At 36.7% G+C, this 144,179-nt stretch overlaps 1 pseudogene; it reads left to right on the forward strand.

Annotated features, from left to right (window-relative positions):
* Positions 1–6,005: 6,005 nt before the first annotated feature.
* LOC125098271 (60S ribosomal protein L31-like) lies at positions 6,006–106,833 on the forward strand (annotated as a pseudogene).
* Positions 106,834–144,179: the final 37,346 nt, after the last annotated feature.

Raw genomic sequence — 144,179 nt, forward strand, 5'->3', positions numbered from 1 at the left:
TTTTGAGAGACTAATCTAAACTCTGTTCTTTGGCTTATGAGCCTTACTCTGCTTGATCTTGAGTATTGGACTTGGTGTTTTCTCTTGTCTTCATCATTTTCAATAATTCTTTCCACAGTGAACCACTTCTCCCTATCTCCCCCCTGCCTCCCTGCAAAAGGCATGGAATCTGGCTAAGTATAGAATTTAAAACTGTGAATTCTTTGTAAGGTTTTTTTTTTTAAGATTTCTATTTATTTATTTGACAGACCGAGAACACAAGTAGGCAGAGAGGCAGGCAGAGAGAGAAGGGGAAGCAGGCTCCCCGCTGAGCAGAGAGCCCGATGCAGGACTCGATCCCAGGACCCTGGGATCATGACCTGAGCCGAAGGCAGAGGCTTTAATCCACTGAGCCACCCAGGTGTCCCTCTTTGTAAGGTTTTAATGGCTGTTGTGACCACTCTATGCACTTATACAAAGACCTACCAAAAATAATGGATATGTGTCCTTTGTTCAAGCTTTCTCTTTCCTGGACAGCTGGAAATACACAGGGCAAAAATCTTACTTTTTACTAACCCTTTACACTAATCTTCCTGCTGACCAAATCCTGGATGTTAGCACCTTTATTTTTCATAACACAAGATATACCACAGCTGATGAGGCTACAATTTAGACATGATAATATGGATCTTCTCCTGAGGTCATACACTGGTAACTTTAATTGTAATATATAATATGGGTTCCTGGAAGGCCCTCTATTATCCATATATGGATTACTTTGCAGATAGCCTTTAAAATTTCTTTTTTGGTAATTTTATATAAAAGGAATAACCTGATGGGTTTAAGGATTCTTGTCGTCTCCTTAGGTTCTCACCACTTGCACGTACTAAAATACTTTTGAGAATCATTATCATTCTTGTTGTATAATATTACAGCTAGATGGTAATGAGAATGAGCATACCATTATTTAATATAAAAACAGGGAAAAAAGAACAACGTGCTTTGAGGGATATACTTGATGATCAAACTAGCTATTGCTGCTCTAGATTGTTTTGTGACTTTAAAATAAAACTGCCAACATTTGTTCTCAGCTTGCTTTCTCCAACAGCTCCTGCCTTGGCTCCATCTCATAACTGTTCAAAAGGGGCTTCATAAATAAGTGTTGGGTAATGGCCCTGGTATGTGTTTTGGGACTATAGGATATTATTTCTTAACTTCTCACCATATTTCATTGTGGACTTTGATTTTTAGAAAAGCAGTGACCCAAGTGAAGTAGCTCCCCAAAGCAGCTCTGATTATTCCAGACTTGGCAAAGCTTACAGCAAGACCTCAGTGTGAGAACCAAGAGGTGAGCTCACAGAATTGGCTAGCAGGTGGCTCTGGAGCTATGTGGGATAACAATGGAGATACAGACTAAAGCCTGTGGTTTGGGTAGGGTGGTGAGGAAGAATAACTCACTTCTAGAAAAATAGAAGCAGTAAATAAGCACATATCTTTTCCAGCAGCACTGACTTTCTGGAGCTTATGAAATCATGCTGAATGAAAAACAAAGTCTATAAAAGAACCAAAAACATGAAGGAGCCAAACTAACTTTCCAGTCACAAACAGGTCAATTTGAGGCAGTTGGCTTAGACCTCAAGCAGTTCCCTGTAGCTCTAATTAACTGCTTCTCTTTCCCAACTCTTTAAAGAGATCTAATAGTTTTTCTTAAAAAGGAAGGACAAGGGAGAAAAGAAAACTTTAAAATACTGTTCACTAAATACTTGTTTATGAATTTTGTCCCCAAAGTTCAATCTATGGATAAGATCAGGAAAGTAACTGAATTTCCTCATCTCCACTTCTCCTGGGTTAGTGGACCATAGTTTTGGAGAGTGAGGATGGGGTCTGAAAAAAAGAAATCTATATTTTCAGGTGCTTTTTTTCTATCTATATCTTCCCTACAAAGTGATTATGCAAAATTGACAAGAGATTATTTAACCTTAGAACTGTTTAGGCTTGGTATAGTGTTATCTGCATGTGTCAGCAAAACTAAATGAAGGCCAAATGCTTACCAGCCTCATTACTAAACACAGCAACATATTACTAGGTTCTTTTTTTTTGGCTGAGACTTCACCCAGCATCTAACACATTGCTTTTGGCACATAGGTGGAGAGACTGTGAAATCTGAGCATAACTTAACTCTCAGTCTGTGAGTCTCATTTTCTTGGCTCTGTCCCATAGGCACCCCACTCTCATCTATTGCCCCTCCATCACTCTACTAAACTTACCAGCATCTCTCTACATATTAGAGTTTCTGTAAATTCACACTTTCCATCTTAACAGCCAGGGTATACAAATACTTTCCAATTGACACCAATCTTAGAAAGACTTTTTTTTTTTTTTTTTAAAGAACTGGATGGAAGGAGTAAAAGTTGCAAAGACTGAAGCTTAAGATGTTTAAAACTTAAATGGGATAAAGATAAATTTCCTTCTAACTGTATAACTCTCACAACCATGGTAGTGACTGGCTTTTTGATACTCCCTATTTACGCACATCTGGGATTCATAGTATTTGTGTACCAGGAGCTTGTTTTGGGGTTGGAACGATGTTTGAACCTGGCGAACTACTTGGATATGTGAAATGGTATCAGCGATTTCTTGGAGATTTCCACAGTGAAAACCCAGATTAAATACTTTTTCCATTGGCTTTCCATGTCCAGGTCTAAGCAGATCAAAATGCTTGCTAATGGGAGATTTTCATCAAAGATGGCTACAGAATCTGGGATCTGGGTTACAGTGGGGCTGGCTCAAATATATGTTTGAAGTCTTTAATTTTGGCTCAGGCTCCTTCCCAGAAACTAAAAAAAATGTACCTTATTGGGGAATCCTACCAGGGAATACTGCAAGAGATCAATTTTAAGGAAAACAAAAATCAACAGTAAACAGAAGTTACAATGTCTTCTAGCATCCCCCAATTGCTGGATGATCCACAGGAAGTATTATCTCTCCTCTCAACTATAGTCACTAGAGAATAAATTCTCATATTTTGGGACCAATTAGATCACTGGTTTAGCTTTGCTCTCATACTTCATCACTTTTGATGGAATTCTTCTGCTATGAGGATTTCTATGGGAATTTCTGATGATGCCAACTCTATTGCATATTTATCTTTCACAGAACTCCATTGAGGGGTGAATCCAGTGCTTTCCCCCAAGCAACATATGCTCCCTATTATGAGGGCAAAAAACTCTCCCTGGACACTCTCAACCTCATGATAGAAATTTCCCTTTTTCCTCTAGTTGTCAGCAATTCCCTTTCTCTTTCTTTTTTTAAAAATTTTGCCTACCTCCAAAGTAGACATCATATCCTCTTTACATCCTGTCCCCTAAACAGTTTTCCATCCTCTAAGGAACATTGCCTTGACCTTTGGATTACTGATGTAAGTAGCTTATATCTCCTTTCTCTCTCCTCAGTTGACACTTGGAGATGTTTTTTGGCTAGTTTAGTAACTTTGTGGTTTTGGAGATACAAATTTGGCTGAATTTGGTACCATAGATTTCCAAATCTATTTGTCTAGTTAAACCTTTCCCTGAATTTCCGATTCTTATGTTTAATAGAGCAAATGCCATCACTGTCTCACTCACATCACCTTGGAATTTATCCTCTATACAGTGAAGGCTACTTAGTAGCAGGAAACACTTACTACTCTCCACATGTGGATCTTTCTTTGGGTGGGGGATGGGCTGCATGAGAAGGAGCATCCTATGCATGACTCAAGCTAGCAATGCTGCAGAGCTGCTGGGAGAGTTAATGACTCCAGAAATGGCTCTCAAACAGTGCTGGTTGAGATTTGGTGGATAACAACCACAGTGCCTAACTCTTCAGTTGTGGTAACTCTATGGTATGTTCTACCATCTTCTAGAGTTTTACCAGTGGTGCTAACCTTGAATTTCCCCATCTTTGGTGGTTTTAACTGGCTCAGCAAAGCACATTTTATAGGTTTCCTTACTTTCCCTTCCTCACTTTCCCACTAACCTACTGGTGTTTTCCAGGACTGCTTCCAAGATATACTACTTGCATTGAATCTTATCTCAAGAGTTTATTTCTGTGCTAACCCAAAGTAAGGGCTTTAGGAAACTACAGGACTTTTTAACCTGGTTATTTCACTGAAAGGTATCTCAAGAATAATTCATTTCAAGCAATTTTATCTTCTACTTTAAACCTGCTCTTCCTCTTCTATGCTCAATTCTCTATCCACCCAGTTACCCAAACCCAAACTCTCTCAAAGCCATTCTGTCACAAATCTGTCAATTCTACCTTGATAAAATTCTTCAAATCTGTCTCTTCCTCTTCATTCCTACTACTCCTGGCCTATGGTAGGCTCTTATCAACTTTACAGAATCAGTTACCTATTATCCCTGCCTCCAGTCTCATTTTTTGGAAATGAAGCAGAGGAGAATTTAAAATGGCTTCCAGACCTTTGGCAGTTATAAGAAAAGCAATACAGAATAAGGAGATTTAGAAGTATAATTGTTGCAATGATTTTCGTACATTTTTAGTTTGAAGAGTCTGTAAGCCACAAAAATAGAAATCTATAATAGTTCAGTGGATAATGGGCCAGGAGATCATGGAATTGGTCTTGTTTAGGAAATATATGTATATACTTGAAACCATAGGAACATAAGAGATCCTCCAGAATGAGAAAAGAGCTAAAGGCAAAATTTGAGGAATACTAATTTTTAAGGGTAAACAGAATAGGATTTTGCAAAGGAAACTAAGAATGAACAATATGGAAAACATGAGGGAAACCATGATAAGTGAAGAAAACCAAGATGTTATAAAAGCCAGAAGAGTGAGCTAGAAAACTTTACTTGGTGTGAATTTCTCAATGAAATCGTCCCTAACTACCCTATTTAAAATAGCATCTCTCTCCCCACTACCCAGAATTTCTTATGCCTCTTCTCTGCTCTATATTTTCTGAAGTACTTTTTACCATAAAATTTCTAAATATTTTTATTTCTTCATTTTACACATATTTTCTGAGCTATAACTGATATATGGAAAAACAAACAAAAAGCCAAAACCAACCCACAACATTGCACTTATTTAATATATGCAATCTAGTGAATTTGAAAATATTCACACGCCTGAGAAAATATCACCACAAAGTAATAGTCATATCCATCATCTCCAAAGATTCCTTGGTTTTTGTTTTGTTTCTGTTGAGGACACCTAATACCTAACATTAGATCGACACTCATCACATTTTGAAGTGTACAATCAGTTGTATAGGCAATATGTTGTATACCAGAGCTCTAGAACTGTAATTTTATACTGAATGAACAAAAAAGCAACCTCTCATTTAACCAACCCCACAGCTAGTAGCAATCACCGTTCTATTTTCAGGTTCTATGTGCTTGACCATTTTAGATACCCGATATAAGTGGAATCATGCAGTATTTGTCCTTCTGTAATTGGCTTATTCACTTGGCACTGAATTCACATTTCAAATGTGAATTTGAATTGAATTCCCAGGTTCATCCATGTGTTGTCACAAATGGCATGCTTTCCTTCTTTTTTTCCAGGCTGAATAATATTCCATTGTACATACCTATCACACACATAAAGAATGGATGGAGCACCAGTTTCTCCAGCTTCCAAAGCACTGTTCAGAAGTGCCACTTTGGTCTCATTCACTTAGACCAGGAAAGCGGAGTCCTGAACCCGCTGGAACAAAGAAAAAAAGCAGAGGCTAACATTACCAGACTCAAAGTGGGAGTGACTATGCCATTCTGGAGGTTGGGTTTGTGCAGGTGGCCTGCCCCTGGGTGGGCTGCAGGCCTGGGGTCCTGGGAGCTTGCCTGGAGCTGGGATGATTGAAAAGTCAGGTTCCCTGGCAGTGTGCCTAGCTCTGAGTTTGCCCAGAAGCTTGTCTTGGGTGTTTTCCCTGGAGCCAGGGTTCGCGGGGACTGCCGGGAGCCTGGGGCTACAGAAGCTGGCCAGGGTCAGGAGCCATTGGGCGCTAGGCCGACAGGAAGTTGGTATAGCCGGATTCCACCAGGAACTTCGTGCTTCTTGGAGCCATCCCTGCTGCGGGAGCTGTTTGGCACTGAGGTGAGCTGGGGAGTTTGGATCCCAGCGTGTGCCATTGCCCATTCCCACTGGAGTCAGCTGGCAGTGGGTGGGCTGGGAGCCCCGGTTTTGGGGATCCTGGGGCCTCAGTAACTGTCTGGGCTGTGGCTGCTGGCAGGTGGTGGAGAGGATGGAGACTGGGTTCGCAGTAGCTCACAGGGGAGCCATTTAGGGCAGGGGCAGTTGTGTCATTCTGGGGCCTGCCAGCTCTAAGGTCTACGGTGAATTGGGAGCTCACCTCATTTTGTTTCTCCTACTGGAAGGGTGTCTCTGGCCCTGGGCTCCTGGGCTAGGGAGAGAGAAGGGAGAGGGCTGATGGATGTTATGTGAAATTATCTTTCAATGTCAAAACACCTTATTTCTCTGTTTCGTCCAAGTGGTGTAATTGGTATAATCTTTTACCTGGAATCCTTAGCGCTTGTGAAGCTATTCTCAGGTGCAGATAGTTGCTCAAATTGGCGTTTCTGGGGAGAGCACAAGTGCTAGAAATTCTTGCAATCATTTTGCTGACGTTACTCCTATACTATATCTTGAAGTTAGGTAGCAACGTTCTTTAACCTTGTTTTTCTTTTGTTACAGTGCTTTGGATAGCTTCTTTACTTTCTCACATGAATTTTAGTATCAGCTCATCAAATTTTGCCAGAAGGGTGGTGGGATTTTGATTGCAACTGCGTGAAATCCATATATCAGAGGATTGCGGACAATTTATTCATGTAGTTAATCACTCAAAGAACTCCATTAGCTCTTCAGTTTCTTTCAGCGGTGTGTTTTAGTTTTCTATGTGAAAATCCTGTTTATCTTTTATTAAATTCATTTCCTAGTATTTTGGCTTTTACTGCTATAGAAATGAAATTTTTTCTTCGAACACTGAAATAAAAATAAAAACAATAAATGAAATTTTTATTAAATTACTTACTTTCTTTTTTTTAAGGTTTTATTTAATTATTTGACAGAGAGAGAGAGCACAAGTAGGCAGAGAGGCAGGAAGAGAGAGAGGGGGAAGCAGGCTACCCGCCAAGCAGAGAGCCCGATGCGGGGTTTGATCCTGAGGACCCTGAGAGGCTTTAACCCACTGAGCCACCCAGGTACCCCTTTTAAATTATTTTCAATTGTTTGTTGTTGGTATATAAAAGTACAGTTTTTTTCTTTGGTCTTTTATCCTGTGACCTTGCATGGTTTACTTATTCATTCTGGTAGTTGTTTTGTAAATTTTTAAGGATTTTTCTATGTAAACAGACATCATCTGTGAAGTGAGATAGTTTTACTTTTTCATTTCTGATACTTTGTCTTTATTTTCTTTTTTGCCTTATTGAAATAGCTAGAATCTCTAGAATAATGTTGAATAGAAGTGGTGAGATTGAGTATCCTGGACTTTTTCTCAAGCTTACAGGTAAGTGTTCATAGTTCACTATTAAGTGACTTTAGTTATACATTATAGAAGATATTCTTCATCACATTGAGGAATCTGACTTTTATTCTTAGTTTCCAGAAATGTTTTTGTTTGTTTTGCTTTTAAAATGATAGATGATCACAGCTTTGTAATATAGTTTGAAGTCAGGCATCGTGATGTCCCCAACTTTGGTTTTCTTTTTCAACACTCCTTTGGTGATTTGGGGTCTTTTCTGGTTACATACAAATTTTAGGATTGTTTGTTCCAGTCTGTGAAAAATGTCGATGATATTTTGATAGGGATTGTATTGAATGTGTAGATTGCTCTGGGCAGCATAGACATTTCAAAATGTTTATTCTTCTAAACCATGAGCATGGAATGTTTTTCCATCTCTTTGTGTCTTCTTCAATTTCTTTCATAAGTGTTCTGTAGTTTCTAGAGTATAGATCCTTTACCTCTTTGGTTAGGTTTATTCCTAGGTATCTTATGGTTTTTGGTACTATTCTAAATGGAATAAATTCCTTAATTTCTCTGCCTTTAGTCACATTATTATTGTATAGAAATGCAACTGATTTCTGTGCTTTGATTTTGTATCCTGCCACGTTGTTAAATTGCTGTATCAGTTCTAGCAATTTGGGGAGGGGTCTTTTGGGTTTTCCACCTGAAGTATCATGTCATCTGCAAAGAGCGACAGTTTTACTTCTTCTTTGCTTATTTAAATGTCTTTTATTTCTTTTTGTTGTGTGATTGCTGAGGGTAGGACTTCTAGTGCTATGTTGAACAATAGTGGTAGAATAGGCATCTCTGTAATGTTCCTGATCTTAAGGGAACTCAGTTTTTCCCCATTGAGAATGATATTCGCTGTGGGTTTTTCATAGATGGCTTTTATGATTTTCAGTTATGTTCCCTCCATCCCTACTTTGAAGAGTGATGAATGGGTATTGATTTATTTCAAGTGCTTTTTCTGAATCCCTTAAAGTGGTATTTTTCTTTTTCATCTTGTTAATATATGAAATACACTGATTTTTAAATCTTGTATTTATGGCATAACCCTACTTGATCTTTCTTTGTAAATATAATTTCTTGTATTACCAGATTCAATTTGTTATTACTTCAGTGTGTGTACATCTGTATTCACTAGAACTGCTTATAATTTTTGTAAAAACATTGTCAACTTTTGTTACTAGGATAATGCTGGCTTTATAAAATAAATTGGAGTGTTTTTCTATACTCCTGAGTTTTTGTACAATTAGTGTTATTTCTTCCTTAAATGTAGAATTTACCAATGAAATAATTGGACGGGGAGTTTTCATTGTGAGAAAGTTTTGATAATAAATTAATTTTCTTTAATAGACATAGGGCTAATTTTCTTTTTGTATCAGTCTTGGTATATTGTCTGAAGGAATTCATTCATTTTATCTAAATTATCATATTTGTTAGCACCGATTGTTCATAATCTCATATATTCTTAATGTGTGTAGGATTTGTAGTGACAATCCCTCTTTTATTCTTCATGTTGATAATTTGTGTCTTCTCTCAAATTTATTTTCTTGGTCACTCTAGCAAAGGGTTTTTAATCTTACTGTTTTATTTTTTTTTCCTGGCTTTTAATTTTAATTTTTATTTTATTTTACTTATTTATTATTATTATTATTTTATAAACATATAATGTATTATTAGCCCCAGGGGTACAGGTCTGTGAATCACCAGGTTTACACACTTCACAGCACTCACCATAGCACATACCCTCCCCAATGTCCATAACCCCACTCCCCTCTCACTACCCCCTTCCCCCTGGCCACCCTCAGTTTGTTTTGTGACATTAAGAGTCTCTTATGGTTTGTCTCCCTCCCGAGCCCATCTTGTTTCATTTATTCTTTTCCTACCCCCCAAACCCTGAACTTTGCCTCTCAAATTCCTCATATCAGGGAGATTGTATGATAGTTATCTTTCTCTGATTGACTTATTTCGCTAAGCATAATACCCTCTAGTTCCAACCACGTCGTTGCAAATGGCAAGATTTCATTTCTTTTGATGGCTGCATAGTAGTCCATTGCATATATATATATACACCACATCTTTATCCATTCATCTGTTGATGGACATCTAGGTTCTTTTCATAGTTTGGCTATTGGGGACATTGCTGCTATAAACATTCGGGTGCACGTGCCCCTTTGGATCACTATGTTTGTATCTTTAGGGTAAATACCCAGTAGTGCAATTGCTGGGTCATAAGGTAGCTCTATTTTCAACTTTTTGAAGAACCTCCCTGCTGTTTTCCAGAGTGGTTGCACCAGTTTGCATTCCCACCAACAGTGTAAGAGGGTTCCCCTTTCTCCGCATCCTCGCCAGCATCTGTCATTTCCTGACTTGTTAATTTTAGCCTTTCTGACTGGTGTGAGATGGTATCTCATTGTGGTTTTGATTTGTATTTCCCTGATGCCGAGTGATGTGGAGCACTTTTTCATGAGTCTGTTGGCCATCTGGATGTCTTCTTTGCAGAAATGTCTGTTCATGTCCTCTGCCCATTTCTTGATTGGATTATTTGTACTTTGGGTGTTGAGTTTGCTAAGGTCTTTATTGATTTTGGATACTAGCCCTTTATCTGATATGTCATTTGCAAATATCTTCTCCCATTCTGTCAGTTGCCTTTTGATTTTGTTAACTGTTTCCTTTGCTGTGCAAAAGCTTTTGATCTTGATGAAGTCCCAATATTTCATTTTTGTTCTCGCTTCTATTTGTTCCATTTCTTTGAAAAAAATGGATGGGATTTTGATAGGGATTGCATTAAATGTGTAGATTGCTTTAGGTAGCATAGACATTTTCACAATATTTATTCTTTCAATCCAGGAGCATGGAACATTTTTCCATTTCTTTGTGTCTTCCTCAATTTCTTTCATGAGTACTTCATAGTTTTCTGAGTGTAGATTCTTTGCCTCTTTCGTTACGTTTATCCCTAGGTATCTTATGGTTTGGGGTGCAATTGCAAATGGGACCGACTCCTTAATTTCTCTTTTGTCTGTCTTGTTGTTGGTGTAAAGAAATGCACCTCATTTCTGTGCATTGATTTTATATCCTGACACTTTACTGAATTCCTGTACAAGTTCTAGCAGATTTGGAGTGGAGTCTTTTAGGTTGTCCATATATAGTATCATATCATCTGCAAAGAGTGATAGTTTGACTTCTTCTTTGCCGATCTGGATGCCTTTAATTTCTTTTTGTTGTCTGATTGCTGAGGCTAGGACTTCTAGTACTATGTTGAATAGCAGTGGTGATAATGGACGTCCCTGCCGTGTTCCTGAACTTAGCGGAAAGGCTCTCAGTTTTTTTCCATTGAGAATGAGGGTTTTTCATAGATGGCTTTAATGATATTGAGGTATGTGCCCTCTATCCCTACACTTTGAAGAGTTTTGAGCAGGAAAGTATGCTGTACTTTGGCAAATGCTTTTTCAGTATCTATTGAGAGTATCATATGGTTCTTGTTCTTTCTTTTATTAATGTATTGTATCACATTGATGGATTTGCACATGTTGAACCAACCTTGAAGCCCTGGAATAAATCCCACTTGGTGGTGGTGAATAATCCATTTAATGTTCTGTTGGCTCATTTTGGTGAGAATTTTCACATCTGTGTTTATCAAAGATATTGGTCTGTAATTCTCTTTTTTGATGGGATCCTTGTCTGGTTTTGGGATCAAGGTGATGCTGGCCTCAAAATGAGTTTGAAAGTTTTCCTTCAATTTCTGTTTTTTTTTTTTTTTTTGTAACAGTTTCAGGAGAATAGGAATTAATTCTTCTTTAAATATTTGGTAGAATTCCCCTGGGAAGCCGTCTGGCCCTGGGCTTTTGTTTGTTTGGAGATTTTTGTTGACTCTTTCAATCTCCTTACTGGTTATGGGTCTGTTCAGGTTTTCTGTTTCTTCCTGGTTCAGTTGTGGTAGTTTATATGTCTCTAGGAATGCATCCATTTCTTCCAGATTGTCAAATTTGTTGGCTTAGAGTTGCTCATGGTATGTTCTTATAATTGTTTTTATTTCTTTGGTGTTGGTTGTGATCTCTCCTCTTTGATTCATGATTTTATTGATTTGGGTCCTTTCTCTTTTCTTTTTGATAAGTCTGGACAGGGTTTTATCAATCTTACTAATTCTTTCAAAGAACCAGCTCCTAGTTTCGTTGATTTGTTCTATTGTTTTTTTGGTTTCTATTTCATTGATTTCTGCTCTGATCTTTATGACTTCTCTTCTCCTGCTGGGTTTAGGGTTTCTTTCTTCTTCTTTCTCCAGCTCCTTTAGGTATACGGTTAGGCTGTGTACTTGAGACCTTTCTTACTTCTTGAGAAAGGCTTGTATCGCTATATATTTTCCTCTCAGGACTGCCTTTGCTGTGTCCCAGAGATTTTGAACCATTGTGTTTTCATTATCATTTGTTTCCATGAATTTTTTTCAATTCTTCTTTATTTTCCTGGTTAACCCATTCATTCTTTAGAAGGATGCTGTTTAGTCTCCATGTATTTGGGTTCTTTCCACATTTCCTCTTGTGATTGAGTTCTAGCTTCAGAGCATTGTGGTCTGAAAATATGCAGGGAATGATCCCAATCTTTTGATACCGGTTGAGACCTGATTTATGACCCAGGATGTGATCTACTCTGGAGAATATTCCATGTGCACTAGAGAAGAATGTGTATTCTGTTGCTCTGGGATGGAATGTTCTGAATATATCTGTGATGTCCATCTGGTTAAGGGTGTCTTTTACAGCCTTTATTTCCTTGTTGATCTTTTGCTTGGATGATCTGTCCATTTCAGTGAGGGGAGTGTTAAAGTCCCCTACTATTATTGTATTATTGTCGATGTGTTTCTTTGATTTTGTTATTAATTGGTTTATATAGTTGGCTGCTCCCACGTTAGGGGCATAGATATTTAAAATTGTTAGATCTTCTTATTGGACAGACCCTTTGAGTATGATATAGTGTCCTTCCTCATCTCTTATTATTGTCTTTGGCTTAAAATCTAAGGATTGCCACCCCAGCTTTCTTTTGATGTCCATTAGCATGGTCAATTGTTTTCCACCTCCTCACTTTAAATCTGGAGGTGTCTTTGGGTCTAAAATGAGGTATCATATAATGGGTTTTGGTTTTTTATCCATTCTGATACCCAGTGTCTTTTGATTGGGGCATTTAGCCCATTAACATTCAGGGTAACTATTGAGAGAGATGAATTTAGTGCCATTGTATTGCCTGTAAGGTGACTGTTACTGTATATTGTCTCTGTTCCTTTCTGATCTACTACTTTTAGGCTCTCTCTTTGCTTAGAGGACCCCCTTCAATATTTCCTGTAGAGCTGGTTTGGTGTTTGCAAATTCTTTCAGTTTTTGTTTGTCCTGGAAGCTTTTTATCTCTCTTTCTATTTTCAATGATAGCCTAGCTGATACAGTCTTCTTGGCTGCATGTTTTTCTCATTTAGTGCTCTGAATATATCATGCCAGCTCTTTCTGGCCTGCCAGGTGTCTGTGGATAAGTCTGCTGCCAATCTAATGTTTTTACCCTTGTATGTTACAGACTTCTTTTCCCAGGCTGCTTTCAGGATTTTCTCTTTGTCACTAAGACTTGTAAATTTTACTATTAGGTGATGGGCCGTGGACCTATTCTTACTGATTTTGAGCAGGGTTCTCTGCACCTCCTGGATTTTGATGATTGTTTCCTTTGCCATACTAGGGAAATTCTCTCCAATAATTCTCTCCAATATACCTTCTGCTCCCCTTTCTCTTTCTTCTTCTTCTTGAATCCCAGTTATTCTAATGTTGTTTCATCTTATGGTGTCACTTATCTCTCGAATTCTCCCCTCGTGGTCCAGTAGCTGTTTGTCTCTCTTTTACTCAGCTTCTTTATTCTCTGTCATTGGCTCTTCTTTTTCACTAATTCTTTTTTCTGCCTCATTTGTCCTAGCAGTAAGAGGCTCCATTTTTGATTGTACCTCATTAATAGCTTTTTTCATTTCAAACTTGGTTAGCTTTTAGTTCTTTTATTTCTCCAGGAAGGGCTTTTATTTCTCTGGACAGCATTTCTCTAATATCTTCCATGCCTTTTTCAAGCCTGGCTACAACCTTGAGAATCGTCATTCTGAACTCTAGATCTGACGTATTACCAATGTCCATATTAATTAGGTCCCTAGCCTTCGGTACTGCCTCTTGTTCTTTTTTTTCTTTTTTTTTTTTTTTGTGGTGAGTTTTTCCGCCTTGTCATTTAGTCCAGATAAGAATATATGAAGGAGCAAATAAAATACTGAAAGAGTGGCAAAGACCCTAAGAAAATGTGCTTTAACCAAATAAGAAGAGAACCCAAATCATGGCAGGGAGAACGGCGATAAAAATGTTTGGAATAAAATTAAAAAAAGAAAACAAATAAAGAAAAAATATGAAAAAGAGAAATATATATATATATTAGACTGGTGACTAGAACAGGGTCACCCACTTAATTTTGGGATTATTTTGGTCTTTTAGAAGACACTACCTCCCAAATTTTAAAGAATGAAAAACATATATAAGGGTAAACACAATGAAGGGATGGATTATGCCTATAAAGATGAAACAAGAAAATTTTTTTTTTTTAATTTCTAAAAAAGTTGTTGATAAAGTAAGTTGGTTGGGAAGATAAAGAAAAAGAAAGTGGAGAGAATTTGCTTGGGCTGGACACTAGAACAAGCTCAGAGCTAGATTTAGGGTATATTTTGATCTACTAGAAGAAGTTGTACCCCAAAATTATTAGAAGAAAAAACCCTATGTGTATACAAAAAATAAAGGTAGATACAATGAGGGATAAAATATGACTATAATAATGAAGTTTCAAAAAATTATTATTTTTTTATGAAAGATATTGTTAAGATAAACTAGTTAAAAAACGTTAAAAGAGGAAACATTTTTTTAAATGTTAAAAAAATTTAACAGAAGATAAAAATTAAAAAAAAAATAATTACTTGCATATCTAAAGAATCATGGGGAGAAAGCCATGAATTCCATGCTTTGCTTTCTCCTCCTCTGGAATTCCGCTGTTCTCCTTGGTAAGTGAACTTAGTCTTGGTTTGAACTTGGTATTGGCTGGATTTCTTGTTGATCTTCTTGGGGAGTGGCCATTGTAGTGATTCTCAAGTGTCTTTGCCTGAGGTGGAATTGCACCGCCCTTACCAGGGGCCAGGCTACGTAATCCTCTCAGGTTCACTTTTGGGAGCTTTTGTTCCCTGAACGCTTTCCGTAGAGTTCTGGAGGATGGGAATGAAAATGGCGGCCTCCCAATCTCTGGCCTGGAGGACCTGAGAGCTCAGGGCCCCAGTCCTCAGTGCAACCTCAGAGAAAAGCGCTCAATCACTCCCATCTCCCTGGCCTCTGGTCGCACTTGGAGAAATGTGCTCAATCACTCCTGTCTCCCTGGCCTCTGGCCGTGCTCCAAGCTCACCCAGCCTGTGACCAAGCGTCTCTGTTTCTCACACACAGCTCTGCCTGGAGTCTCCGAACCCTGCAGATCCCTGAGCTCTTCCAGGGGGTATCTCCCTGGATCTTGTGGGGACCCCACTCAGAGAGCAGTGGCCTGTGCCACGGATTATGGTTCAAGGTAACCCTGAGTTGAGAGCTCACTTCTCAGCTCTGTCTCTGTAGCCAGCTTCCCCGCTCTAATACCTGCGAGCTCTGTGACACTCAGACACCCCTGATTCTTCTGTGACCCCCACGGGACCTGGGGCCACGCTGACCCTGTGTGGGCTTCACCCCGGTTTAGCCTCTGGAGTGATGTCCCTCAGTGCAGCAGACTTTTAAAAGTCCTGATTTTGTGCTCCGTTGTTCTGCCACTTGCTGGGATCTGGCCCCTCCCCCCACGGTCTATCTTCCCGTTGCTTTGGATTCACTTCTCCACGGGTCCTACCTTTCAGAAAGTGGTTGATTTTCTGCTTCTAGAATTGTTGCTCTTCTTCTCTTCGATCTCCTGTTGGATTTGTAGGTATTCGGAATGGTTTGATAAGCTATCTAGCTGATTTCCTGCTACCTGATGTCATCTCAGCCTGCTACTACTCTGCCATCTTGACTCCTCCTTTCAATCTTTCTGTTTTAAAGAACCAACATTTGCTTTGTCAATTTTCATGTTATTTGTTTTCTATTTTATTGATTTCTGCCACTTACTCTTTTCTTCCATTTTCTTAATTTTGTTTAACTTCATTTTTTTTTCTTTCTAGATTCTTTTTTATAATTTTTTTCTTTCTGGGTTCTTGAGTGGAAGTTTGGAGGTTTAGATCATTGATTTCATACCTTTCCTTTTAAATATAACATTTAAAGATAAATTTCCCATTAAGCACTGATAATATTTTGACATATTTTTCATTATTCAGTTTAAACTATTTTCTGTTTTCCTTCTGATTTTTTTTTTTTTTGTAATCAAAATAATATGTGTTGTGTGGTTGTTGGGAGTCATCTGTTACAATATCAATTGACAAATATCAATTAGGTTAAGGTGAATAATAGTGTTGTTGAATTTATATCTTTATCATTTGTCTGTTAATCTCTAAATTGTTGTAAGAGGAGTGCTAATATGAATATGACTATGAAATTGTCTATTTTTCCCTTCAACTCTGGATTTTTTCATGTATTTTTGAAACTTTGTTATTAGCTATGTGCATTTTTAACCAGTGTTATGAGCTTGAATTCACCCTTTTATCATTATGAAATGTTTCTTTTTATCTCTGATAATATTCTTTATCTTGGTGTCTATTTGTTAATATAGTGACTCCAGTCATCTTATGCTTACCATTTGCATGGTCTTGTTCCATCCATTTACTTGCTTAGAGTTTCCATCTCTCTGCTAACATTACCCATCTGTTATTACGTGTTGCCTACTTTTTTGATTAGAGTGCTTAATATATTAATCATAGTTACTTTAAATTCCCTTTTTGATAAATCCAACATCTGTCATATCCGTCTGGTTCCAATGATTGCTTTATCTTTTTAGACTGTGCTTTTTCTTGCATTCTGGCATGCCTTATAATTTTTTTTATTGAAAGCTGGATCTGTTGTTCTAGATAACAAGAACTATGGTAAATAGGCCTTCAGTATGACAATTTACAGTGATCTTTTAGAAGTTCGGATGTTTAATGTTTTCTGTAGCTGTAGGTGTCAGAGGCTTCACATTCCTCTAGTGTCCTTGTATTTGTCTCCCTTCTTGACTTTGAGCTTCCCTAAGTGCTCCTTCTCAAAAAGAGTCTGTATCTTGCAGCTTTTTCACCTGTAGCCTACTGTTTTTGCACTAGAGCCCTATTACTGTGGTAAAATGTGGGGAAGGGGGAGTGTTCTCTAATCATCTGATTATATCTTAGTGTTTTAGTGAGCCTGTATCTTGGGGCTGTGATCTTCATAAGTGTTATCTGGTGATATAATGCCCCATCCCCCATTTTCATTCAGTTCCCTGGCTATAGTGCTCCCAGTCTATTTTCTTGTGACCTTGACCTCTGTTGACTATTCTTTTTGTTGCTGTTGTTGTTGTTATTAGGTGAGATAGGAAATCTAGACGTAGGTGGAGTGAGAGAAATGCTCTTTCCCAAAATGAGATATGGCTCTGGCAAAGTTATTTTTCCTGAAGAGTAGTCATTTCTTATGAAGTATGCCATGGTTATACTTCACACTGATTATTTTCTCTCTACCTCTGCTAGAATTAGGAGGTGATCTTTCTTGGCTCTTCTTTTTCAGAACATGGTGGAGCTCCTGGAGGTCAAGCTCATGAAAATGTGCCATTTCCAGGAGTTTCTCACTCATAGACTAGTCCACATTTGGTCTCCAGCAAACTGTCAAAATTACTAGTTTCCTGCCAGATTATGTCTTCAGCAGGTTCAGCACCAGGTAATCAGATTTTGGCTGTATCTCTCTGAATTTGTTTGTCTCTCCATATTTGGGGATGGTGATTTGCTCTGCAAATTCATTTCTTTGATTGGATCAAGAAAAGTTGTTAACATTAAGTTTTTCAAGTTTTTTTTTGTTGTAAGGAACAGAGTGATGATTTCTAAGCTCTTTACATATCAGAGCTAAGTAGAAGTCTTAGATCCATCTATTTACTTTTATCCTTTCAGAATTTTTATATTTGCAATGCATCTCTTATACATATATATAGTTGAGTCTTAAAGTTATTTTTTAAAAAGATTTTTATTTATTCATTTGAAAGAGAAAGAAAGCAGGAAGGGAGGAGGGGCTGAGGGAGGGGAAAAAGCAAACTCCCTGCTGAGCAGGGAGCCTGATTAAGAGCTTGATCCCAGGACCCTGAGATCATAACCTGAACCGAAGTCAGAGACACTTAACCAGCTGAGCCACCCAGACACCCCAGGTCTTAGTTCTTTATGTATTTTGACAGTCTCTGTTTTTTAATTATTGATATGGTTGTATTTAGGTCTATTATTTTACTATTTGCATTCTGTTTCCTCATTTTTGTTATTCTTTTCCTTCTTTTCTACCTGCTTTTAAATTTGACTAGTTTTTAGGATTCCATTTTACTTTGTTCCTTTTTTAATTACACCATTTATATTAACTTTTACAGGTTTCTCCTAAGGATTTTAATATACATCCTTATATTTAACTATTGAGAGGATAGAGGAAGCTGGTGGCAGAGTAGAAGGACCCTAGAGTGCAGAGATGTGGTTTAGGGAAGAAAGGGATCCTGGCTGCTGGGAAAGGAGGGAGCCACAGTCATGGAGAAGGGTGTGAGAGAGGAGTACACTGGAATGCACATGGAGAAGATTTCCCCATAGTTACTGGCTTGGAAAATGAGAGGGACTGAATTTCATGAGTTCTTACAACCAGAGTTGTTTTGGTGTTTTTTATTTGTTTGTTTTTGTTTTTGTTTTTAGTTTCAGAGGTAGAATTTAGTGATCCATCAGTTGCAGATGACACCTAGTGCTCATTACTTCAAGTGTCCTCTTTAATACCCATCTCCCACTTACCCCATTCCCCCATCCACCTCTCCACCAGCAACCCTCATTTTGTTTCCTGTGATTAGGAGTCTCTTATGATTTGTCTTCCTCTCTGTTTTTGTCTTATTTTATTTTTCCTTCCCTTGCCCTATGTTCATCTGTTTTGTTTCTTAATTTCCACATATGAGTGAAATCTTAGTATTTGTCTTTCTCTAATTTTGCTTAGCATAATACTAATTTAATATATATTATATATATAATACTAATATAATAGTAGTATAGTTGCATCCACATAATTGCAAATAAAGCAAGGAGTTTTAAAGGTCAGTGGGCTTGGCTGAGATAGAATCCAGAGGGCACTGCACTGCTCTTGGATAGAGGCAAGCAAACAGCCTGGGGCAATACAACATGGAAACAGTGGCCTGAAATATACCTGGGACACACAGTAGGGAGATTATTTACTCTTCTCAGAGTGTGTCACTGAGAGGCAGCAGTTATAGAGACATCTCTCCAGGAACAAAGGGTGGCAACACTTCTTTTCTCAGCCTCTCAGCATAAACATGGAGCCATGTGCAGGAAGCAGTGCAGCATGGACACTGGCTGCTTAACTTGCTTATACCAAGCGCCACCCCGCTTTGCTCTGGTGGAACTAGTCATGCCTACCTCAGTCTCAGCGCAGTAAGGCCCCTACCTCATGTCTCTAAAACAGGGAGTTTTGCAGGGACTCAGTTCTGGTAGAGGTGGTGACAGGCCTGATTTCACAAGCAGACCAAGGCACATCTAGTTAAAACTCATCACATTCAGGCCAGGGACAAAACACTGCACATAGCAGGCAAGTAGAGCCCCTGCAAACAACTGGCCTGTAGGATAGAGCAGCCAGAACACAACAGAATAGTACATGCAACACACACACTGGAGGCATTCCCTGAAGTACCAAGTCCTGGGCACTATCGGACCTGTTTTTCATAAGGTCAGTACTTTCAGGAGCAGGAGATATAAGTGACTTTTCTGACACTTAGGAGAGGGCAGAGACTTAGACAAAATAAGACAGGAATTTATCCCAAATGAATGAATCAGATAAGGCCACAGCCAAAGATCTAAGAAAAGTGGATATAAGTAACATGCCTGATGGAGAATTTAAAGGTATGATCATAAGTTTAGTCACTGGGCCTGAGAAAAGAATGGAAGATATCAGTGAGACCTAGTGTAGAAACTTTTTACTTTGTTGAAGTCCCAATAGTTCATTTTTGCTTTTATTTCCCTTGCCTCCAGAAATGTGTCTAGTAAGAAGTTGATATGGCCGGTACCAAAGACGTTGCTGCCTGCTTCTTTGACCTTGGCTACGGCAACTTCTTGCTAGACACATATCCAAAGTCAAGGGAAACAAAAGCAAAAATGAACTATTGGAAATTCATCAAGATAAGAAGCTTCTGAACAGCAAAGAAAACAGTCAATAAAACTGCAGTGCCTTGCAACCTATGGAATAGGAGAAGGTAATTTACAAATGACATATCAGATAAAGGGCTAGTATCAAGATCTATAAAGAACTTATCAAGCTCAAAAAATATCCAAAAAATAAATAATCCAGTCAAGAAATGGACAGAAGACATGAACAGATATTTTTTCCAAAGAAGACACACAAATGACCAACAGACACATGAAAAAATGCTCCACATCACTTGCCATCAGAGAAATACAAATCAAAAAAAAGGTATCATGCTTAGCGAAATAAGTCAATCGGAGAAAGACAACTATCATATGATCTCCCTGATATGAGGGAGAGGAGATGCAACATGGGGGGTTGAGGGGGTAGGAGAAGAGTAAATGAAACAAGATGGGATTGGGAGGGAGACAAACCATAAGTGACTCTTAATCTCACAAAACAAACTGAGGGTTGATGGGGGGAGGGGGTTGGGAGAGGGGGGTGAGGTTATGGATATTGGGGAGGGTATGTGCTATGGTGAGTGCTGTGAAGTGTGTAAACCTGGCGATTCGCAGACCCGTACCCCTGGGGATAAAAATATATGTTTATAAAAAATAAAAAAAAAATTATAAAAAAAATAAGTAAAATCTTTAAAAAAAAAAAAAAACCACAATGAGAGGCCACTTTATACCAGTCAGAATGGCTAAAATTAACAAGATAACAGAAAAACAAATACTGGCAAGGATGTGGAGAAAGGGGAACCCTCTTACACTGTTGGTGGGAATGCAAGCAGGTGCAGCCACTCTGGAAAACAGTATGGAGGTTCCTCAAGAAGTTAAAAATAGAGTTACTGGGTGTGGTGCAAAATAATGAATACTGTTATGCTGAAAAAATAAAAAATTAAAAAAAATAGAGTTACCCTATGACCTAGCAATTGGACTACTAGGTATTTACTGCACAGATACAAATGTAATGATCTGAAGAGGCACTTGCACTCCAATGTTTATAGCAGCAGTGTTCACAATAGCCAAACTATGGAAAGAGCCGAGATGTCCATCCCCATGAATGGATAAAGAAGATCTGGTATATATATACAATAGAATATTACTCAGACATCAGAAGGGAAGAACACTTACCATTTGCATTGACATGGAGGGAATTGGAGGCTATTATGCTGAGTGAAGTAAGTCAATCAGAGAAAGACAATTATATGGTTTTACTCATATAGGAATATAACAAACAGCACAGAGGATCATTGGGGAAGGGACGGAAAATGGACTGGGAAGAAATCAGAGAGGGAGACAAACCATGAGAGACTCTTAACTATAGAAATCAAACTGAGGGGTGCTGGAGGGGAGGTGAGTGGGGGGTAGGGTAATTGGGCAATGGGCTTTAAAGAGGGTATGTGATTTGATGAGCACTGGATGTTATATGTAACTGATGAATTATTGAACTCTACATCTGAAACTAATGATGTTTGGATTAATATGTTGGATAATCAAATTTAAATAAAAAAAGAATTATATTAAAAATGCACCCCCCCCAAAAAAATAACCCTGAAGAGGTTGCTGCCTGTGTTCTTCTCTAGGATTTTGATGGATTCTTGTCTCACATTTAGGTCTTTCATTCATTTTTAATTTATTTCTGTATATGGTATAAGAAAGTCATCCAGCTTCATTCTTCTACATCGTCACTGTCCAATTTTCCTGACATCATTTGTTGAAGAGCCTGGGTAGTCTTTCCTGATTTATCAAAGATTAGTTGACCATATAATTGGTTGTGGGTCTATTTCTGGGTCCTCTATTCTGTTCCATTGATATATGTGTCTGTTTTTATGCCAGTACCATCCTGTCTTGATCACTACAGGTTTTTGCACGTAATTGCTCATAATATACTCTTATTATTGTTTGTATTTCTGCAGTGTTGGTTGTGATCTGTCCTCTTGAATTTGTGATTTTGTTTATTTGGGTCCTTTCTTTTTTCTATTTGATAAGTTTGGGTAGGGGTTTATCAATTTTTAAAATTCTTTCAGAGAACCAGCTCCTACTTTCATTAATCTATTCTACTGTTTTTTAAAAATTTCTATATCATTTATTTCTGCTTGAATCTTTGTTATTTCCCTTCTTCTGCTGGTTTTATGCTTTATTTGCTATTCATTTTCTAACTCCTTTAGGTGTAAGGTTATGTTGTATATTTGAGGCTTTTTTCCCTATATACTTCCTTCTTAGGACTGCCTTTGCTGCATCCCAAAGGTTTTGAAGTGTTGTGTTTTCATTATCATTTGCTTCCATGTATTCTAGAAAATTTCTTCTTTGATTTCCTGGTTAACCCATTTATTTGTAAGTAAGATATTCTTTAACCTCCATGTATTTGTGGTTTTTCCAATTTTTTTTTCTTGTGTTTAGCTATAAGTTTCAAGTGTTGTTGTCTAAAAATATGCATGGTATATCCTCAGTCTTTTTGTACCAGTTGATGCTTGATTTGTGACCCAGGATCTGAACTATTCTGGAAAATGTTCCATGTGAACTTGAAAAGAATATGTATTCTGCTGCTTTAGGATAAAATGGTCTGAATATATCTGTTAAGTCCCTCTGGTCCAGTGTATCATTCAAAGCCATTGTTTTCTTATTTGGCTTTGAATTTGATTTTGTGGGTGTAGATTTGTCCTCACTTTAGCTTTAGAGTAATCTTGCTTTAAGTTGTATACTTTCTGGGGATATCAATTCAATACCTAATAACAATATTTCTCCATTCTGGATTGTCACAGTCTCCATTCTGGATTCAACTTCCAGTCCTGTGTAATACCTGGAATATCCATTTAATACAGATACCTCTGACAGTTTCTGCCAGGACTTGTAAAATATCTTCATGTGTAGTTTAGTGTTGAGCCAAACCTCAATGGAACCTCTATGCAGAGGTTCCTCTGCATGGCTCCCTCTTCTTGTAATATGCCCTCCAAATTTTATCTCTTTTAGTAACACTGACTCTTATCTTTGTCTCCTAACTCCAGTAAGATCCCTGTGCTTTCTTTGGGATATATTTTTATGGAGTATCATCTGGAAAGTGGTTGTGGGCAGAGAGCTAATACATAATTTAAAACTCAACTCATTTATTTCCTTTGTTTCAGAAGTCACAATTCTACACTGCATGTTTTCCAAATTACAAAATTTCCAAATTACAAAAATTGTTTTATGTATTTTTGCTCTTTTATAGCTATTTATGGTGGTTGTTTAGTCTGATAACCACTTCTTCTGCCATAGCTGGAAGAGGAAGTCTCTGTTTCCACAAAAGCTGAACAAATGCAAATTATCAGGTCTTACCTACAAAGACTCTAAATATGGTTGTGCAGGAACTCAAGAGCTTTTATTTAATAGTCTGCCCATTTCATGGTAATTTTGATGTAGGTAATTAGAGTGTCATACTGAAATAGCATTAAGATAAGGGAAACAATACCACCTGAAATTTATATTATATAAATATAATAAATTTATTATATTTATATAATAATAATTTGTATATTATATTTATATATTATATATAAATATTTATATTTATATATTTATATATAATAATAATATAATAATATATAATAATTTATATATTATATAAATATAATAAATATATAAGTATAATAAAAATATAAATATATTTATATTTATTGTAATTAAAGTCAGATTGGAGGCCAAATGTCAGCATGGCAGTGTCTTGAGTACTTCAGATAAAGTCAAGAGAACAAGATAGCAATAGGAGATACACAAATCTTTTAGAGATTGGGAGGAGTCTGATTAGGATCTGGGACCCCAGAAATAAAAATTTTATTTGAAATATTAACTGGTAGTAACTGAAAACAGAAGAGGAGAATCTTCCTGCCAGATGCAGAAGATGTTGGTAGATGCACAGATTAAGGAAGCTTTGTTCTAGTTTTGGCCTCTGGTCACTGACAGCATAGCCCTTGAGTGCAAACTAAAAGCCAGAGGGGCATGTATCCCCTCTGATCTCTGCTGCCACATTTCTTACTGTAAAACTTTGCAGCCAAGTATTCCCCAGGCACCCCAGGTTCTCTAAGCAGAACTGCCATGCTTCCTGGAAGATATTACTATTTATGTCAACCTAGTCTCAAGAGCTGTCTAAAAGAGCAAAGGGATTTACTGCTCAAAGGAGATGAAAGATTGGAAGAGGCCAAAGATCTTAACTCAGAGAGAACCCATTAAAGATATTTTGCCTTGTCAGAGACTGTCTGTATGCCAACTCCATAAAAAGGAACATCTAAAGTCAGACATTTATAAAGACAGGATGGCAGGTAAGAAGGCAAAAATTTGATTTTCCCTAAAGATACAGATAGAATTCACAGTTATGTTGACTGCCATGCAATGATTGACTTTCTTTCCAGCTTACCATTCCTTACTGAGTTAACTTTTCTCAGTAACTGATTTCTTGAATGCTTGATCTTGCTGAGACTTCCCTTAAAGTCACTGTACCTAACATGAAAGTTGAAAAGGCAGACCCTAAATAATCTTTCTGTGCTCTAAAACAGCAAAAAAGTTCTATTCTTGCTTATCTGTAGCTCCAGGAGTTAACCTCAGGCCTTAGCTCTCAAGCCCTTCTGGTTCATTTCAGGTATTTTAGTTCCCTTAGAGCCATTTTCCTGTGCTTCATTGTCCCTTAGAGTGTCTTTTATTAGATACCAGAGTTGCTGGCATGATAGTTCCCTTATAACACCCCACCACCAGCTCTGCCTTAATATAACTGCTAGCTGCCAAACCACACAATGGGGAACAAAACAGAAAAGGGGGGGGGTTGCTGCCATGTAGAATCACAAATGAAAATATCAGCCAGCTTTAAAGGCATCAGATTATCTCCCTAGTTTAAATTGCCAGCCTCTGTCAAGGAGTGATGTGGTGTTTCCTGATGTGTTGAAAGCAGTACTGCGATGAAAGGAAGATAGTGCCCTTATCCAGCTGAAATTTTGAACTGGATACCCTGTGGGAGTCTTGTATACAGTCTTTGACTCATCACAATAAAGACTGGCTGCTGACAGCTCATCAACTTTGACTTCTGGCCAAAACTCCAACACTTGACTTCTTTTTTTTACCCTCCTCTGAACTCTTCCATTTCTTCTTTTCTAACATCTTCCACCCATTATTTAGATATTGAAGGTTTTCTTAGATCTGAAGGCAGTCTTGACCATAGCAGTATTAGTCCACTGGCTCACTTGTCAAAGCATGTTTGACATTTTTTCTCCTATTTGTAATGCAGCTAATATTCATTGATTACTCTGCTAGATGCTAGAGATACAGAAATAAATACACATGGTTTTTGCCCTCATGGAGAACTTCCACAAGTAGGTTCCTAGATCCACCTCAGGATTACTTGTAGGACCTTGTTAAAAATCTAGTTTTCTGGGTCCCAACTAAGAATTACTGAGTGAAAATTTCTGAAGTTAGATATAAAAATTTATTTTTAATTAGTTCACTCAGTGGTTCTTAAGCACATTGCATCTTCAGAACTACTATTAAACACACAAATATGGAATTAAAATTTTTGATAAAGTACCTAAAAGATGAAAGGATGGCATAGGGAAGGCAATTTTAATTGAGACACTTGGGTTAAAAGGGGCCTAAGGAAGGGACATTTAAACTGAGACTTGAGAGATAAGTGGAATTATTCAGATGAAGAATTGGGGAAAAACGTTCCTCAGTAGGGGGAAAACATAAGCAAAATTCTTAAGGTGATAGTGTTGATGTTTTCCTAGTCCACATACATGTTTAGTACCTTGTCCTAAAGGGAATATGAGCATGTAAAGACATGTACCCTGTAATCTGGGTTTAACTCCTCTTCTCTGCTTTTCCTTAGCCTAAAAATTTCCCCACTAGGACCTGAGTTAAATTAGGAAGGAGTTTATCAATTTTTTTTTTGTTATTGAAATTTCCAGTATTTCTAGTTATTATCTTTTTTTAAAAATTAAAAACATATATTTTTATCCCCAGGGGTACAGGTCTGTGAATCGCCAGGTTTACACACTTCACAGCACTCACCATAGCACATACCCTCCCCAATGTCTATAACCCCACCACCCCTTCTCCCAAACCCAATACCCCAGCAACCCTCAGTTTGTTTTGTGTGATTAAGAGTCACTTATGATTTGTCTCCCTCCCAATCCCATCTTGTTTCATTTATTCTTCTCCTACCCCATTAACCCCCCATGTTGCATCTCTACTTCCTCATATCAGGGAGATCATATGATAGTTGTCTTTCTCCGATTGACTTATTTCGCTAAGCATGATACCCTCTAGTTCCATCCACGTCGTCGCAAATGGCAAGATTTCATTTCTTTTGATGGCTGCATAGTATTCCATTGTGTATATATACCACCTCTTCTTTATCCATTCATCTGTTGATGGACATCTAGGTTCTTTTCATAGTTTGGCTATTTTAGACATTGCTGCTATAAACATTCGGGTGCACGTGCCCCTTTGGACAACTAGGTTTATATATTTAGGGTAAATACCCAGTAGTGCAATTGCTGGTTCGTAAGGTAGTTCTATTTTCAACATTTTGAGGAACCTCCATGCTGTTTTCCAGAGTGGTTGCACCAGCTTGCATTCCCACCAACAGTGTAGGAGGGTTCCCCTTTCTCCGCATCCTCGCCAGCATCTGTCATTTCCTGACTTGTTAATTTTAGCCATTCTGACTGGTGTGAGATGGTATTTCATTGTGGTTTTGATTTGTATTTCCCTGATGCCGAGTGATGTGGAGCACTTTTTCACGTGTCTGTTGGCCATCTGGATGTCTTCTTTGCAGAAATGTCTGTTCATGTCTTCTGCCCATTTCTTGATTGGATTATTTGTTCTTTGGGTGTTGAGTTTGCTAAGTTCCTTATAGATTTTGGACACTAGCCCTTTATCTGATATGTCATTTGCAATTATCTTCTCCCATTCTGTCAGTTGTCTTTTGGTTTTGTTCACTGTTTCCTTTGCTGTGCAAAAGCTTTTGATCTTGATAAAATCCCAATAGTTCATTTTTGCCCTTGCTTCCCTTGACTTTGGCGATGTTCCCAGGAAGATGTTGCTGCGGCTGAGGTCGAAGAGGTTGCTGCCTGTGTTCTCCACAAGGATTTTGAAGGATTCCTTTCTCACATTGAGGTCCTTCATCCATTTTGAGTCTGTTTTCGTGTGTGGTGTAAGGAAATGATCCAATTTCATTTTTCTGCATGTGGCTGTCCAATTTTCCCAACACCATTTATTGAAGAGGCTGTCTTTTTTCCATTGGACATTCTTTCTTGCTTTGTCGAAGATGAGTTGACCATAGAGTTGAGGGTCTATTTCTGGGCTCTCTATTCTGTTCCATTGATCTATGTGTCTGTTTTTGTGCCAGTACCATGCTATCTTGATGATGACAGCTTTGTAATAGAGCTTGAAGTCCAAAATTGTGATGCCACCAACTTTGGCTTTCTTTTTCAATATGCCTTTGGCTATTTGAGGTCTTTTTAGTTCCATATAAATTTTAGGATTATTTGTTCCATTTCTTTGAAAAAAATGGATGGTACTTTGATAGGAATTACATTAAATGTGTAGATTGCTTTAGGTAGCATAGACATTTTCACAATATTTGTTCTTCCAATCCATGAGCATGGAACAATTTTCCATTTCTTTGTGTCTTCCTCAATTTCTTTCATGAGTACTTCATAGTTTTCTGAGTATAGATTCTTTGCCTCTTTGGTTAGGTTTATTCCTAGGTATCTTATAGTTTTGGGTGCAATTGTAAATGGGATGGACTCCTTAATTTCTCTTTCTTCTGTCTTGTTGTTGGTGTAGAGAAATGCAACTGATTTCTGTGCATTGATTTTATATCCTGACACTTTACTGAATTCCTGTACAAGTTCTAGCAGTTTTGGAGAGGAGTCTTTTGGGTTTTCCACATATAGTATCATATCATCTGCGAAGAGTGATAGTTTGACTTCTTCTTTGCCGACTTGGATGCCTTTAATTCCCTTTTGTTGTCTGATTGCTGAGGCTAGGACTTCTAGTACTATGTTGAATAGCAGTGGTGATAACGGACATCCCTGCCGTGTTCCTGACCTTAGCGGAAAAGCTTTCAGTTTTTCTCCATTGAGAATGATATTTGCAGTGGGTTTTTCATAGATGGCTTTGATAATATTGAGGTATGTGTCCTCTATCCCTACACTTTGAAGAGTTTTGATCAGGAAAGAATGCTGTATTTTGTCAAATGCTTTTTCAGCATCTATGGAGAGTATCATATGGTTCTTGTTCTTTCTTTTATTAATGTGTTGTATCACATTTATTGATTTGGGGATGTTGAACCAACCTTGCAGCCCTGGAATAAATCCCACTTGGTCGTGGTGAATAATCCTTTTAATGTACTGTTGAATCCTATTGGCTAGTATTTTGGTGAGAATTTTCGCATCTGTATTCATCAAGGATATTGGTCTGTAGTTTTTTTTTTTTTTTTTTTTTTTTGGTGGGCTCCTTGTTTGGTTTTGGGATCAAGGGTTGCTGGCCTCATAAAATGAGTTTGGAAGTTTTCCTTCCATTTCTATGTTTTGGAACAGTTTCAGGAGAATAGGAATTAGTTCTTTAAATGTTTGGTAGAATTCCCCTGGGAAGCCATCTGGCCCTGGGCTTTTGTTTGTTTGGAGATTTTTGATGACTGTTTCAATCTTCTTACTGGTTATGTGTCTGTCCAGGTTTTCTATTTCTTCCTGGTTCAGTTGTGGTATTTTATATGTCTCTAGGAATGCATTCATTTCTTCCAGATTGTCAAATTTGTTGGCGTAGAGTTGCTCATAGTATGTTCTTATAATTGTCTGTATTTCTTTGGTGTTGGTTGTGATGTCTCCTCTTTCATTCATGATTTTATTTATTTGGGTCCTTTCTCTTTTCTTTTTGATAAGTCTGGCCAGGGGTTTATCAATCTTACTAATTCTTTCAAAGAACCAGCTCCTAGTTTTGTTGATTTGTTCTATTGTTTTTTTTTGGTTTCTATTTCATTGATTTCTGCTCTGATCCTTATGATTTCTCTTCTCCTGCTGGGTTTAGGGTTTCTTTCTTGTTCTTTCTCCACTCCTTTAGATGTAGGGTTAGGTTGTGGAACTAAGACCTTTCTTGTTTCTTGAGAAAGGCTTGTACCCTATATATTTTCCTCTCAGGACTGCCTTTGTTGTGTCCCACAGATTTTGAACCGTTGTGTTTTCATTATCATTTGTTTCCATGAATTTTTTTCAATTCTTCTTTAATTTCCTGGTTGACCCATTCATTCTTTAGAATGATGCTGTTTAGTCTCCATGTATTTGGGTTCTTTCCACATTTCCTCTTGTGATTGAGTTCTAGCTTCAGAGCATTGTGGTTTGAAAATATGCAGGGAATGATCCCAATCTTTTGATACCAGTTGAGACCTGAATTAGGACTGAGGATGTGATCTATTCTGGAGAATGTTCCATGTGCACTAGAGAAGAATGTGTATTCTGTTGCTTTGGGATGAAATGTTCTGAATATATCTGTGATGTACATCTGATCTAGTGTGTCATTTAAGGCCTTTATTTCCTTGTTGATATTTTGCTTGGATGGTCTTTCTATTTCAGTGAGGGGAGTGTTAAAGTCCCCTACTATTATTGTATTATTGTTGATGTGTTTCTTTGATTTTGTTATTAATTGGTTTATATAGCCTGTGACCGGTTCAAGGTAACCCCGAGCTGAGAGCTCACTCTTCGGCTCTGTCTCTGTATCCAGCTTCCCTGTTCTAATACCTACAAGCTCTGGGACACTCAGACACCCCCAATCCTTCTGTGACCCTGCGGGACCTGAGGCCACGTTGACCCCGTGTAGGGTTCACCTCGGTTTAGCCTCTGGAGCTATATCCCTCGGCGGAACAGACCTTTAAAAGTCCTGATTTAGTGCTCCGTTGCTCCGCCGCTTGCCGGGAGCTGGCCCCTCCCCCCGCGGTCTATCTTCCCGTCGCTTTGGATTCACTTCTCTGCCACTCCTACCTTTCAGAAAGTGTTTGATTTTCTGTTTCTAGAATTGCTGTTCTTCTTCTCTTCAATCTCCCGTTGGATTTGTAGGTGTTTGCAATCTTTAGATAAGCTATCTAGCTGATCTCCCGCTACCTGAAGTAGTCTCATCCTGCTACTTCTCCGCCATCCTGACTCCTCCCTCCTCCGAGTTTATCAATTCTTATATAGGTCCATATTTAACAGGATAAATATTTATTTTTGAATCACCCCATCTCATTCCTTTATTTGCTTTCTCAATAATGAAATTGGTGTGTGAACATGCAGAGAAAATAAAGATCGAGTACTATATACTCTGTGGCTTACAGGGACCCATGTGTATTTATATGTAAATATTACCAGTAGGAACTTTACGGTTACATGTGAGGTGAATGGTTTTTTTTTTTTAAAGATTTTATTTATTTATTTGAGAGAGAATGAGTGAGAGAGAGCATGAGAGAGGAGAAGGTCAGGGGAAGAAGCAGACTCCCCAAGGAGCTGGGAGCCCGATGCGGGACTCGATCCTGGAAGTCTGGGATCATGACCTGAGCCAAAGGCAGTCGCTCAACCAACTGAGCCACCCAGGCGCCCGTGAGGTGAATGTTTTATGTAAAAATCTCTGATGATGGATTTCAAGGGAAGTCTAACCTGAGTTGAGATATCACACAGTTTGAGTGCTGTAGGCACTCTGGAATTTCTGAGCAAAGTTCAGTGATCTATTAAACTAAATATTTGTGAAGAAAAATTAGCAATCTGAAAAATAAATAATGTTCATTCTGACTGATCTTATGACGTGAGCTACTGATAAGACCATTTGAATCTATAGAGAAATTATTATTCACACTCCTTTGTGCAGAGGAGGAAGGGATTCTAGCAATTGGCTGATGACACATGGACTTCTTACAGTCATCTGAGATGACAAGAAAGAAATAACACTTGTTATTTGTAGATGATATACTTTTGTACTTAAGAAAATTCAAAAGAATCTATATGTAAGTTATAAGAATTTAAAAAATATTGAATAGGGTTGGTGGGTTCAAGATCAATATATATATATAAATCATTCTTTACTTTCAGATACTAACAAAAAGCAGTTAGAAAATGACAGTAACATCAAAAACTTAAGACATGGAGTATGTATAATAAAGGATATGAAAGACCACAAGAAATTATAAAACATTATTGAGAAGAATTAATTGGGACTTAAATTAATGAAGGGATATGCCATATTTGTGGATTGGAATCTGATTTTCCAGAATTGATGACTATAATGGCTCTTTACTTTCAAAGAGTATATCTGAAACAGGATAAATCAAAAATCCATTTCTGGATATATCATAGTGATGCAAAAGAGCACTAAATCAAACAGATGATCTTAAAAGTGCCAGGTAGTAAAATAGATTTCTTACAATGGAATGGCAACTAGACTAACAACTGACTTCCCAAAAGGAACAATGGAGTCCAAGGGATTATGGAATATCTAGAAAGTGTTGAAATAAACTAACTTGACCTAGAATTATATTCCCAGTGAATTATCCTTCTGGATTGAGCACATAATGCTGACATTTAAAAAAACAAATAACAGAGAACACTAATGGAACTTTTAAAGGATATTGTTCATGAATAAGCAAGATGATCTTGGAAGGAATGTCTGAGATATAAAGAAACTGTGACAAAAAATTTGCTAAACATGCATAAATACCAGTAAATAAGAAAATGTGATGGACTAAAAAAATAATATGAAGAGGTAGAAAATAAGAGAGGATTAAAAAACTGTTCAGTAGGGGCACCTGGGTGGCTCAGTGGTTTAAGCCTCTGCCTTCGGCTCAGGTCATGATCTCAGGGTTCTGGGATCAAGCCCCGCATCGGGCTCTCTACTCAGCAGGGACCCTGCTTCCCTCTCTCTCTCTGCTTGCCTCTCTGCCTACTTATGATCTCTCTCTGTCAAATAAATAAATTCTTAAAAAAAAAACTGTTCAGTATAGCAAGCAGTGATTATGTGTGCTGTGGCTGCTTATGTTACTTAGAGAGAGGGTAGAAATATTTATTAGTTTTCCACTTTGTTAAGTATAACCCATGTTAAAATTTCAAAAGTAACCTCTAATATAATAGAAAAAGTAAATGATTTCTAAGTGAGAAGAGGAAAAAAATAGAATTAAAAAGCAGACAAACAAAAATCCCCTCAATCAATTCAGAAGAATGCATGAAATGAGAAGTAAAAACATAAAATGTGAAAGAAAAAAGTAAAGAGAAAGTACTGGATGATTTGGCAAAAATAAATACAAATATATCACAATTAATGTTAATTGATAAAATCCTCAGTTAAAATAAAAATAACAAAGTCCATCTACATGCTATTTAAAAGAACCTAAAGTGTAAAGACCAAAAAAGAGTTGGGAAATAAAAGTATAATAAAAATATTTACAAGATAGGGGTGCCTGGGTGGCTCAGTGGGTTAAAGCCTCTGCCTTCAGCCTAGGTCACGATCCCAGGGTCCTAGGATCGAGCCGTACATCGGGCTCTCTGCTCAAGCAGGGAACCTGCTTCTGCCTCTCTCTCTGCTGCCTCTCTGCCTACTTGTGATCTCTGTCTGTCAAATAAATAAAATCTTTAAAATAATATTTACAAGATAAATACTAACTTAAATAAACCATGATAGTTACATTACTATCAGACAAAACCATTTTTTTAAAAGATTTTATTTATTTATTTGTTAGAGAGAGAGAGAGGGAGCGAGCATGAGCACAGGCAGACAGAGTGGTAGGCAGAGGCAGAGGGAGAAGCAGGCTCCCCGCTGAGCAAGGAGCCCGATGTGGGACTCGATCCCAAGACGCTGGGATCATGACCTGAGCCGAAGGCAGCTGCTTAACCAACTGAGCCACCCAGGCGTCCCCAGACAAAACCATTTTTATAACAAAAATATAATTAGGAATAAAGAGGCTCACTTCAAAATGTTAAATGGGGGATGCTTGGGTGGCTTAGTGGGTTAAGCCTCTGCTTTGGCTTGGGTCATGATCTCAGGGTCCTGGGATTGAGCCCCACATCGGTTCTCTGCTCAGCAGGGAGCCTGTTTCCCCCGTCTCTCTCTGCCTGCCTCTTTGCCTACTTGTGATCTTTGTCAAATGAATAAATAAAAACTTCAAAAAGTGTTAAATGGATCACTTCAAAAGGGTAAAATGAAGATATAACCATTTTAAACTGGGGTATATATAAGACTATAACTTCAAAATAGATCAAGCAGAAATAGAATAAAAGGAGTAATGAGCAAATTCACCACATCTCTGAGCAACAATAATAAAAAATCAAGAAGGCAAACAATGTTTTAGAAGATTGAAAAAGAAAAACAATTCTGATATAAGGAACATATATAGAATCTTTCATGCTACAATTTGAGAATGTGATCTCTCAAAAACACATTTATACTTATGAAAATTCACTAGGTACCAATGATAAAACAATTCTTAGTACATTTCAATGAATCCATAATAGACCTTTTTCTTTGTCCATAATCTATTAAACACAACAAAGCTAAATAAAAAAATTCTATGTGCTTGGAAATTTAAAAAGACATGAGACAAAAAAATCACAACAGAAATCAGAAAATAGTTATAAAGAAACAAAGTATACTAAGTAACAAAACTTATGGAATGCAGCTAAAATAATATAGGAAAATTTCTAATCTTAAATATTTATATTAGAAGAGAAAAAAGACTAAAAGTTTGAGCTCAACACAGAACTATAAGTTGGAACTAATAAATTTATGAAATCCATAAATATAAATGCTGAATAGGAAAAACATAGAATACAAAATGTTCAAAAATATATAAAACTTAATATTTATGTATGAATACATTTGTGATAAAGATTTAAAGAAAAAAAAGGCAGTGATAAGCATAAAATGGAGAACAGTTGTTCCCTTTGGGGAAGAATGAATTAAGGGGGCTTTCCAAAGTGGTTTTGAATATATGGATTGATTTATTTCTTAAATTGGGTGTAGGCATTCAGGGATTAATTACACTACTTTCAATTCTGTTAATGAATATGAAATATTTCATTATAAATTAAACTTCTGTATGTCACTCATTTTTGCAATATTTCAGTCTTTCAACTATCTTATTCCTTCTTTTTTGAACTCCTCACAATCTCTAGTACTCATTCTTACCTTTTCTCTAAGCTCTTATTTCCCTTCACCTCTAATCTTGGTTGTGTTTCTTCCCAGTTTAAACCTAGCCCTCCCTGATTCACATCCTTGCAGCAGTCTTTGGCTACTGGACTTTCCATCACGTTGTTCTTCATCAGTTTTCACAAGCCACCTACTTTGGTTTTTTATAATATCTTGGAGTTTGTGTTATTGATGTTTGCATTGTATCCTTCCTCTTTTCAATCTCCTTTTGCTACTCTTTTTCCTTTGCCTATGTCTATGTATTGATGTTTCACAGGGCTCTGAAGTGGCCCCATTACATCTAACTCCATGTGCTTTTTCTGTATGGATCATCCTTCCTGACTTCAGTTAACATCCATAAGTCTTGATCTCAATTCTTTTATCTCCAAGTAAGACCTCTTCCCTGATTTCTAGAGCTGTTAGATTGCACACTTAATGGAACCAGTTAAATGTTTTAAAGTTACTTGAGTTTCTGAATTCCTTATTTTTCTTTTAAAATTTATTTTTTCTTTTCTTTTTTTATTTTTAAAGATTTTTACTTATTTATTTGACAGATCACAAGCAGGCAGAGAGGCAGGCAGAGAGAGAAGGAGGGGAAGAAGGCTCCCTGCTGAGCAAAGAGCCCGATGCCGGCTCGATCCCAGGACCCTGGGATCATGACCTGAGCTGAAGGCAGAGGCTTTAACCCACTGAGCCACACTGGTGCCTGTATTTTTTCTTTTATTTACTGTTTTTGAATAGTCGATAAAACTAGAAATGGAAATAATTCAAGATTCTTTCTTTTCCCTCACATCCAACATGAAATCAAAGAACAAATCTGGTATATATCTGAGAATCATCCTTAAAACTGCTCACATTTGTTCCCATTTCTGTGCCTTAGCTTACAGTCATCCTGGACCATTACAATAGTTTTCTAATTCATCTTCCTGCCTCTAACTCTTGATTCTTCCACCGTCCTTTATACTAATGCCAAAGCATTCTTTCTAAAGTCTAAATTTTACCGAGTTTCTTCCTCGCTTAAAACCATTTATAATTTACGATTACTTACACAACAAATTTTAAACTCCACAATATGCACATAAGGTGCATCATGATCTGGCTTCTGCCTAAGTTTTCAGACTTATTTCTCATTATTTCTCATTCTCTTTTCCCCTCTTTCCTTCACCCTGTTGCCAACTACCAATAGATTCTTAGTAATTATTATCAACATATTAACATTTATTGAGCATTTATTTTTCAGCTATAGTATCCATTATTTTACATGTGCTATCTTGTATGACTTCCAAATTAACTTCCAAATTAAGGAAGGAAACTACTTCTATTCTGTCCATTTTATAAAGGAAGACCATAGACTAGTAAGTTGTAGATGAAGATGGTTATATTTACAGAATTACTCACTGTTTTGCTAATCATCAGACTGTTTTCCACTCCATGATCTTGCTTTCAAGGAATTTCCCCCTCCTAATCTACACAAGTTTCAGTACAAAGTTCATATACCATCTTCTATATGAAGCCTAGCCTTACTCTTCTAAGTGTCATTGACTTGTTCTCCATTCTACCCATCATAGTTTTCATAAGTCTTAATCACATTTATTTTGTTTTCTAGCTCTCACAGATTGTGAGGGTTGGTATGGAAGTCATTTGTCTTTATTTGATGAGGACTTAAAATAAGAGCCTTATACTTGATTGAAATTCAATAAATATTTGTTAAGTTGAACTGTTGGATTTCTGCAATCTTGACTTCTCATGTTATTCAGTTGTCAATAACCTTCACTATATTATAATTATAAATATTTTATAAATGTTTACATCCTACATTCTCCTATCCCATGGCTTATCGTAATGCCTCAAATATAATAAATATTTAGTAAACATTGGTTAATTAAAGCATTACATTCACCAGTACATGCCCATTTTGCTAGTCTAATTCCCAAGCTTCCTATTACCTTTATGACAAAGGATGAATAGAATTAACATGACATATACCAAGGATCATCAAAAGTTTTTAGCCCCTGCTTGTATGTGGGGATATCTGCAAAACTATTTCAAGTTTATCTAGTATTGTCTATTCCTGAAAACAGAGTTCTTATGAACTTTCCATTTTAGTTAACTTTATAATACAATGTTTAATTTTTTAGGGGGAAGATATGGCCTGAAGAGATTAGTCTTTTTAGGTAAATTTAAGAAAAGGAAATTGTGAGGAATTCAATATGGTGGCAGAGGATGATCCTGAGCTTTCTCCCTCCCTTGGAAATCACAAATATACAACTACATATGGGATAATTTCCTCTGAAAAAGACCAGAATACTGGATGAAAAGATCCTTCCCAAAAACAGACAAAAAGGACAGCATCAAGATGGGTAGGAGAGGCAGAGACACTGTTTTGCAAAAAGACCCCCCGCATCCCCCCCAAAAATCAAAACCCCCACCTCACATGTAGTGATCCACAGCTGGAAGTGATCTTTTAAAATATGGAACTTTCCCCTGAGAAGTGAGGGGTTTGTGTTCTACATCAGACATCCCAACCCTTAGATTCTGCAGGACAGAGACAAGTCTTCTAAATGCCAGTCTTTGAAAACCCGAGGAGGATTATGTCCAGGAAAATACAGAACTGTAGTGAAAGGAGAACTTTCTCTTAAAGGTTTCATGTGTAGACTTGTTCACACTGAAACCTAACACAAAAACACCAATTTGAAAGGCATCTAGAGCACCTGTGAATAAGACAAAATTACTAGTCTTAAATTACCTGCCTGTGAGCCAGGAAGCCATTAGGACTTTCTTCAGGGATGTAGAAACTAGTGGGTGCTATATTTGTGACCTCATCCTACCTCACTAAGGTTGGTGTTCATGGGCACCATTTTGGAAATCTCTCTGACCTGCTAAGACTGGTAGGCATACCTACCTGAGAACCCTGCCTTACCCCCACAGCACGATCACATGTCACAGTCAGGCTGCTGGCAGCTTGGATAATCTCTGTGTCCCAGCACAGCACCACATCATGGCTGGTCAAGGTGACAGTCCTTCCTATCCATGCACTGCAGATGTGGCATTGGACATAGACAGGTGTATGCAGTCCGGACAGTATGTCCCTTATGTACCTAGCTTTGGTGGCCAGAGGGGATGATGCTTTTGGCTTCCATATTCCTACATGAGCTGCTCCTTCAAGATAGGGTGGGGTAGCTTATCTGCCTAATAAATAGAAATAGAGACTCAGGCCAAGTGGAGAGACAGAAGACTATGTTCCAAATGAAAGAAGACAGAACCTCAGAAAGACCCTTATGAGACAGATATAAGCAGTTTACCTGATAAAGAGTTCAAAGTAATGATCATAAAGATGCTTATTGAACTCAGAAGGATACATGAATATAGTAGGGTCCTCAAGAAAGAGTTATATAGTTTTCAGATTACAGATCTTTTACTGCTTTGGTTAGGGTTATTCCTAAGTATCTTACAGATTTGGGTGCAATTGTTAGTGGGATAAATTCCTTGATTTCTCTTTCTGATGCTTCATTATTTGGGTGTATAGGAAACAAAAGATTTCTGCATATTGATTTTGTATCCTGCAGCTTTAACTAAATTTGAGTAATATTTTGGTGGAGTCTTTTGGATTTTCTACATAGAACAGCATGTTGTCTTTGAAGAGTGAAAGTTTGACTTCTTCCTTGCTGATCTGGATGCTTTTTATTTCTTTTTGTTGTCTGACTGTGGAAGCTAGGGCTTTCAGTACTATGTTGAACATCACTGTTAAGAGTGGACATCCCTGTTTTGTTTGATGGTCGAGGAAAAGCTCTCAGTTTTTCCCCATTGCAGATGATATTAGCTTTGGGTCTTTCATATATAGCTTTTATGATACTGAAGTATATCTTCTCTAATCCTACTTTGTTGAGGGTTTTTATCAAGAATGGAAGTTGTACTTTGTTAAATGTTTTTTACACATCTATTGAGAGGATCTATAGAACAGTTATGAAAAATCAAAGATGACACCTAGAAATGGAGAAATATTTTATGCTCATGGATTGGAAGAACAAATATTGTTAAAATGTCTATACTACCCAAAGTAATCTACACATCTAATGCAATCCCTATCAAAATACCACTAGAATTTTTCACAGAGCTAGAACAAACAATTTAAAATTTGTATGGAACCACAAAAGATCCCAAAGAGCCAGAGTATTGAAAATTAAAAGCAAAGCTAGAGGCATCACAATTCTGAACTTCAAGTTCTATTATAAAGCTGTAATAGAACAGTGATAGAACAGTGATCAAGACAGTACTGGCACAAAAATAGATAGATCATAGATCAGTGGAACAGAACAGGAAATCCAGAAATGGACCCCCAAATGTGTAGGCAAATAATTTTTGACAAAGCAGGAAAGAATATCCTGTGGATAAAAGACAGACTCTTCAATGAATAGTGCTGGGAAAACTAGACAAGAACATGAAAAAAAAAAAAGGAAACTGGACCACTTTCTTACACCATAACCCAAAATAAATTCAAAATAGATGAAAGACCAAAATGTGAGATAGGAATCCATCAAAATCCTAGAGGAAAACACAGGCAGCAACCTCTTTGATACTGTCCCTAACAACTTCTTGCTAGATATGTCTTTGGAGGGAAGGGAAACAAAAAACCAAAAATGAACTATTGTGGCTTCATCAAAATAAAAAGTTTCTCTACAGCAAGGAACATTCAATAAAACTGAAAGGCAACCTATGGAATGGGAGAAGGTATTTGCAAAGGACATATCTGATATAGGGTTAGTATCTAAAATTTCAATACCCCAAAACCAAATAATCCATTTAAGAAATGGGCAGAAGACGTGAATAGACACTTACAAAGGAGGCAAGCAGATGGCTAACAGACACATGAAAAGATGTTCAAAATCAACCATCATTAGGGAAACACAAATCAAAAGTACAGTGAGATATTACTTCACACCCATCAGAATGGCTAAAATTAACAACACAGGAAACAACATGTTGGCAAGGATGCAGAGAAAGGGGAACCCTCTTACACTCTTGCTGGGAATGCAAGCTGGTACAGTCACTCTGGAAAACAGTATGGAGGTTCCTCAAGACATTAAAAATAGAGCTACCCTATAATGCAGAAATTGTACTACTTGGCATTTACCCAAAGGTAAATCAAAGATGAAACAAAAAAAAATAACTAAAGACAAATGAAAACAAAAATATGACATCCCACAATCTTTGGGATGTAGCAAAAATAGTTCTGAGAGAACAGGTGATAGCAATACAGGCTTACGTCTAGACAGAATAAAATATCAAATAATCTTAATTTTATTTGTAAAGATGCTAGATAAAGGAGAGCAAATGAAGCCCAAAGTAAGTTGAAGGAAAGAAATAATAAAGATCAGAGTGGAAATAAAAGAAGACTGAAAGCAATGGAAGAGAACAATGAAAAACTAAGGTTAGTATTTTAAAAAGATAAACAAAATACACAAACTTTTGGTAGACTAACCAACAAAAGGAGAGAGGGTGCTAATAAGATCATAAATGAATGAGCAGTTATAACTAACACCACAGAAATACAAATCATCACAGGAGACTACTATGAAAAATTATATGCCAAAAATTAGATAACCTGGAAGAAATGATACAGTCCCAGAAACATACAATCTTAAAAAACTAAGTCACGAAGGAATAGAAAATCTGAGCAAACTTATTAGTAATAAGGAGATCGAATCAGCAGTCAAAATCCTTTTAACAAACAAAAGTCCTGGATCAGATGGCTTCAGTGGTGAACATTCAAAAAAGCCTTACTTCTTATACTTCTCAAAATCTTCCAAAAAATTGAAGAGGAGGGAAATACTTCTAAACTTATTTTGTGAGGTAACCGTCCCTCTGATACCAAAACCAGACAAAGACATCACAAAAAAGAAAATTATAGGCCAATATCATTGATGAACATGAAGGAGAAATTCTCAACAAAATATTAGCAAATCAAAGTCATCAATGCATTAAAAGGACCATATATCATGATCATGTGGGATTTTCTTCAGGAATGCAAGTATAGTTCACCATCTGCAAACTGACCAATATAATATACCACATTAACAAAATCAAGTATAAAAATATGTGACCATCCCAATATATGCAAAGAAAGCATTTGATAAAATTCAGTATCCATTTATGATAAAAACTCTCCATAAAGTAAGTATAAAGTGAATGTACCTAGCCATAATAAAGGCCATATATGACAAACTTCACTCAGTAACATACTCAGTGGTGAAAAGCTGAAATCTTTTCCTCCATTCAGTTTTTCCTCCAAGATCAGGAGCAAGATAAGGATGTACCATCTCACCACTTTTATTTAACATAGTATTGGAAGGCCTTACCACAACAATTAGGGAAGGAAAAGAAGAAAAAAACACCAAAATGGGAAAGGACGAAAAACTCACTATTTGCTGATGACAGCATACTATATGGAGAAAACCTAAAAGACTCTACAAAAAAACTGTTGGAATTACATAGTGAATTCAATAAAGTAGCAGTATACAAAATCAACATACAGGAATCTGTGGCATTTCTATACACTAATAATGAATTATAAGAAAGATAAGAAAACCATTCCACTTATGATTGCATCAAAAATAATAAAATACTTAGGAATAAATTTAACCAAGTAAGTGAATGACTAATACACTGAAAATTGTAAGATACTGATGAAAGAAATTGAAGAATATGCAAATAAATGATAGGTTAGTCCATGCTAATGTATTAGAAGAATTCATATTGTTAAAATGTCCATAATGCCCAAAGCAGTCTAGAGACTCAATGTAATCTCTATCAAAATTGCAGTAGCGTTTTTCACAGAACTAGAACAAATAGTTCCAAAATTTGTATGGAACCACAAAGTAGCCTGAATAGTCACAAAAATCTTAAGAAAGAAGAATAAAACTGGAGGTATCATACTCTCTCATTTTAAACTATAAAGCTATAAACTATAGTGCAATTTATATACTGTAGTTAATAGTTTAAGTTATAAACTACAAAGGTGTAGTAATCCAAATAGTATGATATTGGTATAGGTACACAGAGATCAATGGAACAGAAAATTTAGACTCCAACATCAAACACACACACATATATAGATACTTAATTTACAACAAAGGAGACAAGGAAGTACAATGAAGAAAGACAGTCTCTTCAATAAATGATGTTTTGGAGAACTGGATAGCCACATGCAAAATAATGAAACTAGACCTCTATCTTAAACCATACATAAAAACTAACTCAAAAATGAATTAAGGACTTGAATGTAAGACCTGAAACCATAAAATTCCTAGAAGAAAAAGAAGTCTGTATGCTCCCCAATATCCACCTTAGCAATCTTTTTTGTGATTCTGACTCCAAATGCAAGGGAAATAAAAGCAAAACAGAAAAAATGGGATTTCATTAAACTAAGAAGCTTCTGCATGGCAAAAGCAACCATCATCAAAGTGAAAAGGCAACCTACTGCATGGGAGAAATTTTTTAAAAATCCTGTATCTGACAAGCAGTTATCATCCAAAATGTATAAAGAACACATACAACTCAACAACAATAACAAAAACTAACCTGGTTGAAAAATGGGCAGAGAATCTGAATAGATATATTTCCACATAAAACATACAGGTGATCAATAGGCATATGAAAAGATGTTAAACATCATTAATTGTTAGGGAAAGGCAAATCAAAACCACAATGAGATATTATCTTGTACTGGTTAGAATGGGTACTATAAAAAAGACAGGGAATGACAAGTGTTAGGATGTGGGGAAAAGAGAACCCCTGTACACTGTTGGTTGGAATATAAGTTGGTATAGTTACTGTAGAAAATAGTATAGAGATTCCTTAAAAATTAAGAATAGAACAGCCATATGATTCAGCTGTTCCATTTCTGAGAATTTCTCCAAAGAATACAAAAATGTTGATTCAAAAAGATTTCTAAACCCTTATTTTTATTACAGCATTACTTACAATAGCTAAGAAACAGAAAAAACCTACATGTCTGTTGGATGAAGGGTTAAAGGAGATGGGTTAAAATGGAATACTGCTTAACCATGAAAAAGAATGAAATCTTGCCATTTGTGATAACTTAGATGAACCTTGAAGGTATTATCCTTTGTGAAATAAGTCAGAAATAAGGTAGAGAAGAGACAAATACCATACAATTCAGTCATGTGTAATTAAAAAACAAAACAAAGCAAAAATGAACTCATATAGAGAACAAATAGGTGATTATGAGAGGGGAAGGGGATTAGAAGGTTAATAAATTGGTTAGAAGGGGGTCAACTGTATCGTGATAGATGGTTACTAGACTTTTAGTGGTGATTACTTTGTAGTGCATAAGATGTCAGATTATAATATTGTATACCTGAAATTTATCTAATGTCATTTATCAATTTCATTTCAATAAAAAATATAAAAAGTAATTAAATACATTAAAAATAGAAAACATAAGGCAAATGTTAGGACTTCTAAGCAATCATATCTATTGGCTAGGGATACAATGTCTCAAGGAAGAAAACTGATTACTTGAAAGAGTTTAAACATTAGGGAACAAGGCGTTAAACCCACTGAGCTGGAGGAATGTCCAGTTGTTTGATATATATGCTTTATCTTTATGCAAATCAAATGTGTGTAAATCCAGGCAGAAAAGTTATACCACAAACATATTAAGGATAATTATTTGCATAATTAGGAATATAGCCATGGAACCAAATTTTCAGTGAAGAGTCTCCATGTTTTCTTAGGAAATTTATCATTGCACTAGAATATTTGTTTGAAGGCTTTCATTATTGGACAGAAAATAAATAGAAGCTCAAAGCACTATTTATTGTAGTGTTATTTGTGGTAGTTGGAAGATGATAGCAATCTGGTTCAAACCCTGGGGGAGTACTAACACAAGTTGGATACATAGGAAATATTTGCAGAAACCAGAAAGTACAAACTGGAGATACACACACACACACACACACACACACACACACAAAGACACTATCTTAAAAATATGTTATTGTGTGAAAAATAAGGAAACTCTTATCTATAGCACAGCACTAGCAGTTTACATTTACTTACAAGTTATTTATTAATTTGTTCCCTTTTCATTCCCATTCTGTAGTCCCATATCTTGCTCTTACTCTCTGGTCAACTCCCCTCAAAAACTTGTTTTTAAACCTTTTATTTATACACAGCCTTGAAAATGGGAACAGTTTTTGTGCGCATGACATTTGATGTAAACTGCCTTATGCAGACCAGTAATAATAATATGCCACAGCCTGAGGTGTATAATTAACTCAACCCTCTGCAACTGACGTCTTTTAATTAATTAATTAATTAATTAATTAATTAATTTAAAATATGTTATTTATTCATTTGACACACAGAGAGAGATCACAAGTAGGCAGAGAGGCAGGCAGAGAGGGAGGGGTAAGCAGGCTCCCTGCTGATCAGAGAGCCTGATGTGGGGCTCCATCCCAGGACCCTGAGATCATGACCTGAGCTGAAGGCAGAGGCTTAACCCACTGAGCCACCTAGGCGCCCCAACTGACGTCTTCTAAAAAACACAGTTAAATTTAAATTAAAGAGAGAAGTCAGTGTCAATTGATGATCTAGAAATGAACTGTACTTGAAACTGTGCTGTGAAGGAAAATATATTGTGTAAAATTTAACTTGCATACTGTTTCAGAACAAGCCCAAGTGTAACGTGAGGCAAAGTGCCTCACATAAACTTGTGCAGCAGAGAATATTCATTCTTTAGGCACAAAAGAGATCTTACATCATTCTTTCACTTTATTGTGTTGCTTATGTAGCCTTGTGTTAATTTCAATAAATGCATAAAATTTCTCATTTAGCAGCTGATTGACTCTCAGGTTTATGGAAATTGTCTAGATTGGGACACACAGATAGAAAAGAACCAAAGTTCTTCTTGCCTTGACAATCATAGAAGGGAAGTTAAATAACCTCCTGGTACAAATACATATTGGTCTTTGTCGGTGTTTAAACGTACTCTCAGAACTTACAACAGAAATACATTAGTGTATGATAGTACCGGTGGTAACTATGTTTATGATATAGCAGTAAAAACAATCATAATCCCAACGATAGATTAGGGAGTGGACTAACCCCAGGTCCCTAAAGTCTGACAACTATATAGTAAATCCTCAGGTAGATCTATCAGCACAATGATGACAGGGGCTTATATAAGACTGAGCTAATATTTCTCCTGGGCTTGCATCCAATAGCCAGGGATTGTAGGGAAACTGCCCTTGGTAATTAAGTCCTAATTCAATAATTATTTGAGTAGGAAAGGGTTAAAATCAATGTTGGTCTTTGCATACTGCAGTTTTTCTATTTTCAGGACCTATCATCTTGAGGAAAAAAAAAAAAAAAAAGGCAACAACACACAACTCTAATGCCCTTAGCAGATGGATCTGTGTTATTGCAGAACAGGGACCTGGAAAGTCTCCATATACCAAGCTATAAATATTCCTCTGACATTTATTATCCTCACTTGAGTTCAGGTGCTTAAATACTTGGACTGAAGTCATGTTTGTAGCAGAAAAAAGTTGATCTTTAAGCATACCTTGTCGCTGGCTAAATTATTAGCAACAGACAAAGATGGAGGGTAAGTATGCTAGAGCAAGGGAGTCTCCTACTTAAGAGAGGTCATGGAACCTTTAAGTCAAATTAGTTGAAGTTTAGATTTGCTTGTAGTACAAATTCCCAAACACCTCACCACAGACAATTTGATGGATCACATCCCAGCAACCCCCCACCAACCCCGAACTTTCCAAATATGTATCTACCAGTGACATTCTGTGGTCTTGAATTTGAGTCCCAGCACTGCCAGCTGCATAGGATTGTAAATTCAAGCTATGAATCTTAGGTCATGTTGCATTAAGGGAAGTGTAGGATTATGTAAACCAGCAGATAATAACCTTATAAAATCCTTCTTATAAAATAAAATCAAACTAAAGGTGTCAGCATAGATTAACAGTCCTTTATTAGAGGGTGTGGATTCGTCAAGTGTGGTTATTTTGTGGTTCAGGCTAAGATTTAGTAGTATTGTTCTTAATTAGGGTCTACTTAATTCCCTTGGGAATGATTACTTGGAGCCTGGGATAGGTTTCATTCTGAAAGGAAAAGAATCCATGCATGACTTTGTCTGGGATATTGTATAATAAAGTCTTGTAGATATATCCATCCCAAAGCTATTCCTAACCCTTGCTCAAGTGGACCCAGAACAGTGTGAAGCTGAAGAAGACCCATAGGCCTCCTCTTTCATCCTGTCTTTCCCCAGCCTGAATGACCCCTTTGTGGCTGTCAAAAAAAGCTGATCCAGTGTGATGCTATACCAGTACATTTATAGTGTCTGGAACTGGCAACACATTTTAAAGGGATATTCATTGTCAGATTATATTATCTAGAGAAGACTGAGGGGCCTGGAACTTCTGAAATAATAAATATAGTCAAAGAAGTTAAATTTCTTTTTTTCCAGCTAAACATCAACAAGATATCATAGTGCTAAGTGCATAATCTTAGGAGCCGGATTGTCTACTTTCAAATCTTGGTCTTTTGGTTAGTGGCTGTGCAAACTTCGTAGGTTACTTAATTTACTTTAGTTTTGTCATTTGTGAAAGGGGAAAAATAATAATGCCTACCTTATAATGTTGCTGTGAGGATTAAATGAATTATTAATAATAAAGTGCTTAGAACAACATCTGAAACTAGTAAGTAACAGTATTTGAAACTAGTATTTGAAACAGTGTTTGACAAATAAATGAAAGGATATAAAAGCTGTGAGTTTTGCATGTATAAATGCATACTTTTTTTGGGGGGGAGGTTTATAGCTATTTATATTTCCAAAGAATACTATGACCATGACCTTCAAAAAGATTAACTGTTGAGAATAAAGCAAAAGTCAATGGATGAAAATTTCAAGGAGGTTCACTTAGGTTTGTAGGAAAGGAATTATTCTTAAATTTTGTCAAAGCACAGTGGGTGATCTTGGGAACATCAGAAGCTCTATCCCAGAAGCTTTCATCTGATGCTAAATGACCACAACTTGGGGGTTGAAGGGAAAACCAAATGGACTGTCATTATCAGAGATCTTAGAGGTGAGATGTGTTTCAGCATCCCTTCCCCACACCTCTCTCTTCCTCTTTCTGCATCACTCTTTTCCCATAATTGAAGAATATGTGAGTCTCTTGAGTCAGTGCAGTTTTGAAGTTGACGGGTTACATAGTCCATCCATATCACCAGTTACTCAGTAATGATGCCAGTCAAATCACTCCCACCCCATGCTAAAATTTTTCTGATGATACTCTAATTCTTAGATAATTATTTTGCAAAGAACCTAAGTCCAATTATAATGTGACATCATCCTACCCTGCAAACCCTGTTCTACACTCTGAATTTTCATTAGCTTGTAATTTAAGTGTTATATTCTCTGTGAAGTCTTATCTAAGTCCTCTAAAAAGTTAGCTACACTGTTATGAATTCCCATGTTACTTTATTGAAATCACTGCTGTATCACTCATGAGACATGCTAATATCTCCCATATTATAATATAAGCACATGAAAGGCTGGACTGAGATTGTCCATTGTATCCCTGTGGTAATTACTACTAATTACCTACCAAGTTCTCACTCTTCCTTACTGAAAATGATTTCTGGACTCTCTTGCACTTAGATGTGATCATATGACCAATGAGAGGTAAAAGAAGGCTATGCGACTGGGTACTGACTAAAGCAATATGGATGCAACTATATCATGTTTCTATACCTGGTCATAAAACCCCATGCATCCTCAAGAATCCTTGTCCTTTGAGCAATCTGGAACTTCTTTGACTGTTTTTGGACTCCTTGTAAACTAAACTCATATTTGAAAATTTTTTTATTATTTATGGCTGAAAAAAATACCATAGTGTTGCTATCTTCAGTATTCATGAAATAGTGAGCAACAAGGTTCTAAGAAGGTATATGGTAATATTATTTCTGAGTTTTAAAAAGTACATTTTTAATTGAGAAAGCACATTTTAAGTTATCTAAAAAAAATTCTAGCAAAGAAGTTGGATCGAGAACTACAAAAAATACAATAAAAAAAAGAGTAAGTACCATGTAGGAAAAGAAACCAGTATATAAGGTTGATGTAAAACGAATTAGGGAAAAGGAATATAATCAAAGGAAAAAGAAGCAGGATAGAAATCATCAGGTGATGTTTCCAAAATTGGGTCTAGTTTCAAGGTGAAGTTCTCATTGGAGAGAATCTGGGATACACTTCTCCCTTAAATGTTTCATATCCTCACATGTGAAACAGGTCATTTCTAATACAGCACTACTGAAAGGGACTCCTGAAAGATCTCCTGTTGAGGGTGGATACACTGAGGCTTTCTTTTTTTTTTTTTTTTTTTTAAAGATTTTATTTATTTATTTGACAGACAGAGATCACAAGTAGGCAGAGAGGCAGGCAGAGAGAGAGGAGGAAGCAGGATCCCTGCTGAGCAGAGGGCCTGATGCGGGGCTCGATCCCAGGACCCTGGGATCATGACCTGAGCCGAAGGCAGAGGCTTTAACCCGCTGAGCCACCCAGGCGCCCCATACACTGAGGCTTTCATTTCTTTTTGTATATAAAGTCAGGGATTTTTTTTTTTTTTCAGAGAAGTTGAAACAGCATTGGTTGAGATCTTTGCAAGACTTTAAGCATCAAAACAGCTGTCGTGAATTAAGACGTGATTTTTGAGGCAATTCAGGCAGTCCTGGAATGCAAACTGTGAGGCTTTGTCTCTGAAGGGAAGTGGTATAAAATTCATTAAAGCTTGGAAATACTCAAAAGTTTAGTTAAAAGAGACTGAAGAGTTAAAAAAGCAGAAAGAGGCCCTAATAGATCTGTTGTTCTCAAATTTGTTAAATTGTATTTCATTTCCTATGTATTTATTATAGAATCTAAGTGGATCAAACATGCACTTCGTGTTACAGTGTTTATTACATAATTTCAGTTTACTTTAAAACTCCTTCACAAATACAAAGAGAGAGTCTGAGGTCTTTGTACCATAAGCTGCAACATTAGTTTTGAGAGTTGGTTGCTTCCTTAGCTGGAGGAACCAGACCTTATGGGCAGTCCAGGTCTAAGTTAAGACTGTTGTGGTTGTTTTCACATGTTTTTAGTGGGAATCATTTCAAAAGTGTTATTTGTTGTTTGTTGTTGATATCCTGGTCTTCAAAAGAGGAAGCTATGGTTATTTTTAATGTTACATATCTAAGTTTATTTTCAACTAACTGTGTAATCCTCCCCCATGCCTATCATTATCTTCTGGACAATTTTCCTAGTTGTTAGCTCAGAGATGTATTCATTTACTCATGCTTTCTTTCAGTGATCCTTTACAAAACACGAGCTAGAGGGCAGGCATTGCCTTGGAGATTGGGGTAAAGAAGAAGACAACATTTCTACCTTTAAGGGCTTAGAGTTGAAGAGACAGGGAGAGAGCATGATGCATAACCACTCCCAATAAGGTGTATATGTTGATGTATAGCAGACAGGATAGCCTGAAAACTTGATAATATGCTGAATTCAGGAAGGATATTGAGAGACAGACAAGTTTTGATGAATCTTTGATTGCTGTCTTAGAAAACACTGGTTAGTTTTTATAGTCCACAAAATGAGGATAATGAAGAGTTAGGTGATGAATCAGGTTTGTGAGCACTGCCCAGGGCATCAATCTATAAAAGACCCTAATATACCATAATCAGGAATCACAGGTATAGTGCCAGTTAAAGACTCAGGTTTCCACACACAGTCACTTAAATTGGTGTTTTCCCAGTGAATTGATTCCAGTCTTGGTAAACTAATAGCATGTGGAAGAGAAATAAATACAACTCTTTACTGACTCCATCCTCTTCCCTTTGAGGAATGATAGGAAGCATGCGTTCAAGGGGGTAGTTGCAGGTTTTGTCCCCAAACCTGAGAGCAGCCATATGAGTCACCTGAAGCCAACATTTACTGTCAGCCGTTATTCTGATACTAACTAAAGCACGGCAAGGTGCTGTTTACCCGAGACATGTGTTTTATTATATTTATTTATTTTACTAGCTAAAATGTAGACATCTTTCTGAAAATTTTTATTTTTTAAAAATTTTTTATTTTTTATTAACATATAATATATTATTTGCCCCAGGGATATAGGTCTGTGAATCATCAGGCTTACACATTTCACAGCACTCACCATAGCATCTATCCTCCCCAAAGTCCATAACCCTATCCCTACCCCGCTCCACCCAGCAACCCTCACTTTGTTTCATGAGATTAAGAGTCTCTTATGGTTTGTCTCCCTCACTTTAAAAATATTTAAACAAATTTTTAAAGTATTTTTAAAATTTATTTTTCTTTTTAATTTCTATGTCCAGTGTGAGACTTGAACTCATGACTCTGAGATCAAGACTGGGCCAGCCAGGCACCCCAAGATTTTTTTTTTTAAATTTTAGAGGATGTGCTCAGCTTTGATGAATAGAAATAAATTAGTGAATATATTTTTATTTCTCTTATTCTGTTAGAAATTTTCTTGAACTTAAAGTGAAAAATAAAATAGAACAACACACAGTCTCTGCTATGTCAGAAAATTACGTTCAAGAATTTGTTACCAAACATTGATTGATTGGAAGTGTTCTTTTCGTAGAACTGACACTCTAGCATGCACACCAAAATAATATTTGACTAATTGCTGACATTACTATAATCTTGCTAGGTGGCCTGTTACACTTAATTTAGCAATATGAAACCAAATTATATTGCGGGGAATATATACAAAAATGAACAGTGAGTTTATTTGTCCTCAGGATTCTAATTATAACTGATTCTATGTTTCATATAATATAGGAAAAGTGCTAAGGAATTTTACTTGTAAATCTGGCTTGTGGTTTTAGGAGCATTTAGCATAGCTCATTAAGATGAATTTACCTACAATCTTGTAGAGACTCTAGATGGATAAAACATTCATTGATATTTTAACAAAGTTTATTTCTATAGTAATTTTGGTTTACGTTAAGACTCTATCACATATGTGAAGAGAGAGTCTGACCTATTGGATCCAGAAACACCCATGTCAAATAACATCTGAGTTATTTGACCTTATCTATGTAAAATGTCACTTCTCAAAAAGTGATGATAAAATATTTTGCAGACCTGTAAATCAGAACAATAAAAGCCTGTAAGTGTATTTTAAAAAGACTTTAACCTTATCTACAGAAGTGAAACTTCATCCTTACTAATATTTATTTTAGAGTGATGGAGAGCTATAAAGTAAAAGACAATTTAAAAAAAATTTCAAAATGTTATATTGTGTCAAAGGATGTATATGGTTAACCTCTATATAATGAAGTATGCATGTTTATTAAATCAATTTCTCATACCATATCTAATTAAATATTGAAAAAATAATGAAAAAAATTAATTTTAAGGGGTCTCTGAATATTTGCCTGCCTCATGTTAGTTCATCTGCAAGGAACCAATTTTTAGAGAGAGGTGATGAATCAAGTTTTGGATGTGCTGAGTTAGAGATACTTAATGGACATCAAAATGAAGGTAGCAGGAATTTATATAACAGTAGGACAGCCTAATGGTTGACAGCCTGGACTCTGGAGTTCAACATGGGCTGTGTTCTTTCCTGCCTTAGCCAATTATTAATTATGTGACCTTGGGCGAGTTATATAACCTGTCAGTGCCTCAGTTTTCCTTTTCTGTGCCTACCTTATAGGGTTATTATTGGATTAAATGAATTTATATTTGTAAAGCTCAGTGCCTAGAGCATGGAAGGCACCATTATAGTATTTGTTAAATAGATGTGTGACATCTAGAAGTTGGAAATAAGGTTTGGGCTGGAGGCAGGAATTTGAAAGCCGTCAGCACGTAGTGGTAGCTGAAGCTCTGAGATAATGAAACATAATGCTGACTAGAAGTATCATGTGGAGTGACAGAAGTGGGCCAAGGACAGAACCTTTAGGAACATTAACATTTAAGGAGTGGCTACAACTTGTAGATTTAGTAAGGAAATGAAGAAGGAAAAGCAATAGATAAGAAGCTAAGGAAGGAATGTTATGTCAGAAGTCATAAAACTAAAGAATGGAAATGGGAATAGCCAACAACATCAAATGTCACACAAAGACACTGAAAAATATTTACTGGATTTAGCATTTTGAAAATCATTATTTTATAGAGCTGGTTCATTTGAGTAAGTTAAGACAGATTGCTGTGGGTTAAGTAGTTGGAGAGAACACATGAAAGTAAAGAAGTGCAGGCTATTGGGAGGAACTTGCTGAGAAGCAGGATAGCAATGAGAGAAGAATATTGGATCAGTGCAAGGATTTTTTTTCTTTTTTTCTTAAATGAGAGGGACTTGAGAGCACATATGGTCTATGGGGAAGGGATACTAGAAACAAAGAGAATGTAATTGATGGAGTAAAGTCCTGAAAGAGACAGGAAGGGATCAGATAAAGAATATGGGTATATAGATTACTTTGAAGAGGAGAAGTAACCTATTCTTTGAAACTGGAGGAAGAAGGGAGAGTGGATGCAAATAGGTTTGAAAATGGGAAACTGAAGAAGTTCATATCTCATTGATAACCAGTTTCCTCTTTGTTAGCAAAGGCAGTACCATCCAGTGTGAGATACAGGCCTATGGTCAGATATTGAACTAGGGCATAGATACATGCTGTTGTTGTTGAGGTAAATAAACTTGGAAGCTAGGTTGTCAGAAGGATCATCTGCATACACAGGGAACTTGGCTGTGATGATGACAGGAGTTGTAGTGAAGTGACACAGATAGATGACAGCATTGAGAAATGGTAGAGGGTGGCATGGTCAGATAATATGAGTTTGAAAGGAGGAAGGGTTTTTATGGAGGTGGAAACATCAGGTCTTCAGGGATGTGCTAGTTATTTTGTTTTCCCTTCCCCTATAAAACCAGTCTTCATAACCATGAAACCAGTTTTGGGCCTTAGAAGGCTGACATACAAGGCTTGCGTCACCTAGGTACCTTCTGACTGGCTTTTGGTGGGTTTGGCTAGAGAGACATTAACAGGAGATTGAGGGCAAGAGGAGAGACAAGTTGCCCTATTTCTTCTCAGCATGACTTCTAGCAGCAGCTGAATCCTTACGAGACTATAGCTTCAGAGAGCAGCCCTTTTCCCACATATCATACTCACTAGGTTCTGTAAAAATGTTCCTTTCCCTTGCCTCTTTAGTCCTAGGGGTGGCAATATCTTCACCCTTTTTGTTAATCTTTGCATGTCTTAATGTTTATTTCACCCCATAACCTGCCTCAGTGAGCTAAATACAAGTTTATTCTCTTGCCTGCTGGGCCCCTCAGTGATACAAGAGGCAGTGCGGAACTGTGAGAAAGCATTGCTTAGTAGCTCTGGTATGGGAAAGCCAGCATCTTCCACTCCTGGGGTAGACACAGACAGTGAATCCAGCGTGCTGTTTCAGGAAAAGTCAAGGCTTCATGGCAAGCTGCACATCATTTGTTAAGGAGTAACGAGGTCAGAGTTTGAGAATCTTGTCTAAATTTTAGGATGAGAGAGGCAGAAATAAGTTAGAAGTGTTGACTCTAAAAGTCGAAAGCTGAGGAATAGCAAATAGTGCTTCATGGGTTAAGATAAAAATGAAGAGTAATGACATGACTGAGAAGCATAAAGGAATAAGAACTATCAAATAATTTGAAGAGAATTAACAACAGGTGGTCCTAATCTGCTATGGGATGGGAACTGGAAATTGTCTATTTTGTTTATCATAAGCAAATTATTTTGGCCAGAAACCAGAGTTAATTTTCTTCTTTGTTTGCTCACGTTTCCCAGCCAGCGGGTTATTGTGAAAAGCTGTTCTAGTGTTTGCAGCCCTCTCACAGTCAAGAATGACAGCAGAGTCAGGCTTTTGGGTACTGAATGACAGGATATTGAATGGCCTTCTTTACTATAAAACACTCGTGACAGATCAGTAAGTTAGTGAGTGTAGGAAAAGAGGAAGAAGAATCGAGAGTTACTAGTTTATTTGCTTTCTTTTTCTTTCTCTTATAAAAGACTTGGGGAAAGTTTTATTTTAATTTCTTAAAAAAATTGCTATAATAAATATGGAGGTGCTCTCAAACTCTGTGTGTCCAATACCCAGAACGAATGAGTGTTAATATTTTGACATTGTTGCTTACATATACAGTTGACCCTTGAACAATATGGGTTTGAACTGTGCAGGTCCACTTATATGCAGTTTTTTTTTTGATAAATACAGTATAGTACTATAAATGTATTTACTCTTCCTTAGGATTTCCTTAATAACATTTCATTTATCTAGCTTCATTGTAAGAATATAATCCATATAACCTATAAAAATGTATTAATTAGCTATTTATATTATCTCTAAGGCTCAACACTAGGCTAAGGTCAACAGTAAGGTATTATTAGTTAAGTTTTTGGAGAGTCAAAAATTATACAGATTTTTGACTGCATGGGGGTTGTTGTTCCTCACTGCCATGTTGTTCAGAGGTCAACTGTATTTTATATATGAAGTATATAAAATAATACTTAGAAAGTTGAAGTCGGTTTTTCTATCTCATTTCTTCTTTATTTGTAAGTTTCCTCATTCCTTCTTTTTTTCCAAATTTCCTCATTCCATCTTTCTCCCCAAATACTACTTTCATTAATGTGTATCTTTCCAGTTTGTATTTTTATATTTTTGTTATATATTTAGCTAATATCCAAAAAATATTTAACACTATGTTATGTTTTTGAATTTTACATGAATGCTTTCATATTATATGTATCTTGTTGCATCTTGATTTTATTCTTAAAGACTTATTTATTTGTAAAAGAGAGAGCAAGCATGAGTGGGAGGAGGGGCAGAGGGGGAGAGAGAGAGAGAGAATCTCAAGTAGACTCCCTGCTGAGTATGGAGCCTGACTTGGGTCAGTCTGACCAACCTGAGATCATGACCTTGAGATCATGACTTGAGCCGAAATCAAGGGTCAGATGCTTAACTGACTGAGCCACCCAAGTATTCCACATCTTGGTTTTTTATACTTAGTGTTTCTTATGTTTTTATGGAATCTGTCCAACCTGATACATATAGTTCAAGTTCATTGAATTTAATTGCTGTGTAGCAACTTTTCTCAAGTAACGTTCTTCAACATAAACCCAGGACAGTGGTTTGAATGGCTCTTTTCTCGGTTCTCACAAGGATGGTACCTCACTAGTATCATTCTCAATGTACAGGAAAATGTTAATTCATTACATATAATGGAAGCTTTAGGGCACTAGGGTGTAAGTCTCTCCTTGATCTGCTCTTGAGAAAGCCTCTTCTTTTAGATCACTATACTACATTTTATTGATCTATTCTCTATACTGACTACCTGTAAATGTTTGCAAAATGTTATGTGAACAAATAGACTTCCTTTTACATATATTCTGGAACATATGTGCAAGAGTTTATCTAGGACATAAATCTGGAGATAAAATTATTGAATTTTGGAATGGGAACATTTTTAACTTTTTTAACAATTTTAACTTTTTTAATAGAGTGCAGAATTGCTCTTCAAAATAGTTATGCCAAGTTAGCTGTTCAGCAGTGTGGAGATGTTGCATCTCCCACATTCTTATCAATACCTGATATTGTCAGACTTAAATTTTGCCAATTTTGTGGGTATGAAATAGCATGTTTTATATGTGTGTGTGTGTGTGTGTGTGTGTGTGTGTGTGTTTGGTTATGGATAAACTGAAGCATTTTTGTATGTGTTTGTTGACTGTCCTGGTTTCCTCTTCTGTGAATTTCCTGTTCATATCCTTTGCTCATTTTTTCATTGGCTTATTTATATATGTAAATTTTTAAAAAAGATTTTATTTATTTATTTGAGAGAGAGACAGAGAGAGAAAGAGAAAGAATACGCAAGCTGTGGAAGGAGCAGAGGAAGAGGGTGATAAAGAGAATACCAAGCAGGTTCTGTGCTGAGTGCAGAGCCATTGTATTGCTTGATCTCATGACCCTTAGATCATGACCTGAGCCAAAATCAAGAGATGGATGCTTAACTGAGACACCCAGGCTCCCCATATATGTAAATTTTTTGATAGGACTTTCATGTATTATTAAAACCAATGCTTTGACTCTTATGTAAGTTTCAAATATTACTTTTTGGATCTGATATTTTTACTATATGCTTTTCCTTTGTATTACAAAAGTTTTACATTCATATGTAATCAAAGTTACCACCTTTCTTTTATAAGATGTGGTTTTTTTTTTTAAATTTTTTCAGCATAACAGTATTCATTATTTTTGCACCACACCCAGTGCTCCATGCAATCCGTGCCCTCTACAATACCCACCACCTGGTGCCCCCAACCTCCCACCCCCCACCCCTTCAAAATTCTCAGATCGTTTTTCAGAGTCCATAGTCTCTCATGGTTCACCTCCCCTTCCAATTTCCCTCAACTCCCTTATCCTCTCCATCTCCCCTTGTCCTCCATGCTATTTGTTATGCTCCACAAATAAGTGAAACATAAGATAATTGACTCTTTCTGCTTGACTTATTTCACTCAGCATAATCTCTTCCAGTCCCGTCCATGTTGCTACAAAACTTGGGTATTCATCCTTTCTTTTTTTCTTTTATCTATTTTTTTTTTTACAGCTTTATAAACATATATTTTTATCCCCAGGGGTACAGGTCTGCGAATCGGCAGGTTTACACACTTCACAGCACTCACCATAGCATATACCCTCCCCAATATCCATAACCCCACCACCAGCTTCCAACCACCTCCCCCCATCAACCCTCAGTTTGTTTTGTGAGATTAAGAGTCACTTATGGTTTGTCTCCCTCCCAATCCCATCTTGTTTCATTTACTCTTCTCCAACCCCCTCAACCCCCCATGTTGCATCTCCTCTCCCTCATATCAGGGAGATCATATGATAGTTGTCTTTCTCCGATTGACTTATTTCGCTAAGCATGGTACCCTCTAGTTCCATCCACGTCGTCGCAAATGGCAAGATTTCATTTCTTTTGATGGCTGCATAGTATTCCATTGTGTATATATACCACATCTTCTTTATCCATTCGTCTGTTGATGGACATCTAGGTTCTTTTCATAGTTTGGCTATTGGGGACATTGCTGCTATAAACATTCGGGTGCACGTGCCCCTTCGGATCACTACGTTTGTATCTTTAGGGTAAATACCCAGCAGTGCAATTGCAGGGTCATAGGGTAGTTCTATTTTCAACATTTTGAGGAACCTCCATGCTGTTTTGCAGAGTGGTTGCACCAGCTTGCATTCCCACCAACAGTGTAGGAGGGTTCCCCTTTCTCCGCATCCTCGCCAGCATCTGTCATTTCCTGACTTGTTAATTTTAGCCATTCTGACTGGTGTGAGATGGTATTTCATTGTGGTTTTGATTTGTATTTCCCTGATGCCGAGTGATATGGAGCACTTTTTCATGTGTCTGTTGGCCATCTGGATGTCTTCTTTGCAGAAATGTCTGTTCATGTCCTCTGCCCATTTCTTGATTGGATTATTTGTTCTTTGGGTGTTGAGTTTGCTAAGTTCTTTATAGATTTTGGACACTAGCCCTTTATCTGATATGTCATTTGCAAATATCTTCTCCCATTCTGTCAGTTGTCTTTTGGTTTTGTTCACTGTTTCCTTTGCTGTGCAAAAGCTTTTGATCTTGATAAAATCCCAATAGTTCATTTTTGCCCTTGCTTCCCTTGCCTTTGGTGATGTTCCTAGGAAGATGTTGCTGCGGCTGATGTCAAAGAGGTTGCTGCCTGTGTTCTCCTCGAGGATTTTGATGGATTCCTTTCTCACATTGAGATCCTTCATCCATTTTGAGTCTATTTTCGTTTGTGGTGTAAGGAAATGATCCAATTTCATTTTTCTGCATGTGGCTGTCCAATTTTCCCAACACCATTTATTGAAGAGGCTGTCTTTTTTCCATTGGACATTCTTTCCTGCTTTGTCGAAGATGAGTTGACCATAGAGTTGAGGGTCCATTTCTGGGCTCTCTATTCTGTTCCATTGATCTATGTGTCTGTTTTTGTGCCAGTACCATGCTGTCTTGATGATGACAGCTTTGTAATAGAGCTTGAAGTCCGGAATTGTGATGCCACCAACTTTGGCTTTCTTTTTCAATATTCCTTTGGCTATTCGAGGTCTTTTCTGGTTCCATATAAATTTTAGGATTATTTGTTCCATTTCTTTGAAAAAAAATGGATGGTACTTTGATAGGAATTGCATTAAATGTGTAGATTGCTTTAGGTAGCATAGACATTTTCACAATATTTATTCTTCCAATCCATGAGCATGGAACATTTTTCCATTTCTTTGTGTCTTCCTCAATTTCTTTCATGAGTACTTTATAGTTTTCTGAGTATAGATTCTTAGTCTCTTTGGTTAGGTTTATTCCTAGGTATCTTATAGTTTTGGGTGCAATTGTAAATGGGATGGACTCCTTAATTTCTCTTTCTTCTGTCTTGTTGTTGGTGTAGAGAAATGCAACTGATTTCTGTGCATTGATTTTATATCCTGACACTTTACTGAATTCCTGTACAAGTTCTAGCAGTTTTGGAGTGGAGTCTTTTGGGTTTTCCACATACAGTATCATATCATCTGCAAAGAGTGATAGTTTGACTTCTTCTTTGCCGATTTGGATGCCTTTAATTTCCTTTTGTTGTCTGATTGCTGAGGCTAGGACTTCTAGTACTATGTTGAATAGCAGTGGTGATAACGGACATCCCTGCCGTGTTCCTGACCTTAGCGGAAAAGCTTTCAGTTTTTCTCCATTGAGAATGATATTTGCGGTGCGTTTTTCATAGATGGCTTTGATAATATTGGGGTATGTGCCATCTATCCCTACACTTTGAAGAGTTTTGATCAGGAAGGGATGCTGTACTTTGTCAAATGCTTTTTCAGCATCTATGGAGAGTATCATATGGTTCTTGTTCTTTCTTTTATTAATGTGTTGTATCACATTGATTGATTTGCGGATGTTGAACCAACCTTGCAGCCCTGGAATAAATCCCACTTGGTCGTGGTGAATAATCCTCTTAATGTACTGTTGAATCCTATTGGCTAGTATTTTGGTGAGAATTTTTGCATCTGTGTTCATCAAGGATATTGGTCTGTAGTTCTCTTTTTTGTTGGGATCCTTGTCTGGTTTTGGGATCAAGGTGATGCTTGCCTCATAAAATGAGTTTGGAAGTTTTCCTTCTATTTCTATTTTTTGGAACAATTTTCAGGAGAATAGGAATTACTTCTTCTTTAAATATTTGGTAGAATTCCCCCGGGAAGCTGTCTGGCCCTGGGCTTTTGTTTGTTTGGAGATTTTTGATGACTGTTTCAATCTCCTTACTGGTTATGGGTCTGTTGAGGCTTTCTATTTCGTCCTGGTTCAGTTGTGGTAGTTTATATGTCTCTAGGAATGCATCCATTTCTTCCAGATTGTCAAATTTGTTGGCTTAGAGTTGCTCATAGTATGTGCTTATAATTGTCTGTATTTCTTTGGTGTTGGTTGTGATGTCTCCTCTTTCATTCATGATTTTATTTATTTGGGTCCTTTCTCTTTTCTTTTTGATAAGTCTGGCCAGGGGTTTATCAATCTTATTAATTCTTTCAAAGAACCAGCTCCTAGTTTCGTTGATTTGTTCTATTGTTTTTTTGGTTTCTATTTCATTGATTTCAGCTCTGATCTTTATGATTTCTCTTCTCCTGCTGGGTTTAGGGTTTCTTTCTTGTTCTTTCTCCAGCTCTTTTAGGTGTAGGGTTAGGTTGTGTACCTGAGACCTTTCTTGTTTCTTGAGAAAGGCTTGTACCGCTATATATTTTCCTCTCAGGACTGCCTTTGTTGTGTCCCACAGATTCTGAACCGTTGTGTTTTCATTATCATTTGTTTCCATGAATTTTTTCAATTCTTCTTTAATTTCCTGGTTGACCCATTCATTCTTTAGAAGGATGCTGTTTAGTCTCCATGTATTTGGGTTCCTTCCAAATTTCCTCTTGTTATTGAGTTCTAGCTTTAGAGCATTGTGCTCTGAAAATATGCAGGGAATGATCCCAATCTTTTGATACTGGTTGAGACTTGATTTAGGACCAAGAATGTGATCTCTTCTGGAGAATGTTCCATGTGCACTAGAGACGAATGTGTATTCTGTTGCTTTGGGATGAAATGTTCTGAATATATCTGTGATGTCCATCTGGTCCAGTGTGTCATTTAAGGCTTTGATTTCCTTGTTGATCTTTTGCTTGGATGATCTGTCCATTTCAGTGAGGGGAGTGTTAAAATCCCCTACTATGATTGTATTCTTGTCGATGTGTTTCTTTGATTTTGTTATTAATTGGTTTATATAGTTGGCTGCTCCCACGTTAGGGGCATAGATATTTAAAATTGTTAGATCTTCTTGTTGGACAGTTCCTTTGAGTATGATATAGTGTCCTTCCTCATCTCTTATTATAGTCTTTGGCTTAAAATCTAATTGATCTGATATAAGGATTGCCACTCCTGCTTTCTTCTGATGTCCATTAGCATGGTAAATTCTTTTCCACCCCCTCACTTTAAACCTGGAGGTGTCTTCGGGTTTAAGATGAGTTTCTTGTAGGCAACATATAGATGGGTTTTGTTTTTTTATCCATTCTGATACCCTGTGTCTTTTGATTGGGGCATTTAGCCCATTAACATTCAGGGTAAGTATTGAGAGATATGAATTTAGAGCCATTGTATTGCCTGTAAGGTGACTGTTATTGTATATTGTCTCTGTTTCTTTCTGATCTACTACTTTTAGGGTCTCTCTTTGCTTAGAGGACCCCTTTCAATATTTCCTGTAGAGCTGGTTTGGTATTTGCAAATTCTTTCAGTTTTTGTTTGTCCTGGAAGCTTTTAATCTCTCCTTCTATTTTCAATGGTAGCCTAGCTGGATATAGTATTCTTGGCTACATGTTTTTCTCATTTAGTACTCTGAATATATCATGCCAGCTCTTTCTGGCCTGCCAGGTCTCTGTGGATAAGTCTGCTGCCAATCTAATATTTTTACCATTGTACGTTACAGACTTCTTTTCCCGGGCTGCTTTCAGGATCTTTTCTTTGTCACTAAGACTTGTAAATTTGACTATTAGGTGACGAGGTGTGGACCTATTCTTATTGATTTTGAGGGGGGTTCTCTGAACCTCCTGAATTTTGATGCTTGTTCCCTTTGCCATATTGGGGAAATTCTCTCCAATAATTCTCTCCAATATACCTTCTGCTCCCCTCTCTGTTTCCTCTTCTTCTGGAATCCCAATTATTCTAATGTTGTTTCGTCTTATGGTGTCACTTATCTCTCGAATTCTCCCCTCGTGGTCCAGTAGCTGTTTGTCCCTCTTTTGCTCAGCTTCTTTATTCTCTGTCATTTGGTCTTCTATATCGCTAATTATTTCTTCTGCCTCATTTATCCTAGCAGTGAGAGCCTCCATTTTTTATTGCACCTCATTAATAGCTTTTTTGATTTCAACTTGGTTAGATTTTAGTTCTTTTATTTCTCCAGAAAGGGCTTTTATATCTCCCGAGAGGGTTGCTTTAATATCTTCCATGCCTTTTTCAAGCCTGGCTAGAACCTTGAGAATCGTCATTCTGAACTCTAGATCTGACATATTACCAATGTCTGTATTGATGAGGTCCCTAGCCTTTGGTACTGCCTCTTGTTCTTTTTTTTTGTTGTGAATTTTTCCGCCTTGTCATTTTGTCCAGATAAGAGTTTATGAAGGAGCAAGTAAAATACTAAAAGGGTGGCAACAACCCCAGGAAAATATGCTTTAGCCAAATCAGAAGATATCCCAAATTGTGAGGGGGGAGAAAGGGGGTAAAAAGGGGTTCAAAAAGAAAAAGAAAAAAAAAACTATTTAAAAAAAGAAAGCCGATAAAGAAAAAATATAAAAAGAGGAAAAAAAAATATATATATTAGATAAACTATTTAAAAAACGTTAAAAAAGAAAACGGTAAAAGTTAAAAAATTTAGCAGAAGAAGAGAAAAAGAAAAAAAATTGAAAAAGAAAAAAAAATCAAATTAACTGCAAGGCTAAAAAATCATGGGCAGAAAGCCATGAGTTCGTGCTTTGCCTTCTTCTCCTCTGGAATTCCGCCGCTCTCCTTGGTATTGAAACTGTACTCCTCGGTAGATGAACTTGGTCCTGGCTGGGTTTCCCGTTGATCTTCTGGGGGAGGGGCCTGTTGTAGTGATTCTCAAGCGTCTCTGCCCCAGGCGGAGTTGCACCTCCCTTACCCGGGCCGCGCTGAGTAATCCGCTGGGGTTTGCTTTTGGGAGCTTTTGTTCCCTGAGCGCTTTCCGTAGACTTCCGGAGGACGGGAATGAAGATGGCGGCCTCCTGGTGTCCGGCCCAGAGGAGCCGAGAGCCCGGGGCCCCACTCCTCAGTGTGCCCTCAGAGAACAGTGCCCAATGACTCCCGTCACCCTGGCCTCCGGCCGCGCTCCGAGCTGACCAAGCCTGCGACCGGTTCAAGGCAACCCCGAGCTGAGAGTCACTCCTCGGCTCTGTCTCTGTAGTCGGCTTCCCCGTTCTAACACCGGTAAGCTCTGTGACACTCAGACACCCCTGATCCTTCTGCGACCCTGCGGGACCTGAGTCCGCGCTGACCCCGCCTGGGCTTCACCCCAGTTAAGCCTCTGGAGTGATGTCCCTCAGCGGAACAGACTTTTAAAAGTCCTGATTTTGCTTCGTTGCTCCGCCGCTCGCCGGGAGCCGGCCCCTCCCCCCGCGGTCTATGTTCCCGTCGCTTTGGATTCACTTCTCCGCCAGTCCTACCTTGCAGATAGTGGTTGATTTTCTGTTTCTGGAATTGCTGTTCTTCTTCTCTTCAATCTCCCGTTGGATTTGTAGGTGTTTGCAATCTTTAGATAAGCTATTTAGCTGATCTCCCGCTACCCGAAGTAGTCTCAGCCTGCTACTTCTCCGCCATCTTCTATAAGATGTGTTTTTGTGTTATGTCTAAAAAATCCTTTGCTTCCATGGACTCATAAAGGTATTCTCTATTTATTCCTAAAAGTCTTTTTTTTCTAGTAATATTTAGGTCTTCAAAGCATAAAGCATTTATTTTTGTACATAGTACAAAGGGAACATGTATATGAGGAAGAGACTTATTTTTTCTATGGGAAAACAATTTTCTGAACATTTATGAACTAAATTCCATCATTTCACAACTGATTTGTAATGCTACTAATATCATATGTAGGCCAAATTTTATATATGATAAGGGATTCCCTATCATTCCATTGATCTCTTTGTGTATTCATACAGTAATAACCAAATCATCTGGTTATTGCTTTCTAATGTCTTGATACCTGGTAAGCCAAAATCCCAGTTTTCTTTTTCAGAATTGTCTTGACATGTATTTTTTGTTCAGTAAATGATTATTTCATGTCTATGTATTAGATAGTAGGTTGTAGCAGTGAACAAAACAAAGTTTCTCTTCTCATATATCTTAATTCTAGTGGGGTGTTAAAGACAGGAAAAACAAAACAGAAAGAGATAAAGACAGTATGTCAAGTGCTGGTAAGTACTATGAAGGCAGATAAACAATGTAAGGAGATAAAGCATGACAGGATTATGGGAATTTTGTTGTAGTCAGAACTTCAGCTCCCATATAGATTTCAGTATTGGTATTTTTATTAAAAAATTCTGTTGTTGGGGTGCCTGGGTGGCTCAGTGGGTTAAGCCTCTGCCTTTGGCTCAGGTCATGATCTCAGCATCCTGGGATCGAGCCCCATACCAGGCTCTCTGCTCCGCAGAGATCCTGCTTCCCTCTCTCTCTCTGCCTGCCTCTCCATCTACTTGTGATCTCTCTCTGTCAAATAAATAAATAAAATCTTAAAAAAAATAAATAAAAATTCTGTTGTTATTTTAATTGGAATTTCATTGACAGATTAATTTGTGGGATGTTTGCTCTCTTGATACTGTCAAATCTTATAATCAATAGACATTATAGGATCACTTCTATTTTTGAAAAGATGGAACAGCAGAAACAATATTTATCTGTCTACCTAAAATGATTAAAAAATCTGACAAAATATAAATAATGGTTTTCAAGATATCCGACACGAGGCAATGAAGGGACATTTTTTCATGAAAGACAGGAGATAAGTGAAGTCCCTTATGACTGCTTCCAGTTTATTACCTTGAGAAAATTTTCAGACCACAGTGCAGAAAGGCAAGTCCAACAGACTCCTAAGTTGAGGTGGCAGAGTTAAGGATTCTGGGAGATAAGAGGACCTAAAGCTTTCAGAGTAAAGTATTGAAGAGGAGAGTACTGCACCGAGAGAGGACCCCTGAGATCTGCAAAGGTAACCACTTGGGTATTTGGGAGGATACTGAACAGTGCATGTATATGAGGAGACTCCTTGAGGTTGGAGAGAAAAACCATTTTGAATGAATTAGAGAGATCAGTAGCAGCACTTGCAAAGGGCCAGTAATGGTGTCTCCCTCCACTAGCCAGAATAAAAAATCTTATTCACAGGACCACTGGGGAGAATAATCAAATGGGTTTTGCCTCAGTAAGTAATCTAGGCATAATACATCCCAGACAAGATAGTATTTTTTGTTACCCAGAAGATTTTAAGTATGAACTGGAGGATTTTTCCCAAGTAATTTAACTGTGCCTTAGAACAAAGCTCCGGTTTTATATTCATAGGAAAAAGAAATAAAAGTCACCTGTGTTTTAGTAAATGGCAGGATTTCTCTCTTTTTATGGCTGAATAATATTCGTGTGTGTGTGTGTGTGTGTGTACGTGTGTGTAACATTTTCTGTATCCTTTCATCCATCAGTGGACGCTTAGATTGTTTTTATGTTTTGGCCATTGTGAATAATGCTGCAGTGAACATGGAAGTGCAGATATCTCTTTGAGTTAATAATTTTATTTCCTTCAAATATATATCCAGAAGCAGAAATGCTGGATTATATGGTAATTCTATTTTTCATTTATTTTTAATTTTAATTTTATTTTTTTATTATGTTCAATTAGCCAACATATAGTACATCATTAGTTTTTGATGTAGTGTTCAGTGATTCACCAGTGTCCTGTAGCACCCAGTGCTCATCACATGTGCCCTCCTCAATACCCATCACCTGGTCACCCCAACCCTCTTTATGGGTTTCCATAGTGGCTGTACCAGTTTACATTCCCACCAAAAGTGTGCAAGTGTCCCCTTTTCCCCATATCCTCTCCAGTATTTATCCCTTGTCTTTTTGTTGATAGTCATTCTAGCAGGTGTGAGGTCATCCCTCATTATGTTTTTTTTTTTTTTTAAGATTTTATTTATTTAGGGACACCTGAGTGGCTCAGTTGGGTGGGTGGCTGCCTTCAGCTCAGGTCATGATCCCAGCGTCCTGGGATCGAGTCCCACATTGGGCTCCTTGCTCAGCGGGGAGCCTGCTTCTCCCTTTACCTGCCACTCTGTCTGCCTGTGCTCACTCTCTCTCTCTCTCTCTCTCTCTCTCTCTCTGACACATAAATAAATAAAATCTCTAAAAAAATTTAAAAAAAAGACTTTATTTATTTATTTGACAGAGATCACAATTAGGCAGAGAGGCAGGCAGACAGAGAGAGAGAGAGGAGGAAGCAGGCTGAGCAGAGAGCCCGATATGGGGCTTGATCCCAAGACCCTGGGATCATGACCTGAGCTGAAGGCAGAGGCTTTAACCCACTGAGCCACCCAGGAGCCCCCCTCATTATGATTTTGATTTGAATTTTCCTGATGATTAGTGTTGTTGAATATCTTTTATGTACCCATTGGCCATTTGTATGTCTTCTTTGGAAAATGTGTCTGTTCAAACCCTTTGCCCATTTTTAAATGGATTATTTTTGCTTTTGAACTGTATTAATTCCTTATATATACTGGACATTAACCCTTTATTAGTTAGGTGGGTTGTAAATATTTTCTCCCATTCTGTAGGCTGCCTTTTCATTTTGTTGTTGTTCCTTTTGCCGTATAGAAGTATTTTATTTTGTTGTGGTCCCACTTATTAATTTTTGCTTTTGTTGCTTGCACTTTTAATTTTACAACCCCCAAATCAATGTCAAGACCAAAGATTGATGTCAAGGAGATTTTCTCCTATTTTACAGTTTCAGCTTTATATTTAAGTCTTTAATCTATTTCAAGTTAATTTTTGTGAGTGGTATAAAATAGGGGTACAGTTTCATTCTTTGTCATGTGCTTATCTAGTTTTTTCAGTACTATCTATTGAAGAGACTGTTCTTCATTGAGTATTCTTGGATCCTTTGTCAAATATTAGTTCACCATGTATGCATAGTTTTATTTCTGAGCTCTCTATTCTGTTCCATTGATCTGTGTGTCTACTTTAATGTCAGTACTATGCTATTATAATTATTACAGCTTTTTAATGCAATTTGAAATCAGGAAGTATGTTGCCTCCATCTTTGTTGTTTGTTCTCAGGATTGTTTTGGCTCTTTGGGGTCTTCTGTGGTTCCATACCAATTTTAGGATTTTTTTTTTTAATATGTGAAAAATGTCACTGGAGTTTTGATAGGAACTGCATTGAATCTGTAGATGGCCTTATGTGGTGTAATCATTTTATCAATATCAATATTAATTCTTTTGATCCAAGAACATGGTATATCTTTCCATTTGTTGGTGCCTTCTTTGATATCTTTCATCAGTATCTTATAGTTTTTGGTGTAGAAATATTTCACCTCCTTGAATAAATTTATTCCTAAGTATTTTATTGCTTTTGTTGCTATTATAAATGGGATTCTTTTTTTTAAATTTTTTATTTCTTTTCAGCGTAACAGTATTCATTGTTTTTGTACCACACCCAGTGCTCCATGCAATCCGTGCCCTTTCTAATACCCACCACCTGGTTGGGATTATTTTCTTAATTACTTTTATAGAACGATCATTGTTTATAGAAATGCAATTTATTTTATATTTTGATATTGTATCCTGCAACTTTTGAATTTGTTTATTAGTTGTAATAGTTTTTTGGTGGAGTCTTTGGGATTTTCTATTTGTAAGAGTATATCTACTGCAAATAGAAACAATTTTGCTTCTTCCTATCTGATTGGGATGACTTTTATTTTTTTATTTCTTGCCTAATTGCTCTATACTTACATAGTACTGTGCCAAATTAAAGTGGTGAGAGTGGCCAAACTTATTTTGTTCATGATCTTAGAGGTAAAGTTTCTATCCTTGCACATTGGGTGTGATGTTAGCTGTGGCTTTGTCATATTTGACCTTTATTATGTTGAGCTACATTCCATCTATACTAGTTTGTTGAGGGATTTTATCATGAAAGGATATTAAATTTTGCTAATGCTTTTGCTGCTTCTACTGAGATGATCATATTATTTTTGTCTTTCATTCTATATCTATGATATGTAACACTGGTTGATATGCATATGTTGAACTATCTTTGATGGTTCAAGGGTCTCAGGGATAATCCTACTTGATCCTTGTGTATAATTTTTAAATTGTGTTGTTGAATTTGGTTTGCTGATATTTCATAGAGTATTTTTTTGCATCTGCTTATCAAGGATAGTGACCTGTAATTCTCCTTTTCCTGTAATGTCCTTATTTGTCTTTAGTATCAGAGTAATGCTGGCCTCACAAAATGAGTTTGGGAGCATTCCCTCCTCTGCAGATTTTGGAAACTTTGAGAAGGATTGGCATTAAATCTTTAAAACACGGTAGAATTCACCAGTGAACTGAGGTACTGGGCTTTTTTTGTTGTTGGGGAGTTTTTGATTACTATTTGAATACCAATCCTTATTTATTATTGATCTGTTCAGATTTTCCATTTCTTCATGATTCAATATTGGTAGTTTGTATATCTCTAGGAATTTATCCATTTATTCTAGGTCCAGTTTTTACTTAAAGTCTATTTTGACAATATAAATATAGCTATCCCTGTTCTTCTTTGGTTTCCATTTATGTTGAATATCTTTATCACTTCACTTTGAGCCTTTGTGTGTCCTTAATGCCGAAATGAGTCTCTTGTAGTCAGCGTATTGTTGGGTCTTGTTTCTTTGTTCTTTTAGCCATATTATGCCTTTCGATTGGAAAATTTAATCTATTTACATTCAAAGTAATTATTGATAGGTGAGGACTTAATTAATGTCATCTTATTAACTATTTTATGACATTCTGTAGTTCTCTTCTTTCCTTATCTCCTGCTGTCTTCCTTTTTGAATTGATGATTTTCTGTAGTGATGTGCTTTGTTTGAGTCCCATCTCTTTATTTTTGTGTATCTATTATATGATTTTGCTTTGTGGTTACCATGAGGCATACATAAAAGACCTCATGGATATAACAATATATTTTATGCAGAGAACAAGTTAACTTCAATTAAAGTTAAACTCTACCCTTTTTCTCTCCTCCACCATTTTTGATTTTGATGTCAGTTTAACATCTTTTTGTATCGCAAATTCATTAGCAAATTATTGTAGCTACAGTGATTTTTATAGTTTTGTCCTTTAACTTTTATACTAGAGTTAAATGCTTAACACATTATCATATTACAGTCAGAGTATTCTTAATTTGAGTGTATGCTTACTTTTACCAGTGTGTTTCATATTTTCATTTGTTTTCATTATTCAAATTAGTATCCTTTCGTTTCAGCTTGGAGAACTCTTTTTGGCATTTCTTCTAAGGCAGGTCTAGTGGTGACAAATTCCCTCAGGGTTTGTTTTTTTGGGGGTGGGGAGAGGCGATAGTCTTTATCGCTCCATTTCTGAAGAAGTACTTTGCCAGATAAAGTATTTTTGGTTAGCAGTATTTTTCTTTCAGAAATGTGAAATTTTCTTTCAGAAATATGTCATTCCATTTTCTTCTGGCCTGCAAGTTTCTACCAAGAAATCCACTATCCTCCATTATATTGAGGATTTTTTTTCTCTTGCTGCTTTAAAACTTCTTTCTTTTTCTTTGATATTAGTTTAATTATAATGTGCCTTGGAGATGACTGTTTTGTGTTGAAATTTTGAGGTGAATGATTAGCTTCTTGAATTTGTATGTCCAAATCTCTACCCATATTTGGGAAGTTCTTAGTCATTATTTTTTTAATACTTTCTGCCCCCTTTTATCTCTCTTCTCCTTTTGGAGACTTTAATAATGTGTAGATTGTGTGTTTTCTCCTTTTTTTTTTCCTATTGGGGGGCATGAGGTAGGTGAAGGTGGTACAGTCTGTGGAATGCATGAAGGTAGTGGCAAATAGTATGGAGGAAACCATACTAAGGTCTGCAGGAAGAGGAGAAAATGGAGATAGCTGGGGACAGTTGAGGGAGGGTGGCCCAAACTGAAGGTACCTGGAATGCTCAGGTGGGTTCCCATTCAGTTTGGCTCCCCACCTGACAGAACTTAATAGATAGTTAACACAATGATAGTAGGAGATTTTAAGGCTTACTTTTAATAACATATATATCAATCAGATGCAGATAAATAAGGAAGTAGAGGATTTGAACAACACTATAGACCAATTGGACCCAATAATGATATACAGAACACTCCACCCAACAATAGTAGAAAACACATTCTTCTCTAGTGCCATGAGACATTCTTGAGAATAGATCACATTTTAGGCTACTAAACAAGTCTTAACAAATTTAGAAAGATTGAAATCATACCAACTATCTTTTCCAAGTAACCACAGTGGAATGAAATTAGAAATCAATTGCAAAAGGAAAACTAGAAAATTCATGAATGTGTGGAAACTAAACAACACACTTTTAAACAACCAAATAAGTAAAAAATAAACCACAAAGGAAATTAGAAAGTGTCTTGAAACAAATGATAATAAAAACAAAATATACCAAAACTTAAGGGATATACTAATAGCATTATGTTAAAAAGGAAGTTTATAGTGATAAATGCCTACATTATAAAAGAAGAAAGATCTCAGACAACCCAATTTTATACCTCAGTTAAAAAAAGAACAAACTAAACAAAAATTAGCTTAAGTAAGTAAAAAATATAAGAGCAGAATAAGTGAAATAGAAAATAAAAAGTTTAAAAACCAGTGAAACTGAGTCAATTTTTGGAAAGTTCAATAAAATAAACAAACCCTTAGCTAGACTAAGGAAAAATATTATTTTATAAATAGAATTAAAAATGAAAGAAGAGACTACAACTGATGCCCCATGAATTAAAAAAAAGATCATAAGAGAATACAATGAAAAAGTATTCCTCAACAAACTGGACAACCTATAAGAAATAGACAAATTTCTAGAAACACAACCTACAAAGACTGAATCATGAAGAATTAAAAATGAACCTATTACTAATGAGGTGTGATTGAAGTAGTAATGAAAAACTTCCCCAAAAAGAAAATAGCTTCACTGGAGAATTCTACCAAACATTTGAAGAAGAATTAACACCATTCCTTCTCAGACTTTTCAAAAAAATTAAAGAGGAAGCACAACTCATTTTATGAGGCACTATCTTGATACTAAAATCTGGCAGTGATACTATGAGAAAATAAAAGAGCATACCAATAGCCCTGGTTAATATTAATACAAAAATACTTAACAAAATACCAGTGAACTGAATTCAAGAATACATTAAAAGGATTATACATTGTGGCACCTGGGTGGCTCAGTCAGTTAAGCATCAGACTCCTGATTTTGGCTCAAGTCATGATTTCAGGTTATGACATCTAGCTCTGTTGGGTTCCCCCTCTCCCCTTCTGCCCCTCCCACCCCAGCCCCTGCTCACATGCTCTTTCTCTCTCTCTCTCAAAAAAAAGTTAACACAGACCATGATTATATGCTGGTGTGATTTATTCCTGCAATATAACGATGGCTCAACATATGAGAGCTAGTCATTGTAATACACTATATTAATAGGAGGAAGGATAAAAACCATATAATCATCTCAATGCAGAGAAAGCATTTCATAAAATTCAGTGCCCTTTCTTGATCAAGACCTTCAACAAACTAGGAACAGAAGGAAATTATTTCAATTTGATAAAGGCCAAATATTAAAATCCCACAGCTAAGGTCATACTCAATGGGGAAAAACTGAAAGTTTTCCTTCTAAAACCAGGTATAAGGCAAGGATTCCCTCTCTCACTTCTATTCAATATAATAGTGAAAGTCATAGAGCATTTAGGAAAGAAAAAAATAAAAGTCATCCAAATCATAAAAAAAGAAGTAAAATTATCCATGTTCACAGATGACATGAATTAATAGGTAGAAAACCCTATAGATTCCATCAAAAAACCTGTTAAAACTAATGAACAAATTTAGTAAGGATGGAGGATACAAAATTTACACATACAAATCAGTTGTGTTTCTTTCATACATTAAAAATGAACAATCTTAAATGGGAATTAAGAAAACAATCTCATTTACAATAACATTAAAAATATTTAGGCATAAAGTTAGCCAAGGAGACAAAAGACTTGTACACTGAAAACCATAAAACATTGCTGAAAGAAATTAAAGAAGACACAAAGAAATGGGAAGACATCGTAAGTTTGTGGATGGAAAACATCATATTATTTAAATATACTATCTAAAATGACTTACAGATTCAATGCAAATCCTATCAAAATCCTAATGGCATTTTGCAGACATAGAAAAAAAATTAATATTCGCATCAATTCTCAAAGGATCTTGAATAGTGAAAACAATCTTGAGAAAGAAAAATAAAGGAGGCCTCACACTTGATATTAGAACTTGCTACAGTAATCAAAACAGTGTGGTGGTGGCATTAAGACATACAGAGACCAAAGGAATAGAATGGAGAACCCAGAAATAAATCCTCATGTATATGGGCAAATGATCTTTCACAAGTCTGCCAAGGGTACACAATGGGCAAAGATTAGTCTCTTCAACAAATGGTGTTAGGAAAACTGTGGACCTATATGCAGAAAATGGAGTTGGATTCTTACCTTATACCATGCAGGAAAGTTAACTCAAGTTGGATTAAAAACCTTTAGTATTTGAAACTATAAAAATCTTAGAAGAAAACATTAGGGAAAAAGCTTTATGACATTAGATTTAGGAATGATTTCTTAGATATGACACCCAAAGAACAAACAACGAAAGGAAAGGGAGACAAATGGGATTACATCAAACTTAACTGTGCAGCAAAGTAAACAGTCAAGGAAGTAAAAAGGCAGCCTCCTGAATGGGAAAAATATTTGCAAACCATATATGTGATAAGGAGTTAATATCTAGAATATCTAAAGAACTCCTACAATTCAACAACAAAATATAACAAGTAATCTGATTAAAAATTGGGCAATTCTTTTTTTTAAAGATTTTATTTATTTATTTGACAGAGAGAGATCACAAGTAGGCAGAGAGGCAGGCAGAGAGAGAGGGGAAGCAGGCTCCCTATTGAGTAGAGAGTCCGATGTGGGGCTATATCTCAGGACCCTGGGATCATGACCCAAGCCAAAGGCAGAGGCTTAACCCACTAAGCCACCCAGGCGCCGTGAGAAACTAGGCAGTTCTTGAGTAGATAGTTCTCCAAAGAAGCATGGGAAAAGATACTCAACATCACTAATCATCAAGGAAATGCAAGTCAAAGCCATAATGAAATATCTACTACCTTACCCCTATTAGGATGGCCACTATCAAAAAAAAAAAAAAAAAAAAAAAAACACAAAAAAACAAACAAACAAAAAAAACCCCAAAACCAAACAAGCAGAAAATAACAAGTGTTGGTGAGGATATGGAGAAATTGGAACACTTGTATACTGTTGTCATTATGTAAAATGATGTAGAGGTTATGGAAAGCAATATGGAGATTCCTCAAAATATTAAAAATAGGATTACAATATGGTTTAATATCCCACCTCTGGATATATACCCAAAAGAATTAAAAATGATCTTGTAGAGATATTTGTGGGCCCATGTTCATTGCAGTATTATTTACAGTAGTGAAAATGTAGAAGCAACCTGAATATCTATTGACGGATGAATGGATAAAGACACTGCGGTATATACGTACATAAAATATGTATGTAATGTATTTGTATGTAAAATACTATTTAGCTTTAAAAAAAGAAGGAATCTTGTCATATGCTACCATGCAGATAAACCTTGAGGACATTGTGCTAAGTGAAATAAGCCAGTTACAAAAAGAGAAATACTGTATGATTCCACTTATATGAGGTATCCAAAACAGTCAAACTCTTAGGAACAGAAATGAATGATGGTTGGCAGGGGCTGGGAATACAGAGAATAGGGGAGTTTTTGCTTAATGGGTATAGGGTTTCAGTTTTACAAGATGAAAAATTCTAGAGACCTTCTGTACAGCGTGGTGTGTATAGTTAACACTGTTGTATACAAAAAAATGGACAATATGGTCAATTTTAAAGTTATGTGCTTTTACTATAATTGAAAAAATAAAAGGGACATGAGGAAACTGGTGGTTGGTTATGTTCATAATTTTGGTGTTGAGGTTGTGTTGATGATTTCAAGGATGCAGTTATATGTCAAATATTACCATTTTATGGTGTATATATGTGCAGTTCATTTATATGTTAACTGTATCTCTATAAAGTTAATGTTACAGGAAATATGATATATCTCCATTTTTTAGGTCTGCTTTGTTTTTTCTGTGGATGGCCTGATTTCTAATTTTTGGCTATTTTAACATTTGCAGCTATTAGTATTTCTGGTATTTCTAGTATTTCTAACACAGGTAAATATAAGATGTCTAACTCTGAATATCAAGTTGCACTTATTCCTTCAGTTCAAGGACAGTTATGTCTTCTAACATGAAACAAGTTTGAATAAGCTTAGGAATATGGGAACTAGTACTTAGTATTTTTTCAAATACACAGGTATATACATACTCAATTATCACTATTCTCAACTTCACATCTTAATAAGTTTATTTTTTAATTAACTTATTTTTATTTTTTATGTTTTAAGTTTTTATTTAAATTCTAGTTAATAACATATAGTGTAATATTAGTTTTAGGAGTAGAATTTAGTGATTCATCACTTATGTATAATAACCAGTGCTCACCACAAATGCCTTCCTTGGGGTGCCTGGGTGGCTTAGTTGGTTAAGTGTCTGCCTTTGGCTTGGATCATGATCCCAGGGTCCTGAGACTGAGCCCTGCATCAGACTCCCAGCTCTGCGAGGATCCTGCTTCTCCCTCTTCCTCTGCCACTCCCTCTGCTGCACTCTCTCTGTCTCTTGAATAAAGAAATAAATAAAATCTTTTTTTTAAAGATTTTTACTTATTTATTTGAGAGAGATCACAAGTAGACAGAAAGGCAGGCAGAGAGAGAGAGAGAGGGAAGCAGTGTCCCTGCTGAGCCGAGAGCCTGATGCGGGACTCGATCCCAGGACCCTGAGATCATGACCTGAGCCGAAGGCAGCGGCCTAACCCACTGAGCCATCCAGGCACCCAAGAAATAAATAAAATCTTAAAAAAAATAATACTCCATGCTCATCACTTAATACCCATTATCCATTTATCCTATCCCCCACTCACCTCACCTCCACCAACCCTCAGTTACTTCTCTATAGTTAATAGTCTCTTATGATTTGCCTACCTTTTTTTTCTTCCATCCCCTACATTCCTGTTTCTTAAATTCCGCATATGAATGAAATAATATTGTATTTGGCTTTCTCTGGCTGACTTACCTTAGCATAATAGACTCTAGTGCCATCCGTCATTGCAAATGGCAAGATTTCATACTTTTTCATGGTTGAGTAATATTCCATTGTGTGTGTGTGTGTGTGTGTGTGTGTGTGTGTGTGTGTACATACACACCACATCTTCTTTATCCATTCATTAGGTGATGGACATTTGGGCTTTTTCCATAATTTGGGTATTGCATGTGCATGTGCCCCTTCAAATCAGTTTTTTTATATCCTCTGGGTAAATACCTACTAGTGCATTTGCTGGGCCATAGGGTAGCTCTATTTCTAACTTTTTGAGGAAACTCCATGCTGTTTTACAGAGTGGCTGCAACAGTTTGCATTCCCACAGTCAGTTCAAGAGTGTTCCTTGTCAACCTGTTGTTTCTGGTGTTGTTAATTTTAGCCATTCTGATAGGTGTGAGGTGATAACTCATTGTGGTTTTGATTTCTATTTCCCTGATGATGAATGATGTTGAACATCTTTTCATGTGCCATCTGTATGTCTTCTTTGGATAAAAAGGTCCGTTCATGCCTTCTGCCCATTGCTTAAATGGATTATTTGGGTTTTGGGTGTTTAATTTGATAAGTTCTTTATATATTTTGGATACTGACCCTTTATTAGATATGTCATTTGTAAATATCTTCTCCCATTCCTAAAGTTGCCTTTTAGTTTTTGTTAATTGTTTCTTTCACTGTGCAGAAGCTTTTTATTTCAGTATATGTGCTGCCAAAGCAAGCACCAGACGCTTTCTATCTTGATGAAGCCCCAATAATTCACTTTTGCTTATGTTTCCCTTGCCTCCGGAGATGTATCTAGTAAGAAGTTACCTTGGCCAATGTCAACTGATGTCAAAGAGGTTGCTGTGTTTTCTTCTCTAGGATTTTGATAGTTTCCTGTCTCACATTTAGATCTTTCATCCATTTTGAATTTATTTTTGGGTATCGTGTAAGAATGTGGTCCAGTTTCATTCTTCTGCATATTACTGTCTAGTTTTCCCAACATCATTTGTTGAAGAGATTGTCTTTTTCCTACTGGATATTCTTTCCTGCTTTGTCAAAGATTAGTTGACCATAGAGTTGTGGGTCCATTTCTGGGTTTTCTATTCTGTTCCATTACTATATATGTCTGTTTTTGTGCCAGTACCATACTTTCTTGATCACTACAGCTTTGTAGTATAGCTTGAAGTCTAGAATTGTGATGCCCCCTGCTTTCTTTTCTTTTTTAGGATTGCTTTGGCTATTTAGGGTCTTCTGTGGTTCCATACAAATTTTAGGATTGTTTGTTCTAGCTCTCTGAAAAATTCTGGTGGTATTTTGATAGGGATTGCATCAAATGTGTAGATTACTTTGGGTAGTATAAGCTTTTTTTTTTTTTTTTTTTTACATTTTTAAAAATTTCTTTTTTAAATTTGTTTTCAGTGTTCCAGAATTCATTGTTTATGCACCACACCCAGTGCTCCAGGCAGTACATGCCCTCCACAGTACCCACCACCAGGCTTACCCAACCTCCCATACTCCTCCCCACAAAACCCTCAGTTAGTTCCACAGAGTCTATGGTCTCTCATGGTAGTATAGACATTTAACAATATTTCTTCTTCCAATCTATGAGCATGGAATGTTTTTCCTTTTCTTTGTGTCTTCCTCAACTTCTTTCATAGATATTATATAGTTTTCAGACTACGGATCTTTTACCTCTTTGGTTAGGTTTATTCGTAGGTATCTTATGGTTTTTGATACAGTTACAAATGGGATCAATTCCTTGATTTCTCTTTCTACTGCTTCATTATTGGTATATAGAAATGCAACAGACTTCTGTACATAGATTTTGTATCCTGCAACTTTACTGAATTCATGTATCAGTCTAGCAAGTTTTTGGTGGATTCTTTCAGGTTGTCTGTACAGAATATCATGTCATCTGCAAATACTGAAAGCTTGAGTTCTTCCTGATGATTTGGATCTCTTTAATTTCTTTTTGTTATCTGATTGTTGAGATTAGGACTTCCAATACTATGTTAAATAACAATGGTGATAGTGAACATCCCTGTCTTATTCCTGGTAAAAGAAAAGTTCTCAGTTTTTCCCCATTAAGTATGATGTTAGCTTTGGGTCTTTTGTATATGGCCTTTGTGATATTGAGGTATGTTCCCCCTATTCATACTTTGTTGTGGGTTTTTATCAAGAATGGATTCTATAGTTTGTCAAATGCTCCTTATGCATCTATTGAGTAAATCATATGGATCTTATCCTTTTATTAATGTGGTACATCATGTTGAATGATATGCAAATATTGAACCAGTGTTGCAACCCTGGAATAAATTCCACTTGACCATTCTTTTAATGTACTTCTGGACTTGATTTGCTAGTATCTTATTGAGAATTTTTGCATCTATATTCATTAGGGACATTGACCTATAATTCTCCTTATTAGTGGGGTCTTTGTCTTATTTTGGAATCAAGTTAATGCTGGCCTCACAGAATGAGTTTCAAAGTTTGCCTTCTATTTCTATTTTTGGAACAGTTTGAGAAGAATATATATTAACTCTTCTTTAAATGGTAGAATTCCTTTGGGAAGCTGTCTGGCCCTGGACTTGTGTTTGTGGGGAAATTTTTGATTATTGATTCAATTTCTTTGTGGTTATGGGCCTGTTCAAATTTTCTGTTTCTTCCTGTTTTAGTTTTGGTAGTTTATATATCTGGGAATTTATCCATTTCTTCCAGATTTCCTAATTTGTGGTCATATAATTTTTCACAGTGTTCTCTTTTAATTATTTGTATTTCTGTAGTGTTGGTTGTGATCTTGCCTCTCTCCTTGATAATTTTATTTGAGTGCTTTCTCTTCTCTTTTGATAAGTTTGGCTGGATTTTATCAATTTTATTATTTTTTTAAGGAACCAGCTTCTAGTCTCATTGATCTGGGTTTTTTTTTTTTTTTTTTGTATACCATTTATTTCTGCTCCAACGTTTATTATTGCCCTTCTTCTGATGGCTTTAGGATTTGTTTGTTCTTTCTTTCTTTTTTAAAAATTTGATTTAATTTTTTTTTCAATGTTCCAAGATTCATTGTTTATGCACCACCACACCCGGTGCTCTATGCAATACGTGCCTTCCTTAATACCCACCACTAGGCTCACCTAACATCTGTACCCCCTCCCCTCCAAAACACTCAGTTTGTTTCTCAGAATTCACAGTCTGTCATGGTTTGTCTCCCCCTCCGATTTCTTTTCTATGTCCTTAATGTGTAAGGTTAGGTTGTACATTTGAGATTTTTCTTGTTTGTTGAGGTTGGCCTATACTGCTGTATAGTCTTATGACTGCTTTTGCTGCATCCCAGTGTTTTGAACCCCTGTTTCATTTTCATTTGGCTTCATGTGTATTTTTAGAATTTCTTTTTTAATTTTCTGGTTAGCCCATTCATTCTTTAGGAGGAATCTTATTTTATTTATTTTATTTTTTTTATTATGTTCAGTTAGCCAGCATATAGTACATCATAAGTATTTGTTGTAGTGTTTAACAGTTCTTTAGTGGGAAATCTTTAACCTCTATGTATTTGTGGCCTACCAATTTTTTTTTCTTGTGGTTAATTTCAAGTTTCATAGCATTGTGGTGGGAAAATATGCATGGTATGATCTCTGCCTTTTTATATTTGTCGAGGACTGATTTTTTACCCAATAAGTGATCTATTCTGGAGAATGTTCCATATCCCCTGAGAAAGAATATTTATTCTTTTGCTTTAGAATGAAATATTCTGAATATATCTGTTTAAGTCCATTTAGTCTGCTGTGTTGTTCAAAGCCCTCATGTCCTTGTTGATTTTCTGCTTCGAATTCTGTCCATTGTGCTAAGTGGGGTGTTAAAGTCCCCTACTATTATTGTATTGTTATCAGTGAGTTTCTTTATGTTTTTTATTAATTGATTAATATATTTGGCTGTGCCCAAGTAGGACATACATATTTACAATTGTTAGATCTTCTTGTTGGATAGACCGCTTTATTATGACATAGTGGCTGTCCATCTCTTGTTATAGTCTTTTGTTTAAAATCTTGTTTATTTGACATAAGTATGGATACTCAGGCTTTCTTTTGATGTCTGTTAGCACAATAAATGGTTCTTCATCCCATCACTTTCAATCTGCCAGTATCTTTAGGTTTAAAATGAATTTCTTGAAGGTGGCATATAGATGGGTCTTATTTTTTTTAATCCATTCTGTTATCCTATGTATTTTGATTGGCACATTTAGTCCATTTACATTCAGAGTGATTATTGAGGCATACTGAGGCTGTGGTGCTAAGATAAAGAGTTTTGGAGGAGCCTTATAGCAGACCAAGAGTAAATCATAATGATGATTAGAAAAGCCCTTCATATTTAATGCTACAGTTTTTATAACAAAATGTTATGGTAACTTTCCAGTGCTGACCAAGGGCATTCATAACATACCCTAAGACTTTTGCTATATGGTTGGGACATCTTTTGTTTGTGCAACTCCACAGGGAGACAAGATGTTGCCAGAACTAACTAATGCCTATATTGTCCCTGAAGTTTCAGGGCTAGGTATTTCATGTTACTATTTGCCTTTTCTGTATCCAGTGGGCCAGAGAAGCTTCTCTTCTAAATATATTAGAACATTGTCACTCCAGTCTACTAGCATTGCTTAAGACTTTAAATGGACTCCAGTCCATGGCTGATTAATTACTATAAACAGGGAATCTCTTTTAGAATTCTTTTAACCACTATTCCTAAATTTGTCAAGGCAGTGAACATGATTTCAAAACACATTTGTGTTAGTTAACATTAATGTGAGCTATCCCTTCATCTTGAAGTGTCAACAACCTATAGATTTACATACGTATACCTCTTTCTGGACCTTATAGATAGTGGAGTGTGAGTGAATCTGTGTTCAGATGAGACACACTAACTGTACTGAGATGAAGCTAAACATTTGAGTAAAATTGGAGCAATATACACATACACCAGATGTTTCTAATTGTTATATATATGTCTTTTTTTTAAGACCCAAACATCTGGCTGATTACATTCTTTTGTAGTTTTGGGTGATACAGCCTTAGGCATGATGTGTAAAATAATGAGTTATAATGGTATTTCTACCTTGTAACACTGACAGTGTTAAAAATACATATAGTTTATTTTTTACACATTGAAATAAAATAATCATTTAAAAATGGAATGGTGTTAGGGGTGATGGTTGCATGTTGATTAATTTATTTTCTTAATTTTTTTGAAAAATGTTATAAAGCAAGGTTATCTAAGAAATAAAAATAAATGGAACAGAAACTTAATTGAAAATTCAATAGTAATAGGGAATTAAGAGAAAGGAGAAGATAAGAAATTATAGGAAGAAGCTGCAATGTGCAGAATTACCTGAGCAACATTTAAAATTTCATGTAATATGAACACTGTTTTTTTTCTGAAAGTAAAATTTGATGTTTAAATAGTTTCTTTGTAATTTTCCTAACCTATATGTTAACTTTTCCCTAAAGCAGCATTTATGACATGTGGCTTTTGAAAACTTAAGATTTAACTACCTTTTTGTTAATTTAATACATGGGTAAGCCAAGGGTAAAGTCATTTTTAATTTTTAAAGTAAAAGAACTTTGCGTTTTGATACAATTTGCAGGCTTATGAAAATGTTCAAAACAGTATTAAGAAGTCTCAAATATTCAATATATAATCTTGATTCTCTAAATGTTAACATCTTTTTTGTTATTATTAACATCTTATATAACCATACTACAATTATCAAAATTAGGAAGCTAATATTGATATAATATTATTTTCTAATCTATAGGCCTTATTCATATTTTAACAATTAATGTCCTTTTTGGCCCAGAGGCGTACATCACCATTAATTTTCACATGTTCCTTTAATCTGGAACAACACTCTAATCTTTTTTTTTTTTTTTTGTCTATTATGACTTCAGCACTTTTGAAGAGTACTTGCCAGTTATTTTTGTAGAGTAGTCTTCATTTTGGGTGTGTCAGACATTTCTTCATGATTAAGATTACCAAAGAAGCAAGTGTTGTGTTTTTCATTGTGTGGGATCAGGAGACCCATGATTAAGATTTTTCCCATTACTAGTGATGTTAACATTTATTACATGATTAAGGTCATATTTGTCAGTTTTCTCCACTGTAAAGTTAACATTTTTCTTTTACAATTAGTAAGTGTCTGGTGGTAAGATATTTTAAGACCATGAAAATACCCTGTTTATCTTTAGACACTTGACCACTAATCTTTTTAATCCATTGATGATTTTTGCCTGAAATATTTGGTGTTTGTTAGCTGTTAATTTTCTACTTTCATCATTTTTTTACATATATTAGTTCAACTTATAAGGAAGACCTGTTCCTTCTCCCTCATTTATTTACTCAATTATTTATATTAGTATGGGCTGATGGATTTTTATCTTATTTTGTGAGCTATAATCCATTACAAACTTTATTATTTTGTTTTTCAAATTGTTTCATGTTTGGTAATCCACATCCTCTCCAACACTTGTTTTTTCTTGTCTTTTTGATACTAGCCATTCTGACTCGTATGAAGTGATAGCCCATTGTGGTTTTGGTTTGAATTTCTGATGATTAGTGATGTTGAACAATTTTTCATGTGTCTGTTGGCCATCTGCCTCTCTTCTTTAGAATAATGTCTATTCAGGTCATCTCCCCATTATTAAATTGGGTTATTATTATTATTGTTATTTTTTTTGGTGTTGAGTTATATGAGTTCCTTATATATTTTAGATGTTAACCTCTTATTGGATGTATCATTTGCAGATATCTTCTCCTGTTTAATAGGTTGCATGTTCATTATGCGGATGGTTTCCTCCACTGTGCAAAAACTTTAGTTTGATGTAGTCCCAATTTGTTTTACTTTTGTTATATTTGCCTAGTGAGAAATATCCAAAAAAATATTGCTAAGGTTGATGTCTGAGAAATTACTGCCTATGTTTTCTTTTAGGGGTTTTATGGTTTGGGGTCTCACATTTAGGTCTTTAATCAATTTTGAGTTTATTTTTGTGTATGGTGTAAGAAAGTGATACAGTTTCATTCTTCTGGTTTTCACAAACCATTTATTGAAGGGATTCTCCTTTCCCATTGTATATTTTTGTTTCTTTTGTCACAGATTATTTGACCATACATGAGTTTACCTGGGCTCTCAATTCTGTTTCATTGATCTGTGTGTCTGTTTTTGTGATAGTACCATACTGTTTTTATTATTCTAGCTTTATAGTATAGTTTGAAATCTGGGATTATGATACCTCCAGCCTTGTTATTTTTATCTTAAATTGCTTTGTCTATTCAGGGTCTTTTGTGACTTCATATAGATTTTAGGATTTTTTTGTTCTAGTTCTATGAAAATACTGTTGGGATTTTGATAGGGATTGCATGGAATTTGTAGTCTACTTTGGGTAGAATGGACATTTTAATAATATTAATTCTTCCATTCCATGAGCATGGCATATCTTCCATTATATGTATCATCTTTAATTTCTTTCGTCAATGTCTTAGTAGTTTTCAGAGTTTAGGTCTTTCACCCCATTGGTTAAATTTTCTTCTGGTGGGCCCAGTGAATTGCGGTCAACTAGACACACACACACACACACACACACACACACACACACACGACAAATTAGAAGAAAACAGTGTCTGCTAATATTTTAATGTATTTTTGGGTGGTGGACTTATGGGTGGTTCTTATTTTGTGTTTTTCCAAATTGTCCATAAATTAGTATGCATCATTTAACATCATTAGGAAAATAATAAAGCAACCAAAGATTTTATATAAGTAATGTGGTGCTGTTGGGAGAGGAAGGGGTATATACGGTGAAGAAAACTACCTATGGAAAGATGTCCAAGGGTTGGTAACCAGAGGAAGAGGAAATGCAAAAGAGAGATTCATTTGTTATACCTGGTGTATTTTTTAATGACTCTGAGGAGGAACAATCTGAGGAAAAGAAACTATTTAAAAGAAACGATGTTCTTGAAAGTGAAAGGATTCATCATGAACTGAGAATTGACACAGTGATTTCCAAGTGTTTTAGATTTGGAAATCATACTGTTGTTCAGGAAGACATTTCATTTTTTCTTATTTCATAGTTATTGTTATTTATTAATTTAGAAAAATTCAGAAAAAGACACTGAATAGAAAAGGTGAAAAAAGTTGAATTTACCTAGACTTGTGCTCTTCAGGGGGAATCATTGTTGACATTTTAATGGATATATCCTCTGAGACATTTTTCTAAATAAATAAATATGTAAAAATATATATATCAACTGTTTTTAATCATATTGGACATTATTTCATAAGTTTGTCTTTAATTGCTATCATAAATGTTTTATTTAAGTAGAAGTTGCTGTGTTTTAAATGAAGTTAAACTGAAATTAAATTGGTTTTGGGAACTTTATGACATCTCTGGGGATGATTGAAAACCCATGTAATTTTGAAAGCAGTGCTAGGATTCCCTAAATCAGAAGATTCCAGACAGTGACTAAATAGTCTAGTAGCTTTGCTGACACCACTATTATAACTCCAGTATTCTCAATTCAAAACACATGAATGAATGGAGTCTTGAAAGCAGTTGGATCCTAAGAAGTTCTTGTTTCTTGGCTTTAAATATTTAAATTAAAAATATTTTTGCCACACAAAATATAAAAAGCAATACCTTGGTAAGAATAACCTTGTGTCTTTTGATTTTTCTTTCTGGCTAAAATTGCTTTCTCTTACTTCTGCCTTAACTCATTTTAAGTTGACCTAATTCTAAACCATGTGACAAGCTAAATAAAATGAAAACCCAAAAGAATTCTTGCAGTAAATTGCCTAAGTAGGCATTCTGCAGAAAATTAGGAGTATACAGATATTACTGGAAGTGAAGAAAATGAGGCTGAACACTATAAAAGTTAAGTCTGGGTGGCTCTTAAAGATAGTTTAGGACTTCCTGATCAGCATTGTTTACTTATATACAGCTTCCTAGGTACTTACCCTATTCCCCCAACTTTTCCATTTACTGAATCAGGTGCCTTGGAGGTGAGGTCAAAGAGTTTGATTCCCAGGTGATTTAAATTTTTTTTTCAGCTTTTTTGAGGCATAATTGACAAAATAAGTATTTAAAATGCACATGATAATTTGATATATATACACATTGTGAAAGGATACCTTCTATTTAGTTAATTAACATAACCATCACCCCAGTTACTTACCTTTTATGTGTGTGTGTATGTGTGTGTGTGTGTGTGTGTGAACACTTAAGTACTCTCTTGACAAATTTCAATTATATAATGCAGTATTAACAACTATAGCCACCACGTTAAACACTAGATCTGCAGACCTTATTCATCTTGTAACTGAAATTTTGTACATTTTTCCAACATCTCTCTTTTTCTTCTGTCCTGTAGCCTCTGACAGCCACCATTCTACTCTCTGTTTCATTGAATTTGACTTTTTTTTTAAGATTCTACATGTAAATGATACCATGTAGTTTTTGTCTTTGCCTGGTTAATTTCACTTAGCATAATGCCCTCCACATTCATCCATGTTGTCTGAAATGGCAGGATTTCCTTTTTTCAGGTTGAGTAATATTTCATTGTAAATTTATTATACATTTTCTTTTTCTGTTCATCTATTGATGGACACTTAGGTTGTTTCCGTGTCTTGGCAATTCTAAATAATGCTGCAGTGATGCAGTGAACATAGGGGTGCTACTATCTCTGTGAGATAACTTCATTGTCTTTGGATATAAACACAAAAATGGGATGGCTGGATCATATGATAGTTGTGTTTTTACTTTCCTGAGGAACCTCCATACTGTTCCATAGTGGCTGTATAAATTTACATTCCCACCAGCAGTATACCAAGTGTTCCCTTTTCTCCACATCCTTGCCAGTATTTATTTCTTGTCTTTTCAATAATAACCATTCTAACAGTTGTGAAGTGGTATGTCACTGTGGTTATGATTTCTATTTTCTTGGTGATTAGTGATGTTGAACAGCTTTTCATGTACTTGTTGGCCTTTTACATTTTCTCTGGAAAAAGTACTTTTTCTATTTAAGTCCTTTGCCCATTATGAATTCAGGTTACTAAGGTTTTTTGCTATTGACTTGTATAGGTTCTTTATATATCTTAGATATTAATCCCTTATTGGATATGTGGTTTGGAAATATTTTTTCCTATTCCATATGTTGCCTTTTCATTTTGTTGATCGATTGTTATGTTGTACAGAAGCTTTTTAATTTGATGTTGTTCCATTTGCTTATTTTTGCTTTTCTTGCCTTTGGTTTTGGTGTCAAATCCAAAAGATCATTACAAAGACCAGTGTTAGGGAGCTTACCCATCATGTTTTCTTCAAGGAGTTTTAGTTTTAGGTCTTACATTCAAGTTTTTATCCATTTGAGTTGATCTTTGTGTTTGGTATAAGATAGGCATGGAGTTTTATTCTATTGCATAAAAATATTTAGTTTTCCCAGCACCATTTATTGAAAAAACTATCCTTTTCCAATTATTTACCGTAATTATTGGCTCATTTGTTGGAAATTAATTGACCATATATGCATGGGTTTATTTGTGGGCTCTTTGTTCTGTTCCGTTGATCTGTGTGTTTGCTTTTATTCTACTGTTTGATTAGCATAGCTCTGTAAAATAATTTGAAGTAAGGAAGTGTAACCCCTCTTTGTTCTTCTTTTTCAGGATTGCTTTAGCTAATTGGGGTCTTTGTGGTTCCATAAAAATTTTAGGAGAGTTTTTTCTATTTCTGCAAAGAAATGCCATTGGAATTTTGATAGAGATTGCATTCAATCTGTAGATTGCTTTGGGTAGTACGGACATTTTAACAATATTAATTCTTCCAAACCATAAATATGGAACACCTTCTCATTCTTTTGTGTCTTTTTCAATTTCTTTCATTAATGCTTTATAGATTTTAGTGTACACATCTTTCACCTTCTTGATTAAATTTATTCCTAAGTATTTTATTATTTTTGATGCCATTGTATATGGGATTGTTGCCTTAATTTCTCTTTTCAGAAGTTTGTTACTAGTGTATAGAAACACAACTGATAATTGATATTGGTTTTGTGTCCTGCATCTTTACTGAATTCATTTATTAGTTCTAATAGTTTTTTGGTGGCGTCTTTAGCATTTTCTGTGTATAGTTTCATGTCATCTGTGAGCAATTACAATTTTACTTCTTGCTTTCTGATGTGGATGTCTTTTATCCCTTTTTATTCCCTAATTGCTCTGGCTAGAACTTCCAGTACTGAGTTGAATAAAAGTAGTAGAAGTAGGCAAACTTGTTTTGTTCCTTATCTTAGAGGGAAAAACTTTCACTTTTTACCATTCAGTAAATGTTATAGGCTTGTCATATATGGCCTTTGTTATGTTGAAGTACATTCCATTTCTACCAAATTTTTTGAGAGTTTTTAATTTGAAAGATGTTAAATTTTGTCAAATGCTTTTTCTGCCTTTATTGAGATGATCATATGATTTTATCCTTCATTTTGTTAATGTGGTGTATTACATTTATTGATTTATGGATGTTGAGTTATCCTGGGATGAATTATACTTGATCATGGTGTATGATTCTTTTAATGTGCTATAAAATTTGGTTTGTTGATACTTTGTTGAGTATTTTTACACCCATATGCATCAGGGATATTGGCCTGTAATTTTCTTTTCTTGTAGTATCTCTGTCAGTCTTTTGTATCGTGATAGTATTGGCCTTGTAAAATTAGTTTGAATGTGTTCTTTCCTCTTTTATTTTTTTGGAAGAGTTTGAAAAGATTAGTAGTAATTCTTTAAATGTTTGTTAGAATCACCAATGAAGCCATCTGGTCCTGGACTTTTCTTTGTAGGGAAATTCTGATTATGATTTAGTCTCCTTACTAGTAATGTGTTCTTTTCAGATTTTCTGTTTCTTCATGATTCACTCTTGGTAGTTTTTATGTTTCTAGGCATTTATATCCATTTTTTTCCTGGGTTATCTAATTTGTTGTTATGTAATTGTTCACAGTATGAAGGTTACCCTTTTGTATCCTGAGGTTTGAAAACCAATAGTTTAAGTCAGATGTGAAGTCCCGTCTCCTCCCGTGATAATCCAGTTGCTTCTAGTATTTGGTCTCTTCCTTAGCATCTCAGCTTAAGGAAGTTTCATGACTGATCACCAAGAACCATCATACAGGAACATCTTGGATGGTTGCATAACTACTAAAGCAATGTCATATAGTCGAGCCAAGACCAGGACAGGTGTAGTGAGTGGCAGAGTCCAGGACAGAAACTGGATCAGAATAGTAGAGAAGTTAAGTATAGGAGGAGTTGATGGGGTAGTGTCGGGTTAATACGAGGGTCAGTTCAAGGATAGCAATGCCTATTATTTACTGACATGGTTTTAGCCATGTTAGAATGCAGATTCTATCAATGAGTAGGAATCATGCTGCCCTGAGATGTACCAGACCTGGCATTACTAAGGCGAACAGAATTATATTCCTTAAGGAGCTGACTTTTTGGTAGAGAGACAGTGGGCAACTCATCCCTCAGTAGTCTGGGGTGACACATGGTAGCCAGATCCTGATGAAGAGATACTGGGGAGAAAGCAGAAAATTGGATGTAGAATAAGTTTGAAGGAAGGAGAGGCTATGCTTTTTTTTTTTTTTTTTTTAATCACTCTTCAACATTTTGTTTCAGCTTCGTTCAACATGAGACCTCAGGGAGAAATGGACTTGTTTGAGAATGAATAATATAGCCAAACATTAATCATTTGGATTTTATTAGTCAGAATTTGTAATAATTTGGAAAGTGACTTAGCTGAAGTTTATCTAAGCTCCCCTATGGAAATTTTCCCATCCCCCAAATTTCCTAAACAAATTGATTGTGTAAACTTGAGTAAACCTGCTTTCAGACAAAGTTCTTATTATATACAAGCAAGTGTAAAGCTAATCACAAATCATTTTAGAGCTGTCCCTAAATTTACTAGTAGTGAATTTAGTACATAGGAGGAGTTATTTAACTTATTCCACGACATTTATGGTATTCAAAAGTAATATATTTATTTGTGAGGTAGCCTGTAATTTTAATTTTCTCTCTAGTTTCTTCCATATAGAGGCTTCCATCTCCTCTTTTTACCTCTCCCTTCTCCCCCATCTCTCCTGACCCCTTTCTCTTGCTTTCCTTTTTCTCTACCCTCTCTCACTCTCCCTTTCCCCTTCCTCTTTTCTCTTTCTTCCTCTACCTCAATTCTATCTCCCACTTCTCTTGCTCTCTCTGCCTCTCTCTTTTGCTTCTAAGATGAGAGAAGTTTATATACATGTGTTTTTCAGGATATGAAAGTGGTCAGTCTAAGTGTTTCCAAGGTGCTAAGTCTTCCTCTGAATTGCTTTGGGTGTGAGGGTGGTGGTCCTTGGAGATGTCTGTCCTCTAAGCACCAGCCCCTGGACTAACCACACAGGTTGCCTGACCATGATTTTGAGAATGTGGGAAGCCCAAGGGGACCCTCTGTTTCTCCTGGATTTTTCCTTCAACTTTTTACATCAGCCGATCTGTAATTTAAATGACATACTTTGATTACTGGGGAAATATCCACCAGCACACATTTTCTTACAGAAATAAAGCATTCTGATGGCAATTTATTAATGTTAAATTGCTTTTACAGTGCAGAACAAGAAAAAGACTCTAATTTGCACACACATTCTTCTGGAATGAAAGAATCTTTACCATCATGAAGCCATTTCAGCTGTCTCATCCCTAATTACCACTTGGTATCTCTCTCTCTCTCCCTTGCTCCTTCCCTAGTGTTCTCTTTGTTTTTAATTGGTGTTTTCAGCCATCTGGATCCACTAGCTTATGAAGGCATGAGAGAGAAATAGAACATAAAAGAAAACAAACTTCACCCATTTCAATCAAGTCCACATCTGAAAGCTCCCATATTTTACAGCATTTCCTTTGCTATAGGAAATATGGTGTCAGAATAAGTCAAGCTGAAAGGATGTCTGGGGATGAATGCAAAGAGAAATGCTAATGCCCCATTAGTGCTGAGGCCTGGACTCCAAAGCCCTTTCAGAAGAAGCTGCCTGGCATGTCAGTTTGCCACATGGCGGAGGAAAGGACCTAGAAGGTTTTATAGTGAGAAGTCTGAGTCTTGCAATCAGCTCCATCTGGATTTGAACCCTGGCTCAGCCATTTCTAACTTTATAATTCGGGGCATTTTTTTTTTTTCGGTCTTTATTGTACTTCAGTTTTTTATCTGGAAAGACTGGGAAACAATAAAGTTGTGATTATTAAATGATGAGAAATATGAAAATACTCATTAAATAATATTCTAAAATCTTGGTTTAAAAGCTATAGTAGCACATATGATGGCTTTTGGGACCAAGTATTTATGGGAAGAATTTAGATGTTGAAAGGAATTACTACTAGACTTATCTTGAAGTTGTGTTTGCGCTGTAACTAGTGCACTATTTTTATCTAGATTGTGGTATAATTTGGGGTAAAAGACATTACAGAGAAAGCACCAGGATCCCTTGAAGTCACTCATTGGTATGACCTCTGAACTTCATAATGATAACTATTGACAGTTTAGAGAAATTGCTTTCAGGTATCTTCCGTGTCCTACCCCAAAACATGCTACCATGACTGTTTTCATAAATCGTCATCCTACTTCCTAAATGTTCTTCCATCTGTTTCTCTCCAGCTCTACTCTACCCTAATCCGGGCTAACATAGTTTCTTCTCCAAGCCACAGATATGACCTCCAAAATAGTCTCTCCTTCTCAGATTCTTTCCCATTTTTCTTACTTAAGCCTGAATAATCTTTTAAAAGTCTTTTTATATACCAAACGTGGCATTTAACTTGTAAAAGCATTAATATTTTTTCACTGGCCATAGAATTAAAGTTCGGTAGAAACAAAGCCTCTACATATTTCTCTAGCCACTGTTAATATTCCCACTACGAAGCACTTGGCCTTCTTTGCTCTTCTCTCCACACTGGACATGTCTAAATCCATGACTGCTTTGTGCTCGCTCTCATCTCAGTGCTGTTCTCTCTGTCTGGAGTGTGCTTCTCTGCTTTCTTCAGCTATCTAATTTCTATTCATATTCTCTTTAGCTATTGGAATATCAGAATCTCATGGAAGACTTCCTTGATGGCTCTGATTATTTTAATTTAATTTAATTTTACTTTTTAGAAGATTTTATTTGACGGACAGAGCACAATCAGGGGGAGAGGCAGGGCAAAGGAGAAGGAGGAACAGGCTCCCTGCTGAGCAAGGAGCCCAATGCGGGTCTTGATCCCAGGACCCTGGCTTATGACTGAGCTGAAATCAAGAGTCAGGCACTTAACCAACTGAACCACCCTGGTGATCCATTTCTGATTGGTTTAAGAGCACAGAGCACTTGCAGTAATTTATTGGTAATTCATTTGTTTTTCCTTTCATTCAGTCATTTAATAAATAATGCTAGATACTGGGGAAATAATGATAAGCAAACAGATAAGAATCTATTTTCAGCTAGAGGCAGAACTTAAATAATCATGCAGATAAATCTATAATTACTAATTGTATAAAAGCTATACTGAAGAGCTACATACCCTGAAGACAGGGTATGTAGTGTTAAGAGAAGTTACCAAGTGGGAGACCTGATTTGGCCAGTGAGGGAGGCATTTTCTAAGGAAGTGATGTTTGAACTGAGATCCCAAGAATGAACAGGAGTTAGCTAAGAGACGGAAAAGTCAGGCAGGGACAACATACATAAAGCCTGTGACAGGAGGGCATGTGACAAGTTTGAAGAATTGTGGTAGTGTGGCAAGAAAGTGATGAGAATGGAGAAGTAGGTGGTAGATGAATCAGGAAAAGATCTGTAGGTCAGATGAAGGATTTTGCACTTTATCTTGAACACTCTTGTAAGTCAAGAATGGATTGGCAGGGCAGAGTGGATATGAGATACCTGTTGGGAGGATTTTCCTGTGCTACAGTGGATGGTGGCTCGAAGATTGGGAACTTAGAGATGAAAAAAAGTAGATGGACTTCAATATTTAAGAGGCAAAATGTACAAGGCATAGTGATGAATTGGATGTAGATGTAATGAGCCAAAGTTATCAAAGATGAATTTTGCTTATAGAATTTACTACAAAAGGAAATCCAGAAGAAGCCCAGATGGAAGCTCTGGAACTCACTTTTTTTTTTTAATTTTTTTTTAAAGATTTTATTTATTTATTTGACAGAGAGAAATCACAAGTAAGCAGAGAGGCAGGCAGAGAGAGAGGAGGAAGCAGGCTCCCTGCTGAGCAGAAAGCCCGATGTGGGGCTCGAACCCAGGACCTGGGATCATGACCTGAGCCGAAGGCAGCGGCTTAACCCACTGAGCCACCCAGGCGCCCCGGAACTCACTTTTATATACATTGATTTTGAAATGCCTTGGGGACTCAACATACTTGGTCCCTCCTCCCCTGCTAAACTGTAACAAAGTTAGGATTTTTTGTTTTGTTTTGTTTTTGTTTTTTCTTCAGTATATGCCTGGAAACTACTATATCACCTGGTATATTACAGGTGTGCAATGGATTTGTTGACTGATTGATACAAAAGGCTTGAATTCTAGTTTAGGGGGTGAGTTTATGGAAGAGCCTTGTGCTGTCAGTTTCAGCAGCTAGTACCTCCTCTAACGTGGCCACAGGAGATGCTTCCCCTCTGAATTCAGTTGACCTCAGCTTCAGCTCTGTCCTTTCCCCTTAAACACTGTGTCAGTCTTGCTGATAAAAACAAGCATCCCCAACCAATACAATCTCCTCTTGCCAGACTGATCCACACCATGTGGTTTCCCTCCAATGTATTCACCAATGTGTGTCCATTCCAAAGTAATGACTTTCCTGTAGCCAGACTTATGGCTATATATTCCTGAGGAATCTGTCCATAAGAAAACTCCTGAGGTCATCTGAGGATACTTTGAAAGCTCATCATCCTGATATTATTCATCTCTTACCAATTCCCCCATTCATGGTCTCTACCTCATGCCCCAGTAAATGTCTAAAACTTCTTTGTTCGATGTTTACTCTGGCATAAGTGTTATATAAAACATTGTAGTCTTCCAAGTGCAGTGCACCATTGAACTCACAACAGAATAGCAACACAGCAGGTCTGATTTTCCCCATTAGTCCCGTTATTTCTTGAACATACCCAACCCTCATTCTAATAATAATAGCCCCTAATATTTATTGAGCACTTACTCTGCTCTATGTGTTATTCTAAGTACTTGTTTTGATTTTGTTAATCCTCTCAACAATTCTATGAGGTAGGCATTGTTTCCACTTTACAGATGACAACACTAGGGCAAGAAGAGGTTAAGTAACTTGCCCAAGTACACCTGGCTTGAGTGTGGCAGGGCCAGGATTCACATTCAGGCAGTCTGGCTTCAGAGTCCTTATCCTTAACCACTGCACTGTGCTGTCTTTCTGCAGCTTTCCCCTGATACTCAGAGGCCAGGACAGTCAGGGTAAGGTAAAATTCAGTTTTTACTGGAATTGTTTGGAGCTTGTTTAGTCAGAAGCTTTAAAGATAATTTGTCTGAGTCCCAATGAAGATTAAACATTTTTACCCTGGCATTTGGGTCTTCCTCAGTATGGCTCAGAATCATTATTCCCAGCCTTAGATCCCCATCCCCAGTATAGAAAAATTTTCTCACCAGTAGCTCCTCTCCAAGTTCCTATCTCAGAGTCTATGTGAATGCTCTCTGCTGTCTCCATGTAGAATTCCCTGTCTCCTTCAGAACCTGTCTTAAATGTCTCCTTTTTCATGAAACTTTTTCTCAGGCCCTCAACTCTTCATGTGAACTTCACCCATAGATCACTTTATCTATATGGTTTCTGTGGTACTTGTTATACTTTAAAAATTATATTTATTTTGTAGGGTAATGTACAGTTTTAGAGTTGAGTCAGACATTAACTGTTATTATCTATTAACTATTATCTAACCCAAAACATCTCATTCCTTTTTTAGAAATAATAATTTATTGAGGCAAAATTAACCACTTCAAGTGAAAAATTCAGTGGCATTTGGTGCATTCACAATGTTGTGTAACCTATCTCTAGCTAGTTCTAAGTCCAGAGTAGAACCCCATACATATTAAGTAGTCTCTCCCTATTCCCATCTCCCCCAGTCCCTGGCAACCACCAATCTGCATTCCATCTCTATGAATATTGCACATAAATGGAACCATGCAACATGAGGCCTTTTATGTCTGTTTTGTCATAGCATAATGTTTTAGAAGTTCATTCACATTGTATGTTCATTCACCTATATCAGTACTTTCAAAAAATAAATGAATAATACTTCATCATATGCATGTGTTACAGTTTGTATATCTCTTCACCCATCAATGGATGTTGGAGTTTTTCCAGTTTTTTTTTTTTTTGAATACAGTCCTTTTGGAACAGTTATTTGTAACTATCTAATCTTTTTTTGAGTTCTAGCCTCATTCCTTTTAAAATGAATTATTGTTAGAAACCAGATGTATAATATATACAAATGGATCTTCATAGATATAAGTAGTAGGAATGGAGCTTCTCAAATTGGAGCCTGGTGTGTGGCCCTTATTTTGGAAATTAGACCACATGGCCCTTCCATGTGACCTGCAGTTCTGTGTGGACCCAGTTTAAAGATTTTTAATTTTTTTTTTTTTTATTTGTCAGAGTGAGAGAGAGCAAACACAGGCAAAGTGGCAGGCAGAAGCAGAGAGAGAAGCAGGCTCCCCACTGAGCAAGGAGCCTGATACAGGACTCAATCCCAGGAACCTGGGATCATGGTCTGAGCCAAAGGCAGTGGCTTAACCATCTGAGCTGCCCAGGCGTCCCAGGACCCAGTTTTTAAGGCCTCTGAGGTACTTCATCTCTTCTGTTCTATATATGAAGAAACTGAAGCCCGGATTTGTATTGAAACCAAAAGGCTGGCTAGTGTGACAGTGCACCATCATCTGAATACATTTACATAACAAGAACATGATGTAACAGGAATTAACCAAAGTGGGCTTAGATAACACATTTTCAGGATATATATTTTATAATGACTATCCTGCATCTTCGTTCAGGAAAATTTACAGGAAACCCAAGGAACAAAATCTGAACTCCTGATTCTCATAAATACAGTATTTTATCTTATTATGAGAGATTTATATATATAATTCTGTGGAAGTAGGTCAATCTACAATACAGTACAATGCAAAACCTTCACTGTGTTAGGATCAATAGGAGAAACTTAAAAATTCTGATGCCTGGCCTCCATCCCAGCCCAGTTAAAGCAGAATATCTGGGGCTGCAGACCAGGTATCAGAATTCTAAAAGATCTCCCCAGATGATTCTAATATTTAGGAGGGTTGGGAATCTCTGGCTTTGGCTTTTGTCACAGAGCATTACTCTTACTCATTCGTATATTCAGTTTATCTTTCCCATGAGGCCTGGTTTACATGCCACACAACTTTCTCAGGCTACTCCAGTTTATGCTGCTGCTCTCACCCTCCTCTGAAGAACTGGAGCACTTGTGAGTTTCACTCCTTCTGCTCTTCATCCTGTCCTGACACGCATTGTATCTTGGCTCTTGTATGTGTTGATTTTGTGTCTCCAGTTGGAATACAAGGTCTTGGTGATCAGGAATAGAATCTGTACTCTCTCTGCCTCTGCTTCTCTTCTCATTTCTAAATCACCAGTCCTAAAACGTGTACTTCTTTGCTTTTAAAAGCATAGTTATCCTGCTATTGACCTAGGGTTGAAACCGTATATATTTCTGGAATGGCTCTGAAGACTCAATGTTATACAAGGTGAATGTGAATATTCTTTGGAAGGTATTACATGCCATGTACATATAAAATATCATACTGCTGTTGTGACTAGGAAGAAAAACAACTATCTTTATTTTTTTGCTTCCCCAGAAATATGCCATTGGGAATTACAGAAAAAAGGTAAATCTCAACCCCTTTTTCTGGTTTAATTCATATTTGCTTTTATAGAAAAAAGACACCCTTTCATTACTGTCTGGGGATTTACATACCTCATTTAATTCTCACAGTAGTTTTCCAGGGATTACCTTCATTTTATAGCTGAAAAAAATAGAATTGTTTGGTCCATACTTATAAATGGTATAATTTGAGCCCAAATTTGTTCCGGTCTAAAGTGCTTAAGAGTTTATAACAGTTATGATTGTGTAGGTAGGATTTTTTACTCCAGGTTTACAAAATTGATAATGTATAAAGTGGTAGGTTTTCATGGAATAGTCTAAAAGGGATTTCCTACAAAGTAAATGTAACTGGGACTAAAAGATGGAGTGGTACTCGGTGGAGAATTATCTTTTCTTAAAAGAGGTTCACCATCCCTGTATGATTTGTTTCCAGGGTCTTGTGCCCTTTACCTCTTCCCATTCTTTCTGTACTGTTTGTTGCATCAAATATTGAATGCGAGATACTTAGAGGGGATAAGCAAAGTGTGGAAAGAGACAGACAATTTGTCTACTGGTCTATTTGCTTTAAGTCTAGAGATTCTTGCCAGTCTTGAACAGGAAACGTGATAGCTTCCCAAATAGAGAGACTTGAGAGATTCCAGAATGGCCTTCTTATCAAAAAACATTTGTCCAAGAGCAGTGGAATTCCAAAACTAGAGACATATTTGTACCTCTTGGAAGGTTTTGAGAAGTCCAGAGTTCCCAATATAAATAAAATGGCTTTGGAAAGGTTGGTGACTTAAGCCAGTCATTTTGGGAACTAGGATAAGGGGCAGAAAGAGAAGAATGCAAAGGCCTCTTTGTTACAAAGAGCGGGGGCAGAGAGTAGTTGGGGCCCAGGACCCACTCTCCATGTCCACCACAATCAATCTCAAATTGCATCCTCCAGGAAGACTTGCTGAGGGCCTTCTGAAATGAACAGCTTGCTCCAGCCATACCTTGAACAAGCACTCTTGAACAACCAACACTCCCTCTGAGGCCAGACTCAAACAATCCTTCTTAGCTTGAGACTCCTCAAACCCTTCCCAGCAGGGTAATGAATAGAGGCTTCTGGCAAGCACCTGAAGGCCAACTTCTGTCTTTCAGGCTTGGATTTCAGGAAACAGCTTGGGAGGATGCTCTCCAGTCCCCACAACTGCTGGGACTTGTCTTGGGATTTGTGGGAGAGAGAGGGGAGGCTAAGAGGGATTAAAGCTGCTCTGAAACCTTGTAGCCCAAGGGGGATTTGGAGGTGGAAAAGGAGGGGGTAGATCAGCTCAGCTGCTTCACCTTCCCAGATAATCCATCACTGCCACTGTAGCTGCAGGAAAGCAGTCCCGTAACTGTCTGCCTGGAAGGAAGGATAACCTGCCGCTGGCTTTTATTTTCAGTTGAATTATAACACTTACCTTCTCATCTGGCCTTTCATCAGGAGGCTTAAGTGTTTTTCTTTCTGTGGGCCTTACTGCCCACGTTTCCCCATTCATTATCAGCATAGGGGCCTGCCATGCTGAACTCACGTGCAGCCTTCCACTCCCTACACCCCATCCCCCAGGGGCTCCTTAGCAGCAACAATTTTCTAATTCAGAACAGACTCTCCTCTGAGCATTTGATCTTACAAGTACATTACAACTGGCTTTAACAGGAGTTACCAAAGGCAGGGATTTCAGAAACAAGATGTGAACTCCCCAAAAGATGGGGCACTAGAAATACCTTCAACATCTTTGAGTTTACCTGTAATACTTGGCTGTATTACTTGGACATTTCTCTGTGTCTGGGGCTAAGGGGAAAGGTGGCTGGGAATTTGGGGTCATTTGAAGATAATCATTAATAGGCTTGTGACCTTTAGGAGAGGATTGTGGAGTGTTTAGGGCCACTAGCATAAGACCTGTGAAGTCAGAATGCCTGCATTCCGATCCTGGCTTGTTTAGCCGTGATTAAGTGATTTAAGCTCTCCGTGCCTCAATTTCTTTATCTGTAAGATGGGAATAATAATACCCACTTCCTAAGATTGCTGTGTTAAATGTCATAATCCATTAAAAGTTCTTATCACAGAGTCTGACACAGAATGTGCCCAGTAAATATTAGGCATTATTGTTGACTCCTTTGTTTATAGAATGGTTACTGATTATCTGCATACTTGTTGGCTTTACATCCAAAATATATCTTAAACCCAACTGCTCCTCCATCTTCACTTTTAGTAGCCTTCAGCAGATCATGATCATGGTCGTCTAAACTTTTCCAGTAGCCGCTTAATCTTCTACTCTTTTTCCTCTCAAATTCATTTCCACAGCAGAGACATATTTTAACAAGTTAAGCTGATCATGTCACTTTCACGTTTTAAAACTTCTCAGAGGGTGGTTCATTGATTGCAATGAGAACTTCTTTCCATGTCTTAAGTGGCCCTGTGTGATTTTGCTCCTATTTCTCAGTGTCCGATTATTAATTTTCCTCCCTCCCTTCTTCCTCCTTTCTCCTCCTTCTCATTCTTCTCCTTTTTCATCACCTTTTTCTTCTCTTCCTCTCTTGCCTTCCTCACTCTCATCCTTTTCTTTTTCTCCTCTCCCCTCTCCTCACTGATTAACCTCTAGCCACAATGGCCTTCTAATTCAGAGACTGACTAGTTCCTTGGCAAACAACTCTCCTGAACTCTCAATTAGACTGAGACCCTAAAAGGAAACTTCTTATAACCCCTTGCTTTTAGGTATGGTCTTTGACTGAATCCTGCTGGTAAAATGGGAGTGGAGGTGACAGGTATCACTTAGAAGCCTGGACCATAAAGGACCTCCAGACATAACCTTTTCTTTCTTCATCCATTAGCTGGATGTTGATGTGGATGAAAACCTCAGACATCAGTTCATCTTTAAGTAAATGGAAAATAAATTTTTACTCTGTTGAGCTGCTGAGATTTTAAAGTTTAATTATTATAATAGCTAGCATTACCTTAACTAATACACTCTTTTTCTGTTTCTCAAACTCTTTCCACTTTCATTCACTGCAGTTGCTATTTCTTCTCCCTGAAATATTTATTTCTCAGCTCCTTTTATGACTGGGTCATGGATTCTTCACATCTTAGCTCAAATATTAATGACTCAGTGTTCCCATAGTCCCCCTGCCTGAAATGACTATCTTCTCTCTTATCATGTTTACTTCCGTCAGAGCATTTTCCCAGCTTATATTTCCCTTTATATTGTCTGTCTCATTCACCAGAATGTAAGAAACAGGTTCGTATCATCTGTCTTGTTCAGTATGGGATCCTTAGGGACTAGAATATTGTCTGAAAATAAATAAATGAATTGAATGAACAAGTAAAAAAAATATTTAATGGACTCTGAGCAATATCTTGGGACCAAAAGAAAATTTGATCTATTTGGTGATAAGAAAATATATTTTTTATGACAAGTAAATTAGAGTTCTCCAGAGAAAAAGAACCAATAGGTTACATATATTGGCCCATATGTATAATATATCATATATATATATATATGTGATATACAGAACTAGTAAGGGATGTATATGTATACATATATATACAGATCTTCTTGACTTATGATGGGGTTGTTTCCCAATTAACCAATCATAAGTTGGAAATATCATGTGGAAAGTGCATTTAACATACCTAACATACCCAACATCATACCTCAGCCTAGCTAACCTTAAACATGCTCAGAATACTGATATAAGCCTATATTTAAGCAACATCATCTAACAAATCCTTTTTTATAGTAAAATGTTGTATATCTTATGTAATTTATTGAATACTGTACTGAAAGTGATAAACAGAATGTCTGTATGGGTACAGAATGGTTGTCAATGTATCAGTTGTTCACCCTTGTGATCACCTGACTGACTGGGAGCTGTGGCTTGCTGCAACTGCCCAGCATTGCTAGCCTGGGAAAAGATCAACAATTCAAATTCAGAGTATATACAGTTTATACTGAATGTGTATTAATTTTGCACCATTTTTGTTTCTCTCTATATATGTATGTGTCTGTGTATATATATACACATGTGTATATATATATACACGCAATATATATAATATAAAAATATATAATTGGTGTATACTGTGTATATGTAACACATATATAAAATGTATCTATGTAATATATAAGTATATATAATGATGTATATTGTATGTATATATGTAATGTGTAACATACATAACATATATATACATGCAGACAGATGTTGGAGATACTGCAAATTTGGTTCCAGACTACTGCAATAAAGCCAATATTGCAATAAAGTGAGTCAAATGAATTTTTTGGTTTCCCAATGCATATAAAGTTATGTTTATACTATACCGTAATCTATTAAGTATGCAGTCGCAATGTCTAAAAATTCCTTATACATATCTTAATTAAATATGTTTTTTTGCTTAAAAATGCAAACCATAATCTGAACTTTTAGCAAATTATAATGAGTTATCTTTTTGCTGGTGGAGGGTCTTGCCTCAATATTGATGGCTGCTGACTGATCAGGGTGGGGGCTGCTGAAGGTCGGGGTGTCTGTGGCAATTTCTTCATATAAGACAACAGTGAAGTTTCCTACATTAACTGACTCTTCCTCTCATGAAAGGTTTCTCTGTAGCATGCAATGCTGTTTGATATCATTTTACCCGCAGTAGAGCTTATTTAAAAACTGTAATCAATCCTTTCAAACCCAGCAGCTGCTTAATCAACCAAGTTTATGTAATATTTTAAATCCTTTGTTGTCATTTCAGCAATCTTCACCAGGAGTAAATTCATCTCAAGAAACCGCTTTCTTTGCTCATCGGTAAGAAGCAACTCCTTATCTGTGAAAATTTTATCATGAGATTGCAGCAATTTAGTGACATCATAAGGCTCCACTTCTAATTCTGCTTCTCTTGATAATGCCATCTCATTTCCAGTCACTTTCTCCACTGAGTCATCCATGAAGGTTTGGAACCACCTTCTTCCACTCTTCCTTATGTTGATACTTTAACCCCTTCCCATGAATCACAAATGTTCTTAATGGCATCTTGAATGATAAATTCTTTCCAGAAGGTTTTCCATTTACTTTGCCCAGATCCATCAGAGGAATTACTATGTATGGCAGCTATAGCCTTACAAAATGTATTTCTTAAATACGAAGATTGAAAGTTGTAATGACTCCTTAGTCAGTGGTCTGGAGAATAGATGTTGTGTTTGCAAGTATGAAAGCAACATTAATCTTTGGTATATCTCCATCAGAGCTCTTGGGTGACCAGGTATGTTGTCAATTAGCCATATTGCTTTGAAAGGAATCTTTCTTTGAACACTAGGTCTCAAATTGGGTTTAAAATATTCAGTAAACAATGTTATAAACAGGTTTATTGTTCCATTTATAGAGCACAGGCAGAGTAGAATTAGCATAATTCTTAAGGATCTTAGGGATTTTCAGAATGGTCAATGAGTACTGGCTTCCACTTCAAGTCACCAGCTGCATTAGCCCCTATCAAGAGTGTCAGACTGTTCTTTGAAGCATCAAAGCTTGTCATCTCTCTAGCTATGGCAGTTCTAAATGGCATCTTTTTCCTATAGTGGATTGTTTTGTATGCATTGACAATCTGTCATTTAGTGTAGTCACCTTCGTTAATTATCTTGGCTGGATCTTCTGGAGAACTTGCTGCAGCTTCTGTATCAGTACTTGCAGCTTCACCTTGCACATTTATATGGTAGAGAAGGCTTCTTTCCTTAGACCTCATGATCTTATCTTTGTTAGCTTCAGACTTTTCTTCTACAGCTTCCTTACCTCTTCGTCTCGATAGAATTGAAGAGAGTTAGGGCCTTACTGTGGGTTCGGCTTTGTCTTAAGAGAATACTGTGGCTAGTTTGCTCCTTCATCAGAACTTTCTCCACATTAGTAATAAAGTCCGTTCCACTTTCTGATCATTAGCATGTTCACTGGTGTAGCACTTTTAATTTCCTCTAAGAACTTTTCCTTTGCTTTTACAACTTGGTTAACTGATGCAAGAGACGTAGTTTTTGGCCTATCTCAGCTTTCAACCTGTGTTCCTTGCTAAGCTTAATCATTTCTACCTTTTGATTTAAAGTGAAAGATATGTGATTCTTTCTTCCACTTGAGCAGTTAGAGGTTATTGTAGGGTTATTAATTGGCTTGATTTCAATATTATTGTGTTTCAGGGCCTAGGGAGGTCCAAGGAAAGGGAAAGAGATGGGGGAATAGCCAGTCAGTGGAATTAAGTTCGCTGTCTCACATAGGCAGTTGTTGGCACCCCATAACAATTTCAACAGTAACAGGTAAGATTGCCGATCACAGATCACCATAACAGACACAATAGTAATGAAAAAGTTTGAATATTGGGAGGAATTACCAAAATTCGATAAAGAGACATGAAATGAGCAAATACTGTTGGAAAATGGTGCTGATAGACTTGTTCCATGCAGTGTTGCTATAAACCTTCAATATGCAATGGAATATCTATGAAACACCTAATGCAAAGTGCAACAAATGAGATATGCCTGTAGATAGATAGATGGGTAGATAGATAGATAGAGTGATTATGGAATCTGTGCAGTCCCTCAATCTGTTTAATTCTAGTCCAAGTCCAAAGGCCTGAGAACTAGGTGAGCCAGTGGTGATAATCCCAGTCCAAGGGCAGGAGAGTACCAGTGTTCTAGCTCAACAGATGGGTAGGAAGAAGACAGTTCCTTTTTTTGTCTGCCTCTTGTTCTATTCCCGCCCGCAGTGGATTGGATGATACTTGCCTATATTGAGGAAGGCAATCTACTTCTGATTCAACCTACTTCTAATTCTGATGCTAATCTAATTTGAAGACACACCAGATAATGTGTAATCTGGGCACCCCTTGGTCCCATGCAGTTGACACATAAAATTAACCATCATAAGAATGATTAACAGGAATGGTACATTTCTAAGAATGTATACATTAATAGAAAAACTAATATATAACATGTACTAAAATGGGATGGCGTACATTTAAAAAAGAAGAGTTGAAAGAATATAGAAAACCTTATAAGAATTTATAAGGTAGCTATTATTATCTCCATTGTATAGATGAGGGTAGAGGCTCAGAGCGTTTCCCTTACCTGGCCAAAAATTACACATCTAGTAAATGATTAAGTTAGGGAGGCTACAAGCCAATCTTTTGAATCCAAATCCTATGTTCCTCAAAGCAAGATACAACTTTATTTTTTCTTCAGATTTTGCATATCACTAAATATCCAGTTTATTTTTTTAAATTAAAAAAATTTTTTTCAATATCCAGTTTAAATATCACTTCTCAGGGTGCTTTGGTGGCTTAGTCAGTTAAATGTCTGCTTTTGGCTCAGGTCATGATCTCAGGTTTCTGGGATAGAGCACAGAGCCTGCTTCTCCTTCTCTGTTCCTTCCCTTCTTGTGTACTCTGTTTTTCAAATACAATCTTTAAAAAAATCACTTCTCCCCATAAGTTATGCCCTGGTATATGTAATACATACGTTCATGAATGAAACACTGAGCAATAAATGTACTGCTGCCTGTATAGTAATTGTATATTCAAATGTATTCTCACTAGACTTGTCCTCCACTTGTTTTTCACTCATTTGTTCATTTTTCCTTTTATCCATTTAATCATTCAACAAATACTGCTTAGAGCTAATATATGCTAGGTTCTATGACTAAAAAAGGAAATAAATGATTCTTACCCTTGAGAACTTAAAATTATTGAAAATGATAGATGACCAAGCCTCTTGGATCATGAAGAAAGAAGACATGGCTAAAGATAGTGAACTCAGGTCTCAAATGAAACTGCTTATTGCTTCAACTTCTCGTTTCTAGATTTATCTTATAGAAAAGAGAAATTAGCTTCTCCATTACTTAAACCACTTTATATCATCTGTTTTCTAGTAACTATACCATTTCTTTTTTCTTTTTTTTTTTAAGATTTTATTTATTTATTTGACAGACAGAGATCACAAGTAGGTAGAGAGCAGGCAGAGAGAGAGGAGAGAGGAAAGCAGGCTCCCCGCTGAGCAGAGAGCCCGATGTGGGACTCGATCCCAGGACCCTGAGATCATGACCTGAGCCGAAGGCAGCGGCTTAACCCACTGAGCCACCCAGGCGCCCCAACTATACCATTTCTAATTGGTACTTTGACCTAATCCAAAATACTTGAATAGCAAGAAAAGTGTACTTATTTAATCATGGATCTTAAATCTGTCTGCAGAAAATATATACAGTGAATAATTATGAAACCAGAGAGGGAAAATGACTATAATAGTATTTCAACTCAACTGAATTGCATAAATTAAATCACTACTGTTCATATCAAGAATATTAAGCTCTTATGTGTTATTCTTTAACATTAGATTGTGTCCAGATTATGTGGGAAATAGATGGGATACTTTTCCATTGAGCATATTCCTTTCACTTGAGATGTCCTAGAGGGGCTCCAGAGGAAGAATCAATGACTGGGTGCCTATGTGTGATGTCATCACATAAATGAGATACACCTGCCACTTCATCCAGTTCAGCTTTGCTCTGGGGAAGGGGAAGATTTCTTGCTAATTCATTTGTATCTTAATTAAAAAATGCCCTCAATTTTGGGGAAAAGGCAGAATTTTGCATATCTCTTGATACTGAACAGATACTCTTCTTTGAAAAGTGAAGACTTACAGTGTCTGGAATATGTAAGTGGAACGAGTACAATGTCATTTTCCTTTTAAAATTTTATTTATTTATTTATTTGACAGAGAGAGAGAGATTGAGAGAGAGAGAGATCACAAGCAAGCAGAGAGGCAGGCGGAAAGAGAGAGGGAAACAGATTCCCCGCCCAGCAGAGAGCCTGATGCAGGCCTCGACCCCAGGACCCTGGGATAATGACCTGAGCCGAAGGCAGAGGCTTAACCCATTGAGCTACCCAGGTGCCCGTCATTTTCCCTTTAAAGTGGGGAACATGTAGTGAAGATAGAACTGTATAAGAGGACTCACATTTGTGCATAGATAGTTGTACATCAGTCTTTTTGTGGAGGCTTTTGGTCTTGTCCCCTATAAGTATACTCAGCAACAAGTTCTTCCCCTACCCACATTCCTTCATTTCTAAACCTTTGTTTATCTTCAGGTATTTGGGGAACACAGGAACACATGTTGAACACATATGTTTATGTTTTATTGATAATTAACTTTTCAAATATGTTATCTTGTAAGAATGATTTGAGTCTTATTTAGTAGCCTTATTTTCTTAGATAGGGGGAAATTTCAATTTCTCTAAAATGAATAAGATCCCCTGACATTCTAGTTGGCATTGAACCCATAGCACAGTTGAACATAGGTATTTAGAAATTGAGTTTGGAATTGGACCCGTAGAAATAGAGTTAGATTCAGGTTCCTAGATCCAGCAATTGTTTCTCATCTGTTTCAAGAAAAAAATTAGTATCTTGATTCCTGAGTTTGCTTTTATAGGAATGTTCAGATGAGAAGACTAGTGACCAAGCTAAATCACAAATTTGAAAAGGTGGTAGTTTTCACTTCTTCGGACCAAGGATGTTGTTGGAAATTAAAACTACCTTGAAGGATTTTATGGACTACAGAACTTTTTAGCCTGGTCTATAAACCTATGAAAAAAGATTGAAATAATTTTTAAAAACATGACATTTAAATTCCCATTTAGAATAAATATTTCTTTTGCCTTGTTAAATTCAAGAGAGACTTTTCTTGAACTGAAATATTCTTCTTCACTTTGGGGGTATTAACACCAGAAGGGACAGAGTTTGGAGAATATAACCTTGGGCAGGATGCTGTATCATGGCACTCTCTTTTGCCCGACAGCATCACCCTTTCTGATGAACATTGGGAAAGAGTGTGGGGTTGAAGAAGGCTTGGTGGGGAACAGGCAGTAATTTTCTTCTCTGAGCTCAGAACAGAACAGCTATTCTAGGATGGTAAAGGGAAGGGGAATGCATGTCCTCAGGGAGCGAATGCATCATCCTCTCCTAAAATCCATTTGATTCCTAAAGACTAGAAACTGAATGACTGGTAATGAGAAGCTGAGGGGGTAATCGTTTCCATGTTTGATCTGTAGTATTTGAGAACTAGTGTCCTCCTATTTAGACACAGAGGCACTTTTCTGCATAGGTGTTGTGGCAGATTGTATTATCCAGTTATGGCTTCTTATATATTCTACATGGTCTTCCTATAATGTGACATTGACATTCCTCCATTTAGAAGCAAGGTCTATGTACTCTGCCCCTAAACCCTAGTGGACTTTCATAACTGCAGTATGTGGCAGAAATGATGGTGCATAAATTGTGATGCCAAATCACAAAAGGCTTCTGTCTGTCTTGCTTTTTCTTTGGATGCTTAACCTTCAAACACGCCAGTGTGCTGTGAGAAAACCCGAAGTAGCTCACACAAAGACTTCATGGAGAGGCCCAGGTGGAAAGGAACTGAAACTCCTAGCCAGCAGCCAGAATGAACCACAATATTTGTGAGTGAGTGAGCCATGAGATGCTTCCAGCCTTCGTTTTCTATCTAGATGATACCAAGAGGACCAAAGGTTAGCTAACCTAACTAAGCCCTACCCAAATTGCAGATTTTAGAGCAAAATACACGTTACAGTTATTTTATAACTTCTGGGGTGGTTTGTTACACAGCATTAGATAGCAGGAATAGAGATCACTAAATGTAAATCTTCAGAGTACTTCCAGTCCTCAAAGTATTTATACCAATGACTTTTCTTATCATAGGTCTTAAATTCAAGTCCAAGAAAACCTACTATTAACGTAATACATTTTTAGTGGCCTCAAATTGTTTATGTGTGTTTGTCTGTATGTGACAGTCTCATTTATTCTTATGTCCATAAAAGTCAGGGAGAAAACAATTGTGATTGTCCTTGTCTGTTTGAGATGGGCCACTGGGTACAGTTAGAGAAAATAAAGGACCGTTTGGCAATTGTGTTTACACTTCTAGTAGCCACTTGCAAGCTCTTAGTATCACTGTTTTAATATTTTAGTCATAATCCAAATTTGCCTTTGTGACAAAACAGCCTGGCCAGTTTTTCCCTAAAAGCAAGTCTATAAAATTAATAATAAAAAAATTCCACTAATTCTAACTTTACTAGGTGTTCTTAAAAAAAATGTCACTCCTAAATTGGTAAAATCTACAGGCTACCAAAGAAATCCAATTACTATAACCAACCCTATAAAAGAAGATTTGAAAACTAATTAATAGGGGTGGGGGTAGTATGGGGAGAGAAATGCACAAGAGAGAAGGGAAGGGAAACGGTTGTACAGTACATGTTCATGGCATAAGATCAGTGAGTGGACATCAGTGGGGAGGATAAATCATGATGATGATAGAGATTATGGCCAGATAATTTTAAAAATCACATATTATCCTGAAATTATTTCTATTAAGTCTTACCATGCACTTAGAGCCATGGACTTTTTAGATCTTTTCCTTTAAGAAACTCAGCCAAGGACCAGTCCCTTTCTATCCTGCTGAACTAACTGCCATGTTTCCAACAGGAAGAGGCTCTTGCCACCTTGTTCTTTCCTTTATGGCTTCAGTATATTTTGAATAGCTACTTCATTTTTGTAATCTGCTTTCTAACCTCTCCCTGATCTTCTCCGTTCTACATACTATTATACATTTTCTTCATATAGTTCATACCAATATTTTAGACTGGGGAGTTAGTACTTCCCTTTGGCTCTGATTCATTCTTTCCCCTACACTTGGATCTCACACACTTGATAATGGTGTTTCCAGTCCTTCTGGATCCAGTCTAGGGTTGTCCCTACTGTCCTACTGAACGTAGTTTCATGTGCTAGTGTTCTTGACTCTGCCATTGAGACCTACCCAGGGACTAATTTAAGGGTAATCTAAGCAGACTCTTGTTTCACAGATAGGAACTGAGACTCCCCCAAAGATGAGAGTCCTGTACAGTGTCACATACCCAGTACTAAAAACATCAGGGCTGTTCTTATGATCTCTTGAACCCAATCATTTTCTAGTTTTTGTTTTGTTTTATTTTGGTTTGTTTTTTTACATATCACTGTGTTTTCTTCCTTACACTTAAAAATTGGCGTGAATCTGACTGCAGTGAATGACCCTAGGTTTGTAGAAAGATGCAACAACAGTTGATAAAATTGTCCCCAGACTTACACCTTTAAAACTTTTTCTCCTCAGTTTGTGTATGGTTAGACTCAGTAAGCTTTCTTATCTTGCCCATAGGTTAATCTAGAGTTTGATATTATTTTTGCACTAAAATCCCACCCCCCCAAACTGGCTGAGCTTGTTTTTCTTCTTCTTTGGTTTTTACATATGTAAAAATAGAAGAAAAACCCACTGGGGAAAAAAAGAGAACAGAACCGCATTGTATACTGTAACCAGATAGAATATTTGATTCTGATAGATAACATAGATAGTAACTTCACCATGGCAGAAGATCATACCAACATTAAAGGCTGTCTGTGATTGTACTGACTGCTACACCTCAGCCCAAAGAAACTCAGATGAAGAGACAAGCCAATTCTGGGCTGTTAGTACATCAGAGTCCTTCCCATGGGCACACTGATAATAAGGCATGTATTTTTGGAGTTTCCAGATTTAATAGATCTATTTGGCTGCAAGATGGAGATTTTATATTTAAAACCGACAAGTAGATCGTGACAAAGACTAGAAATGCTTTCCAGTTTTCCAGCCAGAGTCCAACATAATGGCTTCCACAAAGAAGGGAGGCAAGAAGAAGGGCCATTTTGTCATCAATGAGTTAGTGATCAGAGAATGCACCATCAACAGTTACAAACGAATCCATGGAATGGGTTTGAAGAAGTGTGCCCCTTGAGCCCTCAAAGAGATCTGGAAATTTGCCATGAAGGAGATGGGAGCTCCAGAGGTGTGCACTGACACCAGGCTCAACAAAGCTGTTTTGGCCAAAGGAATAAGGAATGTTCTGTACTGTGTCCATGTGTGGTTGTCCAGAAAATGTAACAAGGAATGAAGATTCAAGCAAACAAACTCTATACATTGGTTACTTATGTACCTGTCACCACTTTCAAAAATCTGCTGACATTTACTGTGGATGAGGCCTAACCACTGATTGTCAAATAAAGGTAGAAAATTACCAAAAAAAGTGCTTTCCAATTGATATAAAATACCTTGATATAAGAAAGTAACCATTCCAAGAAAGACAGGCAAAATGAGGTTGTCATTGAGGGACATAAAATCCAGGTGAGAGGTAAGGAATTAAGGTTTTCACTCTGTCCTAATAAGTAAAAAGCTGAAGGAACTAAAAAGTCAACAGTTCCTTTTTTTCTTTTTGAATGTAGCTTTCTTTTAAAAAAATGTAAATTCAGTTAGCCAACATATGGTAGTGTTCAATGGTTCATTGGTTGCATATAGCACCCAGTGCTTATCACATCACATGCACTTGTTAATGCCCATTACCCAGTACTTTTTAAGAGAGAGGGAAGCAAACCATAAGAGACTTCAATGATAGAGAACAAACTGAGGGTTGCTGGAGGGAGGTAGATGAGAGGATAAGTTAAATGGGTGATGGGTATTAAGGAAGGCCACTGTTATGATGGTACTGGGTGTTATACATAAGTGATGATCACTAAATTCTACTTCTGAACCAATATTATCATGTACCTATTGGCTATCTGTGTGTCTTCTTGGAAAAATGTCTATTCAGATCCTTTGCCCATCGTAATTGATTCTTTGTTTTTTGGTTATTGAGTTGTATGAGTTCTTCATATATTTGGATATTAACCTCTTATTGGATATATGATTTGCAAATATCTTTTCCCATTCAGTAGGTTGTCTTTTTCTTTTGTTGCTATTTTCTTTGCTGTACAGAGCTTTTAGTTTGCTGTAGTCCCATTTGTTTATTTTTCCTTTTGTTGCCATTGCTTTTGGAGTCAGATCCAAAAAGTGGTGATATCTCCAAGAATGATGTCAAGGAACTTAACACCTGTTTTCTTTTAGGAGTCTAATGTTTGCTGGTTTTATATTCAAGTCTTCACTCCATTTTGAGTTAGTTTTTATGTGTGGTGTAAGATAGTAGTCCAGGTTTCAATTTTTTTTGCATATGACTATCCAGTTACCTCAATACCATTTTTTTAAGAAACTATTCTTTTTCCCATTGTGTGGTTTGCCTCTTTTGTCCATAAATTAATTCATCATTTATCATGGGTTTATTTCTGTGTTCTCGATTACTGTTCCATTGATGTATTTGTTTGTTTGTTTTTTCTTTAATGCCAATACGATACTGATTTCATTACTATAGCTGTGTTATATAGTTTGAAATCAGGGTGCATGATGCCCTCCAGCTTTGTTCTTTCTTCTTTATTTATTTTTGCCCCTGAAGACTGTTTTGGTTATTTGGGATCTTTTGTGGTTCTATACAAATTTTAGGGTTGTATTTTTCTGTGAAAATGCCATTATAATTTTAATAGGGATGACATTGAATCTATAGATTGCTTTGGGTATGGACATTTTAACAATATTAATTCTTTCTAACATGAACAGAGAATGTCTTTCCATTTGTTTGTCTTCTTCAATTTCTTTCATAAATGTCTTGTAGTTTTCTGTGTACATGTCTTTCACCTCTTTTGTTAATTTTTTTTCTAGGTATTTTATCTTTTTGAGAACATTATACATAGGATTTTTTCTTACTTTATCATTTTTTATGTTTTGTTATTAGTATATAGAAACATGACCACTTTTTGTATGTGATTTGATCCCGCAACTTTACTGAATTTGTTTATTAGTTCTAATGTTTTTTTTTGTCGTGTCTTTAGGGTCTTCTTTATACAAAATACTGTATTCCCTAAATAGTGACAATTTTACTACTTCTTTTTAATTTTGATGCATTTTATTTCTTTTTCTTGCCTAATTGCTCTGGTTACAACTTCCAATACTGTGTTCAATTAAAGCGGTGTGTGTGAGCATCTTTGTTTTGTTCCTGATCTTAGAGGAAAAGCTTTCAGCTTTTTCCCAAGGAATATAGTTTTAGCTGTTGGCTTGCCATATATGGTCTTTATTATGTTGAAGTATATTTCCTCTTTATTTACTTTGTTGAGAGCTTTATCATTAATGGATATTGAATTTTGTCAAATGCTTTTTCAGTATCTATTGAGAGATCATATGATTTTTAACATTCATTTTGTTAATGTGGTATAGGATTTTGATTGATTTATGGATGTTGAACCATAAATCAGATTTATTCCTTGGAATAAATCTGACTTGATCATGGTGTGTGATCTTTTTAATGTATTGTTGAATTTAGTTGCTAATATTTTTTTGAAGATTTTTGCATCTATGTTTATCAGGGATATTGGCCTATAATTTTTCTTTTTTTATTGTGATATGCTTATCTGATTTTGGTATCATAGTAATGTTGGCCTTATAAAATACATTTAGGACCACTCCCTCCTCTGATTTTTTTTTTATAAGAGTTTGAAAAGGATAGGTATTAAATCTTTGAATGTTAGAATTTGCTAGTGAAACCATCTGGTCCTGGACTTTTGTTTGTTAGGAGGTTTTGGTTACTGACTCAAACTCCTTGCTAGTAATTGGTTCTATTCAGATTTTCTTTTCTTGATGATTCAGTCTTAGAAGATTGTATATTTTCATAAATTTGTCTACTTTTAATAGGTTATCCAGTTTGTTGGTATATAACTGTTTCTAATAGTTTCTTATGACCTTCTGCATATACTGGTATTAGTTTTTATTCTCCTCTTTCATTTATAATATCACTTACTTGATCCCTCTCTCCCTCTCTCTCTTTTTTTAGTAAAGCTAGCTAAAGCTTTATCAATTTTGCTTATCTTTTTAGAGAACTAAGTTTTGGTTTCATTGGTCTTTTCCATTGTTTTTAGTTTCTGTTTCATTTATTTCTTCTCCAGTCTTTATTATTTTTTAGATAACTTTGGGCTTTATTTTTTCTTTTTCTAACTCCTTTGGGTGCAAAGTTGGATTGTTTATTTGAGAATTTTTTTTTTGTTTCTCGATATAGTCCTGTATGCTATGAACTTCTCTCTTAAAACTGCCTCTTATGCATCCCACAGATTTTATTTTCATTATCATTTGTCTTTCAAGCTATCTTCTTAAAAATTCTTTTTGAAAAACTTTTTATATTTCTACTCTGGGTGGTTTCTACTGTCCTGTCTTCCAGGTCACTGGTCCTTTCTTCTGTTTCATCTAGTTTGTTATTGAACTCCTTGAGTATATTTTTCTTTCTTTTAAAGGTTTTATTTATTTATTTGTCAGAGAGAGAAAGAGAGCGAGCGAGCACAAACAGGGGAAGTGGCAGGCAGAGGGAGAAGCATGCTCCCTGCTGAGCAAGGAGCCCAATGTGGGACTTGTTCCCAGGACTCTGGGATCATGATCTGAACCGAAGGTTAACTAACGAAGCTTAACTAACTGAGCCACCTAGGTGTCCCTCTTTCTAGTGTATTTTTCATCTTAATTATTATATTCTTTAGCTCTGTAACTTTTATTTGGCACTTTCTGTGTTAATCTCTTCTTTTCCTGAAATTGGTGAGCATCTTTATGATCATTATTTTGAAGTCTTTATCAGGTATATTACTTATTGCCTTTTCATTGATTTTTTTTTCACCCTGTGGTTTTATCTTGTTCTTTCATTTAGAACATATCTCTTCCCTTATTTTGTTTGACAGTCTCTGTTTCTATGATTTTGGCCAAAGAGCTCTTTCTCTAGTCTTGAAGGAGTGGTCATAGGAAGAGTGGGAGTATGTTTCAATGAGCTATCTGTACAGTGCCCTGAGGGTAGAAGCCTGCTGAGAACTTTTCCTCTGATTGTTTTGGTCTTTGGGGGCACCAGGTACTCAAGCCAGGTACTCAAGGGGCATGTCTTGTTTGGAATGCATACATCTGTTAGCTTTAGCAAGGTGTGGGAGGAATCTCTTATGGGGCTTTCACTGGGCAGCGTGGTGGGGGAGTGACAAGCCAGCACAGGATTAACTGCTAATTTTAGTGGGCTGATTTGCCAAGGAGTGTGGGCCAGGGTACACTTACTCATTGGGTTTGGGTGGGTTGGGGCCATAAGACAGTATAGAGGTAAAGCAAGCATCACTAGCAAGGTACGGAGAGAGTACAAAGATGGCTCCCCACCAGTGCCAGCATTAGCAAGGTAGGGGAGTGTGAAAATGGTGTCCACCAAAAAAGATAGTCTCTTTGATAAATGGTGCTGGGGAACATTGGACAGCTCTGTGTAGATGAATGAAACTTGACCATTTCTCTTACACCATACACAAAGATAAACTCGAAATGGATAAAGACCTCAATGTGAGGCAGGAATCCATCAGAATCCTAGAAGAGAGCATAAGCAGTAATTTCTTCTACATCGGCCACAGCAACTTCTTTCAAGATATGTCTCCAAAGGCAAAGGAAACAAAAGTGAAAATGAATTTTTGGGACTTCATCAAGATCAAAAGCTTCTGCACAGCAAAGGAAACGGTCAGCAAAACAAAGAGGAAACCCACGGAATGGGAAAAGATATTTGCAAATGACAATACCAACAAAGGGCTGATATCCAGATCTATAAAGAACTCCTCAAACTCAACACACACAAAACAGGTAATCATGTCAAAAGGTGGGCAGAAGACATGAATAGACACTTCTCCAATGAAGACATACACATGGCTAAGAGACACATGAAAAAATGTCATCATCACTAGCCATCAGGGAGATTCAAATCAAAATCACATTGAGATACCACCTTACACCGGTTAGAATGGCCAAAATTAACAAGACAGTGACCAACGTGTGTTGGAGAGAATGTGGAGAAAGGCGAACCCTCTTACACTGTTGGTGGGAATGCAAGTTGGTGCAGCCACTTTGGAAAACGGTGTGGAGGCTCCTTTAAGAAATTAAAAATAGAACTTGCCTATGACCCTTCAATTGCACTACTGGGTATTTGCCCCAAAGATACAGATGCAGTGAACAGAGGGCTATCTGTACCCCAATGTTCATAGCAAACAATGGCCACAGTCACCAAACTTTGGAAAGAACCAAGATGCCCTTCAATGGACGAATGGAATAAGGAAGATGTGGTCCATATATACTATGGAGTATTATGCCTCCAATCAAAGAGGATGAATACCCAACTTTGTATCAACATGGAGGGGACTGGAAGAGATTATGCCTGAGTGAAATACGTCAAGCAGAGAGTCAATTATCATATGGTTTCGCTTATTTGGGGAACATAAGGATAACACAGAGGACGCAGGGAGATGGAGAGGAGAAGGGAGTTTGAGGGAAATTGGAGGGGGAGACAAACCATAGAGAGCTGTGGAGTCTGAAAAACAATCTGAGGGTTTTGGAGGGGTTGAGGTGGGAGGTTGGGTGAGTCTGGTGGTGGGTATTATGGAGGGCATGTATTCATGGAGCACTGGGTGTGGTGCATAAACAATGAATCTGGAATACTGAAAAGAAATTAAAAGAATAAATAAAAATTAAAATAAAAAAGGTATCCACCAGCACTTTCTGTTCCCAGAGGGAGTTCCAACAGATTCCTTCCCCTCCAGCAGATGCTTTCCGTAAAGATTAGCTAATGAATCTCTTTCACATATGGTCTGGACACTTTCAACCTGCTGCTTTTACACTGGGTCCTGCAACAAGTAAGTCTCTATATGACCTCTTTCAAGAGCAGAGTCATTGTCCTACAGCCTTTTGTAACTTCTGGACATAAGACCTATTGGTTTTAAAGCCAGATGTTTTTAGGGTCTCATATCTTCAGTGCAGGTCCAAGGATGGGAAGTGATGTGGGACTCAGACCCCTGTTTTTCAGGGATACACTCCATACTTATTACATCCTTCTTGCTTGTGGGTTACTGCATTGGGAATGGGTTTGGTGGGACAGTATCTCTGTGTCTCTTCCCTGGTTTGATGTGGCTTTTTAATATTTTGCTGTGGAAGAACTGCTCAGCTAGTTCTCAGGTTCTTTGCAGAATTGTTCTATATGTAGCTATAGGTTGTTGTGTCTGTGGGAGGAGGTGTGTTCAAGGTCTTCCTATGCTGCCATCTTGAACTGCACTCCCTCCAACCCCAGTTTGGCAGATTTTTACAAACTAAACATACCCTTACCATATGATCCACCAGTCATGCTCCTTGGTATTTATCCAAATTGAACTGAAAACTCATATCCATACAAAACCCTGCACACAGATGTTTTATATATATGTAAATCTTAGCTCTCATAATGGTCTATACAGTGGTGGAGAATTTTGACCCACATTTTCCATAGGGCTTTAGAACATCTATTAGTGAACATGGACAGTGCATCAAGAACAAACAACAGTGTAGAAGGCTTTCATAATGCAATACAAAACTCAGTTACAAATATGTATTTTGGAAACTGACAGCTCTCTTAATGAAAGAAAGGCATTTAGTGAAAAAAAAGAAAAATTGTGATGCCAAAGAAGGAGACAATCAACAAACAAAAAAATAGTATAATACTGTGAATGGAAATCTTTGAAAACAAATGCTTTGGTACAATCCATAAAATAAAATCTGTTACATGAGTCTACAACATATATTTTGAATGTATTCAGATATTTTATATTCCATAATAAAATCTTTTATTTTTGTCATTAATTTTTCATGTTTCATTATGTTCTTAATGAAAGTCCCTCTTTTATTTTTGTGATTTATTTTTATGGCAAAATTTCCTTATAGGCTATTAGTTATGTGACAAAACTGTTTGTAATGAAAACTCTTGTGGCAAAGATGCTTATGGCCAAAATACCAGACACATTTTGCAGTAGCTCTTACAAACTAATGATAGTTCCTAAAATACCTCAAACTACATTCCATTTTTCTTCCTCTTTCTACATGCTATTCTGTCTGTAGTTCCCATCTTTCTTTATTTTAAACTTTATTAACATGACCTCAGGAGGTCAAAGGTCTTTTGCAGAATATTCTACTGACTTTCCAACATAATTTAGATGAGACTTCATTGTGATCCCATAAAATACTCTTTTTTTTTCTGAATAATACTGTAACGGAGCCCTTATTTTTCCCCATTATTCTGATACTACTTGTAACCTGAGTCCATACCCTGGGAAAGCACACCCTAGGTCTTGCAGTCTTATGGGGGAAATGCACAAGTAAATCTTTCTCTTTTCACATGAACCAATGTGGTTTTTATCAGGTTTTTTGAGAAATTAGCAATCAATATTTAGAATATGATTACATATTTTTTACAGGGAAGTCACCTATTATATTATGTCCAGTTTCCCTTATTGTACAATTTTTATTTTTATGAATGTAATTTTTTGCTTAGCTATTTTTATTTTAATTTAGATTATATTTTTGTTAAAATTGTATATCTGTGTAGTTTCAACAAACAAAGGGAACAAAAGAAAAGATCCCACTTTTTCTCATTTTTATCACTCCAGAGACAATCATTTTAACTAAATAAGCTGATTCTTTGGGCATTGCTTCCATATGGCTAAATATTGCCTATATGGTTATTTGATTTTATAGGTTAAGCACTTTATCTTGTTTTCTACTATGGCATGTAGGATTTATCTCTTTTTTCTCATATTAGCTTTCCTCCCATCCTAATTGCACACATACTTATTTTCCATGCTTTTTCTTCTAATCTTTCCCAAACATTTATATCTTATTTTAATTAGGTGAACATTAATTATTCACATTATTATTACTATGTAAAGGCTATTTACCATAGAATATGCCACAATTACTTTTACCTTTTTTGTACAATATTTTGTTTTTCTTGGAATCAGTAATTATCTTTGTTCTTTCCCTTCACCAGCTCCTTTTGGTTGTGTTCCATAACTATCTCTGATTCTTCCTGGAAATTCCAAAAGAGCTATAAAAGTCCTGTCAGAACAGTCAAATGCTTGCATCATCATACCTTTTTCTTTTTTGGACAACTTCCTCCTGGGGTCCTCTGCCCTCTGCTTTAGCATGGATTTGGATTTCTAGAGTGTAGCAAGATTTTGCCTGCAGACTTGCTTTTATTATTAATTTGAAAATTATCTTCACCTCTCTCATCTCATATGTTGGATCTTATTTCCTGGGTTCCATGTGTTTTTTGGCTTTCCCCTTCATTTTATTAAAGGACATCATGAAATCTATTTCAGAAAAAGGGAGCCATGGTAGGTACAATTTTGACAACTTGTGAGGCTGAAAGTGTATTTTATCTCAACATTAGACTTAAAGTTTGTCTTGGTTTAGTAACCAAAGAGGTATATATAAATATATAATATGAAGAAATATATAAATACAATATATAAATATGTAATAATATATTTTATATAATATACAATAACAATATGGAATATATAAATATATTTATATAATTATATTCTAAGTAATATATAGTTTATATTTATATATAATATACATATATATGTATTTATTCATATTACTCAGCCATCAGAAAAAATGAAATTTTTTTTCTTGGATGGAACTAGAGGATATTATGCTGGTGAAATATGTCAGAGAAAGACAAATATCATATGATTTCACTCATGTAGAATTTAAGAAACAAAACAGGTGAATATAGTGGAAGGGAAGGAAAAATAAGATAAAAACAGAGAGGAAGGCAATGCACAAGGGACTCTTAACTACAGGGAACAACCTGAGGGCTGCCGGAGGGGTGGTGTTCTGGTGGATGGGGTAAATGATGGTGGGTGGTAAACTTTGTGAAACTACTATTAGTAGTTTTGTGGAACTAATGCCCTTAATTAATTAGTTTTAATGCCCTTCTTAATGATGGGCATTAAGAAGGGCACTTAATGTAATGAGCACTGGATGTTATGTATAACTGATGAATCACTAAATTCTACTCCTGAAACTAAAAATCCACCATATGTTAACTAACTTGAATTTAAATAAAATTTTGGGGAAACAGTTTGTCTTTGTTTAGAATTTCAGGATGGGAATTATTTCTGTGCAGAATGCTAAAGCTTTTGACCATTTTTCTGTTGCAGCATGGCTTTAGAAAATTCTGATGCCATCCTGATTATTGATCTTTTCCACAGGACTCATTTATCTCTCCCTTGAAGACTTTAGAAATAATTTCTTTGTCCTAGTATTTTACAGTTTCACCTTAGTGTAGATCTTTTTCATTAATTTTGTATGACATTCACTGTGTCTTTTACTGGAAGGTGCAGTCCTCTACTGAGAACATTATTATTATACCTTATATAGGTCTCCACAACCTAGTCTTAGTACTTTTACTATTATATTTTGGAGCTTCCAGTGGTAAGATGTTAGTCTTCTTGGTTTAATATTCTTTCTTTTTTATTATATTAATACATTTTTGTTCCTTTTTGTCTTTATCTAATTCTTATAGAACTTTTACAAAGTATTTATCATGTCAGAGATTAAAAGCTTGTTATGCTTTTAAATGATGGAACACTATAATACATATACATGTGTGTATATGTATATACATATATGTAGGTTGGTACATTTTCTTTCCCCAACCATTCTTTTTAATATTGTTTGTATTTTTGTGGGTTTTTTTTTTAAAAGATTTTATTTATTTATTTGTCAGAGAGAGAGAGAGAGAGTAAGCACAGGCAGACAGTGGTAGAGGGAGAAGCAGGCTCCCCGCGGAGCAAGGAGCCCGACGTGGGACTCGATCCCAGGACCCTAGGACCATGACCTGAGCCGAAGGCAGCCGCTTAACCAACTGAGCCACCCAGGCGTCCCTGTATTTTTGTTTTTAAAATATAATTTATATACAATAAAATACAAAAACTGTAAGTGTGCAGTCAACAAGTTTCGACAAATCTACACAAAATGTAAATCACTTTAGTCAAGATGTAGAACACTTTCATCACTGTGGAAACATTTATCACTCTCATTTGCAATTAGTACTTTTTTATTCCCAGCACAAGATATAGCTAGTGATCAGATCTGTATATCATAGCTTAGTTTTGTCTATTCTAGAACTTCATATAAATTCAGTGGTAAACTATGAATTCTTTGGTGGTGGGTTTTTTTTTTTTTTTTTTTTTTTTTTTTGTACAGTGGTAAACTATGAATTCTTTGTTGTTTTTTTTTTATTCAACCTACTATTTCATGGGTTGGTTCCTGTTGTAGTGTGTATTAATAGTACTTTGTGGGTTGATTCGTGTTATAGTGTATATCAGTAGTTTATATTTTATGGGTGCATCATACTGTTTGTTTACTCCTCCATCAATAGTTGATGGCTATTTGGGTTGTTTTTAGTTTCAGACTATTATGATAAAGCTAATATGAATATCCTATGTACATCATTTTATGGACCTATTTTCTTACTTTTGGAAAAAGCTATCTTGTAGGAGTTGTCAGACCATGGAGTATGTGTATATTTACCTTTAAAAGAAATTGCTTGCTTTCCAAATTGATTGTGCTATTTTACATTCTCACCAAACTGTATGAAACTTTTGCTCCAAATTCTCACCAGTGCTTGGTATTACCTATCTTTTACATTTATTCACTTTGGTTTTAATTTGTATTTCCCTGATGATCAAGAATGTTGAACATATTTTTGTGTGTTTATTGATCATTTGTGTGTCTTTTTTGGTTAAGTGTTGGTTCATGATTTTTACCCATTTTTAAATTTTTACTCATTTTATGGCATTAGCTTTTTAATAATGTTTTGTAGGAGTTCCCCATATATTCTAGATGAAAGTCTATCATCAGCTACATGCATTATTGATATTTTCCTCCACCACATAGGTTGTCTTTTCATATCTGCCATACTGCTTTTCAAGTGAAGAAATTTATTTTGATGAAATAATTGTTTCTTTTGTGGTAGTACTTGGTGTGCCCTATCAAAAAAACTTTGCATATCCAATAATGGCAAAGAAATTTGTGTATACTTCTCTTAAAGCTTTTATGGTTTTAGCATTCACATTTATATCTGAAACTCATCTCTAGTTAATTTTTGTGTATGGCCTGTAATAGGGGTTAGATTTTAGTTTCTTTTATATGGCTATCCATGAATTCCAGCACCACTTTTTGAAGGCTATCACTATCATTTTTCCCCCTATTGATTTAGCTTGTTTTTTTTTTTTTTTTTTTTTTTTTTTTTTTTTTTTTTTTTGTTAAAAATCTGGTCTGTGGGGTGCCTGGGTGGCTCAGTCGGTTAAACATCTGCCTTCGGCTCAAGTCATGATCCCAGGGTCCTAGCATTGAGCTCTGCATCAGGCTCCCTGCTTAGCAGGGAGTCTGCCTCTCCCTCTCCCTCTGCTGCTCCCCCTGATGTGCTCTCTTGCTCTCTCTGTTAAAAAAGTAAATAAAATCTTAAAAAAAATGTGGTGTGTGTGTGTGTGTGTGTGTGTGTGTGTGTCTGTGTCTGTGTGTGTATCTGAACTCTGTTCTACTTTATTGGCCTGTATGTCTATCCTTATTCTAGTGCCCCACTGTGTTGATTACTGTAGCTACATAGAAACTTCTTGAAATCAGATGGTGTATGATCCTAAGCTTTGTTCTTCTATTTTTCAGATTTGTGTTTTTTTTTTTAATTTTCACATATATTTAGAATCAGCTTTAACTTGAGAATTGAAATCTTAATGAGTCTTTTACTTCATAAAATCACAAAAATATTAGATCATCTTACTTTCAACAATGTTTTGAGAATTTCTATAAAAATTTCTGTATCTTTTGTTATGTTATTCTTATTTCATACTTTTGGCTGCTGTTTTAAATAAAAATATTAAAATAGCTCTTACCACTTTTTTGTTGCTAGTTATATGTAATCACTGCTGATTTTTATATGTTGAACTTGAGTCCTGCAAACTTGCTATATTCATTTATTGTCACAGTTGCTTTGTAGAATCCTTGGGATTTTCATATGAATAATCACAATTTTGGAGAAAATAAGTTTAAATTATTTCTTTCCAAACTCCAGGTCTTTTATTTTTCTTTCTTGTCTTCTGGTACTGACTAGGAATTCTTGCGCAGTATAGAATGAAAGTAGTAAGGGTAGATCTTTTTGCCTTGTTTCCCATTGTCAGGAGAAAGTGTACATCTTTCCCCATTAATTATGATATTAATCTTGGTTTCTAAAATTCCCTTATATTCCTAGCTTTCTGAGAGTTTTTATTATGAATGGACATTGAATTTTGTCAAGTGCCTTTTGTCTTTTGAGATGATCATTTTTTAAAAACTTTTAGTCTGTTAATATGATGAACATGTAGATTGGTTTTTGAATCATAAGCCAATCTTAAATTCTGGGATAAATCCCACTTGGCGTGGTGTATAATTCTTTTAATAGATTGCTGTATTTGATTTGGTAATTTCTTTTAGTAATTTGTACATTTATGTTCATGAAAGCTGTCATTTTATAATTTTAATTTTTGTGATGTCTTTGCCTTGTTTTAATACCAGGGTTATGTTGGCCTCATAAAATTATTTGGAAAGTGATGTCTACTCCTTATAGTAGGGTGTTCAGTAAGTGTGGAATGAATGTCACAGTCAGGGTTGAGGAAGGTTTTTTTTTTCCTGCCTTACTTCCTGGTCTATTCATGTCAGTGTATGCATTTTCATTAGTTTCTCCAACAACCAGCTAACCAAACAGCCAAGAATTATGAATTGTTCACACTAAGTATGTATGAGTGTAGAAAATGTTACCCAAGAGCTTGGATAAGAGCAGATGTCACAGGGGCAATAACATGTCAATAAAAAAAACCCAAACATTGTGTAAAATATTGTATTACCAAGTACACTATTTGTTTAATACCCAGTGAGTGTACTTACTTGGTTCATCCTTCATGTGGCACCTATTTATCTTTCTTCACTGTAGTGCTCTGTATTGCTTTCTATGACATTTTGACCCCAAAGATACATAGACCCTCAATAGCTTAACTTCAATTTCAAGCATATTTTTCCAAATAGGAGCAGTTCCTTCTTTAAAAAGAATTCTAATGCCAGATGAAAAACTTTTATTCTACAAGTAATCATTTGAACAAATACCTACGTGGCACATTAGTTTTTAAGGAAAAGTCCACTGAAATCTCCTCTTCATACCTTACAGTCCTCAGCAACATGCCCCTGATATGCCTGGGGAGGAAAATACCCACATTTCACTTTCCAAACCTACACTTCTTGATGCTCTCTGGTCAAGTGTTAGGGAATCCCTGACTTCTTGGCAGAGCATAGCAGAGGTACTTACTGCCATCTTCAAATTGGTCCTGATGATCCTTTGATAATTGCCAGAATAGAGTGGCTTAGGTAAGGGCTAGCATCTGGTGCTTGTATGTTTTCTTCATATAGTAGCAAGACCTCTTAACTGGGGGACCCAACTTCTGGGTTCTCTGTCACTTCTGCCAGTAACCTGCTCTACCCTCTGGACCAGGTTTTCTCAGATATGAAGTGAAGTAGATGGCCTAGATATTTAAGTTTAGAGTTTAAACTTTACACTCAAAGGAGTTTTCTTATGTCCTTATAATTAGCAAGATATGTACCTCAATCTTGCCCCAACTTCTATCCCTAAACACTTGCATATGTAAGGGTCAGTGGTGAGGGAATAAAATCCAGGAGAGGGGAGTTTTCCTCTTGTTTGACTACAAAATATTTTGTCACTCTTGATCATTTGATTCTTACTCTTTTCTTTTGTTTCCTTCTTTCTTTGGATCATTTCTTTTCTTGCTCTTTTCTTTTTTCCCTCTTCCCACTTTTTTTTTTTTTAGGATTTTATTTATTTATTTGACAGAGAGAGAGATCACAAGTAGGCAGAGAGGCAGGCAGAGAGAGGAGGAAGCAGGCTCCCTGCTGAGCAGAGAGCCCCATGCGGGGCTTGATCCCAGGACCCTGAGCAGAGAGCCCGATGTGGGGCTCGATCCCAGGACCCTGCGGGGCTCAATCCCAGGACCCTGGGTTCATGACCTGAGCCGAAGGCAGAGGCTTTAACCCACTGAGCCACCTAAGCGCCCCCCTCCCCACTTTTTTTAAACTGAGGAACCAAAATTGATTTAACCTAAGTTGGGAATGGTTCTCTTTGTAAGCTCTCTTTTCTCACTATATAAGCCATTACTTGAGTAAATTAGGCTCTTGAGAATTTATTTTCAGTTCACGGGGAGATAGCTAGAAAATTATAAGAAATCTAGCTGTAAATGTTATTAAAAGCACCTATGCACTGTGTTATAGCAGAATCTGTTTAAAACCTGTTTATAAAGAGTACTGAATTAGGACTCACATTCCCTGCCCACTGCTCCTCACACATGGCCTCCTTCTTTCTGCTTTATATGAGAGGTAGGGAAGAACATAGAGTGGTGGTTTCCTGGGAAAGGCAGGTCATGCTAGTGAGAATTGCTTCCAAGTCAAGCAGACCTGGGCTTGAATTCTGGCTGTATTTGCTGACTGATCTTGGGCACTGTATTTACTTTCTCTAAGCTTCACTCTTCTTCTCTCTAGAGTGGGATTAATAACTTCCACCTCAGATAGTAGCATCAAGGAAAATTTATCTAAAGGTAACTGTTACAATATGTGATACAAGCAGCATAACAATAAAGCAAGCAATATATTTCTTTTTTTTTTTTCTTGATTCTTCTTGCTTTGGTCTTTAATAATGTGGCTCCAATGCAGAACTCCATTCTTTTAACATTTATTGAACATCTATTATCTAATAGACACTCCTTCAGGTTCAAAGGATACAGAAATAAGTAATGCAGGAACAATGATCTTAAACAGTCCAGTAGGAGAGTCACACAGATAAAAAAAAAAATCACTGTACCCCCATATAGTAAGTACCCAGTACCAAGATGCAGAGGCCAGATGAAGGAGAGGATTAGTTCTCTACTCCTTTGTCCTTTTGCGTTTCCTCTCTTCTCACCTAATCCCCTTCCTTCCTCCAGCCCTTCCTTTCCCTGCAGCCCAGAGTGGCAGATGGGGAGATCTGTGGGGAGGAGGAAAGCCTGCCAGTTCTTTTTTCTCCCCACCTCAAGCCTAGTGTGTGGGAACATTACACAGGGAGCCATAAAAACGTTCTTCCTTGTAGCACGTTTCAGGGTTTTTTCCAGTGACATCATGGGTCATCTGGTTTTGAAGACAGCAGCTTCATCCAGAACACACACCAACACTCTCCCCTGCCAGGCCCTGCAGGCCTGCCCTCTAGGATCAAGAACGCTATAAACATCCTGTAAAGCTGTCTTTTTAATAGCCTCCTCAGAAGCAGTCTAAGGAAGATGGCCTTTGCTTCCTCCACTCTCACATATGGCAGATAAAGTGGATTCTCAGCACAGAGGCAGTGGAGGAGAGGTGAGAAGTGAGGTTCAGAGGTTTCTGCAAAAATATCACAAGGCCTCCTTTTGGGAAGTAGAAAGCTGTTTTCCAACAGGAAACTTGAATTTAACGTGTATAACATAAAGGATTCAGGTTATATTTAATTAAGTACACATATATAAAAGAGAAAGAAAACAACTGTATTGAACAGTCATAGAGCTGGAGGTTGATCCTCACATTTGCCTAAGAGGGAAAGAGAGAATTCAGAAGTGGGAAAGATAGGCTAATTTCTGTTCTGTCTCTGACCAATCTCATATCCTATGTATGATGGGAAAAAATCATGCCCATTGAGCTGATTGGCTTCTATGAACTAGAAAACATGAATCCCTTTTTTCAGATGTGGCATGTCCCCAACCCTTTGAATTACTTGGTTCTATCTAAAATCATCCATTTCTTTTCATCCCCAGGACCACTCTCCTGATCCAGCTGTAATAGGGAGAAACTTACCATGTCTGACTCCATACTGCTTCTATTTCCTTTGCTTCTGTGACCTATAGGTTAGATATTTTGGCTTAGGTTTGCCTGTAGGCATGTTAAAGCTAAGATTTGTAAAGACTGCTTTTTACCTGAAATCTACCTCACTCGAGGAGATAAGTACATACAGAAATGGCTATGCTATGTTGACCAGGTATCCGTAGGCAAAGATCAACTGACCAAAGACAAAGAAGTTACAAGACCTTCCTCAATGTATAGATGTTAGCCACCTTTTGACTCCAACGCCTTCCTGCGTCCTAACATAAAAGTTCAAATCTCCCATGCTTGGTGAGATGGTTCCTCAGGACAATAGTTTGCCATCTCCTTGGTTTGCCAGCTTTCCTTACCATGACATATTGACTTTTGCCTTATTGACTTGTTCACAGTGGATAAACAGAATGAGCTGAGACTTAGGGACATGGCTTCTCCCATCTTTCACTTGAACACTAGACATATCCTTCTTTTTTTTTCTTTTTCTTTTTTTATTTTTTATTTATTTTTATTATGTTTAATTAGTCAACATATAATACATCATTAGTTTTTGTTGTAGTGTTCAGTGGTTCATTTGTTGCATATAACAATCAGTGCTTGTTACCACACATGCCCTCCTTAATACCCATCACCCTGTTACCCCATCCTCCCACCCCCTCCCTTCTGTAACCCTCAGTTTGTTTTCTGGAGTCCTAAGTCTTTGATGGTTTGTCTCCCTCTCTGATTTCTTCCTATTCAGCTTTCCCTCCCTTCCCCTGTGGTCTTCCACACTATTCCTTATGTTCTACATATGAGTGAAACCATATCTTCCTAATTGTTCTCCAGGGTTTCATTCTTGATCTCTTCATTCAGTTCATCTTCCACACAGAAGCCAGAAGTTCTTTTATTTTTTTTAATTTAAATTTTGTTAGTTAACATACAATGCACTGTTGGTTTCTGGAATAGAATTCAGTGATTCATCACTTATATACAACATGCATTTCTCATCACAAATGCCCTCTTTAATACACATCACACATCTAGCACATCCTCCACCTACCTCCCTCCATCAGCTCTTGGTTTGTTCTCTATCATAAAGAGTCACTTATGGCTTGTTTCCCTGTCTCCTTTTTTTCTTTTCTCTGTTCCTGTATGTTCATCTTTTTTCTTTCTTAAATTCCACATATGAGTGAGATCATATGGCATTTGTCTTTCTCTGACTGACTTATTTCAAATACACTCTAGCTCCATCATGGCATTGCAAATTCTTTTTGATAGCTGAATAATATTCCATATATATACACACACAAACACCTCTTCTCAGTCAAAGGAGATTTGGGCTCTCTCCATAGTTTGAAAAAAAAATCTAAATTGGACTATATTATTTTCATGCGTAAACCCTACAGTGGCTCCCACAGTACTTAACATACAATTCAAAGCTATAAAAAGGTTACAAGGACCTCTATGGCCCTTGGCCCATGCATAGCTTCATCTCTTCCCACCCTCACCTAATGTACAATTAACACCCTTGCTGCCCGTATTTCTGTTCTTCTAACCCCATGTTTCTGCCAGTCTTGGGGCCTTAGACTCTTACTTCTACCTGAAGGGCTACCTTCACCTCTCAGCCTGAATAGCACTTTCTCTCTGGCCTTTGTCTAGTCCCTCCCCCTATCTTTCTCTTTCAGAGTAACTATTATTTTATGTTGTAGTACATGTCATTTATAATTGTGTATTTAGGAGTGTGTTTGTTGACTTTCTGGATTTCTCACTATACTTAATGAAGGTAAGAACCACATCAGTTTTATCAGCCACTGTATCCCCACTGCTGTTAGGTATATAGTAAGTGTGAAATGAATATAGAAATCAGGTAGAAGCAGAATCAAGGAAGGCATCAGGTTTGGAGCTCACTTTGCCTGTGTCCAAGGACTCTTTGAAATATGTCTTGAAGGGTCTTACCCACACTACATATCCTTCTTTATGCATGGTACCATAATAAATACATATATCATTTTGGTTTTAATTTGCTCCCCCTGTGACTAGTGAGATTGACAACTTTTTCATGTATTTATTGTCTTTTGCATCATTTCCTTTGTAAGATGTCTATTCAAGAGTTTTGCCCATTTTTTCACTTGTCTGAAAAAAATCGCAGTATTTTCTTGTATTCTGTGGGCTGCCTTTCACATTATTAATAGTGTCTAGATTAGCAAAAGTTCTTAATATTAATTTAGCCCAATTTATTATTTTTTTTCTTTTATGGCTAGTGCATTTCAAAACATGTTAAGGAATTTTGCCCACTCCAGAATATGAAGGTAGTTTATGTTTTATTCTAAAATCTTTAGTTTCTTATTTCACATTCAGATCTGCAATTCATCTGAAATTGATATGGGAACATAATTTGGGATAAAGGCTTAATATTAGTTTTTCCCCCAAATGTATACCCACTTGACCAGCACCATTTACTGTAATACATGCTTTCCCACTGGCATTTCAGTAGTGCTTTTATTAAGGTCTGTATTTGTTTCTGGACTGTTTTTCTTTGTTATTTATGTAGTTTTGTTGATTTATTTTGTTTTATCCTACCTCCTTTCTACTTTCATCTCCTTCCTTTCTACAGCTTTCACTCCTGGCCTGAAATAGGGATAGTTTTATTAGCTACTGTGTTCCCAGGGCCTTGAGCATTGTCTGACGTATAATAGATGGTAGGGATTTTTGTTTCTGAATGTGTTGTGCAAACCAGGAAGAACTTTCAGGTGGCACGCTCCTAGGCCCTACTGGAGTGGAATTTATTATGGAAATCTCACAGGCACTGGAGCACACAGGGACAGCACACAGGAATAGAGGAGGCCCAGAGTCAAATGCTGAATAGGATTGGTATGGATTTCTTGTGGCCGCTATAACAAATTACCTTCAAACTTGATGGCTTACAGTAACAATTCTGGAGGCCAGAAGTGTGAAATCAGTATCCCTGGCTGAACTCAAGTTGCCAGCAGGGAAGTGCTCTCTCCAGAGGCTCTGGGGAGAGTCCATTCCCTGACTCTTCCAGCCTCTGGTGACTCCCTCTCTCTCTCATTTTCTTTCTTCCTCCCTACCTCTATTCCCACTCCCTCCCTCCCTTTCTCTCTCTCTCTTTCTTTCTTAATTTATTTCTTTCTTTCCATTGCATGTGGATATACAGTTTTCTATCACATTTGTTGAAGAGTCTGTCCTTTCTCTTTTCTGTAGTTTGGCAACCTTGTGGAAGATCATTTAACCATACATACATAGCTATATTTCTGGGCTCTCTATTCTGTTCTGCTAGTTTTTATGTCTCTCTCTATGCCAGTACTTCCCCTCCCCCGCCCAAACAAAATATATCAAATGTTGGTGAAGATACGGGGAAATTGGAACACTTGCACATTGTTGGTTATGCAAAATAGTACAACCACTATGGAATGCACTATAGAGATTCCTTAAAAAGTTAAAAATAGGAATATCATATGATCCAGCAATCCGACTTCTGAGTATATATCCAAAAGAAATGAAATCAGGATCTGAAGAGATATTAGCACTCCTATGTTCACTAAAGCACTATTCATAATAGCCAAGATAGGGACACAACCTAAATGTCCACAGACAGATTAATGGATTTTTTAAAATACCATAAAATGTGGTATTTACATACAATAGAATGTTATTCAGCCTTAAAAAAGAAGGAAGTGTACTGCAAAATGCAACAACATGGATGATCCTTGAGGATATTATGCTAAGGTCACAGAAGAACAAATGCTGTATGATTCCACTTACATGAAATATCAAAAATACTCAAACTCATTGAAACAAATAATAGGCTGATGGTTTCTAGGGACTAAGGGTAAGGCAGCCTTCAGAGTTGCTAATAAGTGGTTTAAAATTTTAGTTGCGCAGTATGAATAAATTCTAGAGATCTGCTATACAACATAGTACCTATATATAGTAACACTATATTGTACAGTTAAACATCTGTTAAGAGGATCAATAAAATATTATGTATTTTTACCACAATAAAAGAAAAGAGGGAAAAAGAAAACCTCTATAGCACTCTGTCTGTCATGGATCCAAAGAAGATCAGAGTTAGACCCTAGAGATCAGCTAGCTTGGTGATTTTCACTTTATTTTGAGGGATTAAAAGGAGCTGAACTCGTTTTTCACAGATTTATTACACAGGAAATCTGAAATGTCAAATAGATAAATAAAAGTGATGAACTAATGGGTTCCTCAGGAAACTGAAACCTTATTGTTTGATGGAAAACACCCTTTCATTTACTGAAAACCTAAAGCATCTTTGTAGAAGTTGCTTTAGTTTGAGAAGTATCACTTGGAAACCATCAATATACTTTAGGAGCATCATCTTACAGATGAGAAACTGAGCAGCAGAGTCAGTTACTGAGTTCTTTCAGTCTACATAGGTATCTGATTGCATAGTCTCAGTTTGATTTCTTGCTTCCTAGTTTTTATTTTACACTACATGGTATCTCTCTAGAGCCACTATACCTCAGGCAGGACTGCTCCTTATCTTCAGAATTGCTTGTGTTGTGTTAATCAATTTGCATCTCTGAATAAAATTATTAACTTGGAGATAGTTGTCCTCTCAAACTCATTGTTAGGCCATTCCTTGGCTTGGATATTAGGAAGGCATGCCCCATGAATGAAGTAGTGCCAATAAGGGCCATTAGGGCAAAGTGAAGGTACGTTTTCAGCACCTTAATTAATATATGACTAGGAGAATGTCCTGCCCATGTTAGACGAGTTGCTTATCAGAACACCACTTGAAAAAAAAAAAAATGTCAGCAAATGTCCATTTAAAATAAGTTATCTATGTCTCCACCTGTTTGTCCTTCCTGCAGTGGACACACCCTGAGATGAACCCCCAATAAGTCATGCTCCTGTACAGTCCCTAACTCTTGAATGTAGGTAGAACCTGTGATTTGCTTTTATCCAACAGAATGTGGCAAAGGTGATAGGCAGGTCACTCCTCTGACTACATTATGTTTTTTTTTCTTCCATTTTGTTTTATTTTATTTCTTTTCAGTGTTCCAGCATTCTGCTCCATGGAATATGTGCCCTCCTTAATACCCACCACCAGGCTCACCAAACCCCCCACTTCCCCCCCTCCCAAACCCTCAGTTGTTTCTCAGAGTCCACGGTCTCTCATGGTTTGTCTCCCCCTCCAATTTCCCCCAACTCACTTCTCTTCTCCATCTCTCCATGTCCTCAGTGTTATTCCTTATGCTCCACAAGTAAGTGAAACCATATGATAATTGACTCTCTCTCTGCTTGACTTATTTCACTCAGCATAATCTCTTCTAGTCCCCTCCATGTTGATACAAAAGTTGGGTATTCATCCTTTCTGATGGAAGCATAATACGCCACTGTATATATTATATAAGACTCCATCTTATCAAACTAGAGAATGATTCTTCTGCTGACCTTGAAGAAATAAGCTGCCATGTTGTGTGAGTCTGTGACTGGGCCTTTTGGCAAGGAACTGAAGGTAGTTTCAAGGAACTGAAAACAAGGAGCTGGCTGACAACTAGCAAGAAAACAGGGACCTCAGTCTTACAACCATAGCAACTGTATTCTTCCAACAACTCTGTGAGTTTAAAAGAGAACTCCAAGGTATGGAAAGGAATCAACACCTCCATTTCAGACCTTGACAAGAAGACACAGCTAACCCAAGCATGGATTCCCAACTCAAAAACCGTGAGATAATAAATGTTTGTTTTAAGCTGTTACTTCTGTGGTAATTTGTTATGCAAACTAGAAAATGAATACTCTTCTCTCTTGGCTTGGTCTAATCCCTTCACTTAATTCTTTTGATACCCTCTTCTCTTACTCTATCTAGAAACTTGTTTCATTAATTATCCTTTAAGTTTCCCTTATATTTGAGCTTGCCTTCTGAATTGGGGAAATTCTCCCACAATATAAATATTCTTACCTTTCACCAATCAATTAAAATTTTTTCTACTTAAGTGTATATCTGTAAAACAAACAAAAAACTTTTCTTGAACACCTTTTTTCCTTTTTGGAAGAAGCTTGCACAGTATTTCTCTTCTTGCTTGAATGTTGCACAATTCAAAAGAGGAATCTCTGTCTTCCACTCTCCCATCATCCATCGTTCCTCAATCCACTGAAGTCTAGCTTCTGTTCTCACTACTCTTCATAGGAAAATGAACTCCAGACACATTTATCATACTGTCTATTGGCTAACTCTTAGATGACTCTTACAGGTCTTCAACTAAAATCACCAAAATGAACTCACTATCTTCATACTCTGTATTATTTATTGCATAGTAGATGTTTTCATGATATAGATGTAGTGGCCTGAAACAACAAACATGTCTTATCTCATAGTTTCTGTGGGTCCGGAATATGGGCAAAGCTTAACTGGTTGACTTATAATCTCTGAAAAGGTTGAAATCAAGGTGTCAGCCAGGGCTGTAGTCATCTCTTACTGTGGAAGGCCCCACTTGTAAGCTCACTACTTTTGGTAGGTAACATAAAATTTACGTGCAGTCTCATTCATGTGAATCGAGACCCCCAGGTCCTCACTAGTTACTGTTTAGAACTGTTTAGAACATTAGTTCCTTGCCATATAGGCCTATCCAGTGGACTACTCACAACATGGCATCTGGTTTTGCTTAGAATGAGGACCTTGAGAGCAAGAGGGCACAAGTAAAAGAGAACAAGCAAGACAGATGTCACAACCTTTACCTAATCTTGAAAGTGTTAACCCATCACTTGTCATTGAAAGGTCCAGACCTAAGTCCCTTACTCTGGGAGTGGCAATCTTTGGAAGCCATTATAGAGGATGCCTACCACACACCCAAATTATGTTTCCTGTCTGCATCTCTGTGTATGCAAGCACAATTATTTCATATGAGCCTCTAGAACCTTGAGAATAATCCTTGCTTTTGCCCTTTCCCCACCTTCCTAATACTATCTGATATCTTAATAAAAATAATTTATATCTTCATACTTTCCTCTTCAAATTATTCATTTTCTCAATTCTCATTTCTATTTTCTCATTTCTTATTTTTCATTTCTCAGTTAATAATATCAGCTATCTCTGTGGTGTGTGTATGTGTGTGCACATGCATGCACATGTGCTTTCTGTTATGCTATCAGGGTGTGAGGACCATTAGGATAGGGGCTTAAGCGTGTCCTCTTTACTGATTGTTTCCTAGTTCCTAGTTCAGTATCTAAGATGTAGTAGGCATTACAAAATATTGTTAAGTAAATGAAGGTTTGAGTTCCAGTTTTCACACGTTAGTTTTTAATCCTCAAAACCCTATGAAATAGGTGTTTTCACCATTTTATAGATGAGGAACTGAGGTGTGGAAGTGAAACAATTTGCATGAGTTATGCAGAGAGTAAGAACCATATGTAACATTTTAGAGGGCTTTATAAATTGTAAAACACTCTACAGATATAACTTGCTATCATTACTATCTTTTGTTCTTGTTTTGAGCTCCTTCGTCTTCCCAGCCTTCTCCCTGTTCACTAATGCTTCATATGGAGACAGGAGGAAGCACAATTCCGAGAAAAGAAGGGAAAGTAATAATATTAAATGGCTGCCAAGGGATCTGGGCAATGGATTCAACAGGCTAGATCTGTCCAGCTCACCAGGGTGGCCATTCCCTCACTGGGATCCTGGGCCCACCACATGCTACTTTACAGCATGAGACAAGCGATGACACAATTTAGTGTTGGTGTTCTGCCTCATCGAAGAGATGGCATTGTCATTATTCATTTTGGAGAACAGCCTGTAGCGCAGAAAGAAATTATGTCAGACAGAAAAGGAGAGTCTTTTCAACATAGCATTCCATCCTAAGGGAGAGAGCGAGAAAAGAACCAGAGCAAGTGGGCAATACCGACTTCGGACTCCATCCGTCAACAGCACTGCTCAAGTTGATTTTTTTTTTAAAGATTTTATTTATTTATTTGACAGAGAGAGATCACAAGTAGATGCAGAGGCAGGCAGAGAGAGAGAGAGGGAAGCAGGATCTCTGCCGAGCAGAGAACCCGATGCGGGACTTGATCCTAGGACCCTGAGATCATGACCTGAGCCGAAGGCAGCGGCTTAACCCACTGAGCCACCCAGGTGCCCTCAAGTTGATTTTGAACTATCATCTTCCACCCTGTGAAGAAGTAATCAGAAAGTGATACTTTACATTATTTCAATGACTTCTAATTTGTAGAGCTCTTTTATACATATTTTACCTCATGATCTCCATAATTAATCATGAAGAAGCCAGGGTAGCTATAATCTCCCTTTTACAGATTAGGATTCTGAGACTTTTCAAATTTGAGATTTATTCAGAGTCCTGTTAATGTGAAGTCAAATCTATGCAGTGTCTCTTTCCAGATAGTTTTGTATATATTATTTTATGAGCTGCTCACAATAAAACTTTCAGGTATCATTGTTATCCCCTTTTTACAGACATGGGAGTTAGAGCCTAAAGAAATAAAAGGAGTCTTGCCTAAGGTCGTGCTGGTAGTATATGGTAGAGCTAGGTTTGGAACGCAAGTTTTTAAGTTCTCTATTCCCAACCTTCTTTCCAGTAAGCAAATGCTATACTTAGAGAGAGTAAGCTGGGAGTCCTAAGTTTGGTGACCTAAAAGAGTGGAGAAGGAAAAAGAAAGTGAGGCAACATGGACGGGACTGGAAGAGATTATGCTGAGTGAAATAAGTCAAGCAGAGAGAATCAATTATCATATGGTTTCACTTATTTGTGGAACATAACAAATAGCATGGAGGACATGGGGAGTTAGGAGAAGGGAGTTGGGGGAAATTGGAAGGGGAGGTGAACAATGAGAGACTATGGATTCTGAAAAACAATCTGAAGGGTTTGAAGAGGTGGGTGGGTGGGCGGTTGGGGGAACCAGGTGGTGGGTATTAGAGAGGGCACGGATTGCATGGAGCACTGGGTGTGGTACAAAAACAATGAATACTGTTATGCTGAAAATAAATTTTAAAAAATGATATAAAAAAAAAGAAAATGAAGACTCAGGGAGGAGTAGAGAGACGGAAATAGTATGAGGAAGAGAGAGATGAATGTATCATTTAGGACTGCATTGGAATTCCCAAAAGAAATTCTCTATTTTGCATTTAAGTTCTCAAGAGGGGATAGGATGATACCTCCAGTTAAAGGTTGGAGGAAGTCAATTGTGTTCTATTGTTCAGGGCCCTGAGTGGTAAACCCCGAGGAATCTCAGCCTCATAAGTGTTCTCATGGATCACAAGACCTTGAGAACAATTATACCAAGGAATCCCTGAAATTTACAAAATAAATTGTATGGTGGGTTGATTGTCCACATAGCCAAAAAAGGTGAAGGGATGGGCAATTACAGTTTATAGTGCCTATGTTTACCAAGTAATTTAGAGTCTGTCCTCTTACATCATCCCCTCAACTTCTTTCTTTTTGTTTAAGACTAGCTAGCACAAGAAAAGCCTGAAAGGAGAGACTATTTTGTTTTCAGACATCTTAAACCCCAGGGAAGACCAAGAGAACTTGTTCAAACTCCTAAGGCCCTAAACTATAAGCATGAAAATAAAGCAGCAGGTCTAAATATAATCCCGTGCTTGGACTAAGCAAAAGCCACAGTGAAAGCTTTTATGGTCAAATCCCTCGGTGCACTACAGCTCAAAAACATCTCAGTGGGTAATTCTAAATTCTCAAAAAATATTTGCTGTGGGTTAGAAAACAAGTCTGAGAAGTTATCGCTTGAACATGTAATGATGGAAGAATATTTAAACTACTTACTCCCTGTAATTGAACCTTCAACTAGCTCAGCTTTTCTCACTAAGGGACCCCCAAAGACTCTGTCTTTGCTTTATTTCACTGTCATGGTCCCTGGGAATAAAGGAGGAGGAAATTGAGATATGGAACTATTGAACTGCTAGGCCACACACCAAGTCCACAGGAGAACCAAGGTTAGACCTCCCCTCTCCAGCTCACACTCCCAGGCACACCCTCATGCAGAGCTCAGCTTTATTCACCCAGAAGGGGAAATTTAAACTCGGCATTTCCTTGAATGTCTCTCTTAAGCCACCATTTTATTTACAAGGCCTTTTGCTTTTCTGGACAATTATCTGACCAGTAAAAGTTTTATCCATTTCCTGACCATCAGTATCATGCTAGGTGCTAGTTCAGGGCTTGGAGTATGTTATGGGCTAAGTTTTGTACCCTGACTCCAAATCCATACATTGAAGTTCTAACTCCCAGTATCTAAGAATGTGACTACATGGAAAATTAAGAGGTAATTGAGTTAAAATTAGGTCATTAGGCTTGGTCTAATAAAAAGAGACACAGACATGTGGACAATGTAAAGATAAAGATAGCCATCTACAAGCCAGGGAGAGAAGCCACAGAAGAAATCAACCCTGTTAACACCTTGATCTCAGACTTCAGACCTCCAGAAATGTGAGAAAATAAATTTCTGTCATTAAGCCACCCAGTATCTGGTACATTTTAATGGTAGTCCTAGGAGATTAATGTAAAGGGTGAGATATTAAAGTCTCAGTAGGAAATGTACAAGGAAAGGAAGCATTGTTCAGATAACCCAGATCAAGTGGAAATGTAATTTTTCATTGTTATTTGAACCCAAAGTCACTCTTAGGGGAATGAAAGGTTTGGCTAAATGTGTGAAGAACTGTTCCCTTAATCAACATTTTAATTTTTGTATTATAAGATAAGAAACTTTTACACAGATTTGAAGAAAAAAAAAGTCACAAAGGTGGTACTGATGCTTGAATATTAGGAAGTATATTTAGATGGGTCCTATGTTATGTTAATTTTAATGTAAGTTCTTAGGTTTGTATTGGAAAGATAATAAAACACAGTAGTTAAAAGCTTGAACTCTAAAGATAAATAAACCTGCATTAATTCCTGCTGTATATTCTTGGTAAATTTTTCAAATTCCATTTCCTCATCTATAAATGGAGATAAATAGGTACTATATTATGGGAAGTATGTAGGAAGCACTTAACAAGGTATCTGGAAGGTAGTATCATTCAATGAGCTTCCATTGATAGCAGTTGGTACCTATATCAGTAAAGGAATAAATTCTTTTCTACTTACTACCCATACTTTATGTTTCTGGGATAGGAAAAATGGCCCCAAATAGATGGAAGAGTTCTATGGAAGAACAGGATTATTTGGTAGCCACTTTATCAGTAGGGCCACAGTGGTAGGGCAAAGTGGTGTGTGTGTGTGTGTGTGTGTGTGTGTGTGTGTGTGTGTGTGTGTGTGTATTGGGGATGGGGGCATGCAGTGATCATGGATGAATAGTATGCACACAAATCTAATAGCTTTTCAGTACAGTGCCTGTCAGCATTCCTGCTTTCTCTTTTGCTGGCTGCTTCCTTAAGTCACAACCTGGTAATAAGAGGTAATAAAGGTGAGGTAATAAGAGGATCCTAAATAATTCTATAATAATTGTCCTAATTGATCATGTTCCAAGAAAGCCTTGGTAAATCTGTTCATGAAGCCATTTCTAACATTTAAAGCCCAAATACCAGCACCTTAGTGTCCTACCTAAATAAGAGTTTGCTTTTTAACTCACCAAAGAGCTTCATGTTTATTTAGATGGCAAATGAGGGGCAGTCAGGGCCCAGAGCTCAGATTTTTTAATTTACTTTTAATTTATTTATTTTTAAATTTATTTTCTATTTTATTTTTTAATTTAAATTCAATTAGCCATCTTATAGTACATCACTAGTTTCAGATATAGTGTTCAATAATTTATTAGTTGTATATAACACCCAGTGTAGATTGTTTTACTTGGTGTATAACCCTGGGGTGGTAGATCACCAGTGTTGGGAAGTGGATTGTTGAGGAGGTAAGGAGGAGCTTCTGGATAAATACTCAAAATAAACAGGATGAGGATAGGACTAAGCACTAAAAAACATATGCTTTTTAAAAAAGTTATTTTAAAATTCAAGTATAATTAATGTATAATATTATATTACTTTCAGGTTACAATATGTGATTTGACATTTATATACATTGCAAAATACTCTCCTTGATAAGTGTAGCTACCATCTCTCACCATACAATATTATTACAATATTATTGACTCTGTTCCTTATACTCTATTTCTCATCTCTGTGACTTATTTTATATCTGGACGTTTGTACCTCTTAATCTCCATTTTTAGAAAAATCTCCTTTCTCTATACTTTTAGCACTTGCCTCAGGCTGGCCTCCTTGAGATGGGTGGATATTCAAGTTGCTGAGGTAGAGGTAGAAGGGTCAGAGAAATGGATTGCCAAGTGTATGAAAACTTTTACATAATTAAGTCTTGCTCACACTTTCTCCCTTGTTTACACTTGTTCGCAACTAATCTTACAGTAATTCCTCTCTCATCTTCCCCTCCTGCCCTCTTCCCTTCCCTTTCCCTCCCTTCTCTCTCTTCCAATAAATCATTCAAATAAAAAATCTCATCCTTTATCTCTAATTCTTATTTCTCTTGTTCAATACGTCTTAAGATTTCAGTAGTCTGTCTCTAAATCTCTAATATAGATATTGACTCTATCAAGGTCACTTCAACCAGTGACCTTGGCACTGAATTTACCATCCCCTAAAATTCATATTTAATTATAATACTCCTCCCAAAATATTTGATGAGCTCTCAACACCTAGCAAATACAATATGACCTCTTTGTATTGGCCTCTAATGTACAAAATCTTGTTCTCAGTTGACCTTTCCAATGTCAAGCAACTACTATAAGGGGTTCCGCATTCCCAAACTCATCTAAGTAGCTTTGTGCTTTCGTGTCTTTGTCCATGTTATCCCTAGTACCTATAATGCCCTTTTTGTCGTGTTATGTTTCTCCATCTTCTTAAAGTGTGAAACCATCACTCATAATGGTGGTGAAACAAACCAACAAATAAAAGTCCACAACGCTGAATTTATTGCTTATTTAAGTACAAGAGATACATTTTTCAGTTGTAGTTTCTCTAAGCCTGAAAGACTGTTGGTCATGTATTAGGACTCTTAGAGCATAGAGTTTAGAGACTGATGGATGTTCAGAGTTGTAAATAAGTTCGTATCAACAGTTGAAGTGTGATTATTTGGGGAGGGGGGAACCATTGTTGATCGTATGCTCTCAGAAGCAGCCATTGGAATGAACCCATTCCTGATCAGCTGACCTTCAAAGCAAGCAGTTTTCAATAATTGGTTGGCCAGCAGAAGTGTGTTCATAAAGACAGGTAGACTTTGATTTGAGTAAATACATTTAAAAACAATTCTGAGATGGGATCAGGAGGGAGACAAACCATTAGAGACTCTTAATCTCACAAAACAAACTGAGGGTTGCTGGGGTAGTGGGGTAGGGAGAAGGTGGTTGGGTTATGGACATTGGGGAGGGTATATGCTATGGTGAGTGCTGTGAAGTGTGTAAACCTGGCGATTCACAGATCCGTACGCCTGGGGCTAATTATGTTAATAAAAAAATAAAAAATTAAAAACAATTCTGATGTTTTCATTGCTAATGAAGTCTGATTTATTGATTAAACAGGTTTAAACTTATTCTGGTATCTACTAGCCATCCTTACTATAAGGCCAACTGGTCTTTTAGGGTGTGGAAAATTAAAAATGTTTTTCAGTCACCCTTTAGGTTCTTTTCTAGTTAAAGTTTCAAGAAAGACATAAAGCACTATTTATATTTTCACTATCTCTTTGAAGATAAGGTTTTGTTTGCAGATATCTGCATTTCAGTTGAGTGTTGATCAGCATGATTTTATCCTGTTCTTTGTTTTCTTGTTATTTAGTCAGTCATCTGTTGGAAAAATGACTGCATGGAAACACTTGAGACTCTGGAAAACATATTGAACAATTTGTGTGACAAATATAACTAAAGTGTTTTAAGAAAGAAACTATAGTCACTTCCAAATAATAAAACAAAACTTCTCGGACTTGACCAAGGAAACAATTCCATTGACTCCTTGGAATTTCCTTAGATGGCCAGGTTGCCTTTTATTTTAGCTTAGATATAGATTTCAGTTTTGCCCATGTTGTTAATCTAGGTATAACATGAAGTATTAGAAAGGGGGCAGATTTCTCCTGGTTTGCTGGAAGGAAATCTAAGACTATTTTAGTTTCTATAATTACTTGGGCAGAGGAATTTAAAAAGGTCAGTTGTATACTCAGGGTAAAAGCTGCATTATTTACTATGGCAGCCAAAGTAGGGAACTCATTTTTGATGACCATATCAAGTTTTCCAGCTTCTATGGTAAGATAATTAACCTTAGGAATTTATTGGTTTTATCAATTATTATTTATTTTCTTGGGAAGTGTTTTATCCATACAGACTTCTTGTATGAAACATTTAAGGTATTAGGGAGTCATACACTACAAATGATCTACTAGTACCACAGAACAACTAGTCTTGGTCCTATGTTGGCATTGAAGATGCTAACTTCAATACAGGAAAAGGGTCTCGGGTACTTTATAAGAGATACAGTTTACCTTAATTGAACTTAAATATATTACTCTATATGTTATCATGATAGCAGTCATAGTTGCATCGTGATAATATTTGTATCATCTTATATTGCAAAGACATTTTATTTCATTTATATATTATCTATAAGTTGTATCATTACTGGCAAAAATCAGTGTAACATGTCTTTATACTGTTTTTCAGATTGGCTGCACTATGAATACCTGATTTAGCTAAATTAGATTGGTGATTATCTCTACTGAAGGCTAGACTTAAGCATGTTTATAAATAAGAAAATTATGATGGGCTGTTAGAAACTGCTTAAAGGGCATACTAATACCCAAAGGAAAGTGAACAAAAGCATTCACGTGACAGTTTGGAAATCAGAGCTTTCAAGTATTTAGACCAGCAGTTTTTTTTTTTTTAATTTATTAAATTTTTAAATTTTTTTATAAACATATAATGTATTTTTATCCCCAGGGGTACAGGTCTGTGAATTGACAGGTTTACACACTTCACAGCACTCACCATAGCACATACCCTCCCCAGTGTCCATAACCCCACCTCCCTCTCACTACCCCCCTCCCCCCAGCAACCCTCAGTTTGTTTTGTGAGATTAAGAGTCACTTATGGTTTGTCTTCCTCTCCATCCCATCTTGTTTCATTTATTCTTTTTCTACCCCCAAACCCCCCATGTTGCATCTCCACTTCCTCATATCAGGGAGATCATATGACAGTTGTCTTTCTCTGATAAGCTTATTTTGCTAAGCATAATACCCTCTAGTTCCACCCATGTCATTGCAAATGGCAAGATTTCATTTCTTTTGATGGCTGCATAGTATTCCATTGTGTGTGTATGTGTGTGTGTGTGTGTGTGTACATATACATATACATATATATATATATATATATATATATATATATATATATACATACCACATCTTCTTTATCCACTCATCTGTTGATGGACATCTAGGTTCTTTCCATAGTTTGGCTATTCTGGACATTGCTGTTATAAACATTTGGGTGCATGTACCCCTTCGGATCACTACATTTGTATCTTTAGGGTAAATACCCAGTAGTGCAATTGCTGGGTCGTAGGGTAGCTCTATTTTTAACTTTTTGAGGAATCTCCATGCTGTTTTCCAGAGTGGTTGCACCAGCTTGCATTCCCACCAACAGTGTAGGAGGGTTCCCCTTTCTCTGCATCCTCGCCAGCATCTGTCATTTCCTGACTTGTTAATTTTAGCCATTCTGACTGGTGTGAAGTGATATCTCATTGTGGTTTTGATTTGTATTTCCCTGATGCTGAGTGATGTGGAACACTTTTTCATGTGTCTGTTGGCCATCTGGATATCTTCTTTGCAGAAATGTCTGTTCATGTCCTCTGCCCATTTCTTGATTGGATTATTTGTTCTTTGGGTGTTGAGTTTGATAAATTCTTTCTAGATTTTGGATACTAGCCCCTTATCTGATAATGTCATTTGAAAATATCTTCTCCTATTCTGTCAGTTTTCTTTTGGTTTTGTTAACTGTTTCCTTTGCTGTGCAAAAGCTTTTGATCTTGATGAAGTCCCAATAGTTCATTTTTGCCCTTGCTTCTGTTGCCTTTGGCAATGTTTCTAGGAAGAAGTTGCTGTGGCTGAGGTCTAAGAGGTTGCTGCCTGTGTTCTCCTCAAGGATTTTGATGGATTCCTTTCTCACAGTGAGGTCCTTCATCCATTTTGAGTCTATTTTCGTGTGTAGTGTAAGGAAATTAGACCAGCAGTTTTTAAGTTACAACCTGTGAGCCAAATCTGGCTTGCTCCCTGTTTGTAAATAAAGTTTTATTGTCATATAGCCATGGTCATTTTGTTTATGTATAGCCTATGGCTGCTTTTGCACTACAATGGCAGAGTTGAGAGCAATTTTGGTAAAGACCTTCTAGACCAAAAACTTAAAATATTTACTGTTTGGTCCTTTATAGAAAAAGTTTGCTGACTATGATCTAAACTAATTGTTCCAGTGCTCTTGGGTGGAACTGTCTACTACGTACTGTCATTAACTTGTTCCAAATATATTGGGTTGGTAGTCAACTTACATGGACCATCTGACTCTGAAGCTTCCCCACAGAACCTCAATTTAAGGTCTCTAGTTCTTCAAATGCTGAGTTTTTCCTCCAGTAGGCTAGAATAGTGCCTGCCACATTGAAGGCATGTGATAGATGGTTGTCAAAGTGGCTTTAAGTGCTTGCTTGCACCAAGCATTGATCTCAGTGCTGTGAGAATACAGAAGCAATGCAGAGAGAGAGCCTTTATCCAGTAATTATATAAGTCACAGGTAAAAATACAGCTCTAATACAAGACAGAAAGTTGTGTCATAAGAGAGTTATAGATCAAGTGCTATGAGGACTCAGGAAACAGGAAGCATTTGAAATAGGCTTTGAGGAGGTGAGGAAATGGCCTATTTGCCAGAAATGCAAATAAACCATCTTGAAGAAAGGCATAGTGGTGGAATAGGACAGAGCATGTCTGGAACAGGAGGAGTAATATTTGTATAATAAATAGGGTACTAATAAATAGGGTACCCAGTAGAAAGCAATAGAAAATCTGGAGAAAAATGAAGTAATTTTGGGGGGATCAGTTTTATAGAGAGCATGCTAGAGTTGGTTCATGCCTGTTGAATATTCAGGAATCTTTTAAGCTGGTTGTTATATCTTTGGTAGCTTAAAATTGGCCACAATGAATGAGTGATGGCACGGAGCAAGAGAAAAAAACAGTAGTTACCACAATTGAATAGGGATGAGGATCAGTCCAAGGGGTATCCAGAAAATGAGCTTAAACTAATAGATGAGACATCATGTTTTTGGAAAAGGAAAAAGGGTCTATTTTGAATAATTTATACTAAGAATTTCTCATGGCACTAATGTATGGTACAGGTCTAGGTAGAAATTATGTATATAGCTCAAACCCAAATGTACAGCTTTTTAAAAAACTGTATAACTGAGAAGGTATGATTTGGGAAACCCAAGAAATAAAAGAAATTAATCAACTGTCACTTTTTGTCTGTGAGAGTTAGAGTTGGTTTTATATCTTGGTTTTTTATATTGATATACTGATCCCATGTTTCTTTACAAAGGTGTATAATAATATCACACAGGGTTACTGTGAAAATTAATGAAATAAAGGGTGCTTCCAAACTTTCCTAATGATAATAATCACTTGTAATGTTATAGTTCACAAAAAAGAGAAAAAGATCACCTGGACAAACACACAACTTCCTGGGGCTCATTGTAGACCCCCTAGATGAGAATGTCCACAACAGGGGTCCGTGAAGTTGTTTAAAAAGAGCATAAGGTGATTCTTACTGTGAAAATTTAGGGGAAAATGAATTTATATATATGAAAGTACCTTAAAATACAGTTACAAGAACATAATTGGGGAAAAATATTGAATGAATGCAATATTCAGCAAACCATTACATGGTCCTTGGCTCAATCTTCCTCTTACACATTCAGAGGAATAGTATTAATGCTTCTTACTGCCCAGAGCTTGGGGGAAGGATTAGAGTCTATCATTGGAAAAGGCTCTGAGCTTTCTGTAAGGTAAGTGCTCTGTATACCAGCTGTTACCTTTAATTGGTTCACTGGAAGTAGGCAGGTTGATAAATATTTGTCTCAGAGATTACTCTCTGAATTGTGTGCATAGACTATAAGCTCTAAAAGACTAGGTTGTTCTGGGGATATGGGCAATAGGGAAGAGCAGAGACAGCAATAACGCCCAGGAGCTGAGTCTCTGAACTCTAGGGGCAGGCACTGAAGGGGGTAGAGCCATCGCCACTCTGGAGAGCAATAGGTCCTGTCCCATTGAAAAATGCCTGCAGGAAGAAAGGATGCCTGAGTTTTCCAGGTAAAATAATCTAGTTCCCAGGAAAAGGATCATTTTTTTATGGCCAGGAATATCCCACTGACAGTTCTCTCTGGGGAGTCATGAAGAGGGATGAGGCTCAAAGACAGGCATTCCAGGGCCTTCAGCATTTGCCATCAGCCTCCCATGATGCAGTAAGCAAATCTGAACCCCTACCTGAGCAGGGTGAGGACAGCCCACCCCAGGTTCTGCAAGAGTAGCTTATTGTTTCCAGGAAGGTCTGAAAACATCAGCCGGTGGAAGGAGATCTGTTACTAGCAAGTGCTGATCACCACTGCTTAGGACAGTTAGTCTCCCTTCTCTCTGCCCAACTCCATCCTTCACCTGCCCCTAAACTCCAGTCAAGAACCTCTGCCTCTGAATACTTTCCCTAACTCTTTCTGTCCAGATTCCTTCTCCTCTCTGTCTTCTGTTTAGTTCTTAGAACACGGCTCGATTTATTAGCCATAGAACAGTTAAAAAGCATGGATCTAAAAGCCAACTTCCTTGATTTCATGGTCATTTTCTATCTTGAGTATTTCAGCCAAAACCACGTGGTTTTTATACAAGATTGTGTATGTGTTTTACTTCTTTGGTTACTAATAAATCATTGTATACAAAGAAAATGTACCTCACTTTCCTGTGGCTTCTTTCTAATGTGGTAGGCTAATAAAGTGATTCTTTGTTATCTAGAAAGGAGCATGATACGGGGAACCATAAGTACCAGATAATCAAAAAGTGATACGCTTAAAACTCTAGTTGTTAATTCACTCTGCTATTTCCTTGAATGTTTCCATAAGTTTTCCTACCAGCTAGGAGGTGGAGAATAACTACCAGAAATATGCTGTGGAGTAGAGAGAGTATGTGACTAAATATAATTGCTAGTGTATGTTGGCCATGGAAAAGTCACTTGGATATGAAAAGAAAATTCACTTGGATAGTCAAAAATTAGCAGTAACAGGACATGGTTCCTCTGGGAAACTTTATAACAATGAATAATTTTAAAATATAGGAAGTAATTCCTATTCACTAGAAGAAATGTTTTACATATTACTTGAGTTTTCTCCAGAGGGTAGAAAAGTAGTACAACAAAGTCTTCATTATTCAGAATTTATGATTATTTGCCTAGGAATTGTCCTACATTCACCTTTGTTTTCACTCTCATTAGAGTAATTTGAATACGAATATTACGTGATGGAGTTGTCACCTGGGAATATTAAAGTTGTTTGAGAAAATGTGTTCAAGAAATGTTTATTACATTTAAAATTATATAAATCATCTTATTCTTTATGTGCAAGGATCTTTAGGAACATAGATAACCAGAGTAATTTTTTAAGAATACAGTTGTTTTCTTTTTTTAAAAAAGCTTCTGCAATTTAGACTTCTCATTAAGTTAGCCCTCTCCACTTTAGCTTGTCTTTAAAGTATTTTTCAGATCTTCCCACACTTAAATCAGTATCATGGCAAATTTGAGGTTGACAGAAGTCAAGTAACAGTAGTAATGGTGATGATGTAAATAACTGAGAGAATTTCCTTACCTAACCTAATTGTGTTGAAAATTACACTAAACTTCCTATTTGCTGATAATCTGTTTTCTTTGGGGCCTCCTGACTTTTCAGGATGGATGATTTTAGGATTAAACATAATAACTCTGGGACTGTGCATAGCCTGAAATCCCTGTTCTTTGTAAAGGTTAGTGAGTTCTGTGAGTCCCGTGGGAGAGATGGTCCGACTCATGTCAGACTGGATGGGAGGCTTGTGATAAAGAGGGTGAAGAAGGAAGGGATGTAGATTTCATCATTGCCCAGAATTAGGTTGAGGAGGGATATACTTACAACATGCAGCTAACAGAGGCACCAAGATCAAAGACTGACTGCCATGTATCCAGGAAGCATAGGACTGTGCAGGGAAGAAGGAGGAAAGCAGATGTTAAAATCAAAGAAATCTGAAAAAGGTTTGGTAAATGCTCTAAATGGGCCACAGGGGACATCTTCATAGGAAAAGTTGAGAGGAAATCTGACAGTTTTCAGGAGATTAGTTGATTTCTTTTTTTCCTCATCTCTTCCTTTGCTCCTCACTCTTCCACTCCCTTCTCCCCAAAGGACCAACAATTAATTGACTAAACCATAAGAGTTCCCTGGTAGATGTTGACTTTCATCACTTTACCTTCCTCCTCTATCAGTTGGGCTGAAGATAATGGCTGCAATGAAAACATGTCATGTCCTAGAGCAGAGGAAAGAAAGTAGAACTACTTCCCATGGGAGAGAGAAAAATATAGAGCTGGCATTTCAGTCTAACAATGGAACCAGGAAACATCTCCTAATAATCTGTAGATCTCTTATCATCTCAGGGTGTCTCTGTTCCAGCCCTCTGAGAAGTTTACCAGGAATCCCAGTGTGGGAGGGATATTCTCTTCTAGTGTCAGTGGCTCCATTCCCCCCTCCTTGTCCTGCCCGGAAGATAAGGACAATGCAGAGTGAAAAAGCCTGGTTTTGCAACCATATACACCTGAGTTTGAATCCTAGCTCTAATATTTGCTAGCTATGTGACCTAGAACAATTTACTTAACATTTGATTCTCAGTTTTGACACGTCTATCTTGCAATGTTGCTATGAGGATAGAAACATTGTATAAAACACTTGTACAGTGCTAGGAGCATATAAGTAGATGGACCTTGGGAAGGTGACATAACTCCTCTAAGCATCAGTTTTTTTCTACTGTCACATGGGAATAACAATAGTATTTACCTTATAGGATTACTGGGTAGACTATGAAAGAAATAGCATAGCACTGCTAAGGTACAGGCTCTGGGATCAGACTGCAGGTTCAAGTCCTGGCTCCATCCTCATTGGCTCTGTGACTTTGTGCAAAGTGTTTTAATCCCTTCCTGTACTGGTTTTCCAATCTATAGCATGGGGATAATAATAGCACTTAATTTATGAGATTACTACATGGATTTAATTAGGTTTATCTTTATTTATTTATTTATTTGTTTGTTTATTTATTTATTTATTTATTTATTTTTTATTTTCAGCATAACAGTATTCATTGTTTTTGTACCACACCCAGTGCTCCATGCAGTCTGTGCCCTCTCTAATACCCACCACCTGGTTCCCCCAACCTCCCACCCCCCCACCTCTTCAAACCCTTCAGATTGTTTTTCAGAGTCCATAGTCTCTCATTGTTCACCTCCACTTCCAATTTCCCCCAAATGCCTTCTCCTAACTCCCCATGTCCTCCATGCTATTTGTTATGCTCCACAAATTAGGTTTATCTTTAAATCACTAAGAACAGTGCCTGGCATATAGTAAAAGTTTTGTTAAGTGTTTGTTAAATTTAAAATAAGTGTTTGTTAAATTTAAAAATAATGAGATCTAGTATATAAACATTTTAACACACCTTATATCTAGTACATAATCATACACTTTAATATTAGTATTATAGCTAGTGATTTTTGAATTATGGCTTTGTAACACTTACAAGTAACTTCTCTTTATATGAATTTTGAAAAGTTCTGCAATAAAATATATCACAGAATTTTAAGTCCAAGGTGGTAGAAC

The sequence above is a fragment of the Lutra lutra genome, chromosome 4 (assembly GCF_902655055.1).
Source record: "Lutra lutra chromosome 4, mLutLut1.2, whole genome shotgun sequence".
Lineage (NCBI taxonomy): Eukaryota > Metazoa > Chordata > Mammalia > Carnivora > Mustelidae > Lutra > Lutra lutra.